This window comes from Ovis canadensis, chromosome 19 (assembly GCF_042477335.2).
Source record: "Ovis canadensis isolate MfBH-ARS-UI-01 breed Bighorn chromosome 19, ARS-UI_OviCan_v2, whole genome shotgun sequence".
Taxonomy (NCBI): Eukaryota; Metazoa; Chordata; class Mammalia; order Artiodactyla; family Bovidae; genus Ovis; species Ovis canadensis.
Window position 1 is genome coordinate 27886139 of NC_091263.1, and position 142595 is coordinate 28028733.

The following is a 142595-nucleotide window of genomic DNA, read 5'->3' on the forward strand; positions in this document are numbered from 1 at the left end:
GCCTGGATCCAGGACCAGCGTAATCCTCTGCTCTCAGCCTCAAACTGAAACCCGAAGAAGGGCGCCGCCTCGCCTTTAACATTCACTTCTTGTCACAAATAGGCACTAGGGCGCGCGCGGCTTAAAAGGAAACAGTTTCCAAGACACTTCACGCTCACTAAACACCTGGCCTCTACCATGGTATGCAGTCACCAGGTTTCTCGCTGGCGCCGGCTTTCATTCTCCTTTCCTCTCAGTGATTGGACGAGTAGGAACGGCGTGCGGCAGGGGCGTGGCCCCGCAGGGAGAGGCTGAGAAAACTACCGTATGGGGCCAGGACACCATCTTGGATCCTGGCATCGTCCTCGAGTTGCCCTTCCTCCTGGTGATTGGACGAGCCGGTTAGGTGTCCCGGAAGGGACGTAACCAGCCAACCAGACCTGGGAGCATGCGTTTTCTTTTCCCTTGTTTCAAGGGTGTAACTGTATGAAATGCCCTTGCTCATTCCTGGACGAACCTGACGTCGCGAGACAGAAAAGGCTTGCTTGGAGAGTTATCTTGCATTTTAATGGAGCTTTGAAAAACCTGAAAACTGCCTGGGGCTGCTTGGGAAGGCGTCTTAAAATGCTTCAAGGAAGCGTTGTCATTTTTCAAAGAGAAAGATGGGGAGCACATTCTAGGAAGAGGAGGCTGATTACATGAAAAGTCCCGAAACTTGTACCTATTGCGATATTAGGGATAAAGGAGGCAGAATGCCCAGACAGGAAATAACCTAGAAAGGGGTTGGGATTAGACTATGGAGGCCTTGAATTGCCAGGGAGTTAGGACCTTATTCTGTAGATTGGGTCAGCGGTCCCCAGTCTTTTTGGCACCAGGGACCAGTTTCGGGGAAGATAACTGCTCCCCTCCTGCTGTGGGTCTTGGTTACAGGGAATTGGAGACCCCAGAATTATGTGGTGAAAAATGGACTTATGGAGTACTTCAAACAAGTGTGACATAATCATTTACTGAACTCTAGAAAAATAACTGGGGAATCCCAAAGTCTTTCCCAAAGTATTCAGTGAACGATTTGGGGAGCTTGTTTATTAAATGCAAATTTTTGCTCCTCTGCAGACCTGCTGATGAAGATTCTCTGGTTGTAGAGCTAGGAAACGTGTTTGGGGGAAAGAAATGCACAAATAAAGGCAGAGATTTGAATGTTCACAAGCTGAACACACTCGTGTAACCAACACCCAGATGAAGAAACGCACCAGCAGCTCAAAAACTCCGCTTCCCCCTCCAAGCCACTACTTCCTGCACCAGGGGTAAAAGTGACTACTAACGTAGTTTGCCTGATTTGAATTTTCTATAAATGAAATTACAGAGCATATACTTGAGACCTATGAAACAACTGGCCTGTATTTTTAAATGTCAGTAATATGAACGACAAGGGTAGGTTTATTACAGATTTTAAAAGACCAGACATAACTAAATGCAGGTTGTAACCCTTCACAAGATCATAGGCCCGGAAGGCTTTTTTCATTTGCTGGGAATAACATAAATGGAACAATTGCTAATAGTTAAATTAATAAATTACGTGGGAATTCCCTGATGATCCAATGGTGAGGATTCTGGGCTTTCACTCTAGGTCAAGAGTCTGGACCCTTGGTCTGGGAACTAGGATCCTGCAAGGCTTGAGGCACAGCCAAAATCATACATATATACATACATGTGTATATATAAGTGTGTGTGTATGTACATATGCATACACATGTATATGTGACTATTATACAGATATATGACTATTATTAACTTACTGAATTTGAGTATTGTACTGATTATGTAAAGTCATGCCCTTGTTTCTAGGAAACATCACATTTAAGTGTAAAGGAACATCATGTCTGCAGTTTCCTCTCAAATGGGTCAAAAAAATTATTAAGCAATAGGAAAATGTTAACATTTGGGAACTCCAAGTGAAAACGGGAATTACTTATACTTGTTTTGTAACTTTTCTGTAAAGTTTGAATTCTTTTAAGAAGAAAGGTTAATAAAATTAATGGGGTCACTTACGGAGAGAAAAAAATTGTACTGACATCAGCAACATTTAGACGAGTAGTGAAGAAAAGATGGAAGAATGTTAAAAGATGAAGTCAAAAGGACTGCAAACAGTCACAAAAGAAAGCACAGTTTCTGTGCCCTTCTGCACCTTGAAGTCTTAAGAGACAGCTGCTCACGCGCGGTGTCGACTAAGCCAAGCCCACGAAACCCAACCGCGAAAGCATAGCAGAGCTCCAGCAGACTCCGCCATGTTTTCCCGGTGAGCATGTGTGCGCATACGTGCGTACGTCCCAACCAATCGGTGCCCACGTCGGCGACCCTTTCACTACCGGGGCGGGGCGGCCTTCTACACAGGCGCAGGGTTGGGCGGGCCTTCTTCCTTCTCGCCGAACGCCGCCAACATGGTGAGTATCGCCGGCGCGGGCTCCATGTCTGACCGCTATGCCGCTCCAGCTTTGCCTGGGCTGGGGGCTGGAGGCGAGCAGCGGCGCTCAGTGGATCTTAGGTATAGTGCAGTGAGGTTCCCCGGGTGGGCAAGACACAGGAGTTGGGAGCTTTCAGGATGCGCGTCCGAGGAGCGCGTGGAGGGCCCGGCAGGCCCGGCGCTCGCTGGGCCACGCGTGCGCGCTCTGGCCGCCTCCGCTGTCTCGTTGCGGCAGCCAGTCGCCTAGCCCGCCCGCCGGGGCCGAAGCAGGACAGGGCATGGTGGTCTGGCCGTGCTGGCTTCTTAGACCGGGAGGCCAGCGGGAGACTGACTTGCTACCGTTTCCTGTGTGGATTTCGTCCATCCTGGTTGTTCCATGGCACTTCGGCGTGTTCTCCTCAACATTCTTTTTTCCTGTTTTTAGCCGCACTATCTTTAAATTGCAAAGACTGGCAAACTGGATCGTATTTTTAATCAGTCTCGCTGTTCTCTCCCCCCGCCTCCCAATTTTAGGTGTTCAGGCGCTTCGTAGAGGTTGGCCGGGTGGCCTACGTCTCCTTTGGGCCTCATGCCGGGAAGCTGGTCGCGATTGTAGATGTTATTGATCAGAACAGGGTAAGTGTAAGGAAAAGTGTCACGGCTTTACGTGGCAGTGTAGACGACAATGGTAATGGTTTCAGCGGCCCTCTTAAGATAGGAGTATTATGGGTGGTAGTTTTACTTAAACAGCCACCGCAAATAGGGGTTACAGAGCAGAGGCTTGAATTGACCTGTTACTACTGGGTTTGAGTAATACTTCTAACTAGGCAGTTTTAAACTAAAGGTGGGCTAAAACATGGGCGAGATGTAAATCATTTATTATGTTCAAAGCGAGTTTGGAACAAAGCCATAGAAAGCCTTTTCTTTCACATAGAAAGCCCTTGTTTCCTATTGTCACTATTTGAGCACCACAAACTAAGGGATTGAGCAGATAGTTTTTGGGAAATGGAAGTATTAAAGACAAAACTATGTGTTGGGTTCTATGCTTAACTATCACTGCTAACTCTTTTTAACCTTTAAGAAAGCATTTAAATATAAGAATTTGATGATTCTGAAAAGACTAATATTATGTAGGATATCTGCATTTTGAATGCTGTTACATTTTTATACTGAGATCCTTGATCTTATGTCTTCTAGGCTTTGGTGGATGGACCTTGCACTCAAGTAAGGAGACAAGCTATGCCTTTCAAATGCATGCAGCTCACTGACTTCATCCTCAAGTTCCCACACAGGTCACTATCAAACTATCACCCTTCCCATAGTTTTGTTAATACTGGTAAAAGTTTGCTTAATTTCATTTAAAAATGTTGGTTATTTCGTTTTTCTCTTAAGAATATAGTAAGCAGTGTGAAAGTGAGAGCCATTTAGAAGAGAAAGTTGCGTTGTAAAAGTAGACAGACATTTACTTCTAAAATGCCCTGGGATCCGGTGGTTCTCTGGCTTTCCCTTTGTCCAGATTTCCCATTCTTTTTCTCTTGTACCCCTTTCTTTCAGGATTTGCACAACAAAGAACTTTGTGTATGTGTAGTTTCCTGAACATGTGTTAATCAATTTTAGCTTTAGAACAAAAAAATACTATCATTAGTTGAACTTTTCATATGTGTCAGCTAATATTTAACATAACATCATCTCCTTATGACAGCCACCAGAGAGGTTCTCTTCCTGGCTATTCATGAGCGATTAAGGCAGCCATTCTGTGATTCTTGGCATGATGTAGGTTACAGAAGTTAAAAACTGATGTTGCTGTGTGGTGACAATTGTTTGCAATGTAACCTGTGCTATGACTGGTTTACTTTCTAAGCATACTGGATTTTGATGTTTGAAACAAATACCAAAGTGGTTACAGTTCCATTTTATGGCATTTGAACGCAAATCTTTAGGCATTACTGTACAGAATGAAACAAGGCACAAGGGACAACTACGTTATGGCTCAGACGGTAAAGCGTCTGTCTACAATGCGGGAGACCTGGGTTTGATCCCTGGGTCAGGAAGATCCCCTGGAGAAGGAAATGGCAACCCACTCCAGTACTATTGCCTGGAAAATCCCATGGACAGAGGAGCCAGGTAGGCTACAGTCCATGAGGTCGCAAAGAGTCGGACACTACTGAGCAACTTCACTTCACTTCATGTTATTCTTTATGGAAAGGAAATTGCTTTCTGCTGCTGCTAAGTCGCTTCAGTTGTGTCCAACTCTGTGCGACCCCAGAGATGGATGGCAGCCCACCAGGCTCCTCCGTCCCTGAGATTCTCCAGGCAAGAACACTGGAGTGGGTTGCCATTTCCTTCTCCAGTGAAAGTGAAAGTGAAAGTGAAGTTGTTCAGTCATGTCTGACTCTTCGCAACCCCATGGACTGCAGCCTACCAGGCTTCTCCGCTCATGGGATTTTCCAGGCAAGAGTACTGGAGTGGGTTGCCATTGCCTTCTCCAATTGCTTTCTACTCATCCACTATTTGGGTGATATATGCACATTATTGGAGGTGATTTTTAAGCCCAGAAAGTGGAGTGGTTCACATTTTTTTTTTTTTAATTGTGTTTTGAGGATGTAAGACATCTTGGCTTAGTGGACACTGTTGGAACAAGTAGAACATTGTGCCTCGTGCTGTTTTCTGTGGAGACACTACAACTGGCAGTAGAAAAAACAAGGGTTCTTGTGGCATTTTTCCTGTGCTTTTTTAACTTGTGCTTTTTCAGAGGATGAAAAGCTGTCCTTGAATCTGTGTGACCTCAGAGCTGATTTCTTAAATCCTTGTTCTTGGCTCTTTCCAGTGCCCGCCAGAAGTATGTCCGGAAAGCCTGGGAGAAGGCAGATATCAATGCAAAGTGGGCAGCCACAAGGTGGGCCAAGAAGATTGAAGCCAGAGAAAAGGTAATCATTTGAGTTATTTGAAGTTGGACATGTTCTGATTTTGGGGAATTAGAAGGTGGTTTGACAGAGCTGTTTGTTTTTTTTTTTTTTTTTCAATAACACAGAAAGCCAAGATGACAGATTTTGATCGTTACAAAGTCATGAAGGCAAGGAAAATGGTAAGTTTTTGTGATGGTTGTATTCCAGCCCTGAATTTATTTGTCTGGTAATTATGTTTGCCTAAGTTTCTAGACCACAAAGTTAACATCATAGAAGTCTTAGATGTTATAAGGGTGGTCTCCTGTACCTGTCTACATATCCATACATATAGGATGGGTCAGAGTTTTGTGTGCATATATAATGAACATTTTTATTGAAATTTTTCAGAGGAACAGACTAATCAAGATTGAAGTTAAGAAACTTCAAAAGGCAGCTCTCCTGAAAGCTTCTCCCAAGAAAGCCCTTGCTGCTAAGGGGGCAGCTGCAGTAGCTGCTGCTGCTGCCAAGGTTCCAGCAAAAAAGATGACCACTGAGGGTAAGAAAGCTCCAGCCCAGAAGGTTCCTGCCCAGAAAGCTGGAGGCCAGAAGGCAGCACCTCCTCCTAAAACTCAGAAGGGTCAGAAAGCTCCATCCCAGAAAGCACCTGCTCCAAAGGCATCTGGCAAGAAAGCATGAGTGCATAAGAGGCTATTCGAATCAGAATAAAAGTTCTTTTTGACGGGCTGGCAAATTATTTAATCTGTGGATTAAAGTCTTTTTGTCTGGGCTGGGTTTATGAGGCAGATTGATGGTATGATTGTTACTGTCCTCATTGGAGAAGGAATTCTGAGTCCCACTCTGTCCAGACTCAGATACTATCAAGTCATCACACAAAGTCCTAAGTAATGTTCTTGAGGGAAATCATGATAATTAGACCACTGGGTTAATTTTCTTTCCTTGTACAAATACACATCTCATAAATAACTAAAATCCCAGATGCTTCTGATGCTCAAGAGTAAATTTTCTTACAAAAATACACTGTAGGTAAACAAATACTACATTTTGATAGGTTGGTTACTTAGTTACCAGTTCCCAGTCATTTCTCATTTTTGTTTAGTGGCATTAATAGGCAAGTGATACAGTGTAATAGTTGCTGTGATAGAGGAAATACAGGCAATTTTGGGTTACTTGTCCTAACAAGGACAAGGGGGGTTGTCTAAAGTGGAATCTTCAGCTTCCACCCAGAATATGGTGTGGGGGAAGGGAGGTATGAATCTCAGGCATGTAGAAGACTTGCCAGAGACCACAGGACTGGGAAGCCAGGTGTTGGCTCTGTGGTGGGAGGATAGTGTGTAGAAAGCCATAGAGTGCTTTTTAAATAGAGTGATGTCTAAAATTTACATTGTGTCCTGTTGAACGAACTGAAACATGGGACAGGAAGAGTTGGGAAGGTCAGGTGGTTTCAAGTTTGGCAGTACTCTTTAAAGGTCCAAAGCCCAAAGTGGCACTGGTGAAATTGTATTGAGGTTCATGAGCTGCATCTTCCTAGTATTCCTAGAACTGCATATTCTAGTTAGCATTCATGATGATAAAAATTTCTGAATGCCTTTTTGTCTGAAATCTTCCCTAATAGCTCAGTTGGTAAAGAATCCATCTGCAGTGCAGGAGACTCTAGTTCGATCCTGGGTTGGGAAGATCTGCTGGAGAAGGAATAGGCTACCCACTCCAGTGTTGTGGCCTGGAGAATTCCAAGGGTTGTATGGTCCATGGACATGTATATTTGGGGCTTCCTGGTGTCTCAGTTGGTAAAATGTCTGCCTGCAGTGCAGGAGACCCAGGTTCAATCCTGGCCCGGGAAGATCCCTGGAGAAGGAAATGGCAACCCACTCCAGCATTCTTGCCTGGAAAATCCCATGGTTGGAGGAGCCTGATAGGTTACAGTCCATGGGGTCACAAAGAGTGGGACACAGCTAAGCAACATCACTTTCAGTTTTCACTTTGCTTGTCTTAAAGTAGTTATTTCCCCCTTAAGAATTTTTACTTAGAGCACATCAGATAGAAACTGCCCAGGTGAGCCACAGACCACACAGGTGAACGGGTGTGTGCATCGTCATTCACCTGAGTCATGTCTGACTGTGTGATCCCATGGACTGTAACCTGCCAGGCTTCTCTGTCCATGGGATTCTCCAAGGCACGAATACTGGAGTGGGTTCCCATACCCTCTTTCAGGGGATCCTAACTGACCCAGGGATTGAACCCATGGTGTCTTCTGCCTCTTCTGCATTGCAGTTGGATTCTTTACAGCTGAGCCACGAGGGAAGCCCCAGACGGGTTTGCCTTGACTTCAAATGCCGATTGCAAGGCTCTCAGGCCTCTTGCACTTCTCAGGGTGCAGTTGTGATTGGAGTTCCCATGACTGCCTCCTTTGTTAATAGAACTAAGGCATGTTGCAGGCTTCCCAGGTGGCTCAGTGTTAAAGACTCTGCCTGCCAAGCAGGAGGCTATCCCTGCAGGTTCTGTCCTTGGTTCCAGAAGATCTGGAGAAGGAACTCGGGAACATTTGTTATAGGCCTGTCACAAAAGGTAACTCGGAACAGCCAAATGGAAATGCATGAGTTAAGGTATGAGGGAAGGGGCACACAACTTACACACCCTGTCTAGCTTGCTACCCTCCCAGCACCTTTATGTTCATCCTGGGAACTGCCTTCCCTTTCTAGAGTTTTTATGAAATTTCATTAGGTAGGCATGTTTGATTGAATCATTGGCTATTGGTGATTAGTTAGATCCCCAGCTCTTCTGCTCCAGGCAGGTTGGGAGGTGGTGGTGGTGGTGACCAGGTCACCCACGATGGATGACTATGAAGTTGTGGTTCCTCTGCTGAGTAGCACCCCCTCCCTCCCCGCCCCATCCCCATCTTGAAGTTAGGAGACCCTAGCCACCGGTCATCTCAGTCAAAAAGGACAGTCCTACCACCCTGGAGACTCCCCAAGAATTTAGAAGCTTCTTGTGTCAAGAACTGGATGCGAATACCAAATACGTATTTCTTAAGTCATAGTATTACACCCTGTGTATCTGTGATAATTTGCAGTTTATGAATTGAGTCAGTTAATCTGTTGAATTTATGAGTTTGAAACTATTTCCATTCTCAATTGAGAAACTGAGGAAGAGTTTAGTAATTTGCCAAGGCCATACAGTGAAGACAATTCGAACCTAGTCAGATCTCAGATTTCATGATTTTAGGTCACAGTCCAGGCCATCAGCCACTAAACAGGGGAGACAGGCTATACTCATGAGGTTAAGTTGCTGCTAGCAAGTGTGGGGCTTCCCTGGTGGCTCAGACGGTAAGAATCCGCCTGCAGCGTAGAAGATTGTGTGCTCGATCCTTGGATTAGGAAGATCCCCTGGAGGAAGGCGAGGCAACCCACTCCAGTATTCTTGCCTGGAGAATCCGCATGGACAGAGGAGCCTGGCGGGCTACAGGCCGTGGGGTACCAAAGAGTTGGACAAGACTGAGAAGGCGATGGCACCCCACTCCAGTACTCTTGCCTGGAGAGTCCCATGGACGGAGAAGCCTGGTGGGCTGCAGTCCATGGGGTCACGGAGGGTCGGACACGACTGAGCGACTTCCCTTTCACTTTTCACTTTCATGCATTGGAGAGGGAAATGGCAACCCACTCCAGTGTTCTTGCCTGGAGAATCCCAGGGACGGGGGAGCCTGGTGGGCTGCCGTCTCTAGGGTCGCACAGAGTCGGACACGACTGAAGCGACTTAGCAACAGCAGCAGAGCGACTGAGCACACACAGCAAGTGTTAGCGCCATAACTTAAAGCATCACAAGTATAATGTAGAATCTCTGTCCTTGACGAAGTGTCAACTTGGCGTAAGCAGCCACAGATACCAGCTAATGCGCGCCCAGTCATCCGGTATCTGGCTTGCGGGGGAACCATGGAGAAAGGCCAGCCTCCGCGCTTCCTAGAGAGGCACCGAGAGCGCCAGTTGGGAGCGCTTCCGCCTTAGCTACGTTGGGTGCTGGCACTCGCGCTCGCCGAGTTGCCGGGAATTCCGCGATCCTGTTCGCGGGTGGCGCAGTCCTCCTCATCCTGACGCTTGCCGAGCAGAGGCCTCTGAAGCTCCGCGAGCCTGAGCACAGCCCTCTGCTGGAGAGGAGCAATCGATCTTTCTGCCCTGAAGGGCCGGCCCGACCTCCTTCCTCTGACTCGCGGTACTCAGGGTAGGGACCGGTCACGTTTGGAGTCACCTGTTTCCCAGGGTGGAGTGTTCAGATCCGGATGCGGGCTTCGGTTCTCAGCGCCCAACTAGGAAGTTGTTTGTTTTACCCTTTCCTCCCGGGGCCAGAACTCCGCTTGCATTTTGTTCTGCAGCCCTTGCAGAGATCCAGAGGCCTGTATTACCCTACTTTCTCTGCAAAAGCTTGTTTGGGATCTTTGCCAGCCATGGTCAATAGAAGCATTCAGTGCAGACTACGTAGTAATGCATTCAAAGTGGGCCAGGGATTTTCTTAAAAGTCAGATGTTCTGCAGTCCTTGACTCTTGCTTCAGAGATTCTTTCTAGGAATTTCTGTCCTCATCAGGCAAATTTGTAGAGTGTACAAAGGAGCAGTGGCAGCGCGCAGTGCATCGCTGTCGGGGGTGCAATGAGAACATCCAGAGTGTTCTGAGAATATCTTTCCTAGGGTAGTGGTCAGGAGACTGAGGGAGGAAGAGGTGGCAAGTGTGAGAAACAAGATAGGGGTAGTTTCACTGTGGTTCTTCCCCCTTTTAGCTCTCCAGGTTTTTGCTTTTCCAAACAGAAAGGGCAGTGCATGAAGCCAGGAGTCATCAGCCATTCTCCAGACATTGTCCCAGGTGAGCTGAGTTTTTTTTCCAGCTTTCCACATTCAGAACAGATATGAAAGGGCATTACAGGACATGCCTTGGCCAGTCCTGTGCTTAGCTTTGCATCCATCAAAGAGTATGGCAAAGGAGTTTGTTAGGGGAGTTAATGAGGGAGAGTAGAATAAATTTGGAAGGATCAGGTGTGAAAAGAGGGAAGCACCAGCCTAGAAATTCTAGAAAGTGAGAATCTACATCCAGGCAGACCGCGAGGACGGTGCACAGATGAACAGGTTTGGCCTGACCAGGGGGCTCATTAGAAAGGCAGAACCTCATCTACTGAATCAGAGTCTACATTTGTACAGTATCTGGGGAATTAATGGGCAAGTTAAAATTTGGGGAGCACTAGTCTGTGTGGCAATACACAGAGGAAGGCCACCTCCTGAGATTAAACAGGCATGCCCACAGGAGGAGTTTGCTCTGCAGACCACAGAGTCAGGGTGCAATGAAACCCAAATTGGGAGCATTGGAGGGTGTGGATTGATGAGAGAGGTGAATTCTTGGACGAGTGCTGAGTTTGGCACTGAAGCCAGTGCCTCTAAGTCCACTGCAAAAACTGCAGCTTAATCTGTGTTGAAAGGCTGTATTCATTGCTGGCACAAATTCATGCATCATTAAAGGACATTTTCCCTCTCAAGTTTTCTTACTGATGGAGGATGATTTCAGTGAATTTCTCTCCAGAGTCCTAGACCATGCAATGAGAAAGCTGGTGTGTCATGTAATGGATGTATCATAAAATGAGAAAGCTCCATCCCAGAAACTTAAGAGCAGTGTGTATTTGGCTCATTTTTCTGGACCTTGGACCATCCACTTCTGTTTCAGCACTTAAGCCAACATCAGTTCCATGTTAGGAAAAATTTTAACATCTTTGGGGTCAGTCTTTTCTCTCCAGGGGCTTTGCCTAAAGTATGGTAGTCATGGGGGATTATGTTCCACTAAGAAACCCCCCAACTGAGGAATTCCCTGGCAGTCCAGTGGTTAAGACTCTGGGCCTCCACTGCAGTGGGTGTGGGTTTAATCCCTGGTCAGGGAACTAAGATCCTCCATGCTCTGTGGTGGGGCCAAACAAACCCCAAGTGACAGTGGCTTAAACAGGGAAAAAGCCTCTCTCTCACACCAGAGGAGTCTGGGAGAGGCAGTCTAGGGCGAGTGTGATGGCTCCACTACCATCACACATCCAGGTTCTTTCTATCTTTCTGCTCCACCATCCTAGCACTGGCTCTCCTGCCCAAGGTTGCTTCACAGTCTAAGGCGGCTGCTTGAGCTCCAGCATTCATCTGCATTCCACCTAGAAGAGGAGATGCTAAAAATGCAAACCTCTCAGCTGTTCTCTTTTAGAAACCTCTTAGAAGTGAGATAGATGGATGGATAAATATATTAATAACTGTCAGTCTTTGCTACAATCTCTTATGAGAAACATTTGCTATTTGGAATCATCTAGGAAGTTCCCCCAATCTCATCTGTTGTTGTAATAAGTGCTGAGATTTATATATTATCATGTGCCAGGTGATGTTTGCTTTACACGTACTAATTCATTCCATCCTTACAAGAGCCTCATCAGCTTGGTATTGCTAGTATCAGAGTTTTTTAGATGAAGAAATTGAGGCACAAAAACTTAAGTGTCTCATCTAAGTTCGTACAGCTAATGGCTATAGTGGTGGAATTTGAACCTAGGGAGTATGACTGTAAAGCTGGGCTTGTCAACCTTAGCACTGTTGATGTTTCGGGCCAGGTAATCCTTTGTTGTGGGGGACCCTCCTGTGTACTGTAGGCTGTTAAGTAACATGCATCCGTGGCCTATAACCACTAGGTGCCAGTAGCATCACCACCCCCCGGAGGTTGTGGCAACGAAAACGAAAACGAAAACCGGCTCCAGACATCGCCACATATTCCCTGCTGGGCACAATTGCCCCCCACTGAGAACCACAGCTCTAAAGTCTCGGCTGTTTGCCATGAAATCTGTGCTGCCTCCGAAACCTACTTCCCATGTAGGGGAATCAGCAGCCCCACTGATTCTTTAAAAATGTATCTGTCTTATTTTGGCTTTGCTGGGTCTTCTCTGCTGCACACAGGCTCTCCCTAGTTGCAGGGGCGGGGGCTGCTCTCTGGTGGTGTGGGCTCCTAATTGTCGTGGCTTCTCTTGTTGCAGGCCACTGGCTCTAGAGCGCAGGCTCAGTAGTTGTGGTGTATGGGGTTAGTTCCCCCACGCCATGTGAAATCTTTCTGGACCAGGGCTTGAACCCCAGTCCTCTGCATTAGCAGGCAGAGTCTTAACCACTGGACCATGAGGGAAGTCCCCTGTTAATTTAATAATGGAGAGGGAGGAAGTGTCAGCAAAGGAATGAAGCAGAATGATGAGAGATGGAGCTGGATGTTGAGAATCTGCATATTGAAGAGAACAGAACAAAGGGTACATAAGTAATTAGAGAGGTGTGGAGGGTGGAAGCCCTAATGTGAGGGAAGATGGTCAGGGCTGTGCTCTCAACTGCTGACTCTCGAGGAAGTAGAGGCAGAGTATTAACATTCAGGGTCACAGTGTCTGTTCTCCACTGTTCAGTAAGGGAGCCACTAGCTACAGGTGCCTATTTAGATTAAAATGAATTAAAATTAGAAATCCAGTTCATCAGTCACACTAGTCAACTTTAGATTTCCTGGTCAAGGTGTTATCTGATTTCTTCACTGTATAGTTATTATTTTTCCCTCTGCAACTGATTGGGAATCATTTAAAATCATGCAGATACCCTGCTCATCAACATTTCCTCCTAGATTTTGCACCTAGCAGTGGTTCTTGTCTAAATGGGTCTTTACAGTGATGGCTACAAGTCCTCTGCTTCTTCTTTGGTGGCTCTTTTTTCCAGGACACGCCCTCCCTGAAGTTCAGGCCCCTCCCTTTGCCTCCAGCTAGGGCTTGAGAAGAAGCCTATTGTTTCAGGAGCCAGTGACCTTTGAGGACGTGGCTGTGTCCTTCACCCAGAACCAATGGGCCAGCCTGGTCTCTGCTCAGAGGGCTCTGTACAGGGAGGTGATGCTGGAGAATTACACAAACATAACTTCCTTGGGTGAGTCCTGCTTCCTTCCTAAAACTCAGCTGCTGCCCTTGGGGGCTCCTGGCTTCCTCTATAATGTATCTGGGATCTCTAATACTACCAGAATTGATGCTCCATGAGCTGAGCTCCCCCATCCTCAGTTGCAGGAGTAACTAACTACTGGAGAAAGATCTGGGTTCAGTTCAGTTTTAAACAAGACTTCCCCGAAATTCCGTGGCAGTCCAGTGGTTAGGACTCCACACTGCCAAGGGTGCGGGTTCAATCCTTGATTGGGGAACTTAGATCGCACAGGTTGAGCAGTGTGGCCAAAGTGACAGTGAAGTCGCTCAGTCGTGTCCCACTCTTTGCGACCCCATGGACTGCAGCCTACCATGCTCCTCCGTCCATGGGATTTTCCAGGCACGAGCGCTGGCGTGGGCGCCACTGCCTTCCAGGCTCCCTTCTTTCCCCGGGAATTCTCCTGGGAGGGGCTTTGCCCGGGGGTCAGAGCGCTGAGAAGGCTCCATACTCCTCCCTCCACTCTTTCAGCCCCCTGGTGGGGACTGTGGCCCCGTCTTCTCTGTGCGAGTCTCCCAAGGCCTTCTGTACCCACTTCCAGTGACAACGTGGACTGCCTGTGCTCTCAGAACCGGAGTAAGCTTCCTAGGCAAAACAGTTTGAGCCCTCCTTTCATCCCGCGAGTCTCTCCACACTGGCCTCCCTTCGTCTCCTGGGACGTCACTGCTTTTTCCACCTGTCAAAGCAGAGGGTAGACTGAGAGGGGTCCGAGGAGACTGTCCTCAACTTTCTATTCCTTTTCTGTGTCCTTCAACAGCATTTCCATTCCCCAAATCAGATCTGATCTTCTGGCTGGAGCGAGGGGAAGAACCAGGGCGCCTGGATCCCTGGACACTGGTCGGGAGAGAGCACCCGAGAGGCACCTGCAGAGGTGAGCAGGAGGACCTGCCATTCTCTTCTCCGTAGAGCTTCAGCCCCAAACTGGAAAAGACTAGTCCAGACCTTTCATTTTCTGTCATTCTTCTTTGTAAAGCTAAAGGATTTCAAACCTTTAGTAGTGCAGATAGACTTCTGTTGATTAACTTAAGAATACATACAAAACAGAGAACTTGTTTCTGTAAGGACATTTTGTATGTGTTTGTGTGTGTGTGTGTCAGAGAGAAACTGTCGCAGAAGAATGGACTTTTTATAAATTCCTAAACGCTGAAGTAGGAAATAGCTTTTGAAAGAAACCCTGTTTATTTTGGGGAGTGTTTTTCTACTTTTGTTAAAACAAATGCCGTTGGCATCTTGATAGAGATTGCGTTGACTCTCTAGATGACTTTCGGCAGTATTGACTTTTTTTTTTTTTAAGATTGATCTATTTATGGCTGTGCTGGGGCTTCCTTGACGTGTTCAGGTTTTCTCTGTTACAACGAGCAGAGGCTACTCCTCCTTGTGGCGCAAGGCTTTTCTGTTGCAGTGGCTTCTCTTGTCGCCGAGCACAGGGGCTGGAGCACAGGCTTAGTCATTGTGGCGTACAGGCTTAGTTGCCCCGAGGCATGTGAGCTCTTCCGGGAACAGGGATTGAACCCATGTTCCTGGCATTGGCAGGTGGATTCTTAACCAGTGGACTGCCAGGGAAGTCCAGTGCTGACATTTAAACAGTGTTAGTTCTCCCAGCTCATGAACATGGAATATTTCCCATTTATTTCTGTCTTCTTTGGTCGTTTTCATCCATGTCTTGTAGTTTTCAGAGTAGAGATCTTTCAACCCCTCGGTTAAATTTACTCCTAAGTATTTTAGTGTTTTCAATGCTGTTATAAATGGGATCAATTTCTTTATTTCTCAGAAAACTCATTGTTAGTGTATAGAAAGTATTCAGATTTCTATATGTGAATTGTATATCCTGCAGCTTTACTGAATTCACTGATTAGATTTAACTGTTCTTTTTGTTGAGTCTGAATGATTTTCTATATTTTAAATCTTGTTATCTGCAAATAGAACAAATTGTATTTCTTCCTTCCCAATTCTGGTACCTTTTCTTTCTTTCTTTTTTCTTTATTTTTTGTCTGTTTGCTTTATGTAGGATTTTCAGCACTGTGTTACATTGGAGTGGTGAGAGCGGACGCTCTTGTACCTAATCTTAGAGGAAAAACTTTTAACCTTTCACTCTTGAGTATGACGTTAGCTGTGGGCGTTTCATTTATGGCCTTTTTTATGTTGACATATGTTCCTTCCCTGTGGCAGTGGTTTAGTTGCTAAGTCATGTCCAACTCTTGTGACCCCCTGGACAATGGCCTGCCTGGCTCCTCTGTCCATGAGATTCTCCAGGATTAGAATACTGGAATGGGTTGCCATTTCCTTCTCCAGGGGATCTTCTCAACCTCAGAATCAAACTAGTAACTCCTGCATTGCAGGCAGATTTACCAACTGAGCTACAAGGGAAACCCATGTTCCTTCTCTACCTAATTTGTTAAGAGTTTTTATGGTGAATGAATGTTGAATTTTGTGAAATTCTTTTCCTTTACCTATTGAAAGTGAAAGTCACTCAGTTATGTCAACTCTTTGCAACCCCATGGACTATACAGTCCATGAAATTCTCCAGGCCAGAGTACTGGAGTGGGTAGCCTTTCCCTTCTCCAGGGGATCTTCCCAGCCCAGGGATCGAACCCAGGTCTCCTGCATTGCAGGAGGATTCTTTACCAGCTGAGCCACAAGGGAATTCCAGGAGTGGGAAGCCCACAGGGGAAAAATACTGGAGTGGGTAGCCTATCTCTTCTCCAGCGGATCTTCCTGACCCAGGAATCGAACTGGGGTCTCTTGCATTGCAGGCACATTCTTTACCAACTGACCTTTCAGGGTAGCCTTTAACTATTGAGATGGTCATATGATTCTTTTCTTTCATTCTATTCATGTGAAGTTTCACATCTATTGATTTGTGGAAAGCATGTTTATTTATTGGGAATGAGTGGTTTCCTTTTATGTCTTTTGGCTGAGGGATCTTCGTTCCTCAGCCAGGGAATAGAAGAACCCCTGCCCTGCTGCAGTGGAAGCACAGAGTCCTAACCACTGGGCTGTCAGGGAATTGAAGTTAAATGTAAAGAACTATCCACAGATTAGGTGGATAGTCTTTCTCATTCAGTTGCCCCTGTTCTTAAACTCCCTCAATCCCTAATGCTATTCAGAACCTCTGTAAACCAAGTGCCCCTTTCTGACTCACCCCAATTCTGTCTTCATCTAGTGCCTTTAGATTGACTCCCAACACTTGAGCCCACCTTGATGTAAAAAGCTTTCCCAGGGGCCCACCTGCAGTTGTCAGTGTCTCGCTTTGCCACAGCTGCACATTGTCCATTTAGCCTGTCAACAGCTTTGGCCAGTAGGACTTTTCTGGAGCGATGGAAATGTTGCGTATCTGCACTGTCCAATATGGGAGCCATTAGCCACATGAGCATTTGAAATGTTGGTGATACAACTGAGGAACTGACTTTTTAACTTTGTTCCATTTTAATTAAATAGCCACATGTGGTTGATGGCCCTAATCAGACAATGCAGCCTATAACAATTTTAAACACAGCCTCCAGCTGCCTTTTAGTTTCTAGATCAGTGGCTGTCAAACCCTAGTGTGCGTCAGAAACACTTGCAGCGCTTGTTAAACACAGACTGCTGGACGCCACCTCCAGAAATTCTAGTTTGGTAAACTGGGGTAGGGCCTGGGAACCTGCATTTCTAACGAGTTCCCAGACCATGATGGTCCTGGGACCACACTTTGAAGACCTCTGTTCTTGAGACTCTTGAACTGTGTTTTTAAAATTCTGGGTTGCAACTCCTTAGTGCGTTGTGCTCATCATTTAAAAATTAGACTAGATTGGGCTAGACTTAAATAAAATAGACCAAACTAGTATAAAATCCGTCATATATTCGTCATTCTTATTAAGGGTCGTGTTCTTCAAAACTCTTGTTTCCATGGGATCTAAACGGTGAGTCAAGGTCAGAAACACTTAAGAAACACTAAGCTAGCAGTTTCACGTGGTAAATCCTTGGTGCCTGGAAAGGCAAACATGACTTCTCTGTTGTGGCGCCACCGGTAAGAGTGTGGGTCCCCTTCCCCCACCAGTGGCCGCCTGCAGTCTTAGAAGGGTCTGAACTAGCCATGTCTTTTTTCCTTCCACAGTTAAGTCTCTCTCCCACTGGACAGCACACGGGTTTCGCAATTACAGTCCTTTTATGAACCCCTCACAATCTGTAGTGTTACACACCGTCCTTTCCCCAGTCAGGCTTGCAATATAAAACATTTCTTTAAACATTACAGGATATTCTAAAGCATTCGAACAGTTTCTTGCCTTGACGGGGGCCTTGAGTTCCACCGCTGCAAACAGCATCTTCCAGCCCTCTGGATGCTGTGTGCTGTGAGAGCTGCTTACCCAGCTCTTTTTGCTCCAGTTTAAAGATCTTCTTCAACCTCAGCTCCATCTGCTTTCTTTTCTTTTGGCCACGCATTGTGATTTGTGGGATCTTAGTTCTCGACCAGGGATTGAACCCAGGGCCACAGAAATGAGAATGCTAAGTCCTAACCACTGGATTGCCAGGTCATTCCCTCCCTCTGCTCTTTTAATTGCTTCCCATTCAGCATTTTCTCCACCCTATTCCTGTTTTTTCTTCTTCCATTTGTCTCCACTAATAGTTTTTGCTGTCTGTACTGATTTTGTTGTCCTAATGGCATTGCTTGCTTTCTCTACCTCCAATATTTTTACTTTTCCTTCAGGGTATCATCAGGAGGCTATGTCTCTCTCCAAAAGTACACATGTCCTGGTCATGGCATTAATAGTTCTGCTTAATCCCTTTCTCCTTTCAGCTTAACTAGGTGACTGTTATGTTTTCTTTTATTTCTTTTTTTGGATACCTTTATCATTATATAATACCCTTTCTTTTGTTACAGTCTTTGTTTTAAACTGTATTGTGTCTGGTATGAGTATTGCTACTCCAGCTTTCGTTTTATTTCCATTCCCATGGAATATCTTTTTCTATCCCTTCACTTTCAGTGTTTGTGTGTCTTTATTACTTATTTAAAATTTTTATTTCATATTAGAATACAGTCGATTAACAGTGTTGTGTTTCAGATGCACAGCAGAGTGATTCAGTGATATCATGTAATGTTTTCATCATGCTAGGTCGTGAAACCAAGACTGAGAATGGAGGGCAGACTGCAGAGCTGAGCATTTCGAAGGGACCAGAGTCTCACAAGTTGATAACGGAGGTGCTGCTGGTGGATGTTCCCAGGTATCCTTTCTTTGAGAACAGCTTAGAGAAGCTGCAGCTGTTTGACCTAGGGAAGAAAAAACACTCAAAGAATGGCAATTTCACAGATTTGCCAGTCCAGGATCATCCATCCTCCACTGTTGAAAGAGAAGAGATAGCCAGACAATTGCAAGGAAGCTGTGGTATCTGCATGCATCTCATTACTAAGCAGGGCCTCCCTAGAGAACAGGTATTTTATAATTGTGGTGAGTGTGGCAGATATTTCAACCAACATTCAGACCTTCACCAGCATCAGAGAATTCACATGGACAAGAAGCCCTACAAATGCAAAGAATGTGGCAAAGCCTTCAGCTATAACTCAAAACTGTCACGGCACCAGAAGATCCACACTGGGGAGAAACCGTACCCTTGCCAGGAATGTGGACAAGCCTTCAGTCGAAACTTGCACCTCCTTCAGCATCAGAAACTCCACAGGGGAGAGAAGCCCTACGAATGTAAGGACTGTGGGAAAACCTTCAGCTACAACTCAAAACTTATCCGGCATCAGCGAATCCACACTGGGGAGAAACCCTTTAAGTGTAAGGAATGTGGGAAGGCTTTTGGGTGTAACTATGACCGCGTCATCCATGAGCGAATTCACACTGGGGAGAAGCCATACGAATGTAAGGAGTGTGGGAAAAGCTTCAGTTCAAATTCGGTCCTGATTCAGCATCAGAGGATCCACACCGGGGAGAAACCTTACAAATGTAAGGAGTGCAGCAAGGCTTCCCACCGAAGTTCGCTGTTTCTCCAGCACCAGAGGTTCCACACTGGGGAAAAGCTCTATAAATGTAACGAATGTTGGAAAACTTTCAGTTGTAGCTCACGCTTTATAGTACATCAGAGAATCCACACTGGGGAGAAACCTTATGAATGCCAGGAGTGTGGGAAGGCGTTTAGTCAGAAAATCAGCCTGGTTCAGCGCCAGCGAGTTCACACTGGGGAGAAACGTTATGAGTGTAAAGTGTGTGGAAAATCCTTCAGATGGAGCACAAGTTTCATTCACCATCAGAAACTGCACACCAGGAAGAAACCTGACCAAGTTACAAGGCCATCCCCGGTGAAGCCCTGCCGCCCCACTTCAGTCCTATCCCCTGTCTCCCCAACATGCACCACCTGCCCCAGCCACGCCAGGGGCTCCCCTGTCTTGTCCACGGGCACCGCTGCTTCCTCCTTCTGTGCCTCTCTTCCTGTTGCTCTTGTTAACTTGTTAACAAGATGTTACTTAATACTCGTTAACCTTTCTCCTGCTTCATTTTTTACTCGAAGGCCAAACTTGCCTGCTACTCCATTTATCTCTTGACTTCTGATTTTTGTATTCCAGTCCCCTATGATGAAAAGGATGTCTTTTTTTGGTGTTAGTTCTACAATGTCTTGTAGGTCATAGAACCGTTCAACTTCAGCTTCTTTGGCATTAGTGGTTGGGGCACAGACTTGGATTACTGTGATATTGAATGGTTTGCCTTGGAAACAAACAGAGATCATTCTGTCATTTCTGAGATATATCCAAGTACTGCATTTCAGACTCTTGTTGACTGAGGACTACTCCATTTCTTCTAAGGGATTCTTGCCCATAGTAGTAGATATAATGGTCATCCGAGTTAAATTCACCCATTCCAGTCCATTTTAGTTCACTGATTCCTAAAATGTTGATGTCCATTCTTGCCATCTCCAGTTTGATCACTTCCAGTTTACCTTGATTCATGGTGGCTCTGACAGTAAAGTGTCTGACTGCAATGTGGAAGACCTGGGTTCAATCCCTGGGTCAGGAAGATCCCCTGGAGAAGGAAATGGCCACCCACTCCAGTACTCTTGCCTGGAAAAGTCCATGGATGGAGAAGCCTGGTAGGCTATAGTCCATGGGGTTGCAAAGGGGCAGACACGACTGAGCGACTTCACTTTCACTTTTTCTTTCATGGACCTAACATTCCAAGTTCCTGTGCAATATTGTTCTTTACAGCATCAGACTTTACTTCCCTCAGCAGTCACATCCACAACTGGGTGTTGTTTTTGCTTTGGCTCCATCCCTTCATTCTTTCTGGAGTTATTTTCCACTAATCTCCAGTAGTGTACTGGGCACCTACCGACCTGGGGAGTTCATCTTTCAGTGTCCTATCTTTTTGCCTTTTCATACTGTTCATGGGGTTCTCAAGGTAAGAATATGAAGTGGCTTGCCATTCCTTTCTCCAGTGGACCACGTTTTGTCAGACCTCTCCACCATGACGTCTTGGGTGGCGCTATACAGCATGGCTCATAGTTTCACTGAGTTAGACAAGGCTGTGATTCATGTGATCAGTCTGGTTAGTTTTCTGTAATTGTGGTTTCCATTCTGTCTGCCCGCTGATGGAGAAGTGTAAGAGGCTTATGGGAGCTTCCTGATGGGAGAGACTGGCTGTGCCAGAATCTGGGTCTTGTTCTGATGGGCGGGGCCATGCTCAGTAAATCTTTAATCCAATTTTTTGTTGATGGGTGAGGCTATGTTCCCTCCCTGTTGTTTGGCCTGAGGCCAAACTATGGTAGGGGGTAATACAGTAATGGCGACCTCCTTCAAAATGACTTATTCCAGCCCTGATGTATTCAGTGCCTCTGACCCAGCAGTAGGCCACCATCGACCCACGTCTCCACCACAGATTCCTGGACACTCACAGGCAAGTCTGGCTCAGTCTCTAGTGGGGTTGCTGCCCTATCTCCTGGCTCCTGGTGTGCACAAGGTTTTGTTTGTTCCCTCCAAGAGTCTGTTTCCCCAGTCCTGTGGAAGTTCTGTAATCAAATCCCACTGGCCTCCAAGGTCAAATTCCCTGGGGGTTCTTAGTCCCTTTGCCGCATCCCCAGGTTAGGGAATCTGTGGTGGGTCCTAGAACTTTGGTAACAATGTGAAAACTTCTTTGGTGTAATTGTTCTGTTCCACAGAGAACATGATTTTCAGAAGATCCATGTAACTGCTTGAGGTGGAAGCATCTACCAGTAAAATTTTCTGGGAGCTAGAAATCCACATCAGTTTCTACAGAGGAAGTCTACCAACAGGCAGGCCACCTCTGCCAATGGTTCACTCCTGTCTTTTAGATTTTGGAAGTCACCTTGGGGACACTAGATGAGTAGAGCATGAATCTAGGAGGGACAGGAGGAGGACTGCAAATAACATGACATCAGGCACTTCAGATGATTGTTGGGGAAATACAGAAGGACTGAGCAGTGCAGCAGAGGCAGTGGGCTGTGGAGCCAGGCAGATTACAAAAGGGAGCTGGGCTGGAGCAATGTGCAGCAGATGCTTAACTGCAAGAGAATCTGAGTATACAGTGTATGAAAGGCCCCCATCATAGGGCTTCCTAGGTGGCAATAGTGGTAAAGAATCTGCCTGCCAATTCAGGAGACATAAGAGACATGGGTTTGATCCCTGGGTCGGGAAGATTCTCTGGAGGAGGAAACGGCAGCCCACTCTAGTATTCTTGCCTGGAGAATCCTGTGGACAGAGGAACCTGGCGGGCTACAGTCCAAGGGTCGCAAAGAGTCAGACATGACTGAGCAACTGAGCACAAAAGGTCCCATCATGTGGCATTTGAAACAGCAGAGGAGGAGTCCCTGATACTGCAATACCTGTGGTCACAGAAGAGAAGCCATTCCTGGTTCAGTTTCTATTCAGGGCCTCTGTCATGTAGTTATATTAACTACAAGATGCCTTTTTAATTAAACCTTTCTGGATAGTGATGCTGAATTTCTCCAAGATGGGCCTGGAACACACATACAGTCATATGGTGGGAAAGGGCTCTAAGAATAAATGCTAATCGCTGGTTCCCTAAACTGTGCCACAGGTTGGAGTCCCAGCAGGACTTGTATCTCTAAAAACAACATAGTTACAAAACAGAACAGACTCTCAAGGACTTATTTTGTGCCAGGCACCACTGTAAATACTTTGACAATCTGAATTCATTTAATTATTGTCCTTCATTTATTATTAATAGCCCTTTGTGGGGGGTACCGCCATATAACAGACAATGAAACAGGCAAAGCAACTTGCTGCTGATCCCCCAGTTATTAAGTGGTACAGCCAGGTTTCTGGAACTAGCTAGTTGATGCTCTCAACCCATACACATTTGGCCACAGAAATGGCGGGCACTGTTCTTCCCATTTCCAATTCTCCCACGGTGGTGTGGACACAGGACCCAGGTCGCCTGGGCACATTTAGAGCAATGTATGTACCTCAGTTACCTTGAATGGCAACCACAATTGGCATAGACCAGGGACCCCAGGGTAGTCCTCAGGACTGAAACCATTCAGCAGTTTGAACCGGATTCCCAGGCAGATCAGTGGTGAAGAATCAGCCTGCAAATGCAGGAGATGCGGGTTTGATCCCTGGGTGTGAAAGATCCCCCTTGAGGAGGAAATGGCTACTCACTTCAGTATTCTTGCCTGGAGAATCCCATGGACAGAGGGGCCTGGTGGACTGGTACACCGTTGTCCAAACAGGAGTGGGTCTAGTTCTATCCTAAAACGTTCCCGACACACCTAGGTCCTAGGAAGGGAGAGGGCTTGAAAAAGGTAGATAGAAACCATGGTTTTCCTAAGGGCTGCCCGGCCTAGGACACAAGCACGATCCCTGGCGTGGGCCTCTGAGAGATGACACAGCAGGAGTCACTCTCCCCAAACTGCGCAGCCCAGACTCCAGATGACCCACAGAGAAAATGAGGCAAACAGCTGATGAAGCTGTCCGTTAACTGCGGCCCCACCTGCGCCCAGAGGCCAAGATCTGAACAGATTAAGGCGTCAACAGTACCGCGACACGCCGCCCCTAGTCGGCTCAGCGGTTGGAGCACAAGGGTGGAGGGACCAGCCCCTAGCGCTGCGTAACGGCGCCCACTAGTGACGTCACGGGCAAGTGCCGGCCAGAAGCCCGCCCCTGTGGGTCACGTGAGGTCGCGCCGCCTGGACCACCGAAATGCGCTGCCAAGAAGTGCGCTGGGCGCCAGTGCTCGTTTCTGTGTGGGCTGTGAGAGTGCTTTTGGGGGTTCGGAGGGGAAGAGGGTAGGTTCTGGCGAGTTTTTCCTGCCAGTCTCGTCCGGCGCCGGCTTCCTCGTTTTCCTTAGCGCCTCGTCAGCACGCTGCCCCTGAACTCCCTTCTCTCTGACCGGATGCCCCGGCGTCTCGGCCTCACAGAAGCCGCAGAGGTGGTTGCGGAACCTCCTAGAGTCCCGGTCCAGACCTTTGCCACCGAGGCGTGATCCTCTTTGTTTAAAAGAAGTTGGCCCAACAGATCCCCGTGGCCGGTACTGAAGTATCTGATGTTTGGGGTCTCCTGCTTGCTTGGGTGGAGAGCCTCTTAGGGTCTCCCGTCCCCTGATAGCTCTTGTGACCCTGAATATTTTACTCAATCCAAATCAAGCCACCCTTGTTTCCTCTCCATAGGCACTTTTGGGAGTCAATGACGTGGTCCCCATAAGCACTTTATTAGGTTTCTAAGTTGTTCAGACTCAGCACTGTAGGGGCCTAGTTCCATGTGTGTCTCGGTCCGCTCGGTGTGAATGGTCCCAGGAGCGCTCTTGGGCAGAAGAGACAGGTGGTGGATTGTCCCGAATACCAGCTAGACCAATTCATGAGGAGGTGGGGGCCATCAGACCCTGTACTCCTGCCAATGCTGGAAATGAGATGGAAGACTGTGGGCGGTTGTTGGTGATATAGAAAAGGGACCATTGCGCTCATGGCTCTTCTTCTCTTAGCTTTTAAGGTTCTTGCTTTTCCAAAGCGGGAGGAGTGCACAGAGCCAGGGGACATCAGCCATGCTCCAAACCACTTGGCCTCAGGTGAGCCTACCTTCATTTCAGTCTTAAAAGTCACATTAGCTATCAGGTCATTAGGAAGGGACCGAAAAGGCCTAACTTGGCGAGGCTTTGGTTTCCCTCTTGAGTCCATCCCCAGGGCTAAGGTTGTAAATACGTGGTGGAGGAGGTAAGAGTCTTGTGTGTAGAGTGAAAAGTTTGGATATATAGGTTTTAAGTAGAAAAGGGGGGACCCGTGTCAAGAAATTTCCCCAGAACATGAAAATCGAGATCATTTGAGATATTCTACAAATAAAAGTTGTTTGCATAAATATAGAAAACAGCTTTGCCTAAAGGGAAGCATTTTGGGGGTGGAGGATAAATTAGGAATATGGGATTAGCAAAAAATAAAATTAGGTTGCTAGGTGAGAAACCGCTTGAGAAAAATTCTCAGTTGAAGAGATTGCTCCACAAATAGTAGGTGTATCCCAGAGAGGCCTGCATTGTTCTTTGCATATGTGCTTTCAGATTAGGCACATAGTGCTGAATAATGCAGACAAGTTCTCCTTTCTCATGGAGGGTACTTTACCAAAAACAAGTAAGTTGATATCGTAAGTACCTGTTGCTCAAGTGCAGTGCTTCCTAGCAGTGAGGTACACAGATGGGCAGCATCAGGATCACTTGGGTGCTTATTAAAATTGCAAATTGCTAGGTGCCACCCTAGATCAGTAATCATACTGGGGAGGAGGGTAGGTCGGGTCAGGAATCTTGTAGCAAGTTCTGTGGGTGATTCTTATGCATCCTCTCAAATTTGAGAAGCCTCAAAGAAGCTCCCTTTGAAGCTGGTCGTCAGGGAATCCCTCATGGAGGTGGTCACATGAGCTTGAGACCTCATGAAAGAAGTAAAAATAGGCTGGAGAACTACTGGAGAGAGAGCCAAAGCTGAACTTTCCAGGGAGTATAGCAAATGTGTCAGCCCTGAGGTAGGGGAGAAAGCTGGGTGTATTCTAGACAGAGGTTAGAGGAATTAGTTCATTGTGAGGTGGGACAATTAGGCACGTGTTTTGGAGGTCACTGTGAAGATTCTGGTTTCACTTCTGAGTTCAGTAGGAAGACCCTAAACGATTTTAAGCAGGGCATGTGAAAGGGATGGATTTACATATCAAAAGGATTTTTGGCCCATAGTGGTGAGTTCCATGCAAGAGTGTGAGTCAATTAGGAGGTTGTTGCAGTCCAGGTAAGAGGTTAAGTATTGCCTCCCTGCTGTCTCATCTTTCTTTTTTTTAGTAGACTCTTTTTTTTTCCAGTGAGAAATTTTAGGTTCATTGCATAATTGCACAAAAACACAAGACTCCCCAAATGCTTTCTGCCCCCATACGTCGATAGCCCATTATCAGAGTGGTACATGAATTCAACTGATGAACCTACACTGACATAGTCACCCAGAGTCCATAGCTTGCACTAGGGTTCATTCTTGGTGTTGTACATTCTGTGGTTACATGTGTATAAATGATGTGTATTTACTATTATCATATCATACAGTGTCTTTTCACAGGCTCTAAAAATCCTGTGTCCTGCCCTCCCTTCCTGGCAACCGTTGATCTTTTTGCTTTTTCCACAATTCTGTGTAGTTGGCATCCTACCTTTTCATGTTGGTTTCACTCACTCAGTAGTATTCATTTCAGGTTCCTGTGTGACTTCATGGCTTGATAGCTTGTTTTCTTTTTAGCACTCTATAATACTCCATTGATTGTACCACAATTTATTCACCTACTGAAGGACCATTTGTTTGCTTCCAAGTTTTGGCAGTTGTGAATAAAGCTGCTATAAACTCTTTGTGCTTGTTTTTGTGGGGCCATAAGTTTTTAGCTCATTGGGAAGATACGAAGGAGTATGATTGATGGATCATATGGTTAGAATTTGTTTATTCTAGTTTTATAAGGAGCTGTTAAACTGTCTTCCAAAGTGTTTGTATTTTCACCAGCAGTGAATGAGAGTTCGTGTTGCTCCACATCCTCACCAGTGTTTAGTGGTGGTAGTGTTTCAGATTTTGGTCATTCTAGTAGGTTTGTTGGGATATCTCATTGTTTTAATTTGCATTTTCCTGAACACGTAAGTTGTAGAGTATCTTTTAGTACACTTGTTTGCCATCTGTATAACCTCTTTGGTGACATTTCTGTTCGGGTCTTTTGCGCACTTTTTCATTGGGTTCATTTTCCTGTTGAGTTTTTAGAGTTCTTTGTGTATTTGGGATAATAGTCCTTTATTATGTACGTCTCTTTAAATGTTTTCTCACTATCTGTGACTTGTATTCTCATTTCCTTGAAGTATTGTCCTTTTAAGGTAGTGTTTAATTCCCCCTCATCTTTTCTTTCAAAAATGTATTTCCTTCAAAACCTTCTCAGCTCTATGATGTGTTACTTTTTTTTCAGATGACTTTAAATGAACCTCAACTGCTGCATAAATCTCATTGATTTTTTTTTTTTTTGGTGAAGAAGTTGATTTTGTTGGAATTATAGGCAAAATTTGGGATTGACTTCTTTACAAGTTTGATTCTTCCCATTTAGAAACACTGTATATTATAATTTATTCAGTTCCTCTTTTATTTAATAGACATTTAGTTTTCTTCATCTTGGTTTTTGTTGGGTCTGTTCTTAGCTCTTTTCATATGAATGGCATCTTATTTTCTCCCCTTTTGTTTTTTGACTATTTACGGTGATACAACTAATCATTTTGGTTCGTTTATCCTATATCTAGGTAACTTAATGAATTATTCTGTCAGTTTTAAATGTTTTTCATTGTCTTGGGTCTTGGATATTTTTTAAAAAGATAGCTATTTCATCTGCAAGCAAAGATATTTATGTTGCTTTCCTATATTTATGTGCCTTCTCCAGTCTTTTTAAAAAGTTTATTTATTTTTAATTGAAGGATAATTGCTTTACAGTATTGCATTGGTTTCTGCCAAACGTCAACATGAGTCAGCCATAGGTTTACCCATGTTCCCTCCCACTTGACCATCCCTCCCACCTCCCTCCTCATCCCACTCCTCTAGGTTGTTACAGAGCCGCAGTTTGAGTTCTCTGAGTCATACAGCAAATTCCCGTTGGCTATATGTTTTACATATGGTGGTGTATGTTTCCATATTACTCCCTCCATACCTCCTAATCTCTCCTCCTCTCCTACCCCCAGCCATGTCCATAAGTCTGTTCTCAAAGTCTGTGTCTCCACTGCTTCTCTGCAGATAGTTTCATCAGTACCATCTTTCTAGATTCCATTTTTAAGCATTAGTATATGGTAATTGTTTTTCTCTTTTTGCCTTACTTCACTCTGTATAGTAGGTCTAGGTTTATCCACCTCATTAGGACTGACTCAGATGTGTTCCTATTTATGACTGAGTAATAAACCACTGTATATATGTAGCACAGCTTCTTTATACATTCATCTGTCAGTGGACATCTAGATTACTTCCATGTCCTAGCTATCGTAAATAGAGCTGCAACGAACATTGGGTTACATGTGTCTTTTTCAGTTTTGGTTTCCTCAGGATATATGCTTAGTATTGCTATTGCTGGGTCATATGATAATTTTATTTCTAGTTTTGTGAGGAATCTTCATACTGTTCTCCATAGTGGCTGTATCAATTTGCATTCCCACCAACAGTGCAAGAGGGTTCCCTTTTCTCCACACCCTTTCCAGCATTTATTGTTTGTTGAATTTTTTATGATAACCATTCTGACCGGTGTGAAATGAGATCTCATTGTAGTTTTGATTTGCATTTCTCTAATGCAGTGAGCAATGTTGAGCACCTTTCATGTGTTTATTAGCCGTCTTTATATCTTCTTTGGAGAAATGTCTGTTTAGGTCTTTTGCTCATGTTTTCATAGAGTTGTTTGTTTTTCTGGTATTGAGTGGTATAAGCTGCTTGTATATTTTGGAAATTAATCCTTTGTCAGTTGTTGCATTTGCTGTTTTTTTCCCCCCCATTTTGAGGGTTGTTTCTTCACCGTGTTTATAGTTTCCTTTGCTGTGCAAAAGCTTTTAATTAGGTCCCACTTGTTTGTTTTTATTTCCATTACTCTAGGAGATGGGTCATAGAGGATTTTGCTGTGATTTATGTCATAGAGTGTCCTGTCTATGTTTTCCTCCAGGAGTTTTATAGTTTCTAGTCTTACATTTAGGTCTTTAATCCATTTTGAGTTTATCTTTGTGTATGGCGTTAGGAAGTGTTCTAGTTTCATTCTTTTACACATAGCTGTCCAGTTTTCCCAGCAGCACTTATTGAAAAGACTGTCTTTGCCCCATTGTATATTCTTGCTTCCTTTGTCAAAAATAAGGTATCCATAGGTGCATAGGTTTATCTCTGGGATTTCTATCTTGTTCCATTGGTCTATATTTCTGTTTTTTGTGCCAGTACCATACTGTTCTGATGACTATAGCTTTGTAGTATAGTCTGAAGCGAGGAAGGTTGATTCCTCCAGTTCCATTCTTCCTCCAAATTGCTTTGGCTATTCGGAATCATTTGTGTTTCTTTATGAATTGTGAGATATTTTGTTCTAGTGGGGAAAATGCCATTTATAATTTGATAGGGATTGCTTTGCATCTGTGGGTTACATCTGGTAGTATAATCATTTTCACAATATTGATTCTTTCAACCCAGGAGCATGGAATATCTCTCCATCTGTTTATGTCATCTTTGATTTCTTTCCTCAGTGTCTTACAGTTTTCTTTATACAGCTCTTTTGTCTCCTTAGGTAGGTTTGCCCCTATGTATTTATTCTTTTTATTGCAATGGTAAATGGGATTGATTCTTTAATTTCTCTTTCTAATATTTCTTTGTTAGTATGTAGAAATGCAAGTGATTTCTGTGTATTGATTTTATATCCTACCACTTTATTAAGTTCACTGATAGTATCTTTAGGGTTTTCTATGTATAGTATCATGTCATCTGCAAACAGAGTTTTACTTCTTCTTTTCCAATCTGGATTCCTTTTATTTCTTTTTCTTCTCTGATTGCCATAGCTAGCACTTCCAAAACTATGTTGAGTAATAGTGATGAGAGTGGGCACCCTTGTTTTGTTCCTGATCTTAGGGGGCATGCTTTCATTTTTTCACCATTGAGAAGAATGTTTGCTGTGGGTTTATCATACATGGGCTTTATGTTCAGATAGGTTCCTTCTATGCCCATTTTTTGAAGAGTTTTTTTTTTTATCATAAATGGGTGTTGAATTTTGTTGAGAGCTTTTTCTGCATCTATTGAGATTATCTTAAGGTTTTTATCTTTCAATTTGTTAATATGGTGTATCACATTGATTGATTTGCATATATTAAAGAACCCTTGTATCCCTGGGATAAACCTGACTTGATCATGGTGTATGATCTTTTTAATGCATTGTTGAATTCTGTTTGCTAGAATTTTTATCTATGTTCATCAGTGATATTGGCCTATAATTTTCCTTTTTGGGGTTTTCTTTGTCTGGTTTTTGGTATCAGGGTGAGGGTGAACTCGTAGAATGAGTTTGGAAGTGTTCCTTCCTCTGCAATTTTTGGAGGAGTTTTAGAAGGTTAGGGATTAGTTCTTCTTTAAATGTTTGATAGAATTCACCTGTGAAGCCATCTGGCCCTGGGCTTTTGTTTTGGGGGAGATTTTTTATTACAGTTTCTATTTTAGTGCTTGTAATTGGCTTATTCATAATTTCTACTTCTTCCTGGTTAAGTCTTCGAGAGTGAACTTTTCTAAGAATCTATCCATTTCTTCCAGGTTGTCCATTTTATTGGCATATGCAGTGAAGCTAAGTGAAAGTCTCTCAGTCATGTCGAATCTTTGCGATGTCATGGACTATACAGTCCATGGAACTCTCCAGGCCAGAATATTGGAGTGGGTAGCCTTTCCCTTCTCCAGGCGATCTTCCCAACCCAGGGACTGAACCCAGGTCTCCCACATTGCAGGTGGATTCTTTACCATCTGAGCCACAAGGGAAGCCCTTATTGGCATATAGTTGCTCGTAATAGTCTCTTATGATCCTTTGTGTGTCTGTGTTGTCTGTTGTAACCTCTACTTTTTTCATTTCTAATTTTGTTGATTTGATTCTTCTCCCTTTTATTCTTGATGAGTCTGGCTAATGGTTTGTTAGTTTTGCTTATTTTCTCAAAGAACCAGCTTTTAGTTTGATTAATCTTTACTATTACTTCCTTCATTTCTTTTTTATGTATTTCTGTTCCAATCATAAAGATCATAAAATCATAAAGATTTCTTTCCTTCTCCTAACTTTGGGTTTGTTGTTGTTGTTGTTGTTATTGTTCTTTTTCCAGTTGTTTTAGGTGTAAAGTTAGGTTGTCCATTCGATGTTTTACTGTTTCTTGAGGTAGGATTGTATTGCTATAAAAGTCCCTCTTAGAACTGCTTTTGCTGTATCCCATAGGTTTTGAGTTGTTGTGTTTTCATTGTCATTTGTTTCTAGGAATTTTTTGATTTCTTCAGTAACCTGTTTGTTATATAGAAGCTTATTGTTTAATCTCCATGTTTGTGTTTTTCTTTACAGGTTTTTTTTCCCCTGTAATTAATATCTAGTCTCATAGAGTTTGGTCAGAAAAGATGCTTGATATGATTTCAATTTTTCAAATTTACTGAGGTTTGATCTGGAACCCAAGATGTGGTCTCTCTTGGGGAATGTTCCATGTACACTTCAGAAGAAAGTGTATTCTTTGCATTTGGGTGGAAAGTTCTGAAGATATCAATTAGGTTCATTTAGTCTAATATTTCATTTAAGGTTTGTGTTTCCTTATTTTCTGTTTTGATGATCTGTCCATTGGTGTAAGAGGGTGTTAAAGTCCCCTACTATTATTGTGCTGCTATCAATTTCCTTTTTATGTCTGTTAGTATTTGCCTTATGTATTGAGGTGCTCCTTTGTTGGGTTCAGTTCAGTTCAGTTCCTAGTTGTGTCCAGCATTTGCCGCCCCATGGACTGCAGCTCGCCAGGCTTTCTTGTCAATCAAAAACTCCTGGAGCTTACTAGAACTCATGTCTGTTGAGTCAGTGATGCCATCCAACCATCTCATCCTCTCTTGTTCCCTTCTTCTCCTGCCTTCAATCTTTCCCAGCATCAGGATCTTTTCCAGTGAGGCAGTTCTTTGCATCAGGTGGCCAGAGTATTGGAGTTTCAGCTTCAGCATCAGTCCGTCCAATGAATATTCAGGACTGGTCCAACGCTTACCTCCATACATGACAACAGGATACATGACAACTGGAAAAACCATAGCTTTGTCTAGATGGACCTTTGTCAGCAAAGTAATGTCTCTGCTTTTTAATATGCTGTTTAGGTTGGTCATAGCTTTTCTTTCAAGGAGCAAGTATCTTCTAATTTCATGGCTGCAGTCATCATCTGCAGTGATTTTGGAGCCTCCCAAAATAAAGTCTGTCACTGTTTTCATTGTTTCCCCATCTATTTGCCATCAAGTGATGGGACTGGATGCCATGATCTTAGTTTTCTGAATGTTGAGTTTTAAGCCAGCTTTTTCACACTGCTCTTTCACTTTCATCAAGAGGTTTCATCTTTAGTTCCTCTTCACTTTCTGCCATAAGGGTGGTGTCATCTTTGTATTTGAGGTTATTGATATTTCTCCCAGCAGTCTTGATTCAACCTTGTGCTTCATCCAGCCCAGCATTTTGCATGATGTACTCTGCATATAGATAAGCAGGGTAACAATATACAGCTTTACATATTCCTTTCCCAATTTGGAACCATCTGATGTTCCATGTTCAGTTCTAACTGTTGCTTCTTGACCTGTACACAGATTTCTCAGGAGGCAGGTAAACTGGTATGGTATTCCCATCTCTTTAAGAATTTTCCAGTTTGTTGTGATCCACACAGTCAAAGGCTTTGACACAGTCAATAAAGCAGAAGTAGATTTTTTCTGGAACTTTCTTGCTTTTTCAAGAGTGAAAAAAAGTGGTTTTCCCTACTTTCTTCAATTTAAGCCTGAATTTTGCAATAAGGAGTTCATGATCTTGGCCACAGTCAGCTCCCGGTCTTGTTTTTGCTGACTGTATACAGTTTCTCCATCTTTGGCTGCAAAGAACATAATCAGTCTGATTTCAGTATTGACCATCTGGTGATGTCCATGTGCAGAGTCTTATCTTGTGTTATTGGAAGAGGGTGTTTTCTATGACCAGTGTGTTCTCTTGGCAAAACTCTGTTGGCCTTTGCCTTGCTTCATTTTCTACCCCAAGGTCAAAGTTGCCTGTTCCTCCTGGTATCTCTTGACTTCCTACATTTGCATTCTAGTCCCCTGTGATGAGGAGAACAACTTTTTTTGGTGTTACCTCTGGAAGGTCTTGTAGGTCTTCACAGAACCATTCAGCTTCTTCGGCATTAGTGGTTGGGGCACAGACTTGGATAACTGTGATATTGAATGGTTTGCCTTGGAAACAAACAGAGATCATTCTGTTGTTCTTGAGACTGCAGCCAAGTACTGTATTTCAGACTCTCTTGTTGACTATGAGGGGTTCTCCATTTCTTCTAAGGGATTCTTGCCCACAGTAGTAGTTATAATGGTCATCTGAATTAAGTTCGCCCATTCCAGTCCATTTCAGTTCACTGATTCCTAAAATGTTGATCTTCACTCTTGCCTTCTCCTGTTTGACTACTTCCAGTTTACCTTGATTCATTGACCTAACATTCCAGGTTCCTGTGGAATACTGTTTCTTTCTTTTTTTTTTTTTTTTGGAATACTGTTTCTTTACAGCACCAGACTTTACTTCCATCACCAGTTACATCCACAACTGGGTGTTGTTTTTACTTTGATTCTATCTCTTCATTCTTTCTGGAGTTATTTCTCCACTGTTCTCCAGTAGCATATTGGGCACCATATTGGGGAGTTCATCTTTCAGTGTCCTATCTTTTCGCTTTTTCAAATGTTCATGAGGTTCTCAAGGCAAGAATATATGAAGTGGTTTGCCGTTCCCTTCTCCAGTGGACCACGTTTTGTCAGAACTCTCCACCATGACCCATCCGTCTTGGGTAGCCCTACATGTCATGGCTCATAGTTCCATTGAATTAGACAAGGCTGTGATCCATGTGATCAGTTTGATTAGTTTTCTGTGATTGTAGTTTTCATTCTGTCTGCCCTCTGATGTGGCATCCTGTGCCCATCACTTCATGGCAAATAGATGGGGAAACAATGGAAACAGTGAGAGGTTTTATTTTTTTCCGCTCTAGAATCACTGCAGATGGTGACTACAGCCATGCAATGAAAAGATGCTCGCTCCTTGGAAGAAAAGCTGTGACCAATCTAGACAGCATATTAAAAAGCAGAGACATTACTTTGCCAACAAAGGTCCATCTAGTCAAAGCTATGGTTTTCCTGGTAGTCATGTATGGATGAGAGAGTTGGACTGTGAAGAAAGCTGAGCGCCGAAGAAGTGATGCTTTCAAACAGTGGTGGTGGTGGTGTAGTCGCTAAGTCATGTCCAACTCTTGCTATCCGTGGACTGTAGCCTGCCAGGCTCCGCTGTCCATGGGATTCTCCAGGCAAGAATACTGGAGAAGGTTGCCATTTCCTTCTCCAGGGGATCTTTCAGACCCAGGAACTGTGGTATTGGAGAAGACACTTGAGAGTGTCTTGGACTGCAAGGAGATCAAACCAGCCAATCCTAAAGGAAATCTTTCCTGATTATTCATTGGAAGGACTGATGCTGAAGATGAAGCTCCAATCCTTTAGCCACCTGACGCGAAGAACTGACTCATTGAAGAGACCCTGATGCTGGGAAAGATTGAAGGCAAGAGGAGAAGGGGAAGACAGAGGATGAGAAGATTGGATGGCATCACTGACTTGATGGACATGAGTTTGAGTAAGCTCTGGGAGTTTTTGATGGACAGGGAAGCCTGGCGTGCTGCTGTCCATGGAGTTGCAAAGAGTCAGACAGGACTGAGACTGAACTGAACTGCCCTCTGATGGATAAGTATAAGAGGCTTATGGAAGATTCATGGGAGAAACTGAGTGGGAAACTGGGTCTTGCTCTGATGGGCCGGGCCCTGCCCAGCAAATCTTCAATCCAATTTTATGTTCCTGAGCAGTGCTGTGTTCCCTCCCTGTTGTTTCACCTGAGGCCAAACTATGATGGAAGTAATGAAGATAATGGGGAGCTCCTTCAGAAGGTCTTGTGCAGGCATACTCAGTGCTCCCAGGCATGCAGTGGGCCACCACTGACCCATGCGTCTGCTGGAGACCCCTGTACACGCATGGGCAAGACACTCATGTTGGGTGCATAGATACTTACAATCTTTATGTCTTCTTGGATTGATCCCTTGATCATTATGTAGTGTCCTTCTTTACCTCTTGTAGTATTCTTTATTTTAATGTCTGTTTTGTCTGACATTGAGAATCACTACTCCAGCTTTTTTGATTTCCATTTGTATGGAGTATCTTTTTTCATCGTTTTACTTTCAGTCTATATGTATCTCTAGTCTGAAGTGGGTCTGTTGTAGACAGCATATATATGGATCTTGTTTTTGTTTCCATTCAGCCAGTCTGTATCTTTTGGTTGGAGTGTTTAATCCATTACATTTAAAAGTAATTATTGATGTATATGTTCCTATTGACATTTTTAAAATGTGAATTAAGACATTTAATTGTTTTGGGTTTGTTTTCATAAGTCTTTCCTTTCTCTTGTGTTTATTGCTTATATATGTCCCTTTAATATTTTTTGTAAAGCTGGTTTGGTGAAGCTAAATTCTCTTAACTTTTGCTTGTCTGTAAAGCATTTGATTTCTGCATTGATTTAGAATGAGATCCTTGCTGGGTAGAGCAATTTTGGTTGTAAACATTTTCTTTCAGTACTTCAAATGTATCCTGCCATCCCCTTTGGCCTGCGAGTTTCCGCTGAAAGATCTCTGTTAATTGTATGAGTTTTCCCTTATATGTTACTTATCGCTTTTCCCTTGCTGCTGTTAATATTCTTTCTTTGTGTTTATCTTTGTCAGCTTGATTAGTATGTGTCTCAACGTGTTTCTCCTTTGGTTTATCCTATATGGGCCTCTCTACATTTCTTGGCTTGATTAACTATTTCCTTTCCTATACTGGGGAAGTTTTCAACTATAATGTCTTCAAAATTTTTCTCAGTGTCTTTCTTTTTCTCTTCTTCCTCTGGGACCCCTATAACTTGAATGTTGATGCATTTAATGTTGTCTCAGAGGTCTCAGGCTATCCTCAATTCTTTTCATTCTTTTTCTTTTATTCTGCTTTTCAGCAGTTACTTCCACCATTCTATCTTCCAGCTCACTTATTTGTTCTTCTGCTTCCATTAATCTACTATTGGTTCCTTCTAGAGTATTTTTAAGTTAAGTAATTGTGTTATTCATCTCTGTTTGTTTATTCTTTATTTCTTCTGTGTCCTTTTTACTTGTGTTAATTGTATTGATTGCTTCTTGCATTTTCTTCGTTCTGTTTTCTAGGTTTTTGAACATCTTTGTTATCATTCTGAATTCTTTTTCAGGTAGTTTGCCCATTTCCTCTTTGTTTAGTTGGTCTTGTGTGTTTCTAGTTTGTTCCTTCATTTGTGCAGAACTTCTCTGCCTTTTCATTTTTTTTTTTTTACCTTACTGTGTTTGAGGTCTCCTTTTCTTAGGCTTTGAGGTCGAATTCCTTCTTCCTTTTGGTTTCTGCCCTTGGTGGGCAAGGTTGGTCCAGTGGTTTGTGTACGCTTCTGTTGGGTGTGACTTGTGCTTGTGCTTTGGTGGTAGGAGGTAAGTTTTTTTTTTCCTCTGGTGGGCAGGGCTGTATGAGGTTGTAATCTTGTCTGCTGGTGACTGGGTTTGTGTTTTTGTCTTGTTTGTTTGGGTGAGGCATCCTGCACTGGCTATTGGCAGTTGGGTGATGCTGAGTCTTGTATACAGGTGGAGGCCTTTGTGGGAGTTCTCTAATTAATACTCCTTGGGGTTAGGAGTTTTCTGGCAGTCTAGAGTCTTGTTGTCAGTGCTCCCACTTCAAAGGCTCAGGGCCAGATCTCTGACCTGGGAACTGAAATTCCACAGGTGGTTTGTTTTGGTGTTAAAGGGTATTAAAACAAGTGCACTAAAACAAGAGACAAAGTGCAAACCCCAGACAAATGGCAAATACAAAATCAGGCAAATGGTAACCACAGTAATGGAATACATACACACACAGTGGTGGTGGTGGTGTAGTCGCTAAGTTGTGTCCGATTCTTGCGAGCCCATGGACTGTAGCCCACCAGGCTCCTGTCCATGGGGATTCTCCAGGCAAGAATATTGGAGTGGGTTGCCATTTCCTTCACCAACACACACACATATACACCCATAAACAAAACCAAAGCAGTCCAAAAAAAGAGAAAGAAGATATTCATCCATCAAGCAAAGGAGAGCAAAAATGATATCAACCAGTTAAAAACAAAACTAACTAAAGCATAAACTGGAAAGGAAAAACAAAGCAATGTACCAACTGGGGAAAAATGCAACAAAAACAAAACAGACTAATAAACATGGTGAGAAAAAGAGAGAAAAGGAAGAAAAGACTAGAAAAGCAAAGTTAAATAGAGGTAGCTAAAGGAGATTGATATATATTAAAGAATAACAACAGGAAAGGAGTAAGAAAAGCAGACAAAAATATGTAGAAAATAATAATAAATTAAAAAAAAATTTTTAAGGGGAAAACCCCCTCAAAACTGCAAAAGGGCAACATAAAGTCAGGTGTATTTAAAGGAAATAAATTATCAAAAGCATGAATAAATTTAATAGTACTAATAAAATCAAAAACTGTAGCAACAGAGGAAAAGAAAAAAAAATCCAGAAGCAACTACCATATAAATTAAAATATAAGAATAATAAATTTTTTCTTTGATCTCAACTATCAGTGTCCTTTCCCTTGCTGTGAGTCACAATTTCCCTAGTATGCCCGCCAATACTGGGCTGGTCTCTGAATCTGTTGTGGGGGCAGCTCAGACTCTAATCTGGTCCTCCTCCAGCGTGTTCTTGCCTCCAGTGTCCGAAACTGCCAATGCTAGTGTGTTTTCTTTTGCGGGACCTCTCATTGACCTTTTATATAGTCCATAGACACAAAATCTGCCTAGTTGATAATGTGGATTTAATCTGCAGCTTGTACCACTGGTGGGGAGGTTTTGGGTTCTTTTTCTTAGCCACACTGCCCCTGGGTTTCAGTTGTGGTTTTGTCACCACCTCTGCGTGAGTCATCCACAGGGGTTTGCTCCCGAGGCTGCCCTGGAGGAACTGGATCTGCCCCGGGGAGGACTGGGTGTGTAGGTGGTGTAGCTGCTTGGATCACTGGCGCCCTGGCAGTCTCAGGTACTCAGGGGAGCCACTGTCTAGGGCAGCAGGAAGGATGGTGCTCTTAAGGTTTTTCTAGCCTCTGGCTGCTCTGTCCCAGTGGGGTTCGCGTGAGGAGATGGCAAGAGAGCATGCATCACAGGGACCCTGGCAGTCCCGGATACGCAGGGGTGCCGGCGGCAGTTGTCACAGGAGGCATGGTGCTAGTAAGACTTTTTCTAGCTTCTCCAGCTCTACCCCAGTGAGGACTGAGCATGTAGGTGGCACAGCTGCTTGCTTAGATCGTGGGAATTTTGTCAGCGCCGCATATTCAGGGACACCAGCGGCCTCAGACAAAGGAGCTATGGTCCTATTAGAGTCTCCTAGCCTCTGGCAGCTGGTGATCACGGGCCTCTGGCTGGTTCTTCTCTTGCTTGGCCCGTTGAGACACTTACAGGACCTTTGGGTTAGGGTCCTTCTCTGATTCTGGCATGTCAGGCACTCACAGGATCCACCAGTTGGGGTTCATTTTTGTTTCTCAGTGCATCAGGCACTTAAAGGGCCACCCTGGCTGGGGTCCTTCTCTGTTGTTTGGTACATCAGGTACCAAAGGGCCACGCTGGTGGGATTCTTCTCTGTTGCTCAGAGCATCAGGTGCTTAGAGGGCCACCCTTTCTGGGGTCTTTCATCTGTCCAGTGTTGAATGTGTGGGGAGAGAGAGGCTATAGAGACGGCTCCACCCCGTGTGTGACTCAGCAGTATCACCCTGCCTCCATGTTTGCCTGGCTTTCTTTCACATGCGTTTCCCACTATAGTCTCCTCCCTCATGTCCACTCCAGCCATCTCCCTGCAGTCAGTAGTAGACCCTGCCCTGGAATTGCTCTGAAATCACTAAGCTTCAGCTCCCAGCTGCTATGCTTTCTAGGGGAATTCTGTCCCTGTCCAAGGAGAAACTCCAGAAAGAATGAAGAGTCTGAGCCAAAGCGAAAACAACGCCCAGTTGTGGAAGTGACTGGTGGTAGAAGTAAAATCTGAATCTGTAAAGAAACAGTATTCCATAGGAACCTGGAATGTTAGGTCCATGAATCAAGGTAAACTGGAAGTAGTCAGACAGGAGAAGGCAAGAGTGAAGATCAACATTTTAGGAATCAGTGAACTGAAATGGACTGGGCGAACTTAATTCAGATGACCATTATAACTACTACTGTGGGCAAGAATCCCTTAGAAGAAATGGAGTACCCCTCATAGTCAACAAGAGAGTCTGAAATACAGTACTTGGCTGCAGTCTCAAGAACAACAGAATGATCTCTGTTTGTTTCCAAGGCAAACCATTCAATATCACAGTTATCCAAGTCTGTGCCCCAACCACTAATGCCGAAGAAGCTGAATGGTTCTGTGAAGACCTACAAGACCTTCCAGAAGTAACACCAAAAAAAGTTGTTCTCCTCATCACAGGGGACTAGAATGCAAATGTAGGAAGTCAAGAGATACCAGGAGGAACAGGCAACTTTGACCTTGGGGTAGAAAATGAAGCAAGGCAAAGGCCAACAGAGTTTTGCCAAGAGAACACACTGGTCATAGAAAACACCCTCTTCCAATAACACAAGATAAGACTCTGCACATGGACATCACCAGATGGTCAAAACTGAAATCAGACTGATTATGTTCTTTGCAGCCAAAGATGGAGAAACTGTATACAGTCAGCAAAAACAAGACCGGGAGCTGACTGTGGCCAAGATCATGAACTCCTTATTGCATCACTACAAACAAAGCTAGTGGAGGTGATGGAATTCCAGTGGAGCTATTTCAAATCCTAAAAGATGATGCTGTGAAAGTGCTGCACTCAATATGCCAGCATATTTGGAAAACTCAGCAGTGGCCACAGGACTGGAAAAGGTCAGTTTTCATTCCAATCCCAAAGAAAGGCAATGCCAAAGAATGTTCAAACTACCACATAAGTGCACTCATCTCACATGTTAGCAAAGTAATGCTCAAAATTCTCCAAGCTAGGCTTCATCAGTACGTGAACTGTGAATTTCCAGATTTTCAAGCTGGATTTACAAAAGGCAGAGAAACCAGAGATAATTGCCAGCATCCAGTGGATCACTGAAAAAGCAAGAGAGTTCCAGAAAAAATCTACTTCTGCTTTATTGACTGTGTCAAAGCCTTTGACTGTGTGGATCACAACAAACTGGAAAATTCTTAAAGAGATGGGAATACCATACCAGTTTACCTGCCTCCTGAGAAATCTGTGTACAGGTCAAGAAGCAACAGAACTGAACATGGAACATCAGATGGTTCCAAATTGGGAAAGGAATACGTAAAGCTGTATATTGTCACCCTGCTTATTTATATGCAGAGTACATCATGCAAAATGCTGGGCTGGATGAAGCACAAGGTTGAATCAAGATTGCCGGGAGAAATATCAATAACCTCAGATACAAAGATGACACCACCCTTATGGCAGAAAGCGAAGAAGAACTAGAGATGAATCCTCTTAATGAAAGTGAAAGAGCAGTGTGAAAAAGCTGGCTTAAAACTCAACATTCAGAAAAGTAAGACGACGGCATCTGGTCCCGTCAGTTCAGTCACTCAGTCATGTCCGACTCTTTGTGACCCCATGAATCTCAGCACTCCAGGCCTCCCTGTCCGTCACCAACTCCCAGAGTTCACCCAGACTCATGTGCATCGAGTCCGTGATGCCATCAAGCCATCTCATTCTCTGTCATCCCTGTTTCCTCCTGCCCCCAATCCCTCCCAGCATCAGGGTCTTTTCCAGTGAGTCAACTCTTCGCATGAGGTGGCCAAAGTACTGGAGTTTCAGCCTCAGCATCAGTCCTTCCAATGAATACCCAGGACTGGTCTCCTTTAGAGTGGACTGGTTGGATCTCCTTGCAGTCCAAGGGACTCTCAAGAGTCTTCTCCAAAACCACAGTTCAAAGGCATCAATTCTTCGGCGCTCAGCTTCTTTCACAGTCCAACTCTCACAACCATACATGACCACTGGAAAAACCATAGCCTTGACTAGACGGACCTTTGTTGCCAAAGTAATATCTCTGCTTTTGAATATGCTATCTAGGTTGGTCATATCTTTTCTTCCAAGTAGTAAGCGTCTTTTAATTTCATGGCTGCAATCACCATCTGCAGTGATTTTGGACCCCCCCCGCCCAAAATAAAGTCGGACACTGTTTCCACTGTTTCCCCATCTATTTCCCATGAAGTGATGGCACCGGATGCCATGATCTTCTTTTTCTGAATGTTGAGCTTTAAGCCAACTTTTTCACTCTCCTCTTTCACTTTCATCAAGAGGCTCTTTAGCTCCTCTTCACTTTCTGCCATAAGGGTGGTATCATCTGCATAGCTGAGGTTATTGATATTTCTCCTGGCAATCTTGATTCCAGCTTGTGCTTCTTCCAGCCCAGAGTTTCTCATGATGTACTCTGCATATAAGTTAAATAAGCAGGGTGACAATATACAGCCTTGATGTACTCCTTTTCCTGTTTGGAACCAGTCTGTTGTTCCATGTCCAGTTCGAACTGTTGCTTCCTGACCTGCATATAGGTTTCTCAAGAGGCAGGTCAGGTGGTCTGGTATTCCCATCTCTTTCAGAATTTTCCACAGTTTATTGTGATCCACACAGTCAAAGGCATTGGCATAGTCAATAAAGCAGAAATAGATGTTTTTCTGGAACTCTCTTCCTTTTTTGATGATCCAGCGGATGTTGGCAATTTGCTCTCTGGTTCCTCTGCCTTTCCTAAAACCAGCTTGAACATCTAGAAGTTCATGGTTCCTGTATTGCTGAAGCCTGGCTTGGAGAATTTTGAGCATTAGTTTACTACGATGTGAGATGAGTGCAATTGTGCGATAGTTTGAGCATTCTTTGTCATTGCCTTTCTTTGGAATTGGAATGAAAACTGACCTTTTCCAGTCCTGTGGCCACTGCTGAGTTTTCCAAATATGCTGGCATATTGAGTGCAGCACTTTCACAGCATCATCTTTTAGGATTTGAAATAGCTCTACTGGAATTCCATCACCTCCACTAGCTTTGTTTGTAGTGATGCTTTCTAAGGCCCACTTGACTTCACATTCCAGGATGTCTGGCTCTAGGTGAGCGATCACACCATCATGATTATCTGGGTCTTGAAGATCTTTTTTGTACAGTTCCCATCACTTCATGGCAAATAGATGGGGAAACAATGGAAACAGTGATAGACTTTATTTTGGGGGGCTCCAAAATCACTGCAGATGATGACTGCTGCCATGAAATTAAAAGACACTTGCTGCTTGAAAGAGAAGCTATGACCAATCTAGACAGCATATTAAAAAGCAGAGACATTACTTTGCTGACAAAGGTCCGTCTAGTCAAAGCTATTTTTCCAGTTGTCGTGTATGGAGGTGAGAGTTGGACCATAAAGAAAGATGAGCGCCAAAGAATTGATGCTTTTGAACTGTGGTGTTGGAGAAGACTCTTGAGCGTCCCTTGGACTTCAAGCAGATCCAACCAGTCCATCCTAAAGGAAATCAGTCCTGAATGTTCATTTGAAGGACTGATGCTCAAGCTGAGGCTGTGATACTTTGGCCACCTGATGGGAAGAACTGACCCATTGGAAAAGACCCTGATGCTGGGAAAGATTGAAGGCAGGAGGAGAAGGGGACAACAGAGAACGAGATGGTTGGATGGCTCACCAACTTGATGGATATGAGTTTGAGTAAGCTCCAGGAGTTGGTGATGGATGGGGAAGCATGGCGTGCTGCAGTCCATGGGGTCGCAAAAATTTGGATTAACTGAGCCACTGAAGTTACACAGCATCCCTGTTCAGGGTACATATGGCTGCAGCAAGGATTGTCCGTGTGATTCGCATTCCATTCAGATAATCACAGATCAGTTGCCTCACTGTCCCATCAGCCTCAAATGTTTCTCCTCTGTCCCAAATGGTTGCCTCAATGTGGGATCTCACCTTTCCTTCAGTTCACCTCCAGGTGCAGTCCTCATCACACTCCTCTTTTTCCCCCTACTTCTTTTGTCCTACAGAGTTTGCATGGTTTTATATATACTTTTCTGGTGATCGGGTACTCCTGCTCGCTCTCAGCTGGTGTTCTGCAAGATCATCTGTGTCTGAAGTTATATTCCTGATGAATCCATGGAGAGAGAAGTACACCTTGTCCATTTATGCCTCCACCATCTTGGATTTCCTGAACATTGCTATTTTTAGTTTTTTAAGGAACCTCTGTACTTTTCTCCACAAAGTCTGTATCAGTTTACTTTCCCATCAGCAGTATAGGGAGGTTCTCTTTTCACCACACCCTCTCCAGCATTTATTGTTGGTAGATTTTTAGATGATGGCTCCTCGGATCATTGTGATACCTCATTGTAGTTTTGAGTTGCATCTTTTCGTGTGCTTCTTGGCCATGTGTATGTCTTCCTTGGAGATGTCTGTTTAGATCTTCTGCTCATTTGTTTTTTTAATATTGAATACAAGTGCTGTTTGTAAATTTGGGAGATTAATCCCTTATTGGTAATATTACTTGCAGATACTTTCTCCCACTCTGGGTTTTTCTGTGCAAAGGCTTTTGAGTGTAATTAGGCCTCATTTTCTTCTTTCCATTACTCTGGGAGAATTGAAAAAGATATTGCTGCAATTTATTTCAGAGTGTTCTGCCTATATTTTCCTCTAAGAGTTTTATAGTATCTGGTCTTACATTTAATTAATCTATTTTGAGTTTCTTTTTGTAGATGGTGTTAAAGTTCTAATTTCATTGTTTTAAATGTGTAGCTGTAGTGGGACTATTTCAAAGGAGTGGCTTCTCTGCATGTAGTGGAAGCTGGTGGAGAAGGCTAGAGAGAAACTAGGGCGGGGAACATATGTGGTTGTACACGTGTATTTTCGCTGAGCAGAGATGGGGAGAGTAGTTGGTGTACAGAGAATAAGGTGACAGGTTATGGGTACCTCAGACTTCCCTGGTAACTCAGCTGGTAAAGAATCTGCCTGCAATGCAGGAGACCCTGGTTTGATCCTGGGTCAGGAAGATCTGATGGAGAAAGAACAGACTACCCCCTCCAGTATTCTTGGGCTTCCCTGGGGGCTCAGATGGTAAACAATCCACCTCCAGTGCAGGAGACCTGGCCTTGATCTCTGGGTTGGGAAGATCCCCTGGAGAAAGGAATGGCTATGACTCCAGTATTCTGGCTTGGAGAATTCCGTGGACAGAGGAGCCTGGCAGGCTACAGTCCATGGGGTTGCAAAGACACAACTGAGCAGCTTTTACTATGGTGTGTCAGGGCGGCCGATGCTAGAGAGGCAGCTCCGTGGAGACAGGAACCTAAGAGGTTGACACAGTTACAGCCTGGAGAGCCCCTGCTGCCGGGTGGTGAGGTTTGGAGCCACAGAGCTGAGCAGGTAGGACAGCCTTGGTGATCCACGTTTGAAGGTGGAAACCAGTGCTCTTGTCCGTAGAACAGACCTTCCATGGGGCTCAGAGTCACAGACCTTGGCAGGTCCATTTCTTCCCTGAAGCTCACACTGGCCCCCTCCGGCCCTCACTCAGAGCCTGAGCAGGAACCTGTTGTTTCAGGAGCCAGTGACCTTTGAGGACGTGGCCGTGTACTTCACCCAGAACCAATGGGCCAGCCTGGACTCTGCACAGAGGGCCCTGTACAGGGAGGTGATGCTGGAGAATTACGCAAACGTGGCTTCCCTCGGTAAGGTCTCTCAGTGGCCCTCTGATAGCTGATATCTTCCTCAGATGTCTTGGGAGTTCTAGTAGTCCTTAGGGTTCTGTGGAGATGCTGGGTGGGGAAATCCCAGGTTCCCCTTGGCTTTGAAGTTGGACTTTATTCCTTCCCAGGGAAGAGTGTGGTTTTGGACCCTGAGGGAAAGGACTCTTGGGGTGCCCCCAGGTGACCTCAATTCTTCTGTCCTTGCAATGTTGTGGATGTGGGCCCTCTCCTGTGTGCAGGAGCCTCCCAGGATATGGGTACATTCATCCTTCCTGAGGGGATGTCCTTTCTTCTGAGTCAGGGCGAACTTGCACTTTCTCCCTGGGGAGAATCACTGTCTCCCTGATCTTGCCATGGAGTGCAGTTTGGACCCCTTCCTCAGAACCCCTGTGTGGCTCATTGGTCCCCCAGGCAGTCCCCTTCTCCCCCCAGCTCAACTCGCCTGCCTTGGGTTGGGCAGAGGGATCTCAGTAACAGCTCTGGATGTCTCTCCTCAACTTGTCTGTCTCTCTTTCTTGTTGGAGTAGTGTCTCCATTCCCCAGACCTGATCTGATCTCCCAGCTGGAGAGAGGGGAAGCTCCATGGGACCCCGATCCCTGGGAAACAGAGGATTTGAGAGGCATCTGTCCAGGTGAGTAAGGGGACTTAGCACCATCTGGTTTCGCCTTCCTGGTTTACTGGAAATGTTTCTTCTGCATTTGAGAGCAAAGCTCCCTGTAGCTGACCCTCTGACCTGTATTGAGTTCCTGTCCCAAACCTGTAAGGACAGTTTTCATGGCAGGGTTTCAGCCATACTTTATAAGAAGGTGTGATTCTGTGCATCAAACTGATTGATTTGTACCACAGCTATGATTTTATTTTCCTTTTTAGTGTTTATATCATTTTTAGTATTTTAAAGTTCCTGATGCCATAATGTTGTGGTTTACAAGGAATTTGTTTTAAATGGGGCCATAGAGGAAAGGGCAAGAATACTGCCCCATTTCCACACCGAACACACACACCCACTTACCCTAAAATTTCCTGGAATCTTTGCTGATGAGTTAGTCCTGGGAGGCTGTAATTATTTGGGTTTTCTTTACTCATTCCCAGGTGGCTCAGATGGTAAAGAATCTGCCTGCAATGTGGGAGACCTAGATTTAATCCCTTGGTTGGGAAGATCCCCTGGAGAAGGAAATGGCAACCCACTCCAGTATTCTTGCCTGAAAAGTCTCATGGGTGGAGGAGCCTGGCAGGCTACAGTCCGTGTGGTCGCAGAGTCGGATGTGACTGAGAGAATTCACTTTTCTTTTCTTTAGGAAGAAACTTTCCAGGCCTCACTTCTCACACATATTGTGATACTGTAAAAAGTGGTTTCTTTAGCAGTAAAACCACGGTGGCCTACAGTTCTCCAATCAACTTGTATTCCCACTGACTTTCTGAAATAAATAATCTTTTATCCTAGAATATTATATGAAATATTTAAAAGTAGAATTGTCAGGCTGTTATTTAGAATTCAAAATTGGGGGTGGTTTCCTGGCTTCAGGTGGGGCATTGGGATCCATCGTTTCTCTGTTTGTGTTTCTGGGCTTCTCAGCTGCTCCCCTTCATCTCACCATTGTCTTTTCCCTCCTTGGGGGGTCTCCCTCTCTTTCTTTTGAAGCCTGTTTGCATTTCGTGCTGGTCCATCTTACCTCACCCATTCTTTTTTTGCTCTTTTTTTCCCCTCTTGCTTCCTTTCCTTCCCACTCTTGAAGCTCTCACTTGCCCACCTCACCTGCACTGGTTCATTGCCCAGCCCTTCCTTATAAGAGGCACTTCCTGGACTGCAGTGTCATCGCTTGTCCAGTTTATGCTGTTGTTTTTCTTTTTCTCTCTCATCCTCCTTTATGGAAGCTCATAACCATCTCATGGGTGTATTTTAAAAAATCACATCCTACAAGAGAAAACCAGGACTGCTGGATCCTGTTTCCCTTCCAGTTCAGTAACGAGGAAACTTGTGGTTTCTTTGGTCAGGTGGTGAGAGGGGCATCAAGACAGAAGAGCCAGCGGTAGAGCAGCAAGCCTCCGAGGGCACAGAGGCCCACGGCAGGCCCGTGGGAGGGCTTCTCACGAACGGGTCTCAGCACTTGGATTTTGAAAGCAAGGCAGTGTGGCAGACTATCAATCTGAACCCAAATCTGATACTTCGAGGTGGCATGAAGTTCTACAAATGCAAAGAATGTGGGAAGATCTTCCGATATAACTCACAGCTCCTTCGGCATCAGAGTAGGCACACTGGGGAAAAGCCCTTCAAGTGCAAGGAGTGTGGCAAAGCTTTCAAGTCCAGCCAGAACTGTATCATACATGAGAAAAATCACATTGGCAAAGGACCCTATGAATGTAAGGAGTGTGGCAAAGGTCTGAGTTCCAAAACTGCCTTGACCCAGCATCAGAGGATCCACACTGGGGAGAAGCTCTATAAATGTAAGGAGTGTGGCAAAGGTCTGAGTTCCAACACTGCCTTGACCCAGCACCAGAGGTTACACACTGGGGAGAAGCTCTATAAGTGTAAGGAGTGTGGGAAGGCGTTCACCCAGAAGATCACTTCCATTCAGCATCAGAGAGTTCACACCGGAGAGAAGCCCTATGAGTGTAAGGTGTGTCGAAAAGCCTTCAAGTGGTATCCCAGCTTTCTTCAGCATCAGAAAAGGCACCGTGTGGAGAAGCCCATCAAGGCTTTCGGGCCGCCCCTGCTGCGTCCCCAGGGCCCCTCTGCATCCTTGGCTCCCGGGTGTCTCCCGGGCCCGGGCTCTGGTCCTGCTGTGGCCGTGGCCTTGCCACACGCCGTCCTCATTCCTGCCTCCGGGCCCGTGTTCATGCTGCTGCCCGCCTCCGGGGTTCTTTCTTCTCCTGTCCAAGTAGTTCGTGTCTTCCAGGGTCTTCCTCCTGCTGGGAAGCCGTCCCCAGTTATTCTGACCCCTTCTCCTCACCCCCCGTGACCTCTCTCTTGGCACTTCTCTGGCTGTTACAGCGGATCTAACCTACCTTCAGCTTGATCTGTAGCTTTTACACTGTACCTGTGTTCCAGCTATTTGAGCATAAACCCCATTGTAATCGAGATACACTTAAAGACTGTGTTATATACAATATATTCGCTTCTGGGTAGAAAATGGAAACACTTGACTTTCGTATTGGTCCCTTTCAGACTTGATCAGTAATGACCGTATCTGCATCATGGGGCTGCTTGTGGGTGAAGTGCTGGTAGGACGCTGTGGTGAATTAGGGATGTTTCAGAGAAGATATCCCCATGTCAGGCCCCTGTGATGTGAGAGAAGCTGCCTGGGAGATACGGGAGGCATGTGAGATCTGTCAGAGTTTAGAACTGGCCTGAGTTTCCAACCAGGGCCTTTAGAAATGAATGCAGGTGGTTCAGTGGTTGAAGGTTCATGGTGTCTTCATGCAGTTGAAGTTGGGTTGCCTTTGACACAGACCACTGAGGATCTCATACGTCTCTGAAAAAAATCATGTAAAATAACCAGTTAAAAAACATGTATTGGGCCTCATGGGTGGCTCAGGGATAAAGAATTCACCCCCAGTGCAAGAGAAATGGGTTCAGTCCCTGGTCCAGGAGATCCCACATGCTGTGGAGGAAGTGAGCCCCTGTGTCGCAGCTACTGAGCCCACCTGCCTCAGCTACTGAAGCCTGAGAGCCCTGGAGCCTATGCTCTGCGACAAGCCACTGCCGCAAGAAGCCTGTGTACTGCAACTAGAGAGTGGCCCTTAATTGCTGCAGGTGGAGAACAGCCTGTGCAGTAAAGAAGACCCAGCACAGTCCAAAAAAGGAATACGTGTACACAGTGATCGGAATTATTTATCTGATTGATAGCAGTCATGTCTTGAAACATGAAAGGTGTGTGTTCTTTAAATCTTTAGTTTTGCTCTTGATATGCAGTTGTTTCCTTTTAACTTTGGTTTCCTAAGCACACATACAGCAAAGCATTCATCTTTGCTCCACCCATTGTGTACATTTTTCTTGGTGGGCGTTCTCGTTTGCTGTTGGCAAGCGTTGGTTTCTGCATTTCCTTTTCTCCAGATAGCATAAATTATGAGTTTGGCAAATTACTAAAGAAATAGGAGCAGATGATTGGGGGAAATCTGAACATGCCTGTGTAATGTTTTTAAATTTTTATTTATTTATTTTTGTTGGCACTGGGTCTTCATTGCTGCACTGGGCTTTCTCTGCTTGTGGTGTGTGGGCTTCTCATTGCAGTGGCTTCTCTTGTTGTGGAGCACGGGCTCTAAGGTGTGTGAGCTCAGTAGTTGTGGCATGTAGCCGTAGTTGCCCCATATTATGTGAAATCTTCCCAGACCTGGGAGCAAACCTGCAGTCCACCAGGCTCCTCTGTCCTCCACTGTCTTCTGGAGTTAGCTCAAATTCTTATCCATTGATCAGTGAGGCTCTTTAACCATCTAATCCTCCACCTTCTCCTTCTGCCTTCAGTCTTTCCTAGCATCAGGGTCTTTTCCAGTGAGTCAGCTTAGTATCAGGTAGCTGAATTATTGGAGCTTCAGCTTCAGCATCAGTCCCTCCAATGAGCACTCAGGGTTGAGATCCTTTAGATGGACTGGTCTGATCTCCTTGCAGGTCAAGGGACTCTGAAGAGGTTGTGACAGGTTAGTGAAGGAGAACTTTGGATTGTTCTTGCTTTTGACTTTAGATGAGGTCTTTTATAACTATGCAAAGGACTATGTGAAGTAATTCCTGGGAAAAGAACTGAGTTATGCATTACAGGCATACCTTATTTTATCGCACCTCATTATATCTGTTTTGCATATACTGTGTTTTTTACAAATTGAAGGTTGTGACAACACTGCATTATCGGAAAATGGCTAAGATATTTTAGCAATAAATAATTTTTAATTAATGCTGTTCCTCCTTTTTTTTTTGGACATAATACTATTATACACTTCACAGATTGTAAACAACTTTCATATGCACTGGGAAACCAAAAAATTCACGTGACTTGCTTTCTTGCTGTATTTGCTTTATCATGGTCCTCTGGAACCAAACCCACAATATCTCCAACATGTGCCTTCCTAGCACTGTTGTGCTGTGCTTAGTCACTCAGTCGTGTCCGACTCTTTGCGACCTCATGGAATGTAGCCTGCCAGGCTCCTCTGTCCATGGGGATTCTCCAAGCAAGAACACTGGAATGGGTTGCCATGTGCTCCTCCAGGGGATCTTCCCAACTCAGGGATCAAACCTGAGTCTCCCACATTGCAGGCTGATTCTTTACCATCTGAGCAACCAGGGAGCCCAAGAATACTGGAGTAGGTAGCCTTTCCCTTCTGCAGGGGATCTTCCTGACCCAGGAATTGAACTGGGGTCTCCTGCATTGCAAGCGGATTCTTTCTCAGCTGAGCTACCGTGGAAGCTGGAAAAGTATTAGCACAAATTTAAAGTAAATCCTTAAATGTTTGTGGAAGGGGCCATACGTTTTTTTAAAGTTGTTTTTCTGTCTACATGTTTCTCCATTGCAATTAGTGCTTCTTAAACTTTACCATGTGTCTCAATAACCTGGTATAGAAAGAGTAATTTTCTGGCCTAACTCTCAGAGATTGTGATTTTTAAAACAATGTTTTATGAAAGTATAGTTGATTTACAATGTTGTGTTAGTTTATGCTCTACAACAAAGTGTCTGATTGTGGATATCCATGGTGATGCCCAGACCTTTAGTGTGGACCATGCTTTGAGAAAGCTGCCTTGAGCAGAAGATGTCTGGTGGTGTACATTGATAAAGGGCTTGCCCTGTTAACTCAGTGGTCTTCAGGAAAGAGACCTCTAAACATAGTTTGGGTGGTGTCACTTTAGAAGGAGAGAGAAAAGCAAGTGGAATTGGTCCATAGGGAAGAAAAGGGAAGGGGAAAGAGATCTGATGTGGCCTGTGGAGAGTCCTTGAGTTCTCAACTGCCAGGAGGTGGACAGTGGCTACTTTTTGCTGTTTTTGTGGCTTATTTGCATGTTGACTGAAAGAGTGAGAAAATATTTTTTCTTATATAAAGTTAATACACTTTAACAACAGCTCTTGGGTTGAAGAGAACACAAAGTGGATGCTGCAGATGAGTGGAACTGAACAACAGAAGGATGCGATGTAGCAAGGTCTGTGGCATGTGACAGAAGGTGGGCTTGGCATAAGGTTTGTAGTCTTGGATGCATTCTTTGTGTGAAAAGTCACTCGGTCGTGTTCTGACTCTGCAGCCCCATGAACTGTAGCCCGCCAGGTTCCTCTGTCCATGGGATTTTCCACCAAGAATACTGGAGTGGGTTGCCATTTCCTTGTCCAGGGGATCTTCCTGACCCAGGGATTGAATCCAGGTCTCCTGCATTGCAGGCAGATTCTTTACCACCGATCCACCTGGGAAATTTGAAAGCTTTCAGTTCAGAGTTGGGGATGGTGGTAGTTGTGGGAACCAAAATAATTACCCCAAAACTAAAATATAGACCTTTTCCCCCAGTAAACTTAGCAGGAATAAGATATAACGGACTTTGTTAAAGATGGCCATTGAATATACCATTCACACCCTCCTGAAACCCCATTGAGAAAGAGATTAAAAATTAAGAGGCATAAACTCAGAAAGACAGTGAAAATAAGCTAATTATAACATTTTGGAAACTCGAAATTAGGTGAAGGAGTTATGACTGAGTACAGCTAAGAAAAGTAAATCCTAAACCATGTTGCGGGAAGCTGGGCAGCGCCTCCATGTGGCAGAAAAGGTTAAGAAAGATTCAGGTAACTTTTGAAAGTGTGCTGGCAATTCAGGAGACCTGGGTTGGATCCCAGGGTGGGGAAGATCCCCTGGAGAAGGGAATGGCTACCGACTCCAGTGTTCTTGCCTGGACATCCTATGGACAGAGGAGCCTGGCAGACTATACAGTTCATGGGGTCACAAAGAATTGGACATGACTTTGCGACTAACATTTTCTCCTTTCTGGAAGTGTAGGTGATGCTGGTGGGGTGAAGAACAGGAAAATCAACTAAAAGTCTTTAAGAAACACTGAGATTCCATGTCACTTCCCCACCCCTCTCTCCTTGGGAGCAGTGTAGCAGGAATTTTTGGTGTCAGGGCACAACAATAAATGTTAAGTCCTTCCCCCTGCAACCAAAACCTGCTCATCTCTTGAGGACGCTGCTTCCCAGCACCATCCCTCACATCACATATTCTGGATCCTCTTTCTCTGTGAAAGTTTCAGGCCATTCTTCACCTCTCGCTTTTCCCCCAAACCCCCACCTTTGATTCCTGTCATCAGGCTGGAACCTCTGGGTCACATGCCCTTTGTTCCTTGAAGATGTTAGCTCATCACCTGCTGTCCCTCTGCTCAACAATGATCTTGTCTTAATTCTTGGTGTTTTCAGTGGATGAGCCTTCAACAGCTCACCTCTCATTTTCTTTCTTACCCTTGCATTTTACCTGAACCACTCCTTTGATCATGTCCTAGACCTCTTCATGATATGAAACTTCACCCCTCTGTAACCTCAGCACTTTAAATATCTTGCTCTGTGACCTGTCTTTCTAATTTCTTCCTTTTAGAATCCTGATGCTAACAGTCCCTCAGCTCCCACTGTTCACCCCTTTCACTGCTCTTCACTTCCTTCGTGCCTGTTCTTTCTTTATCGTGCTTAAAGTCCATGGTCAATTATGAGAACAGTTCCTCTACATTCTCCTTTAATGGCCTTGCCCTTTTCTGGCTTTGGTATATACTCAGTTGGCAGGACCCCATCTCTGACTAAATGCAGTTCTTTGCCTTCTTTGTGCCAGCATCCATGCTACCAAAAGTAGTCAGGGAAAAGCACATTGTCATGTGGAATTATCCTGCCTGAGGTTCATGATAAGTAACTTCAAGTAGGCCCTTAATGCCTCCTGCATCATACTGTATCTCCAGGGTTCCCTTCATTTTCCTGGACTGCTGCTCGGTACCTCCTCTCACAAACCTCCCAGGACCTCTTGCCCGGTCGTCACCAGCCTCAGCGGATAGATTCTGCTCTCTGCTGGGATAACTGAGCTCCAGAGAGTGGCTGTGCCTTCAGCCCTGGTGCCAGAATGAGGAGACACAGGTGGGGCCCTCCCTCATCTCTTCCCCTTTCCAACTTGCAACATCTGACCTCCTCCCACCCAGTTCTCATCTTGTCCTAAGGCAGCTCTGTCACGTTCAGCAACCCACTTCTACTTCCTAATTCTTGGTCAGTGTGCAGTTGCAGACAACAGAATCTTTTTGGGTTTTTTCTTTTTTTGGCCACACCATGTGGCTTAGGATCTTAGTTCCCCAGCCAGGAATTGAACCTGGGCCCACAGCAGTGCAAGTGCAAAGTCCTGTCCACTGGACCATCAGCCAATTCCCCAGAATCTATTTTAACATGTTTAAGCAGAAAGGGATTTGCTACAAACCACTAGGTAGCTTACAGAATTCCCAAAAAGGAACCAAGCTGGGCTCTCACATAGGCAGATGCCCAGAAAAGGGACCAAGGACAGCTCCAAGAGGCTCCAGTGGATACCCAGCAGCTACTGGTGCCTGCTGCTAGACTGGCACCCTCACCTCACTGAAGAGAGGGGCTAGACTTCCAGGAGGCTTGCTACATGTTCCGAGAAAAACCAAGTGCATCCACATCCATTTGAGAAGGATCCTGACTATATGGTCTCATGACCTTTATTTCCATCTTCCAAGTTGTACCTGCTCAGTGGGAATTGGCTGTATGTGTACATCTAAGGAGCAAGGACTCCAGGGAAATAGTTTTTGAATTCTGCCTCAGAAAGTGAGATATGTAAGGTGGAGCAGTCCTAAAAAAAAGGGAAAGGATTTTCAAAACAGTTTGGGCAGCTTTTATAAAATATCAAGTATTCATTTCAGGCGTAGAAAATGACCAAAATCTCTGAAGAATACACTATATCCATGGGTAGGGAAGGTCAATATCCAGATTTCAATTTTTGCCAAGTGAATTTTTATGTTAAAAGTAATTTGAATCAAATTTACAAGGGAAGTCGTCTGTGTGTGCATGCACATGTGTACGTGTGGAGCCTCACAAATTGATTCTAGAATTTATAGAGCAAAGGACAAGAATAGCTAAGACATTTTTGAAGAAGTTGGCTGATTTTCTGCTACCAGATAATAAATGTATTGATAATGAAAAACAACAAAACAAAAGCAAAACCAAAGCCGACCTAAACTTAACATACACTGTAATATGATTTATGTGAGTTAAAACATCAGTTATCTTCCCTGGTGGCTCAGAGGTTAAAGCGTCTGCAATAGAGTGTTTAGAAATAGACACATTTTATACACAGTTATACAGATTTATGGAGAAGGCAATGGCAACCCACTCCAGTACTCTTGCCTGGAAAATCCCATGGACGAAGGAGCCTGGTAAGAGTCGGGCACGACTAAGCGACTTTACTTTCACTTTTCACTTTAATGCACTGGAGAAGGAATTGGCAACCCACTCCAGTGTTCTTGCTGGAGAATCCCAGGGACGGGGGAGCCTGGTGGGCTGCCATCTATGGGGTCGCACAGAGTCCGACACGACTAAAGTGACTTAGCAACAGCAGCATACACGTTTATACAAAGTACAGGATTTAAAAAAAAACAAAGTACAGGATTATAGAGAAAATATAGAGTGATCAGCATCAGTGGCACAGGCTGAGAAAATATACTTCCTCTCCTCCTCTTCCTCCTCTAGTCTCCTCTTTTTCATTCTGTCCCACACTCCAGGAACCCGGTCTCAAATGCTGCCCCTCAGTGGCCCAACACTCCCCACCTTTGCCCTGTTTGTTCTCTGAAAGCAAGAGTAGATATTTTTTTTCTAAAATATCTTGAATTAAAGATTCTCAAAGTGCTTTACAAAATGTGGTCTTTTTACACCTCTATAAGTAGATCAGTGCAAAAAGCTTATTTTATGGCTGTCCAGAAAGAAGTTATATCATTTGCTTTAAGGTAAAAATCATATTGTCTTATTAATTTTTTTAAGATTTGTTTATAGCTGTGCTAGTATGGATGTGAGAATTGGACTGTGAAAAGTTGAGCACTGAAGAATTGATGCTTTTGAACTGTGGTGTTGGAGAAGACTCTTGAGAGTCCCTTGGACTGCAAGGAGATCCATCCAGTCCATTCTAAAGGAGATCGGTCCTGGGTGTTCTTTGGAAGGAATGATGCTAAAGCGGAAACTCCAGTACTTTGGCCACCTCATGCGAAGAGTTGACTCATTGGAAAAGACTCTGATGCTGGGAGGGATTGGGGGCAGGAGGAGAAGGGGACGACCGAGGATAAGATGGCTGGATGGCATCACCGACTCGATGGACGTGAGTTTGAATGAACTCTGGGAGTTGGTGATTGACAGGGAGGCCTGGCATGCTGCAATTCATGGGGTCACAAAGAGTCGGACACGACTGAACGACTGAACTGAACTGAGGTCTTCATTGCTGTACTCTGGCTTTTCTCTAGTTGCAGCGAGTGGAGGCTACTCTGTTGTGGCGCACAGGCTTCTCAGTGCAGCGGCCTCACTGGGGTGGAGCAGGGGCTGTAGGCTCTCAGGCTTCAGTAGCTGCAGCTCGCAGGCTCTAGAGCATTGGCTCTGTAACTGTGATGTGGGGGCTTGGTTGCCATGCGGCATCTATGATCTTCCCAGAGCAGGGATCAAATCTGTGTCCTCTTCATTAGTAGGTAGATGCTTAACCATTGCACCACCAGGGAAGGCCCCAAGTCATATTATCTTAAAAGCTACCTAATATATAAAAGAATAACAGTGAACTTCCTGATGTTCAAGCTAGTTTTCGAAAAGGCAGAGGAACCAGAGATCAAATTGCCAACATCCACTGGATCATGGAAAAAGCAAGAGAGCTCCAGAAAAGCATCTATTTCTGCTTTATTGACTATGCCAAAGCCTTTGACTGTGTGGATCACAATAAACTGGAAAATTCTGAAAGAGATGGGAATACCAGACCACCTGACCTGCCTCTTGAGAAATCTGTATGCAGGTCAGGAAGCAACAGTTAGAACTGGACATGGAACAACAGACTGGTTCCAAATAGGAAAAGGAGTACGTCAAGGCTGTATATTGTCACCCTGCTCATTTAACTTATATGCAGAGTACATCATGAGAAACGCTGGACTGGAAGAAACACAAGCTGGAATCAAGATTGCCAGGAGAAATATCAATAACCTCAGATATGCAGATGACACCACCGTTATGGCAGAAAGTGAAGAGGAACTAAAAAGCCTCTTGATGAAAGTGAAAGAGGAGAGTGAAAAAGTTGCCTTAAAGCTCAACATTCAGAAAACAAAGATTATGACATCCGGTCCCATCACTCCATGGGAAATAGATGGGGAAACAGTGGAAACAGTGTCCAACTTTATTTTTTTGGGCTCCAAAATCACTGCAGATGGTGATTGCATTCATAAAATTAAAAGATGCTTACTCCTGGGAAGAAAAGTTATGAACAACCTAGATAGCATATTCAAAAGCAGAGACATTACTTTGCCAACAAAGGTCTGTCTAGTCAAGGCTATGGTTTTTCCAGTGGTCGTGTATGGATGTGAGAGTTGGACTGTGAAGAAAGCTGAGCGCCGAAGAATTGATGCTTTTGAACTGTGGTGTTGGAGAAGACTCTTGAGAGTCCCTTGGACTGCAAGGAGATCCATCCAGTCCATTCTGAAGGAGATCAACCCTGGGATTTCTTTGGAAGGAATGATGCTAAAGCTGAAGCTCCAGTACTTTGGCCACCTCATGCGAAGAGTTGACTCATTGGAAAAGACTTTGATGCTGGGAGGGATTGGGGGCAGGAGAAAAAGAGGACAACCGAGGATGAGATGGCTGTATGGCATCACTGACTCGATGAACGCGAGTCTCAGTGAACTCCAGGAGTTGGTGATGGACAGGGAGGCCTGGCGTGCTGTGATTCATGGGGTCGCAGAGAATCGGACACGACTGAGCAACTGAACTAACTGAACTGATCTTGCTTAAAGAAAATATTTTGAAACTTCTATTACACGAAGCCCAGTTGTAGGGCTGGCTCATCTATTTCTCATAAATGAATCAGTAATGATTGTTATTTCTATCAATTGTTCTCATTTACAGTGTGTGTTATTTGCTCAGTCCTGTTGACTGTTTGTGACCCCACAGGGTGTAACCTGCCAGACTCCTCCGTCCTTGAGATTTTCCAGGCAAGAATACTGGAGTGGGTTTCCATTTCCTTCCCCAGGGGATCTTCCTGACCCAGGGATTGAACCCAGGTCTCCTGCTTTGCAGGCAAACTCTTTAGCGTCTGAGCCACCAGGACTGTTACAGGAAATTTCAGTTGGCCACAATTTTCAATTTACCTCATTACCACATTCTTAAGGACACCTTGAATTGTTTTAGTCATGACCTGTGGCTTATGGGATTTAGTTTCCAAACCTGGGATCGAACCCAGGCCCCTAGCAGTGGAAGTGTAGAGTCCTAACCACTGGACCACCAGGGAATTCCCCTTGGATTTTAATAATGATAAAAACATCTACTTTACTGGCGCTGTTTACCATTTAACATTTAAGCACAATGCACTGAAAGTTAGATTTTTCTGTATCAGGTTTGTATTTTTAAAAACTCCAGAAATGGTAAATGACCTTGCTTCAAGACAGTGACTAGAGACAGAACTGAAATTTATCAATGCCCACTTTCAGCTGTAATCTTTACTTTGTAAGAAAAGCAGTCTCAGGTATAGCTGTTCTCAGTGTATCAAATAAATACATGGGATAGATGAATTTTTTCCTTGCCCTTGTTTTGCCAGCAATCTTAGCAGTTTACTTATAATTTGTTCTTCGGTGACTATTAGCAAATTGGTTATCTAAGGAATGAGTGAAGTTCATTAGATTCTGTCAGTAAAAGTGCAAATAATGAGTCTCAAATGTATAGGCAGCAAAAATGTGAAGCCAAATTGTGTCTGTTTCTAAGAAGGAGGTTTTCTTCATAGCCACTGTTCTGGGAACAGGGCAGTTTTCTTGTACCTTTTCAGCTCTCTCATTTTCCATAAACAAGACGCCTAATTATTATTTTTTAATGTTTATTTGACTGCATTCTGTCTTAGTTGAGGCATACTACATCAATCTTCATTGCTTCAAGTGGGATCTTTCACTGTCGTGCACAGAATCTCTACTTGCAGCTGGAGAACTTAGTTACTCTGCGTCATGTGGGATCACAGCTCCCCAACCAGGGACTGAACCTGTGAACCATTGCAAGACAGATTCTTTACCACTGGACCAGCAGGCAAGTCCTGATGCCTAATTATTTTATGAGCAGTTAAGAAGAGGTGCCTACATTATCTCCACTTTTAATGTCTTGACCATATAAAGTGGCTTTTAATTTTTTTTCTTCTAATTAGAAATACATGCTTTGGAGCAAAAATCTTGCCTAGAAAAATACCTAGGCCTGAATTTCACCACTTTTACTGCTTTGGTGAATTACAGACACGCACACAGTGAATGTGCATGCATCCATGAATTACAGGCATGCATACTCTGTCACAGAGCTCTTTTCAGTTAGCAGGAAACAATGTGTGTATCCTAGAAACAAATGATCTGTAATATCATGTTCAACAGCTGCGTGATACTGCACTGCACGGATTTCTCTTGTTCCTGGTACTAATATCTTACTATTGAATGTTTAGGATATTTCCATTTTGAATCTCTCTAAATACTTAGATGAACACCTAGTACATATGTGATTGACACAGTTATGATTTATTGTTTTTTACCTCATTCCATTTAAAAGGAGTGGAATATTTCTGTTAAACTAAAGGCCTCTTTGATACCCAGCCCAAGCTTGTCCTGCTCACTGCACAACAGGCCAGTAAATTAGGAGATGAGTTGTTGGGGCAAGGAATAATGACTTTAACTGGAAAGGCAGCAGGCCAGGAAGATGGTAGACTAGTGTCTCGTTGCAAAGAACCCTCTTCCTTCCGTCAGAATTTGGGCCTCTGTTACACAGGGAAGGGGGAGGGCTCACTGCAATGCCAATGGGCCAGGGGGTCCCGGCCCTATTACACCTTTTGTTCTTCTGTTTCACTCTTATTTTCCCAGAGCTACTCTATAAATAATAAATGACACTGCTTTTCACGTTGAAAAAGTCAGCATCAGTGCTGCTGTCCGAGAGACGCTGGAGGCAGTCATGCCGTGTGCAGCCTTGTGCGGGTTCTCTGTTTGTCTCTGTGGGTTATTAGTCTCTCCCCTGTCACTCAGCAACATGTTCCCTCATGACCATTGTGCTTGAGGTATATTACTAGAGGATTCAGGAAAGTAAGGGAGTAAACCAAAAAGAGAAATATTTAGAGCTCAGGAAATGGAGGATCCAGTATTCACAGAGCAGTGAAGGGATGGGAAAAGAGTTGTACACATGTCCTAGGCAACAGCCCATTTGAATTGAGTAGGACGATGAAATACTGTGGGGGTTAGGCCTCCAGGAAAAAAGGACAATAATATACTAATTCCAGGCACATCATTATGCACTGTCAGAACACCAAAGATAAAAGGACCTAAGCGCTTCTGCGGGTGTGTGGGAGTGGGGAACAGGTCACATGCATCAAGGCAGTGGGGTCAGAGTGGCACGAGACGGCTCAGCGGCATCATGGGGTGCTCCCAGAGAGTGGGCGGCACCTGAAAAGTTCTGAAGAAAATTATTTGCAACCTGGAATTCCATCCCTAGCCAAACTGTCCATCAAAAGTAAATTAATGCAAGTAGAATGCTAAGTGCTAACTATAAATGTACTGAGAGTACTGAAACTAAATCACTTTCTGACCATTATAATCAAGGTTGGTTCAGGTAAGAATCAATGGGTGCTCAGTCTAGGGAGAAATTTAATGAGGATCAGAATATTTGTATAGTCTTCAGTGTTTCCCCATGGAAGCTTATTAGTTGCAAGAGAAATCACAAAGTACAAATTGTACAGCACCTTGACTGTATTAACAAAATTAACACCACCAAAGAGGGGCATTTGGAGACTGTGTCCTTCATACGTGATGGCCTGAGAAAAGCACATCGCTTGTGGGTATCCTAGTAAGGGATGATCATCTCGAATCTAATCACGGGGAATCACCAGGCAAGCCCAGTGTGCTGTATTTCTATTCAAAAAGGTGATTCCGTGTTCTTTTAAAAATGTGTCATAAAAGACAAAGGCTGAGAAGGTATTCCAGGTTAAGTGTGACTGTAGAGATATGAAGCTAAATGCAGTACCTGAGTGGATGGTCTATTGAAGGAAAAATAAACTGCTATAAAGGAGATTATTGCAACATTAAAATATAGACAATAGATTAGACACAAATTGGATCAATATTAAATTTACTAAAGGCTAACAGTATTGTTATTATGTAAGAATATTCTAAGGAAATATACACACAAATATTTATGGATAAAGGGCCATGATGTATGAACATTACTTTTAAAAATTATTTAATTGGAGGCTAATTACTTTACAACATTGTAGTGGTTTTTGCCATACACTGACATGAATCAGCCATGGGTGTACATGTGTCCCCCATCCTGAACCCCCTCCCACCTCCCTCCCCATCCCATCCCTTTGGGTTGCCCCAGTGCACTGGCTTTGAGTGCCCAGTTTCATGCATCAAACTTGGACTGGTGATCAATTTCACATGTGGTAATATACATGTCTCAATGTTATTCTCTCAAATCATCCCACCCTTGCCTTCTCCCAGAAGGCAAAAGTTTGTTATTTATATCTGTGTCTCTTTTGCTGTCTCACATATAGGGTCATCGTTACTATCTTTCTAAATTCCATATATATGCATTAATATACTGTATTGGTCTTTTTCCTTCTGAATTACTTCACTCTGTATAACAGGCTCCAGTTTCATCCACCTCATTAGAACTGATTCAAATGTGTTCTTTTTAATAGCTGAGTAATATTCCATTGTGTATATGTACCACAGCTTTCTTATCCATTTGTCTGCCGATGGACATGTAGGTTGCTTCCATGTCCCAGCTATTGTAAACAGTGCTGCGATGAACACTCGGGTACATGTGTCTCTTTCAATTCTGGTTTCCTTGGTGTATATGCGCAGCAGTGGGATTTCTGGGTCATATGGCAGTTCTATTTCCAGTTTTTTAAGGAATCTCCACACTGTATGAACATTACTCTTAAATATTTCAGAGAAAATGATCATCTCCCTCCATCCATCCATGAGAGAGAAAGAGGAGACAGAAAAAGAAAAAGCAGATATTCAAGAGTATGGAACAAAATGCTAGTAACAGGTGAATGTGCATGAAAGGTAACACAAGTTTCATGTAACTATTCTTAGAACTATTCTATAAGTTGGAAATGTAAAAAAAGTAATATAAACATGTTTTCAGACATCCAAGGACCAAATAGTTTAACTATCATGTTAAAAGATGTGCTTCAGAAAAATAAGGAAGCAATGTAGAAAAAAGCTACAAATGATCTAGGAAATTGGAAATCCAGCACAGGAGAAGGAGAAAAGGAAGCCCCAGGAAGGCAACAGCAATCAGTCCAGATTGGAACAGAAGGATGAAGCATGGCGGGAGAGAGATCTGAAAGAAAAAAAAAAACAAAAACAAATGGGACTGATAGATTACTTGAGATTACTTGGAAGTGTTTGAGTGTTCAGAAAATTATTGTTTCTCAAATCTGTAGGAAAATTTGGAAAAAAAATAAGGGGCAATACAAAACAAAGCAAATTTCAAAAGAAAAAAAAAATCCAGGCAACTATGAAGTACAGGAAAAGCCAAAAATTTAAGAAAGAAAGAAAAGGTAATCATAAAACACACCATGACTTACCAGGTATTTAGTCATGATAAGTACACATTGCATTTTTATAATCAAAATTTGTGATATATTGGGAGAGTGATAGAGTATGGTGAGATGTAAAAAATTACATCCTCAATGATCACCATCAGAACTCAACAGATTATAAGACAACCCTGTGAAGAGCAATGTAAACGTACGTGGCAGCTGCTGTTGTTTGCCCACAAAACAGCCAATCCATTTGTTCCTCCTGGATTTTGCTCAGCATTTCCCTCCTTCCACTGGCCACGTGTAGCAGGGGCATCCCCAGAGGGGAAATGCTGCTTGGTCCAAGTTGATCATGCTGGGCCTATACCCCTCTTTTTACCAGCCAGGGCATGGCGGTGTGCTGTAGTTCTAGCTGATGACACACTAGGGAGGGCTTTTCAGGGGTTTCAAGGAGTACATTTTACAATCTTAACGAAAGACACACATAGCAAGTGGCCTTTAGGCACTGTCATTTCTGGATGTGGTGTTCAGAGCTCCTGAGGCATCGTGTGAGCCCCATTCACAGCACCTTCTCTGTGGTGCTCCTCATCAGGAGAAGCTGTGCTGTGGAAGACAGCACAACTGTCTTCCTTCTGGGTTTCCGTCCCAACCAGAAAAGCACAAAGCCTACACTGCATCTTCTCTCCGTCTAGTTAATGCCCTCCTCATTTGACTTTCTACCCACTTTGAAACCCAGGTACGTTATGGAGACATTGACAAACAAGCTGGCAGAGACCTTCAGGGAACACCAGCCGACCCAAATTGAAAAGGCTGTTTTTTAGACTCGATACCATTCAATGCAGGAGGGCCCCCAAGTGGTATATTAATAGCAAATGCCTATTTTAAAAGAATTTTTTTAGCTTCAAAGAGATTTTTATAATGATAAGATAATTATATCACTGCTGTGCTGTGCTGTGTTCAACTCTTTGCAGCCCCAAGGACTGTAGCCCACCAGGCTCCTCTGTCCATGGAATTCTCCAGGCAAGAATACTGGAGTGGGTTGCCATTTCCTCCTCTGGGAGTCTTCCCAATCCAGAGATCTAACCCGAGTCTCTTGAGTCTCCTGTAGTGCAGGTGGGTTCTTTATCACCAAGCCTCCTGGGAAACCCATCTGTATCATTAGTAGTTCCTTTTAATTTCTTGGGCAAAATTTAGTGGGTGAAGAATCAAGATAAACTTATATTTCCCCTTGGAGGTACTTCACATGGGTAAATGAGGCCACATATTTGAAGGTTAAGGCCTGGCTCTCAGCAAAGAGCCCATGGATGGGTCTGTCTAGCAAGGCCATTGCTGGTATACAGACAACTGGAGGTCCATGAAGTGAAGTGAAGAAGTGAAGTGAAGTTGCTCAGTCGTGTCCGACTCTTTGCAACCCCATGGACTGTAGCCTACCATGCTCCTTCGTCTGTGGGATTCTCCAGGCAAGAGTACTGGAGTGGGTTGCCATTTCCTTCTCCAGTGGATCTTCCCAACCCAGGGATCGAACCCGGGTCTCCCGCATTGCAGGCAGATGCTTTACCATCTGAGCCACCAGGGAAGGTCCATAGCTTAGGTTAAATATGCTCATTGGTCCATCTTATTGGGAGAATATCAGTTCAGTTCAGTTGCTCAGTCGTGTCTCTTTGTGACGCCATGGACTGCAGCACACCAGGCCTCCCTGTCCATCACCAACTCCCGGAGTTTACTCAAACTAATGTCCATTGAGTTAGTGATGCCATCCAACCATCTCATCCTGTCGTCCCCTTCTCCTCCTGCCTTCAATCTTTCCCAGCATCAGGGTCTTTTCAAATGAGTCAGTTCTTCCCATCAGGTGGTCAAAATATTGCAGTTTCAGCTTCAGCATCAGTCCTCCCGATGAATGTTCAGGACTGATTTCATTTAGGATGGACTGGTTGGATATCCCTGCTGTCCAAGGGACTCTCAAGAATTTGCTCCAACACCACAGTTCAAAAACATCAATTCTTTGGTGCTCAGCTTTCTATATAGTCCAGCTCTCACATCCATACATGACTACTGGAAAAGCCATAGCTTTGACTATATGGACCTTTGTCGGCAAAGTGATGTCTCTGCTTTTTAATACACTGTATAGGTTTGTCATAGTTTTTCTTCCAAGGAGCAAGTATCTTTTAATTTCATGGCTGCAGTTACTATCTGCAATGATTCTGGAGCCCAAGAAAATAAAGTCTGTCACTGTTTGCATTTTTTGCCCATTTATTTGCCATGAAGTGATCTGTGGTAGTTAAGTTCCATAAAGTCACTGTGAACACTGAATTAGCAAATATAGAAGAACCCTTTCTCTCAGGGGAAATATAGGAGTAGGTTTCTGTGAGACTCTGGCTATAGTTTCGTCAGCTAATAAAAACATGACCTTATTTTATGTGTGTTTTATTTTAAAGACAAGTTATTTAATATACATCATTGATTCATTAGCACTGAACTCATGGCCAACAGTATCATAACTCATGCCTGAATGAAGTTTATCTAACAGATGTATTTTCTCCATAAGGCGCATCACAGCCTTCTTCCTTTTAAGAACACTGGATTGCATTTCAGGACATAACTCCGGAGCCATCCTAAGTGGTGAAATTACTAACAAAAAGTGGTACAAAAGTGTGAACAGAGTGACATTAAATAGACTACAGAAAGGGCATTTGTGTATAGCCTGAAGGATGAATCAAGAAGGCAGAGTCCCCTTGATCAGCCTCATCTAGGAATATGCAGGGTGGGTGACTCAAGGCTTTTGCCATTCTTCACATATCTGTGAATAACCACAAAAACACTGAGGGTATTGATTTTGGGGTTACTAGTCAATTTTGTGAGTACAGAGATCCACAAATAGAGAACCTGTGAATATTAAGGATTGGCTGCATGCATCTCTTAAATATAAGAATTATTTTAAAAACATAGCTTCAATTACCATTTTTGCTCCTAGATTCCTTAACATTATGGACTAGCCATCAAAATTCACATTTTCCCAACTGTCTTATTAAAGCATCATTATGAATCTGTGGATTTAATCATAGCTGGCATGTTTGAATTCATTTGCAAAGATTATCATGATTCATTTTATTATTTATCCTCAATATTATTACCCATGCTCAGACTGTCCCGTCTTTGGCCACTGGGAGTTCTGTTTGTCCAGGCAGCACTGGTTCCTTTGCATGAGAAACGGTCTGTAGAGACCCTGCTCCGGGTGCTCACTGCTGTCAGCACTGTCAGTTTCCAGTGGACAGAACTGGGAAACACAGGAAGTACCTGTCTGTCTGTGTATCTCTCTACCTATCTAGCTAGTTGTCTAATCAGTCATGAAATACATCATGATTTGAACCTATGCTTCCTTTTAAGGTTCTGGATTATATGATTTTTACTCAGTTCTTCTAATACTTGTATTTCCTCTTCCCACACCCAGAATCTTTGTTCTCAGAAACATGAATGATAAAATATCATGTAATTTTTCAGTAGTTTTATCTGACATTGCATTACCCATATGACAGGTCTAAAATAGCAGAACCAGAGTAATATCATTACTGAAATCAGTTACTCTGTTGCTGTTTTTTAAAATTGGAGGATAACTGCTTTACAATATTGTGTTGGTCTCTGCCGTACATGAACATGAATCAGCCACAGGTGTACACATGTCCCCTCTTTCTTGAACCTTCCTCCCACCTCCCACTCCATCCCATCCTTCTAGGTTGTCACAGAGCGCCTGATGTGAGCTCCCTGCATCGTACCCCAAATTCCCACGGGCTCCGTTTTACATATGGTCATGTATATGTTTCCATGCTGCTCTCTCAACTCGTCCCTCTCCTTCCCGCACCATGTCCACATTCTGTTCTCCGTCTGTGTCTCCACTGCTGGCCTGCAAATAGGCTCATCAGTACCATCTACAGTCCTTTCCCACTGGGGGAGTGCATCCCACTGGGGGAGCACAAATTCTTATAGCTTCTCTTTGTGTAGTTTTGCTACCAAAATGGATACACAGTTAGGTTCATTTATTTCATTTATTTTTTTATATTTTGGGATTAATATTTTAAAATTTAATGTTGTCTTAATAGATGTAAAAGAATTTTATCCTATAGAGAATCCTTAAAACCTATTTGTGGTTTATTTGTCCACGAAAAAAATAGAATTATATCTGTATATCTTTATATCCTTTATTCTAGAAATAGTAGTATACACATTTTTCTGCACTTAAGAAAAACCACTTTAACAATGTATCTTGGAAATTACTCCATAGTAGATGGAGATACTCATAATTACAATATAGTTATATACTACTCTGTCATAAGGATATGCATAATTTATTCAACCAGTCCCAGATTGTGGCATTTTAGTTGTTTTCTCTCTTAGCTATTATAGTGTGTCCTTATACACCTCTCTCTTTTTAAAGAAAGATTTATCTATTTATGACTGCAATGTGATTTTTAAAGATTCATTTATTTACGGCTGTGCTGGGTCTTTGTTGCTGCGCGTGGGCTTTCTCTAGTTGCAGTGAGCAGAGGCTACTCTTTAGTTATGGTGTCCAGACTTCTCATTGCAGTGGTTTCTCCTGTTGCAGAGCATGGGCTCTAGGGACCGTGGGCTTCAGTAATTGCAGCTCATGGCTCTAGAGCACTGGTTCAGTAGCTGTGATACACAGGCTTAGATGTCCCTTGGCATGTGGGATCCTCCTGGACTAGGGATCAAACCCATGTCACCTGCATTGGCAGGCAGATGCTTTACCTCTGAGCCACCAGGGAAGCTCCATATATCTCTTTTATATTTGCCAGTATATATTTGAAATAGATTACAAGAAGTATGATTACTGAATCAAAGGGTAAAAGAATATATAATTTTGCTAAATATCTTCAGGAGAAGGCAATGGCACCCCACTCCAGTACTCTTTGCCTGGAAAATCCCATGGATGGAGAAGCCTGGTAGGCTACAGTCCATGGGGTCGCTGAGGGTCAGACACGACTGAGCGACTTCACTGACTTTTCACTTTCGTGCATTGGAGAAGGAAATGGCAACCCATTCCAGTGTTCTTGCCTGGAGAATCCCAGGGACTGGGGAGCCTGGTGGGCTGCCATCTATGGGGTCGCACAGAGTCGGACACGACTGAAGTGACTTAGCAACTTAGCAAATATCTTCAAATTCTCTTCCGTACAGGTTATTCTATTTGCATTCCTTCTGTGTGCAGCCTGTGTGTTCAGTCACTTTGTCTCCGACTCTTTGCCACCCTAGGGACCGTAGTCCACCAGGTTGAGTCTCTGGGATTCTCCAGGCAAAAACACTGGCATGGGCTGCCATGCCCTCCTCCAGGGGATCTTCCTGACCCAGGAATCAAACTGGTGTCTCCTGCATTGCAGGCAGATTCCTTACCCACTGAATCACCTGGGAAACCCCTGTATTCCTTCTAGCAATATGTAAGGTACTGGTTCTTCCAAAGCCTCATCAACAGAGTGTACTGTTGAACTTTTTGAGTTTTGCTCATCTTTTGGAGAAGTGAGAAACTGTATCTCAGTATAATTTGCATTTCTGTTATTATTCCCCAACTTTTTGGAGGAAAATACAATGTATTGGTAACATATAAAATAATATATTTCATAGAAACCCTAATCTCCTTCTTTCTTAAAAAGTTAATGTAGCTGCACCAAATCAACATTTCCAGCTGGGGTGACTGGTGGGGACTGAGTCCAGCTGTCCACGTTAGATGGGCGTGTGGTTCCTGTTTTAATACAAACTCCACTCTGCCCTCACTGGATTATAGAACCTACCTTTCCCTGTCAGTGTTCGATCTGCAGCCCATCCCTTGACTTGAAAAGTAGGTCTAACAGCTATCTGTTGCCAGAAAATGCAGCACCACGAGCATCACAGTCACAGAACCGCGGTGGCCTCTATCACACTGAGCGTTTGTTGCCCTGCCTCTGGGGTGGCTGTGCTGACGGTAGCTGGGCTCACTCACATGTCTGAGGGTTTGGTTAGTTGTCAGCTGATGTAGATGAGCTTTGACTGGTTATAGAGCCACACACAGAGTGTGATCCCGTACATGTGAAGCGTAGCGTGTACTGGGTGGTGCGCTTTGTCCAGATGCCACTCATGCAGGAGCCCTCACTGCTAGGTTTATGGGGGGCTGCGTCCCCCTTAGAGCCACGTGCCTCGTCCCCTGACGACCCACCCCCAGCGCTCTAGCCTCAGACGTCTGCTCGCGGTCAGTAAGGACTTTTGCTTCTACCAGGTCCTTTGGCTCTGTCAGAGACGGGAACGTGTTCTCGTCCGCTGAACCACGTGGTAGGGCAGAGGGATGGCAGTAGCAATGCTGAGCTGACGAGAAGGCTGAGCTCCCGGGGAGAGGGATTCCTGTCAGCTGACCGCGTCTGGACTCAGACTGCAGCTCTTCCCTGGGTCTCCAGCCTGCGGGCCCGCCCTGCAGATTCTGGACTTTCCAAGCCTCCACAATTGCACGAACCAATTTCTTTCTTTTTTATTATTGGAATGTAATTGCTTTACAATGTTAATGTTGTGTTAGTTCCTGCTGAACAATGACGTGAATCAGCCATATGTATACATACATCCCTCCCCACCACCCACATCCCACCCCTTTAGGGCATCACAGAGCACTGAGCTGAGCTTCCTGTGCTTTATATTAATAGCAAGCTCCCACTAGCTATTTATTTTACACATGGTAGTGTATATATATGTCAATCCTAATCTCTCAATTCATCTCAGCCACCCGCGCCCCGTGTCCAAGTGTCTGTTCTCTACGTCTGCATCTCTATTCCTGCCTTGAAAATAAGGTAATCTGTACCATGTTTTTAGATTCCACATAAAAGCAATAATATGCAATATTTGTTTTTCTCTTTCTGACTTACTTCACTCTGTATGACTGACCCTAGGTTCATCCACACATCTACAAATGACCTTATTTCATTCCTTTCAGTGGCTGTGTAATATTCCATTGGCTTCCCTGGTAGCTCAGCTGGTAAAGAATCTGCCTGCAGTGTGGGACATCTGGGTTCAATCCCTGGGTTGGGAAGACCCCTGGAGAAGGGAACAGCTACCCACTCCAGTATTCTGGCCTGGAGAATTCCACGGACTGTACAGTCCATGGGGCTGCAAAGAATCACACATGACTGAGCAACTTTCACACACACACACGCATGAGTTTCTTTAAAACTTTTTCAAGGTGTAGTTTTATTTACTCTTGGCTGCACTGCCCTCTGTTGCTAGCTGTGGCTAACAGGGGCTACTCTTTGTTGCGGTGAGGGGGCTCTCACTGCAGTGGCTTCTCTTGTGGAGCACGGGCTCCAGGTGTGAGGACGGACTTCTGAAACGGTGGTGCACAGGCTTAGTTGCTCTGCAGCATGCAAAATGTTCCCAGACCAGGGACTGAACCTGTGTCCCCTGGATTGGCAGGCACATTGTTATACACTGGGCCACTGGGGAAGTCCCTGCATGAGCTACTTTCTTAGTCTCTCTGTACACACACACCCTGATGGTTCTGTTTCTCTAATACAGAATGTTAGTGAAGGAAGGGCTTCAGCCTGCATTGTTGCTTGTTTCCTTCTAAGGCCGTTTAAGAACAAATATGCTTCACCATGGTGAGAATTCATTTCCTTCAGTTTTACACAAACAGATGACTATTCCTCACATAAACAAAATGCTGCCTTCATTTCTTGTCTATTGTAACTCTATTCTTAGGATTCCATCCCTTCTCATTCCGTGTTGCACTCTGGAGATTTCTGGAATTAACTGACAATGTGTGGTCTCAGCGCCAGATAAGTGTTCTGTAATCCCTAGGTTTTTCTCCTGGTGGGTTGAATGGGGTGGTGAGAGAGTAGGATTGATGTAAAAGAAGTCTTTTCACCCTGCCACAAACCTTTAGAGGCTCTTTGTAGTTATACCCCTCAAAGATTTAGACCTTCCCTAAGCTCTGTTTATTTTCAGAAACTGTCCTGGGTTCCAAGGCAGGTTCCATTCAGGCCAAACCCAATACAAAGGATGGTGCAGTCATAAGACTACATTGAACCATTTTGTCTCATTGAACTTACTAGAATTTGGTTACTTATTTTTGGCTGTGTGGCATGTAGGATCTTAGTTCCCTTTCAAGGATTGAACCCACCCCCTGTGCATTGGAAACCCAGAGTTTTAACCACTGGACCACCAGGGAAATCCCATTGAACCTAGGAGGATTTATACTCAAGTCTCTGAGTCTTAAAATTGGGAGGCTCTGGGTGTCTTGGATATTCCGAGCTTTGTACAAATGGCACCACTGACACACGGGCCTCCAGGATCCCTGAGCACACACGAGAAAGATCTCAGTAGCCAGACTCGGAAAAGGAGAGGACGAGAGGGCACAGCAGGCAAGCTAGACTCTGCGTTCAGCGGCACAGGCTGGGCTGCTCCTCCTCCTATCGCATTATTCTGCAGATATTCCACAGAATGTTTGTTCTAAACGTCCTCTGATTTGGTAGAGGCATCTTGGCATCACGGGGAACTGGCATCTGGGAAGTACTGAAGGTGCTTTGCAGTGGGGGCTGATTTCTTAAATGCTCATAAATTCTGCATGCTGTGCATACAACCAAACACATCACAAGCACACGCTCTGAAAACCCTCTTATGAATTCTTTTCAATCTGTGCCTGTGCAGAGAACACAGGCGTCATCTGAAAAATAATCACATGGCCTCCCAAACCCACAGTGGGATGAACGAGGGACTGAATGGGCTTGACTCCTCATATCTGGAACCTCAATCCCCAGGTTCCAACATTAAAACTCACTAGTGGCGGTGGAACCCACTCCAGTGTTCTTGCCTGGAGAATCCCAGGGATGGCGGAGCCTGGTGGGCAGCCGGCTCTGAGGTTGCACAGAGTCGGACACAACTGAAGTGACTTAGCAGCAGCAGCAGCAGTGGGGGTGGAGGGATGAAGGGAAGAAGGGGAAAGACTGATGTGAAGAAGGTGAGGAAATATATCTACCACAGCATAGAGGTTTTTGAGTCAAATATATCTGGGTTCAAATCCAATTCCTACTGCTTACCAGCTGCATGACCAGAGGCAAGTCACCCAAAGCCCTGAGCCTTAGCTCCCTTACGTGTACAAAGAGGGTAAGAGCTAACTACCTTGGAGAGTTGCTGGCAGGCTAAGATCATGATTGTGAAGAACACGGCACACAGTGGGTCTTCAGGAATGCTAGCTTCCTGACAGCTTTTCTTAGATGAGCGCTCGGAGAAGTCAGTGCCAGACTCAGGCCTGACTTGGCTTCCCCTTTGACAAGCAGTTATGGCAGGTGTGGATGTGTGTCCACCCAGGTGGGGTGTGTTTGAGGAAACGTGGTTTGAGGTGAGATGAGATTATCCCAGCAGAAAATACCTTTGTCTACAGAGAGGACATAATTTTCAGAAGATCCATTTAATTGCATGAAGTGGAAGCACCTGTAAGTACAATTTTCTGGGGGCTATAAAACCACATCAGTTTCTAAAGACAAAGTCTATCTACAGGTAGGTCTCCTGTGCAAATTATTCACACTTGTCTTTGGGGGCCGTGTGCCAGGAGCCAGAGTGAGGAACTCTGCCCATGGCAAAGGTCATGAGGAAGGAGGCTTGGCATACGCAAAGGCGTGATCAAGCCTCAGGAAACCCCGTTCCCGAGCATCTAACCCCAAAACCAGAGTCTGTTTTATGCTCTCACCTACACCTCTGACTTTACGGGGGGCTCTCCCCCATAACCGTTTCTCTCGGAGAAGGAGTAAACGCGCAGCTCCAAGGCAATAAAAATTCCTGGGCGTGACAGGAGTGTTTCAGCTTACGGACTCCTCTGAAGGTTATCTAGCCCGCCTGTATAGGTCGTCCGGCCACATGTGATTGTTTACAGCCTCCCAATCTGAGAGGCACGAGATGTTTTAGACTTACTAAAGGCAAATTCTTTTGGGGAGTTAGAAATTATTAGTATAATGGGTTGGTTAGGAATTATATTGGTGAAGGGTTTTTCATTTGTTGTGTCAATAATTGCTGCTAATTCCCTGCTCTGGGTGGGACAAGGATGTCTCAGGTCAAACCTCTCTGCTGACAGACTAGCTTGTGTGACAGGATTATCCATATTCCTGCCACTATGCACATGATTGTTTACTACCTCTTAACCATAAACAACACAGAGAGTTTTGGAGTATTTTGAGAGTCTTAATTAGCATAGGGCTTTTTCTTCTTATTGAGTCAATGATTGCCATCAGGCCTCCATATCCTTAGGTACCTGGGAATATATTAATCAATGTATTTGGAATATAGCAAAGGAAATATAGTAGTTTGATGTTAGCAATACTAGACTTTTTGAGTTAATGAATTTTCTCTTTTGTAATAGACCACTGTACTTTGTTATAAATCACTGTGTCCTTGCTATGTAAAAATGTAACTTTATCATATCTTAAGACTAAATAGATCTTAAGGGGAGCATTGGTGAAAGGATTTTCATTTGTTGGGCTGATGTTTACTGCTAAATCTCCATGTTCCCTACACTTATAATGAATATGACTAGCATATAGGAAGAATTAAGTATTAACCTTTAAGCATATAGGAGAAATCAGTATTAACCTTTAAGATGAATCATGTTAACCTTGGGTTAAATAAATTCCTTTCTTGATTGTAACTCACTACACCCTCACCCTATAGGAATGTAACTTTATTTGGAGGGTGGTGCCTGGTTTAAGAAAAAACACCCTTGGAAAAAATAAGTTTTTTGGTTATCAGAAAGAAAGGATCATAAAATGTCAGCAGGTCTCACTCATGGCCACAAGATGATGTACCTTTTTTATACATTTATGTGAAGCACCTGATTTTGATAAAGGTCAGGACTGCTGACTCCCATGTGACTCTGTATTCATCCCTATGTGTAACAAAAGGTATATAAAAGCAAACCCAAGCATAAAGACATCGGATCAGTTTCCGGAAAGACTGATTCCCCCATGTCGCTTCTTTCTTGCTCCCGTTTTTCTGGCTGAATTCCCATCTGGAGCATGGATGCTATTCCACGTAATCCAAGTTATTCAGCCTCTTTTTCTCCACTGATCTTCCTACTACACTATCCATTTCTAATCTCTCTATATCTGTGATTAAATATGCATTTTTCCAAAGATGCCGACCCCGTCCCCACCTTTGAATCACCCTGGATCCACCAGGTCTGGACCCCGGCAGCTGTGGAATTTAGAAGATCTTGGAAGACGCTGTTGGGATAGTAGATGAGTAGAGCATGAATCCAGGCGGGACAGGAGGAGGACTGCAAATACCATGATATTAGGCAGTTCAGACAATTGCTGGGGAAACACAGGAGGACTGAGGAGTGCAGCAGAGGCAGTGGGCTGTGGAGGCAGGGAATTCTCTGTAATGTTTCCATGGTATTTAAAATGCTTTTCAGCTCCCAGGAGAAACTGTACAGATGTTGGTTAATAAGCTTTTCTAGCTCCGTGGGCTCTTATTACATCTAAACTTCTTTAGGTTCAGTATTCTCACTTGTAAAATGGGGAATGTAACTACCTACGTAAGAAATGAAGATGAAAAGCAATGATGCTTATAAAGCCTTAGCACACCTTCTAGCACATATTAAGGTCTCATAAATCTTAGTTAGGATACAAAGACCTTTTAAAGTGACTAGTGTAACATAACAATGAATATGAATTGACTGCAACAAATTTATACATTTTAAAAGATATTAGTTTTTCCTTTTGGATTGCTGTTGCTATCTAGCTGTTTCTGTTTGGTTTCAGTATTTATTTATATGTGCAATTACAAAAGGGAGCTGGGCTGGAGCAATGTGAAGCAGATGCTTAACTCCAGGAGAATTTGAGTATACAATGTGTGAAAGGCCCCCCTCATAGGGCTTCCTAGGTGGCAGTAGTGGTAAAGAATCTGCCTGCCAGTGCAGGAGACATAAGAGACATGGGTTTGATCCCTGCGTTGGGAAGATTCCCTGGAGGAGGAAATGGCAACCCACTCCAGTACTCTTGCCTGGAAAATCCCATGGACAGAGGAGACTGGCCGGCTACAGTCCATGGGGTCGCAAAGAGTCAGACATGACTGAGTAACTGACCACTAAAGGTTCCATCATAGGGCATTTGAAACAGCAAAGGAAAAGTCCCTGGATAGCACAGTACCTGCGGCCACAGGAGAGAAGCCATTCCTGGTTCAGTTACTATCCTGGACCCCTGTCATATAGTTGCACGAAGTGAAGATGCCTTTGTAATGAAAACCTTTCTGGATAGAGGTGCTGAATTTCTCAAGTTGGGCCTGGAACACACATACAGGTATACGGTGGGAAAGGGCTCTAAGAATAAATGCTAATAGCTGTTTTCCTAAACTGTCACAGGTTGGAGCCCCAGCAGGGCTTGTATCTCTAAAAACAACAGTTACAAAACAGAACAGACTCACAAGCACTTATTTCGTGCCAGACACCACCATAAACACTGTGCCAATCTGTGAATTCATTTAATTATTAAACTTCAACAGCCCTTTGTTGTGGTTACCACCATCATACCCATATAACAGACAATGAAACAGGCAAAGCAACTTGCTGCTGATCCCCAGTTAATGAGTGGTTCAGCCAGGTTTCTGGAACGAGCTAGTTGACGCTCTCAACCCGTACACATTTGGCCACTGAAATGGTGGGCACTACTCTTCCCATTTCCAGTTCTCCCACAGCGGTGTAGACACAGGGCCCAGGCCGCGTAGGCACATCTGGAGCAATGTACCTGTTATCTGGAATGGCAACCATAAGTAGTGTACACCTCCTGGGAAATCCTCAGGACTGGAACCATTCAGCTGCTTGCACCGGATTCCCAGGTGGACCAGTGGTGAGTTATTCTGCAAATGCAGGAGACACGGGTTCGATCCCTGGGTCTGGATGATCCCCCGGAGGAGGAAATGGCTACTCACTCCAGTATTCTTACCTGGAAAATTCCATGGACAGAGGAGCCATGGGGTCGCAGAGCCGGACACTACTGAAGCGACTTAGCACACAGCACATACCTGGGCCCAGAGGCCGAGATCTGAGTAGATTAAGGGGTGCCACGACATCCAACCTCTAGTCAGCTCAGCGGCTGGAACACAAGCGCGGAGGGACCAGCCCCTAGTACTGTTACCGCGCCCACCAATGACGTCACGGGCAAGCGCCTGTCCGAAGCCCAACCCCTTCGGGTTACGTGAGGTCGCGCCGCCGGAACCACCGAGATGGGCGGCCTAGAGGGATTGTGAACACCTGCGCTCGGTTCTGCATGATCTTTGAGAGAACCGCTTCTGGGGGTTATGAGGGAAAGAGGGTAAATTCTGGCTAGCTCTTCTTGCCAGTCCCGTTACGCGCCGGCTCCCTCGTTTTCCTTAGCGCCTCGTCAGCACTCTGCCCCTGAACTCGCCTCCCTCTGACCGGATGCCTCGGCGTCTCGGCCTCACAGAAGCCGCCGAGGTGGCTGCGGCGCCTCTAGAGTCCTGGTCTAGTCCCTTGCCCACCGAGGCGTGATCCTTTTTTTGTCTAAAAGAAGTTGGCCCAACAGCCCCCTGTGGCCGGTACTGAAGTTTCTGATGTTTGGGGTCTCCTGCTTGCTTGGGTGGAGAGCCTCTTGGGGTCTCCCGTCACCTGATGGCTAATGTGACCATGAATATTTCACTCAGTCCAAATCCAGCCACCTTTGTCTCCTCTCCGTAGGCACTTTTGGGAGTCAATGACGTGGTCCCCATAAGCACTTTTTTAGGTTTCTAAGTTTGCTCAGACCCAGCACTGTAGGCCGAATTCGTCATGTGTGTATCGGTCCGCTGGGTGTGAATGGTCCCAGGAGGGCTCTAGGGCAGAGGAGGCAGGTGGTGGATTGTCCCGAATACCAGCTACACCAATTCATGAGGAGGTGGGGGCCATCAGCCAGTGGAGGGATGATAGAGACTCCTGCCAATGCTGGAAATGAGATGGAAGACTGGGTGGTTGTGGGTGATGGTACAGAAAAGGGACCGTTGCGCTCATGGCTCTTCTTCTCTTAGCTTTTAAGGTTCTTGCTTTCCCAAAGCGGGAGGAGTGCACAGAGCCAGGGGACATCAGCCATGCTCCAAACCACTTGGCCTCAGGTGAGCCTACCTTCATTTCAGTCTTAAAAGTCACATTAGCTATCAGGTCATTAGGAAGGGACCGAAAAGGCCTAACTTGGCGAGGCTTTGGTTTCCCTCTTGAGTCCATCCCCAGGGCTAAGGTTGTAAATACGTGGTGGGGGAGGTAAGAGTCTTGTGTGTAGAGTGAAGAGTTTGGATATATAGGATTAAGTAGAAAAGAGGGGACCCACGTCAAGAAATTCCCTCAGAATGTGAAAATCCAGACCATGTTGTACAAATAAAAATTGTTTGCTCAGATATAGAAAAACAACCTTATCTAGAGGGAAACATGTTGGGGGTGGGGGATAAATTAGAAATACGGGATTAGCAACAACAACAAAAAATAAGGTTGCTAGGTGAGAAACCGCTTGAGAAAAATTCTTAATTGAAGAGATTGCTCCTCAAATAGTAGGTGTATCCCAGAGAGGCCTGCATTGTTCTTTGCATATGTGCTTTCAGACTAGGCACGTAGTGCTGAATAATGCAGACAAGTTCTCCTTTCTCATGGAGAGTACTTTACCAAAAACAAGTAAGTTGATATCATAAGTACCTGTTGCTCAAGTACAGTGCTTCCTAGCAGTGAGGTCCACAGATGGGCAGCATCAGGATCACTTGGGTGCTTATTAAAATTGCAGATTGCTAGGTGCCACCCTAGATCAGTAATCATACTGGGGAGGAGGGTAGGTCGGGTCAGGAATCTTGTAGCAAGTTCTGTGGGCGATTCTTATGCATCCTCTCAAATTTGAGAAGCCTCAAAGAAGCTCCCTTTGAAGCTGGTCGTCAGGGAATCCCTCATGGAGGTGGTCACATGAGCTTGAGACCTCAAGGATGAGGAAGAAATAGGCTGGAGAACTACTGGAGAGAGAGCCAAAGCCGAGCTTTCCAGAGAGTATAGCAAATGTGTCAGCCCTGAGGTAGGGGAGAAAGCTGGGTGTATTCTAGAGACAAGTAAAGGGTAGAGGAACTAGTTTATTGTGAAGTGGGACAACTCGGCCCAACTAGTGTCTCAGAGGCCACTGTGAAGCCTCTGGTTTCACTTCTGAGTTCAGTAGGAAGATGCTGAAGGATTTTAAGCAGAGCATGTGAAAGGAATGAATTTATATATTAAAAAGATTTTTGGCCCATAGTGGTGAGTTAGTTGCAAAAGAATGTGAGTCATTTTGGAGGATATTACAGTCCAGGTAAGAGATTAAGTATTGCTCTCTCAGCTCCCTCCCTTTCTTTTCTTAGTTCAGTTCAGTTCAGTCGCTCAGTCATGTCCGACTCTTTGCGACCCCATGAATCGCAGCACGCCAGGCCTCCTTGTCCATCACCATCTCCCGGAGTTCACTCAGACTCACGTCCATCGAGTCAGTGATGCCATCCAGCCATCTCATCCTTGGTTGTCCCCTTCTCCTCCTGCCCCCAATCCCTCCCAGCATCAGAGTCTTTTCCAATGAGTCAGCATTTCACATGAGGTGGCCAAAATACTGGAGCTTCAGCTTTAGCATCATTCCTTCCAAAGAAATCCCAGGGCTGATCTCCTTCAGAATGGACTGGTTGGATCTCCTTGCAGTCCAAGGGACTCTCAAGAGTCTTCTCCAACACCACAGTTCAAAAGCATCAATTCTTCGGCGCTCAGCTTTCTTCACAGTCCAACTCACATCTATACATGACCACAGGAAAAACCATAACCTTGACTAGACAGACCTTAGTCGGCAAAGTAATGTCTCTGCTTTTGAATATGCTATCTAGGTTGGTCACAACTTTTCTTCCAAGTAGTAAGCGTCTTTTAATTTCATGGCTGCAGTCACCATCTGCAGTGATTTTGGAGCCCCCCAAAATAAAGTCTGACACTGTTTCCACTGTTTCGCCATCTATTTCCCATGAAGTGATGGTACCAGATGCCATGATCTTCGTTTTCTGAATGTTGAGCTTTAAGCCAACTTTTTCACTCTCCTCTTTCACTTTCATCAAGAGGCTTTTTAGTTCCTCTTCACTTTCTGCCATAAGGGTGGTGTCATCTGCATATCTGAGGTTATTGATATTTCTCCCAGCAATCTTGATTCCAGCTTGTGTTTCTTCCAGTCCAGCGTTTCTCATGATGTACTCTGCATAGAAGTTAAATAAGCAGGGTGACAATATACAGCCTTGCCGTACTCCTTTTCCTATTTGGAACCAGTCTGTTGTTCCATGTCCAGTTCTAACTGCTGCTTCCTGACCTGCATACACAGATTTCTCAAAAGGCAGGTTAGGTGGTCTGGTATTCCCATCTCTTTCAGAATTTTCCAGTTTATTGTGATCCACACAGTCAAAGGCGTTGGCATAGTCAATAAAGCAGAAATAGATGCTTTTCTGGAGCTCTCTTGCTTTTTCCATGATCCAGCGATGTTGGCAGTTTGATCTCTGGTTCCTCTGCCTTTTCTAAAACCAGCTTGAACATCGGGGAGTTCACGGTTCACGTATTGATGAAGCCTGGCTTGGAGAATTGTGAGCATGACTTTACTAGCATGTGAGATGAGTGCAATTGTGCGGTAGTTTGAGCATTCTTTGGCATTGCCTTTCTTTGGGATTAGAATGAAAACTGACCCTTTCCAGCCCTGTGGCCACTGCTGAGTTTTCCAAATCTGCTGGCATATTGAGTGCGCACTTTCACAGCATCATCTTTCAGGATTTGAAACAGCTCAACTGGAATTCCATCACCTCCACTAGCTTTGTTCGTAGTGATGCTTTCTAAGGCCCACTTGACTTCACATTCCAAGATGTCTGGCTGTAGATTAATGATCACATCATCATGATTATCTGGGTTGTGAAGATTTTTTTTGTACAGTTCTTCCATGTATTCTTGCCACCTCTTCTTAATATCTTCTGCTTCTGTTAGGTCCATACCATTTCTGTCCTTTATCAAGCCCATCTTTGCATGAAATGTTCCCTTGGTATCTCTAATTTTCTTAAAGAGATCTCTACTCTTTCCCATTCTGTTGTTTTCCTCTATTTCTTTGCATTGATCGCTGAAGAAGGTTTTCTTATCTCTTCTTGCTATTCTTTGGAACTCTGCATTCAGATGCTTATTTCTTTCCTCTTCTCCTTTGCTTTTTGCGTCTCTTCTTTTCACAGCTATTTGTAAGGCCTCCCCAGAGCGCCATTTTGCTTTTTTGCATTTCTTTTCCATGGGGATGGTCTTGATCCCCGTCTCTTGTACAATGTCATGAACCTCATTCCATAGTTCATCAGGCACTCTATCAGATCTAGTTCCTTAAATCTATTTCTCACTTCCACTGTATAATCATAAGGGATTTGATTTAGGTCATACATGAATGGTCTAGCGGTTTTCCCTATTTTCTTCAATTTGAGTCTGAATCTGGTAATAAGGAGTTCATGATCTGAGCCACAGTCAGCTCCTGGTCTCGTTTTTGTTGACTGTATAGAGAGCTTCTCCATCTCTGGCTGCAAAGAATATAATCAGTCTGACTTCGGTGTTGACCATCTGGTGATGTCCATGTGTAGAGTCTTCTCTTGTGTTGTTGGAAGAGGGTGTTTGCTATGACCAGTGCATTTTCTTGGCAAAACTCTATTAGTCTTTGCCCTGCTTCATTCAGCATTCCAAGGCCAAATTTGCCTGTTACTCCAAGTGTTTCTTGACTTCCTCCTTTTGCATTCCAGTTTCCTATAATGAAAAGGACATCTTTTTTGGGTGTTGGTTCTAAAAGGTCTTGTAGGTCTTCATAAAACGGTTCAACTTCAGTTTCTTCAGCATTACTGGTTGGGGCATAGACTTGGATAACTAGGTTCATAGCATAATTAAACAGATAGCACAGAGTCCCTGTATGCTTTCTGGCCCCATACATGCAGAGCCCATTATCAGAGTGATACATTTTTTCAATTGATGAACCTACATTGGCACATCATAGTAACCCAGAGTAAATAGCTTGCACTAGGGTTCACTCTCAGTGTTGTACATTCTGTGGGTTACACATGTATAATGACACATATTTACTATTATCATATCATACAGCGTCCTGCCCTCTTTTCCTGGCAACTGTCGATCTTTTTGCTTTTTCCACAATTCTGTGTAGTTGGTATCCTCCCTTTTCATGCTGGTTTCATTCGCTTAGTAGTATTCATTTCAGGTTCCTGTGTGACTTTTCATGGCTTGATAGCTTTTTAAAGTGCTGTATAATATTCCATTGATTGTACCACAGTTTATTCACCTACTGAAGGACCATTTGGTTGCTTCCAAGGTAATTATGAATAAAACTACTGTGAGCATCCTTGTGCTTGTTTCTGTGTGAACATAAGTTTGTAGCTCATTGGGAAGATACCAAGGAGTATGATTGCTGGATCATATGGTTGGAATGTGTTTATTGTAGTTTTGTAAGGAGCTGTTAAACTGTCTTCCAAAGTGACTGCACCAGTTTGTGTTTTCACCAGCTGTGAATGAGAGTTCGTGTTGCTCCACATCCTCACTCGTGTTTGGTGGTGGCAGTGTTTTGGATTTTGGTCATTCTACTAGGTGTGTTGTGGAATCTCATTGTGTTCACTTGCATTTCCCTGAACATATATGCTGTAGAGTATCTTTTTGTGTACCTGTTTGCTGTCTGTACAGCTTCTTTGGTGACATTTCTGTTCGGGTCTTTTGCCCATTTTTAATCAGGTGCTTTGTTTTTCTGTTGAGTTTTTAGAGTTCTTTGTGTACTTTGGATAATAGTCCTTTATTATGTATTTCTTTTTATATTTTTTCTCACTATCTCTGGCTTATATTCTCATTTCCTCAAAGTATTGTTCTTTTCAGGTAGAGTTCAGTTCCCTCCCATCTTTTCTTTCAAAAATGTATTTCCTTCAAAACCTTCTCAGGTAGTCTCTCACACTTACTTTTCTCAGATGACTTTAAACGAGCCCCAGCATCTGCATTCATCCCATTGATTTTTTTTTGGTGGAGAAGTTGATTTTATTGGAATCATAGGCAAAACTGGGGATAAGTGCTTCTTTATAAGTTTGATTCTTCCCGTTTAGAAGCACTGTATATTCTAATTTATTCAGTTCTGTTTTATTTATTTTAATAGTCATTTCGTTTTCTTCATCTTGGTTTTGCAGGGTTTTTTGGGTCTCCTCTTAGCTATTTTCATATGAATGGCATCTTATTTTCTCCCATTTTGTCTTTTAATCGTTCATAGTAATATTTAGTAAAGCTAATCATTTTGGTTCATGTATCCTATATCTAGCTAACTGAATGAATTATCTTGTCAGTTTTAAATGTTCTTCATTTCTTTTCTTGGATCTTGGATATTTTTTAGGCAGATAGCCATTTCATCTGCAAGCAAAGATATTTATGTTACTTCGTTAGCTATATTTATGCTGCTTTTCCAGTCTTTTACCGAAAGTAGAACCTCAGTGCATGGTAAATTATCAACCATCAGCTTTAATGGATGTGCCCTGGCATTTCACTGTGAAAGTGGTATTTACTGTTCTGTTCTGACCTTCTTCATAAGCGTAAAAATTCTATTTGTGATTGAACATTTTTGAAATTAATTCTTCCCCCAAATTCATATTAATCACCTTGGATCTGCCAGACATTAGGAAAAGCTACTACTAGCTTTTACCTATTGCCAGCCACTAGGGAAAGCTACTAGGAAAACCTACTATGCACCAGGAAAGCAATAATGAAGAAAGCAGAATCCTTGCCTCATGGTTTACAGTCTGGTGAGAGGGAGATACATGATAAAAGTGTAATTTGTCAGATGATGAAAAATACGGTGGAGGAAAATATGGTGGAGGAAAATAAGGTGGAGGAACACAGGGAGCATCCACAGGAGGAAGAAAATTATATCAACAGCCTAACTATCTTAAAATAGTGAGTTCCCCTTTATTTAAAAAAACATGTTTTACTTAGTTTTGGTCTCACTGGGTCTTTGTTGTCACCGTGCTTTCTAGTTGTGAGCGGGACCACTCTCTCATTGCAGTTTGAGGGCTTCTATGTTGCAGTGGCCTCTCTTTTCGTGGAGCACGGTCTCTAGGCACGCAGGCTGCAGTAGCTGCGGCACATGGGCTTAGGTGCTCCACGGCATGTGGAATCTTCCCAGACCAGGGATCGAACCAGTGTCCCCTGTATTGCAAGGCAGATTCTTAAAAACTAGACCACCAGGGAAGCCCAAGTTCCCCTTTATAATGGGCATTTTTTGGACTTGTGATACCTGGGAATATTTGAAAGCAGGTGGGAAGAACAGCATGTCAAGGAAGATGGTACTGGGTGGGGAAGACTGTGCGAGCAGCTCTGGGGATGTGAGGGAGTGAGACTTGACTTGCAGGAAGCAGAGTGAACTTCGGTTTTCCTACCAGGCTATGGCTGCTGTCCTCAGAATCCCTTAATGCCTTGTTGCTGAATCGGTGATTACTCACAGGACATCATGGTTCTATTTGATGTTTGGATTTGGGGCTCAAGTATTCCAGGGGCCCTGTGGACTTTGTCAGTGCCCAGTTTAAGGGTCAGCTCTCCTTTGAGAAGTTTCTAAATTTGTTCTTTTATGTTCTTTTTCTTTCACTCTCTCCTTTTGAATTCCCTAGTTCTGGTTTGGAAAGGACCCCCTCGTAAGGGCCCGAGTGTAAAGTGAGGAGAGTAGCTAGGAGCAGTTACCAGCCTTTGTCCTGGCGATGTGTTTCTTCCCTGCTTCCTCCAGCAGCCATTGTGAGAGTGTTCCCTTCTCCCTGTCCCCTGTGCCATCTCCAGTGCACAGGCTGCTCTGGGGGCTGCTGGGAGAGATTGGGACACTCAGAGAATTAGGGGCTTAGCTGAGCCCCAGTGGGTAGGTGTTTTCATTTTCATTAGCTGAAAAGAACACTGATTGCATAGGGTAGTGAGACTCCCAGGAAGTGGAATCATCTGTGGGGTCATCAAGGTGAGAAGGTGCAGAAATCAGGAAACCCCTTCCAGGTTGGGATCCCAGGCTGCATGTGGTGCCTGCATCGTGCGGTCTGTCCATAGAAGCAAAGACGGTAGCCAGTGGGTGCCGTTAGAGACTGCTCTTGTGTCTCAGAAGATGCAGAGGCTCTGGCTTCTAGGAGGATGTGCTGTTCTGAAATAGCTGACCCCTCAGTCCAGATTGGGGGAGGGGCCCGGTATGGCCTGGAGGTAGCCTGATAAAGATGGATTGACTGTTGATTTTGGAAGTTGTGGTGTGAAAAGATCTTCTCCAGACAGGGGCGACTCCAGGAGGTTCAGGGGTTGGCTGTGTGTGTGGAGAAGTTCATGAACCCTGTGTCGGAGGCAGCTCACTGTGTGGGAGGAGCCCAGGTTTGCTGTTTAACAAGTTTGGATTGAAGTCCCAGCTCTGTCACTTCCTGGCTGTGTGATTTTGGACAAAGTAGTGAATTTTACTGAAGTTTAGTTTCATTCTTTGAAAAATGGGGGTAAATAACTCTGACTTCACATTGTGTTGTAAAGAGTAAATGACAGACAAGATTTAGAAGTACCACCTAAGAGCCTGGTGCCTAGGGTCTAGTCTATGAATATGAGTTTACATCGCTCGTGGGATGATGGAGGTGGCCCGGGGAGATAGAGAGGGTGAACTTTCGCAAGTGGGATGAAGCTCACAATGCAGGGCAGGGGATGTGCCCGTGCCTGGGGACAGCACACAGCCAGCCTTCTTTGAAGATGTGTGGTTCAGAGAAGAGGCCAGAATAGGCAGGCTGCAGGTTTCCTTCAGGAGAGCTGGCTTTCTAATATGGTAAGAAGGAATGAAAAGAAATTTGTGAAATATTGGGAGTGTTTTTAAAAAAATTCTTAATTCATATTGTAGTATAGTTGATTAACAATGTGTTAGTTTCCGGTATACAGCACAGCAATTCAGTTACACATATTCAAGCATCTATTCTTTTTCAAATTCTTTTCCTGTCTAGGTTGTTGCAGAATATACTGCAGAGTTCCCTGTGCCGTGCAGTGGGCCTTTGTCAGTGATCTCTTTTAAACATAGTAGTGTACACATGTCAGTCCCAAACTCCCAGTCTCTCCCTCCCCACTGACCTTCCCCTCTGGTAACCATGAATTCATTCTCTAAGTCTGTGAGTCTGTTTCTGTTTAGTTCTTTTGTATCTTTTTTTTTTTTAAGATTCTATATACAAGCTACATCATATGATTGTCTCTCTCTCCATCTGACTTACTTAACTCAATATGACTATCTTTAGGTCCATCCATGTTACTGCAGATGGCAGAATCTTATTCTTTTTTTATGGCCAAGTATATTCCATTGTGGGCTTCCCAGGTGGCTCAGTGGTAAAGAATCTGCCTGCCAATGCAGGAGACGCAGGAGAACCCCCTGGAGGAGAAAATAGCAACCACTCCAGTACTCTTGCCTGGTAAATCCCAGGGACAGAGGAGCCTGGTGGGCTACAGCCCTTGAGGTCACAAGAGAGTCAGACACGACTGAATTGCTAAGCATCAGCAACAATATTCCATTGTATATGTGGACCACATCTTCCTTATCCACTCCTCCATCGACGGACATTCTAGGCTGCTTCCATGTCCTGGCTGTTGTAAACAGCGCTGCACCACAGTGAGCGTTGGGGTACATGTGTCTGAATTATGGTTTTCTCTGGATATATGCCCAGCAGTGGGATTGCTAAATCATTTGGTAGCTCTGTTTTTAGCTTTTTAAGGAATCTCTGTACTCTTCTCCTGGAGAAGGCAATGGCACCCCACTCCAGTACTCTTGCCTGGAAAATCCCATGGACGGAGGAGCCTGGTAGGCTGCAGTCCATGGGGTCGCTGAGAGTTGGACACGACTCACTCAGTGACTTCACTTTCACTTTTCACTTTCATGCATTGGAGAAGGAAGTGGCAACCCACTCCAGTGTTCTTGCCTGGAGAATCCCAGGGACTGGGGAGCCTGGTGGGCTGCCGTCTGTGGGGTCGCACAGAGTCGGACATGACTGAAGCGACTTAGCAGCAGCAGCACTCTTCTCCACAGAGGCTGTGCCAGTGGACATTCCCATCAACAGTGTAGGGAGGCTCCCTTTTCTCCACACCCTCTCCAGCATTTATTGTTTGTAGATTTTTAGGTGATGGCTGTTCTGAACAGTGTGATACCTCATTGGAGTTTTGACTTGCATTTCTCTAATAGTCTCTCTAAAGATGCTGAGCATCTTTTCACATGCCTCTTGGCCATATGTATGTCTTTTTTGGAGAAATGTCTGTTTGGATCTTCTGTCCATTTTTGATTGGATTTTTTTTTTAAATATTGACTGCATAAGCTATTTGTAAATTTGAAAGATTAATCCTTTGTCAGTCGTATTGTTTACAGATATTTTCTCTTACTTTGGGTTGTTGCTCTGCAAAGGCTTTTGAGTGTAATTAGGTTCCATTTGTTTATTTTTGTTTTTCTTTTCATTACTCTGGGAGACGAACTGAAAAAGATATTCCTGTGATTTATGTCTAAAAGTGTTCTGGCTGTGTGTTCCTCTAAGAGTTTTATAGTATCCTGTCTTACATTTAGATCTTTAATCTATTTTGATTTTGTTGTTATATATCATGTTAAAGAATTTTCTGATTTCTTTTTTTTTTTAACATATAGCTGTACTGGGGCTATTTCTAAGGAGTGGCCTCTCTGTGTAGTGGAAGCTGGTGGGGAAGGCCAAGGAGAAACTGGAGCAGGGAATAGTGCGGCGGTGTACATGTACTTTGGCTGAGAGGAGACGGGGAGAGTAGTTGGTGTACAGAGATAAGGTGACAGGTTGTGGGTACCTCAGGTCTGTGGGTCCTAGAGAGGCAGCTCCATGGAGACAGGAACCTAAGAGGCTAACACAGTTACAGCCTGGAGGGCCCCAGACGCCAGGCGGTGAGGGTGGGATGACAGTTTGGAGCCGCAGAGCTGAGCAAGTGGGATAGCCTTGGTGTTCCACATTTGAAGGTGGGAGCCCTGGCAGAGGGCTGGGGTACTGAGTGCTCTTGTCCGTAGAACAGACCTTCCACGGGGCTCAGAGTCACAGACCTTGGCAGGTCCATTTCTTCCCTGAAGCTCACACTGGCCCCCTCCGGCCCTCACTCAGAGCCTGAGCAGGAACCTGTTGTTTCAGGAGCCAGTGACCTTTGAGGACGTGGCCGTGTACTTCACCCAGAACCAATGGGCCAGCCTGGACTCTGCGCAGAGGGCCCTGTACAGGGAGGTGATGCTGGAGAATTACGCAAACGTGGCTTCCCTCGGTAAGGTATCTCAGTGGCCCTCTGATAGCTGATATCTTCCTCAGATGTCTTGGGAGTTCTAGTAGTCCTTAGGGTTCTGTGGAGATGCTGGGTGGGGAAATCCCAGGTTCTCCTTGGCTTTGAAGTTAGACTATTCCTTCCCAGGGAAGAGTGTGGTTTTGGACCCTGAGGGAAAGGACTCTTGGGGTGCCCCCAGGTGACCTCAATTCTTCTGTCCTTGCAATGTTGTGGATGTGGGCCCTCTCCTGTGTGCAGGAGCCTCCCAGGATATGGGTGCAATCATGCTTCCTGAGGGGATGTCCTTTCTTCTGAGTCAGGGCGAACTTGCACTTTCTCCCTGGGGAGAATCACTGTCTCCCTGATCTTGCCATGGAGTGCAGTTTGGACCCCTTCCTCAGAACCCCTGTGTGGCTCATTGGTCCCCCAGGCAGTCCCCTTCTCCCCCCAGCTCAACTCGCCTGCCTTGGGGTGGGCAGAGGGATCTCAGTAACAGCTCTGGATGTCTCTCCTCAACTTGTCTGTCTCTCTTTCTTGTTGGAGTAGTGTCTCCATTCCCCAGACCTGATCTGATCTCCCAGCTGGAGAGAGGGGAAGCTCCATGGGACCCCGATCCCTGGGAAACAGAGGATTTGAGAGGCATCTGTCCAGGTGAGTAAGGGGACTTAGCACCTTCTGGTTTTGCGTTCCTGGTTTACTGAAAATATTTCTTCTGCAGTGGAGAGCAAAGCTCCCTGTAGCTGACTCGGTACACTCGCTGACCTGTACTGAGTTCCTGTCCCGAACCTATAAGGACAGTTTTCATGGCAGGGTGGTAGGGTTTCAGCCATACTTTAAGGAAAGTGTGATTCTGTGCATCAGACTGATTGATTTGTACCATATCTATGATTTTATTTGCCTTTTTAATATTTATATAATTTTTAGTATTTTAAAGTTTCATAATGTTGTGGTTTACAAGGAATTTGTTTTAAATGGGGCCATAGAGGAAAGGGCAAGAATATTCCTCCAATACCACACTCTCAAGATACCCACCCATCCTAAAATTTCCAGTCTGCTTACCAGTCAGTCCTGGAAGGTTTTAATTACTTGGGTTTTCTTTACTTTAGGAAGAAACTTTTCAGGGCTCACTTCTCATACATACTGTAAAGTTGTAAAAAGTGGTTCCTTTAGTGGTAACAGCACAGTGGCTTACAGTTCTCCGGTCACCTTATGCTCCCTCTGACTTCCTAAAAGAAAGAGTCTTTTATCCCAGAATATTATGTGAAATATTTAAAGTAGAATTATCTGGTTGTTAGGTAGAATTCAGAGTTGGGGGTGGTTTCCTGGCTTCAGGTGGGGCATTGGGGTCCATCGTTTCACTGTGTGTTTCCGGGCTGCTAGCTGCTCCCCTTCATCTCACCCATGTCTTTTCCCTCCTTGGGGGGTCTCCCTCTCTTTCTTTTGAAGCCTGTTTGCATTTCGTGCTGGTCCATCTTACCTCACCCATCCTTTTTTTGCTCTTTTTTCTCCTCTTGCTTCCTTTCCTTCCCACTCTTGAAGTTCTCACTTGCCCACCCCACCTGCCCTGGTTCATTGCCCAGCCCTTCCTTATAAGAGGCACTTCCTGGAGTGCAGTGTCATCACTTGTCCAGTTTATACTGTTGTTTTTTCTTTTTCTCTCTCATCCTCCTTTATGGAAGCTCATAACCATCTAATGGGTGTATTTTTAAAAAATCACATCCTACAAGAGAAAACCAGGACTGCTGGATCCCGTTTTCCTTCCAGTTCAGTAACGAGGAAACTTGTGGTTTCTTTGGTCAGGTGGTGAGAGGGGCATCAAGACAGAAGAGCCAGCAGTAGAGCAGCAAGCCTCCGAGGGCACAGAGGCCCACGGCAGGCCCGTGGGAGGGCTTCTCACGAACGGGTCTCAGCACTTGGATTTTGAAAGCAAGGCAGTGTGGCAGACTATCAATCTGAATCCCAATCTGATACTTCGAGGTGGCATGAAGTTCTACAAATGCAAAGAATGTGGGAAGATCTTCCGATATAACTCAAAGCTCCTTCGGCATCAGAGGAGCCACACTGGGGAAAAGCCCTTCAAGTGCAAGGAGTGTGGCAAAGCTTTCAAGTCCAGCTACGACTGTATCGTACACGAGAAAAATCACATTGGTCAAGGACCCTATGAATGTAAGGAGTGTGGCAAAGGTCTGAGTTCCAACACTGCCTTGACCCAGCATCAGAGGATCCACACGGGGGAGAAGCCATACGCATGTAAGGAGTGTGGCAAGGCTTTCCGCCGGAGCGCCGCCTACCTGCAGCACCAGAGGCTGCACACTGGGGAGAAGCTCTATAAATGTAAGGAGTGTTGGAAAGGTTTTGGGTGTAGGTCACTTTTTATCGTCCACCAGCGCATCCACACTGGGGAGAAACCCTACCAGTGTAAGGAGTGTGGGAAGGCATTCAGCCAGAAGATTGCCTCCATTCAGCATCAGAGAGTTCACACCGGAGAGAAGCCCTATGAGTGTAAGGTGTGTGGGAAAGCCTTCAAGTGGTACAGCAGCTTTGTTCAGCATCAGAAAGTGCACCCCGTGGAGAAGAAGCTCAGCAAGGCTTTCGGGCCGCCCCTGCTGCGTCCCCAGGGCCCCTCTGCATCCTTGGCTCCCGGGTGTCTCCCGGGCCCGGGCTCTGGTCCTGCTGTGGCCATGGCCTTGCCACATGCCATCCTCATTCCTGCCTCTGGGCCCGTGTTCATGCTGCTGCCCGCCTCCGGGGTTCTTTCTTCCCCTGTCCAAGTAGTTCGTGTCTTCCAGGGTCTTCCTCCTGCTGGGAAGCCGTCCCCAGTTATTCTGACCCCTTCTCCTCACCCCCCATGACCTCTCTCTTGGCACTTCTCTGGCTGTTACAGCGGATCTCTAACCTACCTTCAGCTTGATCTGTAGCTTTTACACTGTACCTGTGTTCCAGCTATTTGAGCATAAACCCCATTGTAATTCAGATATATTTAAAGATATATTTACCTGTGCTTATATAATATATTCTGTTTTCTTTTGGGTAGATAATGGAAACACTTCTGTATTGGTTCCTTTCAGACTTGAACAGTAACGACTGTATCTGCATCATGGGGCTGCTGGTTTGGGAAGTGCTGGTAGGACGCGGTGGAGAATTAGGCACCTTTGAGATAGGACATCCCCATATAAGGCCCCTGTGATGTAACAGAAGCTGCCTGGGAGAAACAGGCATGTAAGAGCTGTCAAAGTTGAGAAGTGGCATACAGGACAGAAGCTTACAACCAGGGCCTTTAAAAATAAATGCAGGTGGTTCAGTGGCTGAAGGTGTGTGTTCATGCAGGTGAAGTAGGGTTGTCCTTGACATGGATCATTGAGGATCTTGTATGTCTCTGCTAAAAATCATGTGAAATAGCCAGGTAGAAAACATACCTGTGGCTTCCCTGGTGGCTCAGTGGTAAGGAATCCCCCTGCCAATGCAGGAGACATGAGTTTGATCCCTGCTCTGGGAAGATCCCATATGCTGTGGGGCAACTAAGCCCATGTGTGATAACTGCTGAGCCTGCGCTCTAGAGCCTGGGAGCCGCAACTGCTGAAGCCTGCAAGCCCTAGAGCCCGTGCTCTGCAGCAGGAGAAGCCCACTTCTCACTGCAGGGAGAAGCCCATGTCCTGCGGCCAGAGAGGAGCCCCCACTTGCTGCAGCTAGAGAAGAGCCTGTGCAGCAGTGAAGACCCAGCACAGTAAAAAATAAGTAAATAATAACTAAAAAAGTGTTAAAATAATTTAAAAAATGATAGCAATCATTTATATGATTGAGAGCAATCAGGTCTTGAAACATGAGATTGTTTATCTTTAGTTTTGCTCTTGAGACCTGGCTGTTTCTTTCTTTCTTTTTTTTCTTTTAAGCAAATGAACTTTTAAAAAATTTATTTGGCTGTTCCAGGTCTTAGTTGCCCCACAGTATGTGGGATCTTAGTTCCATGACCAGAGATCGAACCCAGGCCCCCTTACATTGGGAGCTCGGAGTCTCAGCCACTGGATCATTTTGGAAAGTCCCTGGTTGTTTCTTTTTAACTTTGGTTTCTTTAGTACGTGTGCACCAAGACATTCATCTTTGCTCCATCTGTTGTATAAATTTTTCTTAGTGGGCATTTTGGCTTCCTATTTGCAAGTGGCGTTGGTTTCTGCACTTTTCTCCAGATAGCATAAATTATAAATATGAGTTTGGCAAATTACTAAAGAAATAGGAGCAGGTGATCTGGGGGAAATCTGAATATGCCTATGGAATTTTTTAAAAAATAATTTTTATATATTTATTTTGGTTTGCATTGGGTCTTTGTTGCTACACATGGGCTTTCTCTAGTTGTGTGTGGGCTCTTCACTGCAGTGGTTTTTCTTGTTGCAGAACATGGGCTCTAGGGTGCCTTGACTCAGCATTTGTGGCACATGGCCTTAGTTGCCCCATGGTATGTAGAATCCTCCCAGGCCAGGCATCAAACCTGTAACCCACCAGGCTCCTCTATCCCCCACTGTCTCAATACATACTAGCTCAATACATGTCCATTGATCAGTGATACTATCTAAACATTTCATTGTCTGCTGTCCCCTTTTCATTTTGCCTTCAGTCTTTCCCAGCGTCAAGGTCTTTGCCAGTGAGTCAGCTATTCGCATCAGGTGGCCAAAGTATTGGAGTTTCAGCTTCAACATTAGTCCTTCCAATTAATATTCAGGGCTGATTTGATCACGTTGCAGTCGAAGGGACTCTCAAGAGGTTGTGACAGGTTAGTGAAGTACAATTTTGGATTGGTCTTGCTTTTGACCCAAAATGAGGTCTTTTATAACTATGCAAAGGACTGTGTGAAGTAATTTCTGGGGAAAGAACTGGAGCCATGCATCATAGACACAGCTCATTTTATTGTGCGTCATTGTATCTGTTTTGCAGATACTGTATTTTTTACAAATTGAAAGTTTGTGGCAGCACTGCATTATTATATTATGGCTAAGATATTTTAGCAATAAAGTATTTCTTAATTAAGGTTTTTCCTTTTTTTTTCCCCCGACATGATACTGTTAGACGCTTCATACACTTTAGTGTAAACAACCTTTATATGCACTGGGAAATAAGAAAATTCATGTGACTTGCTTTCTTGCTGTATATGCTGTATCATGGTGGTCTGGAACCTAACCCACAGTATCTCCAAGGTTTGCCTTTATTAATACAAATTTAAAGTAAATCCTTATTGCCAAATTCAGACTTAAATGGAAGAAAGTAGGGAAAACCACTAGACCATTCAGGTATGACCTAAATCAAATTCCTTATGATTATACAGTGGAAGTGAGAAATAGAGTTAAGGGACTAGATCTGATAGACAGAGTGCCTGATGAACTATGGACGGAGGTTCATGACACTGTACAGGAGACAGGAATCAAGACCATCCCCATGGGAAAAAAATGCAAAAAAGCAAAATGGCGCTCTGGGGAGGCCTTACAAATAGCTGTGAAAAGAAGAGACATGAAAAGCAAAGGAGAAGAGGAAAGAAAGAAGCATCTGAATGCAGAGTTCCAAAGAATAGCAAGAAGAGATAAGAAAGCCTTCCTCAGTGATCAATGCAAAGAAATAGAGGAAAACAACAGAATGGGAAAGACTAGAGATCTCTTTAAGAAAATTAGAGATACCAAGGAAACATTTCATGCAAAGATGGGCTTGATAAAGGACAGAAATGGTATGGATCTAACAGAAGCAGAAGATATCAAGAAGAGGTGGCAAGAATACACAGAAGAACTGTACAAAAAAGATCTTAACGGCCCAGATAATCATGATGGTGTGATCTAGAGCCAGACATCCTGGAATGTGAAGTCAAGTAGGCCTTAGAAAGCATCACTACGAACAAAGCTAGTGGAGGTGATAGAATTCCAGTTGAGCTGTTTCAAATCCTGAAAGGTGATGCTGTGAAAGTGCTGCACTCAATATGCTAGCAAATTTGGAAAACTCAGCAGTAGCCACGGAACTGGAAAAGGTCAGTTTTCATTCCAATTCCAAAGAAAGGCAATGCAAAAGAATGCTCAAACTACCGCACGATTGCACTCATCTCACACACTAGTAAAGTAATGCTCAAAATTCTCCAAGCCAGACTTCAGCAATACGTGAACCGTGAACTTCCAGATGTTCAACCTAGTTTTAGAAAAGGCAGAGGAACCAGAGATCAAATTGCCAACATCTGCTGGATCATGGAAAAAGCAAGAGAGTTCCAGAAAAACGTCTATTTCTGGTTTATTGACTATGCCAAAGCCTTTGACTGTGTGGATCACAATAAACTGGAAAATTCTGAAAGAGATGGGAATACCAGACCACCTAACCTGCCTTTTGAGAAATCTGTATGCAGGTCAGGAAGCAACAGTTAGAACTGGACATGGAACAACAGACTGTTTCCAAATAGGAAAAGGAGTACGTCAAGGCTGTATATTGTCACCCTGCTTATTTAACTTATATGCAGAGTACATCCTGAGAAATGCTGGGCTGGATGAAGCACAAGCTGGAATCAAGATAGCTGGGAGAAATATGAATAACTTCAGATATGCAGATGACACCACCCTTATGGCAGAAAGTGAAGACGAACTAAAAAGCCTCTTGATGAAAGTAAAAGAGGAGAGTGAAAAAGTTGGCTTAAAGCTCAACATTCAGAAAACGAAGATCATGGCATCTGGTCCCATCACTTCATGGGAAATAGATGGCGAAACAGTGGAAACAGTGTCAGACTATTTTTTTGGGCTCCAAAATCACTGCAGATGGTGAATGCAGCCATGAAATTAAAAGGCGCTTACTCCTTGGAAAGAAAGTTATGACCAACCTAGATAGCATATTGAAAAGCAGAGACATTACTTTGCCAACAAAGGTCCGGCTCGTCAAGGTTATCGTTTTTCCAGTGGTCACTTATGGATGTGAGAGTTGGACTGTGAAGAAGGCTGAGCACCGAAGAATTGATGCTTTTGAACTGTGGTGTTGGAGAAGACTCTTGAGAGTCCCTTGGATTGCAAGGAGATCCAACCAGTCCATTCTAAAGGAGATGGGTCCTGGGTGTTCTTTGGAAGGAATGATTCTAAAGCTGAAACTCCAGTACTTTGGCCACCTCATGCAAAGAGTTGACTCATTGGAAAAGACTTTGATGCTGGGAGGGATTGGGGGCAGGAGGAGAAGGGGACAACCAAGGATGAGATGGCTGGATGGCATCACTGACTCGATGGACATGAGTTTGAGTGAACTCTGGGAGTTGCTGATGGACAGGGAGGCCTGGCGTGCTGCGATTCATGGGGTCGCAAAGAATTGGACATGACTGAGCGACTGAAGTGAACTGAACTGAAAGTAAATCCTTAAATGTTCATGGATGGGGCCATACAGTTTTTAAAAGTTGCTTTTTTCTGTCTACATGCTTCTACCTTCCAATTAGTGCTTCTTAAGTTTTGCCATGTGTCTGAAGAACCTGGTGTAAAATCAGTAATTTTTTGGCCTAACTCTCAGAGATTGATTTAAAAAAAAGTTTTTATTGGAATATAATTGATTTACAATGTTGTGTTAGTTTATGCTCTACAGGAAAGTCTGATTGTGGATGTCCATGGTGATGCCCAGACCTTTAGTATGGACCACTCTTTGAGAGAGCTGCCTTGAGGAGATATCTGGGGGCATACATTGATAAAAGGCTTGCCCTATTTCTCAGTGGTCTTCAGGAAAGAGACCTCTACAAGTAGTTTGAGTGGTGTCAGTTTAGAAGGAGAGAAAAAGGCAAGTGGAATTGGTCCAAAGGGAAGAAAAGGGAAGGGGAAAGAGATCTGATGTGGCCCGTGGAGTCCTTGAGTTCTCCACCACCAGGAAGTTCCTGAGGTGGACAGTGGCTGCTTTTTGCTGTTTTTGTTGTTTACTTGCATGTTGGCTGAAAGTGAGAACATTTTTTTCTTACATAAATTAATACACTTTAAAATAGCTCCTAGGTAAAAGAGAGCACGAAGTGCTGCAGATTGTTTAGAAATGAACAAGAGAAGTCAGGAGACATAGCAGGGTCTATGCGATGTGGCAGAAGGTGGAACAAAGAGCAAGGTTTACAGTCTTGGATGCATTCTTTAGAAATCTAGTTTGAAGGCTTGCAGTTCAGAAAATTTGGGCTGGTGGTAGTGGTGGGAGCCAAAAAAATTAACCAGGAACTAAAACCAAACAAATAGACCCCTCCTCCTCCAGTAAACTTGGTGGAAATAAGATGCACAATGTAGTTTTGTAAAGATGGTGGTTGAACATGTTGACATCCACACCCTCCTGAAACCTAAATGAAACCCTCCTGAAAAATAAATGAAAAATTAAAAGACATAAACTCAGGATACTGAAAATAAGCTGATGATAACACTTTGGAAGCTTGAAATTAGATGAAAGAGTTGTGACTTGGAGCAGAGCTGAGGCAAGTAAATCCTAAACCACATTGCAGGGAGCTGAGCAGCGCCCTCATGTGGCAGAAAAGCTAGGAAAGATTCAGGTAATTTCTGAAAGTGTATGGGGATGCTAATGGGGCAAAGAACAGGAAAATTGGCTTTAAGTCTTTAAGAAAGACTTAGATGCTGGGTCACTTCCCCACCTTTCTCTCCTCGCTAGCAGTGTAGCAGGAATTTTGGGTGTCAGGGAACCACAGTGAATGTTAAGTCCTTCCTGCTCTGATCAAAACCTGCTCATCTCTTGAGGATGCTGCTTCCCCAGCACCATCCCTCACATCACATATTCTGGGTCCTCTTTCTCTATGCCAGTTTCAGGCCATTCTTTAGCTCTCAGCCCCCAAACCACCTCCACCTTTGAGTCCTGTCATCAGGCTGGAACCTCTGGGTCACATGCCCTTTGTTCCTTGAAGATGTTAGCTCATCACCTGCTGTCCCTCTGCTCAACATTGATCTTGTCCTAATTCTTGGTGTTTTCAGTGGATGAGCCTTCCAACAGCTCACCTCATTTTCTTTCTTACCCTTGCATTTTACCTGAACCATTCCTTGATCATATCCTAGACCTTGCCATTTTAAAACTTCACCCCTCTGTAACCTCAGCACTTAAAATATCTTGCTCTGTGACCTGTCTTTCTAATTTCTTCCTTTTAGAATCCTGATGCTAACAGTCCCTCAGCTCCCACTGTTCACCCCTTTCACTGCTCTTCACTTCCTTCGTGCCTGTTCTTTCTTTATCGTGCTTAAAGTCCATGGTCAATTATGAGAACAGTTCCTCTACATTCTCCTTTAATGGCCTTGCCCTTTTCTGGCTTTGGTATATACTCAGTTGGCAGGACCCCATCTCTGACTAAATGCAGTTCTTTGCCTTCTTTGTGCCAGCATCCATGCTACCAAAAGTGGTCAGGGAAAAGCACATTGTCATGTGGAATTATCCTGCCTGAGGTTCATGATAAGTAACTTCAAGTAGGCCCTTAATGCCTCCTGCATCATACTGTATCTCCAGGGTTCCCTTCATTTTCCTGGACTGCTGCTCGGTACCTCCTCTCACAAACCTCCCAGGACCTCTTGCCCGGTCGTCACCAGCCTCAGCGGATAGATTCTGCTCTCTGCTGGGATAACTGAGCTCCAGGGAGTGGCTGTGCCTTCAGCCCTGGTGCCAGAATGAGGAGACACAGGTGGGGCCCTCCCTCATCTCTTCCCCTTTCCAACTTGCAACATCTGACCTCCTCCCACCCAGTTCTCATCTTGTCCTAAGGCAGCTCTGTCACGTTCAGCAACCCACTTCTACTTCCTAATTCTTGGTCAGTGTGCAGTTGCAGACAACAGAATCTTTTTGGGGCTTTTTTTTGGCCACACTATGTGGCTTATAGGATCTTAGTTCCCCAGCCAGGAATTGAACCTGGGCCCACAGCAGTGCAAGTGCAAAGTCCTGTCCACTGGACCATCAGCCAATTCCCCAGAATCTATTTTAACATGTTTAAGCAGAAAGGGATTTGCTACAAACCACTAGGTAGCTTACAGAATTCCCAAAAAGGAACCAAGCTGGGCTCTCACATAGGCAGATGCCCAGAAAAGGGACCAAGGACAGCTCCAAGAGGCTCCAGTGGATACCCAGCAGCTACTGGTGCCTGCTGCTAGACTGGCACCCTCACCTCACTGAAGAGAGGGGCTAGACTTCCAGGAGGCTTGCTACATGTTCCGAGAAAAACCAAGTGCATCCACATCCATTTGAGAAGGATCCTGACTATATGGTCTCATGACCTTTATTTCCATCTTCCAAGAAGTTGTAGCCGCTCAGTGGGAATTGGCTGTATGTGTACATCTAAGGAGCAAGGACTCCAGGGAAATAATTTTTGGATTCATTCTCAGAAAGTGAGATTTATAATGTGGAGGAGTCCTGAAAAGGAGCAAGGATTTTCAAAATATTTTGGGCAGCTATAAAATATCAAATACTCTTTACCGGCATAGAAAATGACCGAAATCTCTGATGAATGCACTATATTCATGGGTAGGGAAGGTAAATATCCAGATTTTAATTTTTACCAAATGAATTTCTATGTTAAAAGCAATTTCAATCAAAATTACTAGAGGAGGGGGTTGTTTGTGTGTATGCATGTGCACACATCTGCAGCCTTACAGATTATTCTAGAATTCATACAGAAGAGCAAAGGACAAAGAATAACCAAGCCATTTTTGAAGAAGATGGGAGATTTTGTGCTACAAGATAGATATTAAATATATTGATAATCAAAAGCAAAAACAAAACCGCACGCCACAACCTAAGATACACTGTAATATGGTTTATATGAGTTAAAACAACAATAGAGTGCTTAGAAATAGATACATTTTATACAAGTAGTGAAAGTCACTCAGTTGTGTCTGACTCTTCGTGACTCCATGGACTCTACGGTCCATGGAATTCTCCAGGCCAGAATACTGGAGTGGGTAGCCTTTCCCTTCTCCAGCGGATCTTCCTGACCAAGAAATCGAACCGGGATCTCCTGCACTGCAGGTGGATTCTGTACCAACTGAGCTATGAGGGAAGCCCTAGTTATACACATTTATACAAAGTGCAGAATTATAGAGAAATTACTTTTAGAGCAATCCGCATCAGTGGTGCAACCTGAGAAAATATACTGTTCCTCTCTCCTTCCTCTATGCTCCTCTTACTAATACTACTTCTCTCATTCTGTCCCATATTCCAGGAACCCAGTCCCAAATGTTGACCCTTCATGGTCCAGCACTCCAAGCTTCTGCTCTACTTGTTTTCTGAAAACAATAGTGGACTTTGATTTCAAAAATATCTTGAATTAATGATTCTCAAAGTACTTTATGAAATGTGGTCTTTTAAAACCCCTGGCTGTCCAGAAAGAAGTCATGATTTGCTTTAACCTAAGAATCATATTGTTTTAAGATTTACTTTTTTATTCTTAGCTGTGCTGGGTCTTTGTTGCTGTGTTCAGACTTTTGTCTGGTTACAGCAAGCCGGGGTTACTCTTTGTTGCAGTGCGTGGGTTCATTGCATTGCGGCAACCTCATTGGGGTGGAGCAGGGACTATAGGCTCTCCAACTTCAGTAGCTGCAGCTCGCAGGCTCTAGAGCGCTGGCTCTGTAACTGTGACGTGGGGGCTTGGTTGCCATGCGACATGTGGGATCTTCCCAGGGCAGGGATCAAACCTGTGTCCTCTTCATTAGCAGGTGGATTTTTAACCACTGCGCCACCAGGGAAGCCCCCAAATCATATTGTGTTAAAAGCTAAATAATATATTTTAAAAATGTATTGCTTAAAGAAAACATTTTGATACTTTTATTACATGAAGCCCAATTATAAAACAGGCTCTTGTAGTTCTCATAAATGATTCAGTAATGATTGTTATTTCTACCAGTCTCCTCACTAGTTACAATAGATTTGTGCTGTTAAAGGAAATTTCAGTTGGTCACAATTTTCATCTTACACCTTTGCCACCTTCTTAGTTCAGTTCAGTCACTCAGTCATATCCAACTCTTTGCGACCCCATGGACTGCAGCACGCCAGGCTTCCCTGTCCATCACCAACTCCCGGAGATTGCTCAAATTCATGTCTGTCGAGTTGGTGATGCCATCCAGCCATCTCATCTTCTGTTGTCACCTTCTCCTCCTGCCTTCAATCTTTCCCAGCATCAGGGTCTTTTCCAGTGAGTCAGCTCTTCGCATGAGGTGGCCAAAGTATTGGAGTTTCAGCTTCAGCATTGGTCTTTCCAATGAATATTCAGGACTAATGTCCTTTAGGATTGACTGGTTTGATCTCCTTGCAGTCCAGGGGACTCTCAAGAGTCTTCTCCAACACCACAGTTCAAAAGCATCAATTCTCTGATGCTCAACTTTCTTTATAGTCCAACTCTCACATCCATACATGACTACTGGAAAAATCATAGCTCTGATTAGATGGACCTTTGATGGCAAAATAATGTCACTAGTTTTTAATGTGCTGTCTAGGTTGGTCATAGCTTTTCTTCCAAGAAGCAAGTGTCTTTTGATTTCATGGCTGCAGTCACCTGCAGTGATTTTGGAGCCCACAAAAATAAAGTCTGTCACTGTTTCCATTGTTTGCCCATCTATTCGCCATGAAGTGATGGGACCAGATGCCGTGATCTTAGTTTTTTGAATGTTGAGTTTTAAGTCAGCTTTTTCACTCTCCTCTTTCGCTTTCATCAAGAGGCTCTTCAGTTCTTAGCTTTCTGCCATAAGGGTAGTGTCATCTGCATATCTGAGGCTACTGATATTTCTCCTGGCAATCTTGATACCTTTCCCAGTTTTGAATCAGTCCGTTGTTCCATGTCTGGTTCTAACTGTTACTTCTTGACCTGCATACAGATTTCTCATGAGGCAGGTCAGATGGTCTGGTATTCCCATCTCTATAAAAATTATCCAAAGTTTGTTGTGATCCACACAGTCAAAGGCTTTGGCATAGTCAATAAACCAGAAATAGACGTTTTTCTGGAACTCTCATGCTTTTTCTGTCATCCATTGGATGTTGCCAATTTGATCTTTGGTTCCTCTGCTTTTTCTAAGTCCAGCTTGAACATCTGGAAGTTCTTGGTTCACGTGCAGCTGAAGCCTGGCTTGGAGAATTTCGAGCATTACTTCGCCAGCGTGTGAGATGAGTGCAGTTGTGTGGTAGTTTGCACATTTTTGTATTGCCTTTCTTTGGGTTTGGAATGAAAACTGACCTTTTCCAGTCCTGAGGCCACTGCTGAGTTTTCCAAATCTGCTGGCATATTGAGTGCAGCACTTTAACAGCATCATCTTTTAGGATTTGAAATAGCTCAGCTGGAATTCCATCACCTCCACTAGTTTTGTTCGTGGTGATGCTTCCTAAGGCCCGCTTGACTTCACATTCCACGAGGTCTGGCTCTAGGTGAGTAATCACACCATTGTGGTTATTTAGGTCGTGAAGATCTTTTTTGTACAGTTCTTCTGTGTATCTTGCCACCTCTTCTTAATATCTTCTGCTTCTGTTAGGACCATTTCTGTCCTTTATTGTGCTCATCTTTGCATGAAATGTTCCTTTGGTATCTCTGCTTTTCTTGAAGAGATCTCTAGTCTTTCCCATTCTATTGTTTTCCTCTATTTCTTTGCATTGATCACTCAGGAAGGCTTTCTTATCTCTCCTGCTATTTTTTGGAACTCTGCATTCAGATGGATATATCTTTCCTTTTCTCCTTTGCCTTTAGCTTCTGTTCCTTTCTTAGCTATTTGTAAGGCCTCCTCAGACAACCATTTTGCCTTTTTGCATTTCTTTTTCTTGGGGATGGTCTTGATCACTGCCTCCTATACGGTGTCACGGACCTCCTTCCATAGTTCTTCAGGCACTCTGTCTATCAGATCTAGTCCCTTAAATCTATTTCTCACTTCCACTGTATAATCATAAGGGATTTAATTTAGGTCATACCTGAATGGTTTAGTGGTTTTCCCTACTTTCTTCAAGAACACCTTTAAGTTTTCCTTTTCTACTGCAGGGGGCCCAGGTGTTTTGTTTTTGTTTTTTTTTTTGAAAAAAAAAAAAAACCTCGAGCACCTTTAATTTTTTTTGGCTGTAACACTTGGCTTGTGGGATCTTAGTTCTCCAACCAGGGCTTGGTCCTGGGCCCCTTGCAGTGGGAGTTGGGATTCCTAACCTCTGGACCATCAGGGGATTCCCCTTGAATTTTAATAATGATAAACATATCTACTTTCCTGGTGCTATTTACCATGTAATATTTAAGCACAATGCACTGAAAGCTAGATTTCTCTATCTCAGGTTTGTATAAAAAGAAACTCCGGAGATGGTAAGTAACCTTGCTTAAGGACACAGTGACAAGAGACAGAACTGAAGTATATTTTTTTAGATTTGAGTTCTTTATTGTTTCTAATTAATTTATTTACATTGGAGGATAATTACTTTACAGTACTGTGGTGGTGTTTGCCATACATTGACATGAGTCAGCCACGGGTGCACACGTGTCCCCCCATCGTGGACCCCTCTCCCACCTTCCTCCTCACCCCATCCCTCAGGGTTATCCCAGAGCACTGGCTTTGAGTGTCCTGCTTCATGCATCAAACTTGCACTGGTCATCTATTTTACATATGGTAATATACATGTTTCAATGCTATTCTCTCAAATCATCCCACCCCTGCCTTCTCCCACAGAGTCTGTTCTTTACATCTGTGTCTCTTTTGCTCTCTTGCATATAGGGTCATCATTACCATCTTTCTAAATTCCATGTATATGCATTAATATACTATATTGGTGTTTCTCTTTCTGACATACTTCATTCTGTATAATAGGCTCCAGTTTCATCCACCTCATTAGAACTGACTCAAATGCATTCCTTATTATAGCTGAGTAATATTCCATTGTCTATATGTACCACAGCTTCCTTATGCGTTCATCTGATGATGGACAGCTAGGTTGCTTCCATGTCCTAGTTGCTATAAACACTGCTGTAAAAACATATTGGGGTATATGTGTCTCTTTCAGTTCTGGTTTCCTTGGTAGAACTGAAGTATTTCAATGCCCACTTTCAGCTCTAATTTTTACTTTCTAAGAAAACAGTCTCCATTATAGCAGGCATTTTCAGTGTATCAAATAATTACTTATATGGGATAGGTGAATTTTTTTCTTGCCCTTGTTTTGCATGCAGTCTTAACAGCTTAGTTGTTAAGTGACTACTAGCAAATTGGTTAACTATGGAAGGAATGACGTTCATTCAGTTCAGTTAAGTTCAGTCACTCAGTCGTGGCCGACTCTTTGTGACCGCATGAATCGCAGCACGCCAGGTCTCCCTGTCCATCCCCAACTCCCACAGTTCACTCAGACTCAGTCCATCGAGTCAGTGATGCCATCCAGCCATCTCATCCTCTGTCGTCCCCTTCTCCTCCTGCCCCCAATCCCTCCCAGCATCAGAGTCTTTTCCAATGAGTCAATTCTTTGCATGAGGTGGCCAAAGTACTGGAGTTTCAGCTTTAGCATCATTCCTTCCAAAGAAATCCCAGGGCTGATCTCCTTCAGAATGGACTGGTTGGATCTCCTTGCAGTCCAAGGGACTCTCAAGAGTCTTCTCCAACACCACAGTTCAAAAGCATCAATTCTTCGGTGCTCAGCCTTCTTCACAGTCCAACTCTCACATCCATACATGACCACAGGAAAAACCATAGCCTTGACTACACGGACCTTAGTCGGCAAAGTAATGTCTCTGCTTTTGAATATACTATCTAGGTTGGTCATAACTTTTCTTCCAAGGAGTAAGCGTCTTTTAATTTCATGGCTGCAGTCACCATCTGCAGTGATTTTGGAGCCCCCCAAAATAAAGTCTGACACTGTTTCCACTGTTTCCCCATCTATTTCCCATGAAGTGATGGGACTGGATGCTATGATCTTCGTTTTCTGAATATTGAGCTTTAAGCCAACTTTTTCACTCTCCTCTTTCACTTTCATCAAGAGGCTTTTTAGTTCATCTTCACTTTCTGCCATAAGGGTGGTGTCATCTGCATATCTGAGGTTATTGATATTTCTCCCGGCAACCTTGATTCCAGCTTGTGTTTCTTCCAGTCCAGCGTTTCTCATGATGTACTCTGCATATAAGTTAAATAAGCAGGGTGACAATATACAGCCTTGACGTACTCCTTTTCCGATTTGGAACCAGTCTGTTGTTCCATGTCCAGTTCTAACTGCTGCTTCCTGACCTGCATACAGATTTTTCAAGAGGCAGGTTAGGTGGTCTGGTATTCCCATGTCTTTCAGAATTTTCCACAGTTTATTGTGATCTACACAGTCAAAGGCTTTGGCATAGTCAATAGATTGTATCAATAAAAGTGCAAAGTAAGAGTCTCAAATGTATAGGCAACAAAAATGTCTAGCCAAATTGTATCTATTCCTGAGAAGGAGGGTCTTTTTATAGCACTGTTGTGCTGGGAACAGGGCAATTTTCTTGTACTTTCTCAGCACTCTCATTTCTATAAACAAGATGCCTAATTATTGTATAAGTAATTAAGAAGAGGTATCTATATTATTTCCACTTTCAGTCTCTTGACCATATAGTGGCTTTTAAATTTCTCAAGTTTCTTTTTTTCTAATTAGAAATACATGCTTTGGAGCAAAAATCTTACCTGGAAGTACCTAGGCCTGAATTTCACCACTTTTAACACTTTGGTGGCACACCAACACACAAAGTGAGTGTGCAGCATCCATGAATTATGGTTGCATGCACTCTGTCATAAACGTTGTCTAGTGAGCAGAATACCGTGTGCCTGTCCTAGTCGGCAAACCATCCGTAATATCATGTTTAGTAGCTACATAAAGTTGCACTGCATGGATTTCTCTTCTTCCTGGAACCAATCTCTTATTATTGAACATTTAGGATATTTCTATTTTGAACCTCCTTAAATACTTTGATGAATATCTAGTACATACATGATTGACACAGTTATGTTTTTTTTTTTTAGTTCATTTCTACAGTTTTCTTTAAATAAAAGAAATGGAATATTTCTGTTAAACTCAGGGCCCCTTTGATACCCAGCTCAAGCTTATCCTGCTCCCTGCAGGACAGGCCAATAAATTGAAAGATGAGTTGTTGGGGCAAGGAATAATGACTTTAACTGGAAAGGCAGCAGGCCAGGAAGATGGTAGACTAGTGTCTCGTTGCAAAGAACCCTCTTCCTTCCATCAGAATTTGGGCTTCTGTTACACAGGGAAGGGGGAGGGCTCACTGCAATGCCAATGGGCCAGGGGGACCCGGCCCTATTACACCTTTTGTTCTTCTGTTTCACTCTTGTTTTCCCAGAGCTACTCTATAAATAATAAATGACACTGCTTTTCACATTGAAAAAGCCAGCATCGGTGCTGCTGTCCGAGGGACGCTGGAGGCAGTCATGCCGTGTGCAGCCTTGTGCGGGTTCTCTGTTTGTCTCTGTGGGTTATTAGTCTCTCCCCTGTCACTCAGCAACATGTTCCCTCATGACCATTGTGCTTGAGGTATATTACTAGAGGATTCAGGAAAGTAAGGGAGTAAACCAAAAAGAGAAATATTTAGAGCTCAGGAAATGGAGGATCCAGTATTCACAGAGTAGTGAAGGGATGGGAAGAGAGTTGTACACCTGTCCTAGGCAATAGCCCATTTGAATTGAGTAGGGCGATGAAATACTGTGGGGGTTAGGCCTCCAGGAAAAAAGGACAATGTTCTAATTCTAGGCACATCATTATGCACTGTCAGAACACCAAGGATAAAAGGACCTAAGCGCTTCTGCGGGTGTGTGGGAGTGGGGAACAGGTCACATGCATCAAGGAAGTGGGGTTGGAGTGGCACAAGACGGCTCAGCGGCATCATGGGGTGCTCCCAGAGAGTGGGCGGCGCCTGAAAAGTTCCGAAGAAAATTATTTGCAAACTTGAATTTAATTCCTAGGCAAAGTGTTAGTCACTCAGCAGTGTCTGACACTTTGCGACCCCATGGACTGTAGCTCACCAGGCTCCTCTGTCCATGGGATTTTCCAGGCAAGAATACTGGAGTGGGTTGCCATGCTCTCCTCTAGGGAATTTTCCCAACCCAGGGATCGAGCTCAGGTCTCCTGCATTTTAGGCGGATTCTTTACTATCTGAGTAGCCAAACTATCCACCAAGTAGAATTAATGCAAGTTGATTCTACATTATTGCAAGTAGAATGCCAAGTGCTAACTATCAATGTACTGAGAGTGCTGGAACTAGAAAAATCATCACTTTGTGACCATTATAATAAAGATTGGTTCAGATAAGAGTTATCAGTGGATGCTCAGTATAGGGAGAAATTTAATGAGAATTAGAATGTTTGTATAACCTTCAGTGTCTACCCGTGGAAAGCTTATTAGTAGCAAGAATAATCACAAACTCTTCAAATTGTACAGCATCTTGACTGAGTTATCAAACTTAACACCAGCAAAGAGGGGCATTTGGAGACTGTGTCCTTCATATGTGATGGCTTGAGAAAAGCACATCACTTGTGGGTATCCTAATAAGGGATGATCATCCCGAATCTAATCACGGGGAATCACCAGGCAAGCCCAGTGTGCTGTATTTCTATTCAAAAAGGTGATTCCGTGTTCTTTTAAAAATGTGTCATAAAAGACAAAGGCTGAGAAGGTATTCCAGGTTAAGTGTGACTGTAGAGATAGGATGCTAAGTGCAGTGCCTGAGTGGATGGTTGAAGGAAAAATAAACTGCTATAAAGGACATTTGGGCTGACATTCAACATTAAAATATAGACAATAAATTAGGTAAAAATTGGATAAAAATTAGTTTTAAATTGGTATTAAATTTACTAAAGATAATAGTATTATCATTACATAAGAGAACATTCTAAGGAAATATACACATTGAAGTTTTTATGGATAAAGGGCCATGATGTATGCAAATTACTCTTGAACATTTCAGAAAAAAATGATCATCGGTCTCCTTCCATCTATCCCTCCATCCATCCATGAGAGAATAAGAGAAGGAGAGAAAGAAAAAGGAAATACTAAAGAAAATGGAGCAAAGTGTTAGTAATAGGAGAATGTGGGTAAGAGATAACATGACCTTCATGGAATTAGTCTTAGTCTTAGAACTATTCTACAGGTTTGAAATTTTAAAGTAGTATAAAATGTATTTTCAGACATCTAAGGACTAAGTAATTTAATCACCGTGTTATAAGAATATGTGTGCTTCAGAAAAAGGAGGATGTTACGTAGAAAAAAATACAGATGATCTGGGAAATTGGAAGTCCAGCACAGAAGAAGAAAGGAAGCTTCAAGATGGCAACAGTAACCAGTCCAGATTGAAGTAGAAGGATAGAGATCTGAAAAAACAAAAACGAAACTGATAGATTACCTGAACTGTGACTGTTCAGAAAAAAATATTGTTTCACAGATCTGGGGCAGAATTTGGAAACGATATGAAGGGGCAGTACAAAACAAAGCAAATTACAAAAGAAAAATCTAGGCAACTCTGAGGTACAGGAAAATAAAAAAGGTGAATAAGAAACATGTAATCATAAAACACACCTTGGCTTATCAAGTAACTATTTACAACCATGATAAGCAAGCACTACATATTTTACAGCCAACATTTGTGATATATTGGGAGAATGATGGAGTATGCTGCTGCTGCTGCTAAGTCACTTCAGTCGTGTCCGACACTGTGACGCCATAGACAGCAGCCCACCAGGCTCCTCTGTCCCTGGGATTCTCCAGGCAAGAGCACTGGAGTTGAGATGTAAAAAATTACATCCTTAATGATCACAACCCGAAAATAGATTCTATCTAAAATTAATAACTCTGTGAAGAGCAATATAAACATGTGGCAGCTAGTATCGATTGCCTACAGAACAGCCACTCTTTTTCTTCCTTCTACCCAGTTTTCAGCATTCCCTCCTTCCACTGGCCATGTGTAGCAGGGGCACCTCCAAGCGGTAAACCCTGCTTGGTCCAAGTTGATCATGCTGGGCCTATACCCCTCTTTTTACCAGCCAGGGCATGGCAGTGTGCTGTAGTTCTAGCTGATGACACACTAGGGCGACCTTCTCAGGGGTTTCAAGGAGTACACTTTTTCACTCTTAACAAAAGACACATAGCAAATGAATCTTTCATCCATATGTTACTGTGAATGGAGTTTATGTTATTTTGGCCTTCTTGCATATGTTTATGAATGTGTATGATTTTTAAATATATGTACGTGTGTGTGTGTGTACATGTATTCATACACAATTTTTTAAACCCCCAATGGGATCCTTCAAGAGACTAGTCCTCAAGCTTGAACATGCTTAAGAATGATCCAGAGAACTCCATAAACACAGATTACCTGATGCCCTCCACAGAAATTGCCACACTTCAGGGCCTACAGCTCAGTCCTTCCAGGAACCAGTGGACAAACTCACCTGCAGTCCTGCCACCTCAGACCCTCTGAATACCCCCGATTCACATCTGCATCCCTCCCATTTCTCTGTCCAATTCTAAAAGCACAACTGTCTTCCTTCTAGGTTCCCCTCCCAACCAGAAAAACACAAAGCCTGCATTGCATCTTCTTCCCAGTCTAGTTAATGTCCTTAAGAAATTTGTTTCTAATAGCAAATGCCTGGTTTTATTTTTAAAATTTTTTGGCTTCAAAGAGATCTTTATAATGATAATTATATCCTGTGCTCTGCTGTGCTCAGTCGTGTCTGACTCTTTGCAACCCCATGGACTGTGGCCCACCAGGCTCTTCTGGCCATGGGATTCCCCAGGCAAGAATGCTGAAGTAGGTTGCCATTTCCTCCTCCGGGGGATCTTCCTGATCCTGGAGTCTCCTGAGTGTCCTGCCTTGCAGGTGGATTCTTTACCACTGAGCCACCTGGGAAGCCCAGTTATATCGCTAGTAATCTCTTAATTTCTTGAGAGTTGAGGCCTGACTCTCAGCAAGATCCCATGGATGGATCTGACTGGCAAGGCCATTGCTGGGAAATAGACAACTGGAGGTCCATAGCTTGGTATTAAACATGCTCGTTAGTGCATCTTCATTATGAGAATGTAGCAAATGCCTATTTTTAGATATTGTTTTCATGCTAGACTCTGGTTTACAGTTCCTTTTTTTGTTTTTTTAAAAACACAAACCCTTATTAACTGCCCCCATCAGTTCAGTTCAGTCGCTCAGTCGTGGCCGACTCTTTGCGACCCCATGAATCGCAGCACGCCAGGCCTCCCTATCCATCACCAACTCCTGGAGTTCACTAAGACTCAGTCCATTGAGTCAGTGATGCCATCCAGCCATCTCATCCTCTGTCGTCCCCTTCTCCTCCTGCCCCCAATCCCTCCCAGCATCAGAGTCTTTTCCAATGAGTCAACTCTTTGCATGAGGTGGCCAAAGTACTGGAGCTTCAGCTGTAGCATCATTCCTTCCAAAGAAATCCCAGGGCTGATCTCCTTCAGAATGGACTGGTTGGATCTCCTTGCAGTCCAAGGGACTCTCAAGAGTCTTCTCCAACACCACAGTTCAAAAGCATCAATTCTTTGGCGCTCAGCTTTCTTCACAGTCCAACTCTCACATCCATACATAACCACAGGAAAAACCATAACCTTGACTAGACAGACCTTAGTCGGCAAAGTAATGTCTCTGCTTTTGAATATGCTATCTAGGTTGGTCATAACTTTTCTTCCAAGGAGTAAGCGTCTTTTAATTTCATGGCTGCAGTCACCATCTGCAGTGATTTTGGAGCCCCCCAAAATAAAGTCTGACACTGTTTCCACTGTTTCCCCATCTATTTCCCATGAAGTGATGGGACCGGATGCCATGATCTTCGTTTTCTGAATGCTGAACTTTAAGCCAACGTTTTCATTCTCCTCTTTCACTTTCATTTTTTTTCAGTTCGTCTTCACTTTCTGCCATAAGGGTGGTGTCATCTGCATATCTGAGGTTATTGATATTTCTCCTGGCAATCTTGATTCCAGCTTGTGCTTCTTCCAGCCCAGCGTTTCTCATGATGTACTCTGCATATAAGTTAAATAAGCAGGGTGACAATATACAGCCTTGACGTACTCCTTTTCCTATTTGGAACCAGTCTGTTGTTCCATGTCCAGTTCTAACTGCTGCTTCCTGACCTGCATACAGAGAGAAATCCAGATTTTACTTTCTGAAATATCTGGCTACTCTCCTGGGAGAGGAAAAGAATTGTCATCACTCTTTGATGATTGACATTAGTAGAATCAAAAAACAAAACAAAAATCCAAATCACAAGCCACTTTGTTAGTCACACAGCCACATCCCCCATATGATAGGTGCTGCAATAAGCTCTGGTAAGTCATCAGATGAACCTTTGTGGAATGTCTTCTGCCTTGTCCTTGACTGATTTACCATGTTCTTTACAACAAATATTCTACCTTAAAAATTGCATGCTCATTCTGTTTGACTCTGTACCTACCCCCAAACCCAGGTCTGTTACAGAGACGTTGAGAAACAAGCTGGCAGAGATCTCCAGGGAACACCAGCAAACCCGAATTGAATATGATTGTTTCAATTGATGTTTCATATGATGTCTCTGCTTTTTCTGAGACAAACCTCAATACCTTTCGATGCAGGGGGAGCCCCCAGGGGTTCTGGCCTCCTTTCTGCTCCTGCAGCTGGGCTGGGGAACAGGAGAGGACCAGTGTCTGCTTTAAGCATGTCCCTGGAGGTTTCCTCTCCTCCTTATGAGGTCACAAGTAAGAGTGCTGTAGGAGTGCTGATCCTGTGGGGCTGCAGGTGGCCCTGCTCCAAGTGTCTCCAGCACCCTCTTCTTCCTGCCAGGATTCCTGTCACTGGTCCCGGAGTCTAATGTGAGCTTTATCTCCTGGGCCGTCAAAGGCCCTATTTGTGGAAATGAGCCTCTGGCGGGATGGCCAGAAGATGCCACCAGCCAGGATCTAGTGTCCTAACGTTCACAGGGGCCCTTCTTGGACTCACACCTTGCTCCATTTCCCTCATCTCAAAGGACAAGCCCCTCCAGCATCCTCCGACCCTCTGCCTCCCTGGGAGTTTGGTCAGGAAGTTTGTGCTGTGTGGGGCTAGGGCCGTGTCTTAATTTATTCTGGACTCTGGGGCTGATGAATTGGTTTGTTTTGTGCTAATAAAAGGGTAGTTAATTAAAAAAATGTTTTCTTGTAAAATGTCCCCCAGTCTTGATATGTATGGTTACTTCCTCTGGGTAGTGACTTGTTCTTCTCTTCTCTGTATCCTTAAAGTTTGTCAAGAGACTTGATTAGGTTCTGACAAAACCATGTGATGGTGGTGCAGTATCTCTCAGGAGGCTTCAATGCCGAGATAGCTTCCTATCAGGGCTTCCCCAGTGGCCCCGTGGCAAAGAATCTGCCTGCGGTGCAGAAGATGCGGGTTCAGTTTCTGGGTGGGGAAGATTCCCTGGAGGAGGGCATGGCAACCCACTCCAGTAGTCTTGCTTGAAGAATTCCATGGGCAGAGGAGCCTGGTGGACTACACTCCATATGGTCACAAAGAGTTAGACATGACTGAAGTGACTTAGCATGCGCATATGCACCTTCCTATTAACAATGCTAAGTTTGATCACTTGGTTAAAGTGGTAATCGCTAGATCTTTCCATTGTAAAGGTACCTTTTTGAAATCACTATGTAATTTAATGTCATGATACTTGAACATCATGCTAATTTTTTATTCCCAAACAACCTTTTGTCTAATTGTTTTAGAATCCATTAATGACTTTTTTCCCTAATAGTTCATTGGAGATTGCAGGAGGGTATTTTTCCAGTTCTGTTATTTCTTCTACATAGTTTAGCCAGTGTAAAGACGATCTTTTTAGGGAATTCTCTGGTGATCCAGTGGTTAGGACATTGTGCTTTCACAGCCATGGCCTGGGTTCAATCCCTGTTAGAGAACTAAGATCCTGCAAGTGTGTAGCACAGCCAAAAAATAATAACAATGATAATCTTTTTATCCCTTTTTACTCTAAATATTGCTGTGGACTCATGCTTTTCTATAATTATATTTCTTCCTCTTATTATTCTTAAATTATCTCCGATTAGTCCTTGATCATTTTTGTATTTTCTGGCTGATAATTCCCATCCCCAGCCCTGAAATAAACCATTTCTCCAAGGAGCCCTGGTTTGGGGAATAGTTTTTAGAAACTGCGAGCTGGGAGCTGGGTGTCTCAAGTTAGCTTAAGCATGAATTGTCCAAGGCTGAGGTTGATACATTTAGTCTAGTTCATGGCTGTGGGGCTGTTGGACCTTTTTCTGGCTTTCCAACTCTCTCTTCATGCAGAAACCCAACCTGAATGATAAGGTAGATTTCTGTAATCTCGGTGCTGAAAGATGGTGATCAACAGTCATCAGTTGTTGGTTCTCATTTGAACTTGTAGCCATTGTGGTGGTTTTTTGGTTTGTTTGTGTTTTTTTAGTATAAGAAAAGAGTAAATAATCTATGGTTGACTGACATGTCTAATGCATACAGCTCTCCCGTTTCAAATAACTGACAGAGTGCCTGACACATTGAAGGCTTTCAATAAATGCTTTTTGAAGAAATAAATTACAAAAGCATCTTTGTGTAAGTAGTTATTGCCTTTATCATAATTCATGCTCTAACTTAATGTCACCAGAAGACTAAGCATTAAATATATAGGGATTCATGAACTATAAATTGTAAAACAGCCCTCACTACATACTAAAATACAGACAATATCTATGGATCCTAGTTTGTTTATAAATTGAACAGGCTGCTCCCACAATGGTAGGATTACTTTAAGGACAGGCAGAAAAGATGTTCTTAAAACATTGACCAAATGTACATTTGTAGATGGGCCTTCCTGGTGGCTCAGACGGCAAAGAATCTGCCTGCAGTGCAGAAGACCCGGGTTCCGTCCTGGGCTGGGAAGATCCCCTGGAGGAGGGAATGGCAGCCCACTCCAGCATTCTTACCTGGAATGCCAGGAACAGAGGGGCCTGGCAGGCCACAGTCCATGGGGTCGCAAAGAGTTGGATCTGACTGAGCAACTCACACTTTCACTTTCACATAGATAAGTGCTTGTTATTAGCAAAAGGCAAATGAACAGCATCAGGAGTGGCCTGATTAGTCCTTCCTTATTGATGAGGAAGGGGGCAAAATTAGGACTGTTTACAGCTTTATCTTATTTGTGCCTAGATTTTAAGCAAGTGATATTTCTATGAAAAACTGGTGATATTTCTAAGAAAAAGTGGTGTGAGAAAGCACAATGTTAGTCATGGAAACGAAGGGAATAAAATGAAATCCTGAGTCATTTTCGGTCCTCTAGCTGGGTGTACATAGACCCAAAAACCAGTTCAATCTGGTTATATTGGGATCAACTGAGACTTCTAACTTTTCTGGTACGAGAATGATCCAGAGAAGGGATGAGCCTGATTCAGATCTCCACCCTCATTTTTCTCCCATTTGAAAAAAGATTTATCAGCTATGTGTTAACAGTTTGCATATTTTGTTTATCATCCTCTCTCTCTCCATATATACCCTATGCACACACATACATAAATGTATATACATGTGTATGTATGTGTGTGTGTGTATATATATATAAAAATATATATATATATTTTTTCTGAATCATTTGAGAGTAGTTGCATGCCTCATGTCCCTTCACTCTTAAACACTTTCATGGGTATATCCAAGAGCAAATATATTTTCTTCTGTAATGTCAACACAGTTGTCAGATTCAGGAAATTTAACATTGATCCAATACTATTTTCTAATTTATAGTCTGCATCCCAATATTGCCAGGTATCCCATTAATGTTGTTCATAGCTATTTTTATTCTAAGCCAGGATGACACATTGTGTTTAGTTTTCATGTCTCTCTGTGGTCCTGTAATTTGGAACAGTTCCTCAGCCTTTTTTTTTTTCTCTTTTGTGACTTTACCTTATGTAAATTTGGTTTCTATAATGTTTCCTCGTTATTAGATTCAGATTATACGTTTTGGCCAAGAATATCCTAGAAGTGATATTACGTCCTTCTCAGTGTAATTGTGGGTTGACTTCACTGTGCATGCTGTGGACGTTGATCATTTGGTGAAGGTGGTGTCCATCAGCTCTTTCCACCATTAAATTCCTGTTTTTCCTTTTGTAGTTTAGTAAGTACTTTTGCAGATGTTCAGGGTTTATGTAAATACCCTTTTCCTTTTTTGTTTGTATCATCTCCCTGATTTTTAATCTCTCTATGTGAATAATCTGTGGAACAAAAGACAGAACATGAATCAAGTTTTATAATTCTATTGAATTCTCCTTGGCAGGTGAAATGGCTGCAGAATGCCAGCAGACTTCAGACTATTAATTCAGTAGACTGACAAAAATGCCGGTCAGGTGAAAGCCGCCAAGTATTTTCAAACAGAGCTATAAACAACCCCAGGGAAGGAAGAATAAGTTCAGGTTGAGACTAGAGCTCCTAAGTCTTCAGGTCACAATTGTCCTGCTACTCAGAGCCAGGCAAACTTCAGCCAAGATGACCCTCTAGGTGATCCCACAGTATTCTTAGGACTGGGAAGACCCTCCGTCTCTCTGCCGAGTTTCTATTTATTTTCAAAATGTACTTAGCTTCCAAGACTCAAGTTCTTTCCTGAGGAGAAGCTTCACCTCTTCATGAAGAACCTTTAGACCTGTGAGGGGTGTGTGCAGGTCACCTCTACCCTGACACCCTCCAATACTTGGCTTGAAGGGCAGAGAGGTCCCCTGCCTTCACTGGACTTCCGGGTTTGGGCTTTTCTGGCTTCACCATATTCACTTCATTGATATGGTGCCTTTTGGCCTCTCCAATGAGAACTTTCATTTTATATTCATTGGTCATGGATCCTTGACGTACCTCCTAAGAAAAAAAATGATAATTCAGAATGAAGATCCCTAGTTGGGTGATTTGTTAGTGATAAACTGATGCTGGATTTTCCTAAGTATCCATGACCCCAGGATGGAATTATTCTCATGGCTACATAACAGTACAGTTATTTTCATTCACTTCTTCACTGGCAAGGAAAACTAATGCCTTACGGGCTTATATGGAGATTCATATACAAAGAGAATATTCATAGTATTAGTCATGAAGAAAACTGATAGCCAGAGTTCTCTAAGCTAAAAAACAACTGCTATGATGGCGAGAGGCTGAAACCTACTTTTATTGGAATATAACTAGTATACACTAAAATGTGCTTATCTGGGGCATTTGATGAGTTTTGGCAATTATGTGAATACACCTGTGTATCCTCAGCAAGACAAGATGTAGAACATCTCAGTCATCTCCGAACGTTGCCTCCTGCCCCCTTCCAGTCAACACCTACCACCCAGAAGCGGGTATATTCTAATTTCCATCACATCTCTCCTGGCAAGGCATTCTAACCACTATTTTAACTAGCTTCTCAAATGGTTGGTTTTGCCTGTCTTTAATCTTCATGTAAAGAGAACCATACTGTTTGGGGATTTTCTTGTTTTGGCCGTACCACAAGGCGTGTGGGATATTAGTTCACCAACCAGGGACTGAACCCCAATCCTCTGCAGTGGAAGTGCAGAGTCCTCACCACTGGGCCACCAGGAAAGTACCCTGTATGTACTCTTTTGGGGTCTAGTTTCTTAACGTTGTCTGTGAGACTCATCCATTTGTTTGTTTGTTTTTAAAAATTGCTGTGTAATATTCTCCAACATTATGTTAAAGCAAATTCCAAATACATCATTCCATTCATAAATACCTCGGTAGGTAACTTTAAATGATAGGTAGTTTTACAAACCCTAAATTATCACATCTAGAAGAAGTCAGCACAGATGCTCTGACATACTTCTGAACCTCTGTCTGAGGGGGTGGGGAATGCTGAGGACTGTGATTCAGGCTGGATCGGGAACACAGGGAGTTGGGGGGTGGGCCTTGCTCAGGGCAGAGGGGTGTGGAGTGGAAGGAAAGCATTCATGAGCCTTTAGTGAGGTCTGGGGAAGAAAAAGGCACGAGGAATGAGGGGGTGATGTCATCCCATGGTCCAGTTTGGGTCACGAACACTGCAGGCTCTGGGCTTGCTAAATGTACATGGAATAGATGAGTGACAACGTCAGTGACCTGGGATGGCCAAATATCCTGTTTTCTGCTCATTCTGCCTTTTAGCCTTGGGTTCTTAGCCTCTAAACCATATACCTTAAGAAACATTTATTCTCCTTATGTGTGTTTATTATGCTTAAAGATTCAACGAGCCTGCCTTCAGACACACAGCATCTCTCAACCCCAAATACCTTTTCTTCTCTTTGTTTAGAATGGGTCTTTATTCATATACCCACCCCCTCTTCTTGCAGGGATTTGATTTTGGCCAGAAGAGGTTGGTCCCGTTCCCGGGTTATTGTGAATCTGCCTGCATACTCTCTTTTCATTAAAAACCATGCTCTCCCATTTTAATTTTCTATTCCAAAAATGGTGTGCATTGGTCCAATCCAACATGCAAATCAGTGACAGCACATTTCATGTTTTTGGTCTATTTCCCTGCGCCTAGCTCTCTCTCTGCAGCCCTCCTGCTGTTTTCCTGCCTGTGTGTTCTTTTATCCTGTTGATAGCTTTCATTTTGGTCTTCCCTTCGCATCTGGCCCTTCCAGCTGGGCTGCGGTTCTGCAGTTCTGCACTGTGGTTTGACCGTTCAGCGATTGGACTCTTTCCAGTCCCCGCCAAATGCCGTCTCTTTCTGTAGCAGGAAGATGAGCTTAGGATGTCTTTCTTATGGTACCCTGGATGATGTATTTTGCTCTGGGTGCAAAAGCCCATACCAACTTGAAATGGCTTGATTTTCTGTTGTTATTTGAGATATACAGTTGAAAAGACAGGATTCCTGTCTTTAGGAAATATAATATCATGAAAATATCAACATATAATTATATGTAAAATATATAATGGAGAATAGAGGGCATGAATGTGGTATATGTAGAAAAACAAGTAATTCAGCCTACCTACTCCTTGCGGGGTGAGGTAACATGCATCACTATGCTCTCAGCTAGGTATTTTTAAATTTCTCCTAAAGGAAGAAATGTACACCTTTAAAGGACTCCTTTAAAGGTGTACATTCATGGAGCTCCTTTAGAGATCGAGTGCAGGTTCTATCCCTGGCTTGGGAAGATACCCTGGAGGAGGAAATGGCAACCCACTCCAGTATTCTTGCCTGGGAAATCCCATGGACAGAGGAGCCTGGCAGGCTACAGTCCCTGGGGTCGCAAAGAGTCGAACAGGACTTAGTGAGTCAACAACAACAGGCTGTTCTGCAGGAACAAGCAGCCCACCCTCTTTCAGTGGCTTAAGACAGTAAAGGTTAATTTTTTTTGCTCATATTCAAGTCCATGGTGGGTTGCTCTGAGACTGTTCTGCATCACTGTTTCCATGACAGTACTCTGGTGACAGAGTATTCGCCACCTGGCACGTTGCTGATCACTCTATCAGAAGGAAAAAAGAGCACAGTAAAACTTGCACAAGCTCTTGAAGCTTTACTTACATGTAAATGGACTCACTTCTGCTCTTTTTATTGGCCCACAGGGCAAGAATATATGATCTTATAATCCAGCAGTTAATTTATCCAGGACAGAATCTGGACTTAAACCAGATCTTATGGTTCTAATGCTTTATCTCTTATAACATAGCTGTCCCAAATGATACTTAACATAGTATTGTTTCATTGACTTACTCTTTCCATAGTTTTTGGTTTTGAGGCTGGAATATTCCCTTATTTGTATTTCATCAGTGTGGGCCAGATACCTCACGTACAAAGAATTTATTTAGGGACTTCCGTGGTGGTCCAGTGATAAAGAATCCACCTTCCAATGCAGGGGATGCAGGTTTCAAGCCCTGACTGGGGAACAAGTATCTCACATGCTGTGGGGCAGCTAAACCTAGGCACCGCAACTACTGAGCCAACACAGCCATAAATAAATACATAAACAAACCTTAAAGCAATATGATTCCAACTTTAAAAAGGAATTTATCTCTTTAGCATACCTGTTTATTTATAATGGGAATTCTAACATGTATACTATCATGTAAGAATTGAATCGCCAGTCCATGTCTGACGTAGGGTGCAGCATGCTTGGGGCTGGTGCATGGGGATGACCCAGAGAGATGTTGTGGGGAGGGAGGTGGGAGGGGGGGTCATGTTTGGGAACGCACGTAAGAATTAAAGATTTTAAAATTAAAAAAAAAAAAAATATATATATATATACAGATAGATATATTAAATTTCTCCCTTTCCAATTTAAAAGCTCTGTTGGAAATGAATTTTCATTAAAGTGATACAAAATCAGAAAATAAAATATGCTTCAACACATTTTCCAAAATAATCAACACAAACCCAATGTGAGAATCAAACAATTAATACCTTTAGAATTAGCCCCAGATTATTAAAATGCAATTATACTTGGAAAAGTAACCCAGCAGGGGGGCCACATTTATTTTTTTTTTTCTCATTTTCACAGTAAATTTTCTCAGTGTGCAGGGACGCTGCCTCCACACTCTCCTCCTGATAGCTGAACAATACCCAGGATTCAAGGATAAGACGATTTACAACTTCCTATATTGATTTCAAAGAAACCAATCAGATACCAATCAAATACAGTCAAATACAGCTTGCAGGGGTGTTTTATGTGGCTCACAGGGTTTACAATTAAACATAGTTAGCTGCCAATACTTAAAAGTCTGACATACAGGTTTGAATTTGCAGCCTTTTTTGGAAAACTGGAAGAGCTGGTGACTCTGGTGCTATTCCCCTGTGGCAGCACTTGGCGGAGCAGCGGCTGCCCCTTAAGGAAAGCCACGTGCCCTATCATTGGACATGTCCCTTCCGCAGCATGCAATCCCCCACCCGCCCCTGCCCAGAGCCTCGTCACTCCTTTGAGATTCCCAAGTGAAGACAAAGAGGAACTGAGACCTTTCTCAACATCCTTCGCGCCCCGATTCTCTGCAGCCCTCCCAGCCCCAGCTGTCAGAACTCTCTTGATGCACTGAGCTACCCTGTAGGCGGTGGTGGTTGTTCAGGCACTCAGTCATATCTGACTCTTTGTGATCCCATGGACTGCAGCATTCCAGGCCTCCCTGTCATTCGCTGTCTCTCAGAGTTTGCTCAAACTCGTGTCCATTGAGTCGTAGGGGAGTCATTGCTCGGTAGGGGAGCCTCCCTAAGAGCTGCCTGCAGGGCTGAGAGCCAGATGCCAGAGCAGCAGGCACCCGTGGACTCAGCCCTGGGCAGTGTGCGCACATTCCCTTGGCTCCTGTCACGGACCTCGGGCGATGCCTGGTTCCTCCGGTCTTGGGGCCCTGGCTTGCCTTTCTGCTTCTGCTCTTGATGAGGGACAATCCACCCCTCGTTTGGCTCCACAAGCTGCGCGGGCTCTTAGAGATGGCTGCAACCTTCCCTCAGCTCATAGCCTGGCCACTTCCTCTGGCTCCGTCCACCCCTTGGGCTCCCAAGTGGGCTTGGCACTGCTGAAAACATTCATTGGCCTAAACTTTGTTATCTGTTTGCATTGAAAATGTCTGAAATGGTATCTTAGCTTCAGGAAGCTGAATGAATAACTGACCAATGGGACAGAATAGAGTCTGACCCACTCATAGTCCCCTGATTTATGACAAAGGTGACCCTGCAATACAGTGGGAACAAAATGGCCTATTTTTTTTGTTTTTATTTATTTATTTGACTGCACCGGGTCTTAGTTGCAGCATATGGGATATAGTTCCCTGACCAGGGATCGAACCCCAGACCCCCTGCATTGGGAGCGTGGAGTCTTAGCCACTGGACCACCAGGGAAGTCCCCCAAAATGGTCTTTTTAATAAAAGTCTTGGGTCAACTGCATAGCTACTTGGGGAGAGAGTCTAGCTTTACCCCTGCCTCATATATACACAAAATGCAGGTGGATTTCAGATCCAGAATAGAAAGGCTTCTGGAAGATTACAGAGAACATCCTCACGACCCATTTGTTTATTCCGTTCTGTTTTTTCAGCCATTCAACACAAAGAGGGATTGAGAACTTACTGTACTCTGGACTCTGTGCTGAGCAGCAGGGACACAGAATAAAGACGAGTCCCCTCTCTGAAAGTGCACACAGTTTCGTCGCATGAAAAGAAACGGAGGATGCCAATGAAGCCCGACAGGAGCCGGAACAGTGTGCTGTGTGAGCCAGAGATGGAGTACCTAGTCCAGCCCAGGGGAGTGAGGAGGAGGGCCTTCCTGGAGGGGGTGGTCGGTGTATGAGGGAGGGCTTAGCCAGGAGGAATGAGGCAAAGAGATGCCAGGCTGGGAACCCAGCATATACAAAGGCAAGGAAAAACGGGGCATAAGGATTGCCACCTGTTTCTCAAAACATGTAGAAATTTGCTTGGCTTGTTTGTTGGATTCTTGCAGAGAAATATCACGTTTATCTGAGCAGCACATTCACCATGACAGACGTGATGCGTTGTTGAGGCTGGGTCTCATCCTGGTTACACAGGGGGGCAGGCGGATTTGGAGAATGTGGGTGACTTACCGAGTCCACCTAGGTGGAGACGGTGAAATTAGAATTCAGGTATTTGGATGCTTACTTTTATACTCTCTGCCACACCAGGTGACTGCCGGTTCAGCTCCAGCCAAGCCTTCAGGAAGCCAGAGTTCCGTGGGCTTTATGAGCAAGAGGAAAGATGCTCTGGGCAGTCTTGGGCTGGGTTTAGAATTAGGCAGTTAGTGCCTTCAGGCTTCCCAGCATGGTTAAAGCTGAGGAATTGTCACAGGGCAGGATATATGAACAGGTTCACAGAGGACCAGGGCCACAGGCGTGCTGAGTCCGAAGTGTCCATTTCCCACGTGATGGCTCAGGGTAGGCAGGCGGCCCTGGAAGAAAATGCACACTCGGCGCCATCCCCAAACCTGCCACTAGGTGGCGCCCAGCTGCAGGCACAAACGGGCAACTAGCCGGTGGCTACACCGGCACAGAGGGCACACGAATGTAGTGGGATCTCTGACCGAAATGTGAAAGTGTGAAGCGGGAGGGGAGAACTGGACACGTGAAAGATGATGACATCTATGTGCGGTCCTTCCAGGATCTGCTATTCGGCCTCATGAGATCTGAATGCCCTGAGACTAACAAGGAAACCCTGCCCTGCCTGCATTTACCTGAGGGAGGGGGCACACAGCTGGGTTTGGACTCTGGAGAGCTCGTGGCAACCCCCCCCCCCCCGCCCCCACCACAAGTGTAAAGACAGCCCTGTGCCTGCAAGACCTCAAATGAGCATGGTACGATCACCAAGGAGTGTCTCTAGGTTTCCTGATGGTGAAATGGATGGCCTCATCAGACCTCCTCTCCTTTTCTGATGTTCCTGGCTTGCCAAGCATCGGGCAATCCATGTGGATGACAAGCAAGGCTCTTGGCACTTTGAAACCTGTTTTCTCCTCTGTGATGTGGGCATGATTACAGCTTGAGCCTCCTGGAGCATCACGTGAAATAATAGAACCAAGGGCACTTTGGCCATAAGTGCTTACTGCGGCTCTACCTATGGTCCCAAGTTTCCTGTTACGCCCATTCACTCCTCTTCCTCCTCTCGGATAATATCAGTCATGTGCCGAACACAATGCTGAATGTTTCATCATTCGGAAACCTCCACACAGTACTTCTAGACTCCCAGCCGGCTAGTTAGTAGCAGAAGGAGGCTTCGATCCCAGGCTGTGGCTTCAAGACTTAGCACTCCCCAATATCTGAGATGGCGTCTTCCAATCAAAGAGATATTGCTTCAGTGGGAGACAATGTGTCTTATTGTCCACATTTTCATTTATTAGCAGATGGAGGCGTGAAAGTCCTTTCCCTTCTGTGTCTATACAGCTGCAGCCTCAAGGCTCCTCCTTGGGCTCAGTGGTATTTCAGTCACATGTGCTTCTCTCCTGGGGTGGAGTGGAAGAGAGGAGGGTGGCGGGAGGTCTGGAAAGGCAGGATGGAGAGCCCTGCTCTGGCTATGTCCTGCTGCAGGGAGAGTGGATGAGGGGAGGGGTCTCCCCACCCCAGGTACCACTTGGCTTCCTTAGGGACAATGACATTTCCAGGTATGTTCTCAGTGACCTGTTTAGATCCTGTTGACTGGAGTCATGCTGAGAACAGAGAATTTGAAGATACAGGACATTCTTCCTGAGGCTGACGGCCTCCTCACCACCTCGGAGCTGTTACCTCTTGCTTTGGTGCTTTGGTGTCTGGGAGCCTCCCAGGTCCCAGGGCTTCATCTAGGAGATGAGAGAGTGTTTGCACCAGCTGAGCATTGGACCAGGTACCTTTTCAGCTGTTTTGTAATTTCATGGAGGGATGCCTGTGTTAATAAAGTACCTGGTCAGCATCTGAATTTTAAATTCATTAAGAAAGAGTGAGGGGTGTGAGGGGTATTAGTCGCTCAGTCATGTCTGACTCTTTGCAACTCCATGGACTGTAGCCTGCCAGGCCCCTCTGTCTATGGGATTTCCCAGGCAAGAATACTGGGGTGGGTTCCCATTCCCTTCTCCAGTGCATCTTTCCAACTCAGGGATCAAACCGGGGATCAATCTGCATTGCAGGCAGATTTCTTTACAGTCTGAGCTACCAGGGAAGCCCAAGGAGGGGGAGGGGATGTGTTTTGTAAGCGTCTCAAGTTATGGCAGCAGAGTTGAAGGATGGACGGTAGGCAACAGGACTGAAAGGGTGCTGGGATTCAATGACCCGATCATATTCATTTGTTTTCATTAAGGTGTAAATGACTGATATGTTATACAACAATCCTTAGATTTTACCCAGGGACTATGAACAAGGCCTCTTTCAGCCACGTTCTCCAGACGGCACTTCCAGAAGTTAACACAAGGAGCTGCACCGCTGTGGGAGATTTCTAGCCCAGCTCCCTGCCATGTACTCTAGTAACCCAGCCTCCTTCTGGGAGGAGGTGGCTTGAGAGGGTCAGCCAGGCCCAGGGTGGGCCGGGAACCCTGGCTCAGGGACCCCTCCCTCGAGTGGCTGTTCCCCCTGGGGCCCCACGGGCACCTCTGGCCAAGTGGTACCGAAAAGTTGGCTCCTCTCCCTGTCACCCGGGAAACCTGGCAAAGGAGTGGACCGGGAAGAAAACCTTCTACCAGGCCAACTCCAAAGGCCAATATTTAGTCCGTGGTCAGGTCCCAAGTCCCAGTTTCCAATTCAGCAAGTCGGCCCCTGAGCATAAGGGCAGTGACATCCAGGTGCCAAGAGGTAGGGAATCAACCAAATATTTTCTAAGGGCTTTCCAGATGGACTCTAGGCAGGAAGATGAGCCAGCGGTCAGGTGACTGCATGGTGATGTTGCTGGCAGAGGGAGGCAAGGGTGGGCAGTGCGGTGGAACTCAGAGCAGCGGGCACCCCGCCTGAGCAGTTGGGGGAGGAGACATGGAAGAACTATCTTGAGAAGGTTGATGCTTGGTGACGAGTTCAAGTTAGGCAGGTGATGAAGGCTAGAAGGGGTTCCAGACAGAGGAGCTGCTTATGCAAACCCAGGGGAGCCCTGGGCTCAGCAAACAGCCCTGCCTTTGAGAGAAGCAGCCCCGTGGCGAGGTAGAGCCTGAGAGGTGAGTGAGCCACTTTAGGGACATTCAGGAAAGGAAGGAAAGCCCACACAGCATCTGAAGTCAGCAGCACCAGGGACTTGCCTGGTGCCCCGGTGGTTACAACTCCGTGCTTCCAATGCAGGCGGCACAGGCTCAATCCCTGATTCGGAAACGAGGACCCCACATGCCTCGAGGTGTGGTTCCTCCCACCCCAGACTGAGTCAACAGCACAGACAGAAAACCAAACGCTGTCCAGAGCATCTTGTCCAGTCCCTGTGACCTGGGGGAGCAGGCAGGCCGGAGGGCGTGGGGCGCGGCTAGGCTGCCTGGGGCGGCGGGGCAGAGGTCCTTTCACGCTCCACTAAACATGAATCACTCGTGGGGTCCTTGCCACGCCTGGCCCCCTCTAAAGGTCACTGATCCGGAGTGTCTGGCACTGTGATCTGTAGCCGCAGCCAAGTGGGATGTCTCTGGTCAGGGGTCATCTTGGTGTGATGTTTACAGAGTCGGTTCCTCTGTGTGTGTGTGTGTGTGTGTGTGTGTGTGTGAGGAGGTCACAGCTCCTCTGTGTGTGTCTGTGTGTGTGTGTGTGAGGTCACAGCTCCTCTGTGTGTGTGTGTGTGTGTGTGAGGAGATCACAGCTCCTGTGTGTGTGTGTGTGTGTGTGAGGAGGTCACAGCTCCTGTGTGTGTGTGTGTGTGTGTGTGTGTGAGGAGGTCACAGCTCCTGTGTGTATGTGTGTGTGTGTGTGTGAGGAGGTCACAGCTCCTGTGTGTGTGTGTGTGTGTGTGTGTGTGTGTGTGAGGGGGTCACAGCTCCTGTGTGTGTGTGTGTGTGTGTGTGTGTGTGTGTGTGAGGAGGTCACAGCTCCTGTGTGTGTGTGTGTGTGTGTGAGGAGGTCACAGCTCCTCTGTGTGTGTGTGTGTGTGTGTGTGAGGAGGTCACAGCTCCTGTGTGTGTGTGTGTGTGTGTGTGTGTGAGGAGGTCACAGCTCCTCTGTGTGTGTGTGTGTGTGTGTGTGTGTGTGTGTGTGTGTGAGGAGGTCACAGCTCCTGTGTGTGTGTGTGTGTGTGTGTGAGGAGGTCACAGCTCCTCTGTGTGTGTGTGTGTGTGTGTGTGTGTGTGTGTGTATGAGGAGGTCACAGCCCAAGACAGCCATGGCAGGAGGAGAAAGGCAGGACTGTCAGAAGATTCCAGGGTGGCCAGGATGCTCCGTGCTCTCCCAAGCCTCCCAGAGCCCCAGCAGTGGGGGGAGGGGATTAAGGATACCTCCCCCCCACCACCAGCCTTACAGCAGAAATAGCCTCCCTGAGTCCCGGCCACTCCCAGCCTGGCCCCGTGGGCCTCATGGGCAGGGCTTCCTCCTTGCTGGTCTGGTCTGGTGTGGATAACGCAGGTCCGGTTACATCATTCCATCTTTCCCGAGAAGGGGCATTCCGGCAGTGACGGGCACAGCATACAGGTCAGGGAAGGGGCAGCGCTGTCAAATGCTGATACTGAACAAGCCAGTTGCATCCACTGGGCAAATCACTCAACTTCTTGGAATCTGTACTTTATAGGGGCAACATCTCCACCTTGCAGGGTTAGGGATTGAATGAGACGATGTGTATAATGCTGAGGCGCAGGCCCAGTGGAGTCCTTCCAGCCACGATCTGGCACCTCACAGAGGACCATTCTCCAGCCATCTTGGGCCAGGTGGTCAGAAAGTCTCCAGTGGCTGGCAGAAGGCTGCCTCTACCTTAGGGTCCCCAGGCTTGGCCGGCTTCCCGGGTGCCCTGCTGCTCATGGCCTGCAGGGGGCAGCAACAGGACGCACAGCCGAGTTCAGGCCTCTTCCCCACCAGGCAGTGTTTTCCTTGCTGTCTGGAATAGAAAGTTCTCCAATTGCATCAGTGAATGCAGCTTGGGTCGATTTGTTTTTAAATGGGTGACGTTTGAGATTCCTTTGTGAAAGCCGTTCACATCTGGCATCCAAAGAAAATCATCAGTCTAGACTCTCCGGCTGATAGCAGCTTGTATGACATTTGGGCCTGTTTTCCAGTAAAAGTGCCGGCCTGCTCCCAACCCCAGCCCCTGCCCACGCTCCCGCCTTCTCTTCTTGTGACCTTTTATCTCAGCGGGAGCCCTGACTAGAAAGAGGGTTCTGGAAATGTGGTGTGTTTCTCATTAAGTTTCTGCGTCCAAAAAAAAAAAAAATTTCACGTGATGCAAAGCTCTTTTCCCCCTCATTCTCTCTTTACCCCTATGTATCTCCAATAACTCCTGCTGCTTAGGTTTTATTTACTTTGAGATGGCTGAAGATGGAAATTTTGTTGATACCAAGAGTTAAAAAAAAATCTGTCTCTCAGATATTGGTGATATGCTTGGGTCACTTTTCCTCGCTCAGCCTGGAGGTGGTCACAGAATTCCAAACAGAATTAATCCTCTCGAGGGCCTGACAATCTCCATGGCCTTTTTTCCAAACCTGAACATTTCTTTCTTGAAAACCTGAGACTTTAACCTGGGAGACTGTATGGGATGAGCAGGCCCAGGGTTCTGAGGGGCCCTTAAGGAACCTCTGGTGGCTCAGATGGTAAAGAATCCACCTACAGTGTGGGAGACCTGTGTTCGGTCCCTGGGTTGGAAAGATACCCTGGAGGAGGGCATGGCAACCCACTCTAGTATTCTTGCCTGGAGAATCCCCGTGGACAGAGGAGCCTGGCGGGCTACAGTCCACGGAGTCGCAAAGAGTCAGGCATGACCAAGAGACGAAGCACAGCACAGGGCACAAGGAGCCTCTGGGGCTGGAGGGAGTCTCCCTCCTCTCAGAAGGTCACTGCGGTGAGCCAGGCCCCCCCTTCCCTGCATATGTTGAGAGACCTCCATCTGAGCCCAGCAGTCTGTGGCAGCAGAATTGAGACAGAGGGGAACAGACAGAGAGGGGAGGCCACAGGTCCTGATGACTCCAGGTCCCCTATATCTTCTCCAGGGACCAGTGGGCCTACATTTTCCCTGGAGGCAGCCTCTGTGAAAGCTGAAGCCAAGGTCAGATTGTGTAAACTGGCGTGTCTCAGAATAGGCTCACAGTGTGGGACTCGCCTGGCGGCCCAGTGGTTAGGACTTCACGTTTCCACTGCCAGGGGCCAGGGTTTGAGCCCTCATCAGGGAACTAAAATCCCACAAGCCTAGAGGGGAGGACAAAAAAAAAAAAAAGGCTCAAAAATAAGCTTCGTTCCTAAAGCAGAGGCCTGTGAGAGCAGGGATTGGGTCACCCCTGTGCAGGTAAGCAGTCCAGACGTGGAGGTGCGAACCCGGGGTCTCTCCTCAGCTGGTCTCTGCACTCTGAGCCGCTGGGATGCCTCCTCCCTCGGCCCCTCACCTTGACCTCGGTGGTGGGAGGGACTGGCCTTCCATCTTCCCTCGAAGAGCAACAGGGGCCCGGAACTCATGAGTCAGCATCATCCTCTGCCTTAGGGTTGCCCCTTCACTGTGCTCCCTCGGAGGCAGACCCCAGAGGGGCAGGCTGACGGTCGTCTCCATGCCTGGCTCTCGGCTGACTTCTCCGCTTTCCTTCTCCTCCTGGGGCAGCCTGGCACCCTCTGTTGTCAGCAGTCGGAGAAGCCTTCAGCATCCAGCTCTACCTGTATGAGATTTGCCTCTGAACCGCTGGGCAGAAACAAGAAGTGGTAGTCTGACTGCCACTAGCTCCCCAGGGGACCTCAGGCAAGTCCCTTCCATCCTCTAGCTGGTCCTTGTCCTTGCCATCTGGGGCTGGATCTGATGTTTGCTAAGCTCCCAGTTCCTAGAGCCGTGGAGGGGTCAGTGCACGACTGCCCACAGTGGCCTGTTTTTCTCAGGAAAGCTCAATGGGCCCACAGCCAAGCCCATCACTTCCATACCGTCTGGGGCTACTTTTGCAAGCCAACAACAGAACTGAGTCGTTGTGGCAGAGGCCGCATGGCCCTCTAAGCCTAAGATATTTACTATCTGGCTCTTTACAGAAAGAATTTACCAGCTTCTGGTCTATGGCTTCAATTTTATCTTATTTTCCCTAGGGTGAGGCAGAGTTGTTCCCAAAGGCATAGTCCTTTTGTTTTGTGGTGATGGGTCATTTGAATGAGGCAGAAGAAGCTCTTCCGGGATCCCGGCCAGAGAGCAGGTGAAGGAATCAGTATTAGGCCAGGCTGCTGTAACAAATACGCACAGGCTAGGCGGCTTTGACAACAGATATTTATCTTTTCACAGTTCTGGAGGCTGGAAGGCCAAGGTCAAGATGCTCACAAATTCAGTTTCTGAGGCCTATCCTGTTGGCTTGGAGGCTACTGTCTCGCTATGTCCTCCTCACATGGCCCTTCCTTGGAGCGTGGGCACAGAGGGTAGAGGAGGGGGTCTGGTGTCTCTTATAAGTTCACTAATCCTCTTGGATCAAGGCTGTAGTCTTATGACCTCCTTTAATCTTAATTACCTGTATATAGGCCGCATCTCCAAACCACAATCACACTGGGGTTGGGACTTGGACATATGAATTCTAGGGAGACACAGTTCAGTCTATAACAATTCTAACCCTTTGCTCAGGAGACTTTCTAATTATGCCTCCCTGCCAGACGGGGAGCCCACAGCTGTGGAGGGTCAGATGCTGGCTCTGGGTCTTCAGTTGGATTTTCCAGAAGCAGACCTTGAGATGAAGACTTAGGTGCTGGTGATGCGCTGAAGGTCACTGGGGTCAAGTCAGGGAGTCTGAAGGGGCAGGGCGAGAGTTCAGGCGTAGGCCCACAGCAGGTGGCTTCATCCTGCAGGGAGCGGTGCTGTGGGTTCCCTCCTGGAGTCTGGAACACTGGCACCCAGCAGTCATTGGCTCAAGGCTGCCTTGGGGGATGTCACCTCCCAGGCATTTCCAGTCTCTACAGGTGCGGGCAAAGCAGCTCTAGTCGCCTGAAGGCGGTCCTTGATGGAAGGTGCAGGCATCAGAAGTAGGGGGTTGTGCAGCAGCTGCAAAAGGGACTGGAGGGGGTCTGGGCAGAGCATTGCCTGTGCGGTTACACCCTACAAGGAGAAGTCTGAGACAACAACAAAATATTTATCCAAGAGTGCAAGGCTCAGTCTGGGAGGAAGGATCTATGCCTTTGGATTCTCACATTCCCAGCCCTGGCACACAGTAGGTGTTCAGTTAGGCCTCAGGGCTGCCTGCAGAAGAGTTGGAGTGATGGGTGATGGGCTGGGTCAGGCGTGGAGGGTCACGGCTCTCCTCACCGCTAGGGCCCCTGCCCTGAGCCTGACAGTCCAGAAAAGCTTAGGGATTGACCGGTCACCCAAACAAAGGGCTTTGGTGAACATGGGCCTCAAAGACTTCCTTCACAACACAGGGTAGGGACTTCCCTTGGGGCCTAGTGGTTAAGGTGTCCGGCTTCCACTGCAGAGGTTCAATTCCTAGTCAGGGAACTAAGATCTTGCATGCTGCGTGATGCAGCTAAAACACATGCATGCGTACACACACACATGCACACACACACACGTGCACGCACATGCACACACACACACTCACACACACACACACACACAGCACAAGGGAGTAGTCCTTTCCCAGGGGTGGTGTGAGGGGAGGGCCATGGAAGCGTTGGGCAGGGTGGGTGGGAACAGGCTAATCATAGGTAACCTGAGTAGGATTTTGTTTCTAACTTTTTTTTTTCAATCCACTTCAGAACAAATAGAATGGTGGCTGATTTCACATGTTTTTTGGTTAGTTTTATCACATAGCCTTAATTTTTTTTCCTTGGGGAGTATTGAACTGAAAAACTATTAGAAATAATGAGAGTTCAGTAAGGCAGCCAGTCACAATATAAATGTGCAAAAATCAATAGCTTTCCTATTTCCCACAGTAACCGCTTAGAAAAAAAATAATGGAAAAGAAAGATCTCGCTCACAATAGAAACAAAAAATATTCATCACCTCGAAGCAAACTTGTAGGAGAAGACACACATCCTGAGCCTTCGTCTCTCTGCCCCAGCCACCCCACCGTGGTGGGAGAGACAATTATTATGTAACTATGAGCTCAGTTTCCTGGCCCTTACCCCTCAGAGCATAGCGGGTCAGCGTTTCCTTGGCTGTCTTGGTGGGAGGTTTTTGTCTCTTTGGAGGCATTTTGAAGATATAAGCTCATGACAGCTTCTCTGGGCAGCTGCCCAAGGGCGGCTGGGCCTGCTGGTTGGCTGTTGTGGTCACCGTGTGTGGTCACCCGAGCCCAGGGCCTGGCCTGGACCAGGGACCCATTGGAGGGATGCTGTCTCCTGGAGAGCCGGTTGACTTAGGAACAGGGCTGACCACTACTCCGACTCGGGGAGGTCTCAGTGATCAAGCTGGCTGCGCCACCAGAGGTGCGGGGCACAAAAGTGATCATTGGAAGGAGTCCTTCCTGTAACCAGACTGGTGTCTTGTCTGGGATGGAGCGAGGTCAAGGAAGAAACCCCAGGAACATTCTAAGCCAATTTCTGACTTGGGTGGAAGTGTTACATACACTGTTGTTGTTGCTTAGTCGGTAAGTTGGGTCCGACTCTTTGCTACCCCATGGACTTTAGCCCGCCAGGCTCCTCCGTCCATGGGATTTTCCAGGCAAGAATACTGGAATGTGTTGTCAATTTCTGCCTCCAGGGGATCCTCCCAACCTAGAGATCGAACCCTTGTCTCTTGCATTGGCAGGCAGATTCTTTACCACTGAGCCACCAGGGAAGCCAGTTACATACATCAGTCAGACTGATTTTCCCTTGTAACGGGCAGAAAGCCTAGCTTAACCTGCTCTTTCCTCACCATGTGCCAAAAGGATATGAATCAAAGCAAGAGGATTCTGCCCAGACCCCCCCTGGTACAGGGTAGACATCTTGACTGCCCACTACAAGCCCTTACGGCTGCCCAAGGAGCCTGCTTTGCCCATTCTTATGGTGGTTCAGCAGTGAAGGGTACCAAGCCCCTCCAAGGAGCAGCCTGACACAGCAGCAGAAAGAGAGGTGGGACAGCACCTCAGCTGTCTTGCCCCTTGGGCAGGATGGCCCTGAAGTGTGTATCCCACAAAGCCGCCCACAGTGCCTGAATGGGACTGAGCTCAAGTTGGCCTTTAGCAGTTACCTGCTCAGTTATGTATATTCTTTTCCTGTCTTACTTCCCCAGTCTCCTAGTGATATGTTCTGGGATGACTGTGAAATAAACTCTTTGCATATGCACCCTTTTAGAAGGTGCCTCAACTAAAACAGAGAGAGAGAGATTGATTTAGCCTCGTATAACTGGAGCCCAGGCATAGATTTGGCTTCAGGTAGGGTAGGATCCAGAGGCTCAGTTAGAACTTGCTCTCTCTCCTCCCATTACTTGGTTCTGCTTGCTTTCCAGGCAGAATTTCTCAACATGCCGGTTCCCAGAAGGCTTATATTCTCCCAACTAAACCACTCTAGCAAAAAGAAGAAACTCCAAGCAAATCTTATTTTTCTTTACTTATTTATTTAATTTGGCTGAGCTGGGTCTTAGATAGCAGGTGGGATCTTTGATCTTCACTGTGACATGTGGGCTCTTTAGTTGGGGCATGTGAGATCTAGTTCCCCAAACAGGGATGGAACCCAGGCTCCCTGCGTTCCGAGTGGGGACCGCCAGGCAAGTCCCCCAAGCAAATCTCAGAACTAAGACCCACTGGTCTGGCTTGCAGTCTCTGAGCCAGCACTGAGGCCAGGCAGATGGAATGGCCTGATTGCCCAGTCCCGAGTCAGCTGCCTGTGGCTATCCACTCCCCTTCTTCTCCCAACCACAGCACCTCATACACTGGAGCGATCAGAAGCAGGGACCAGGGACTTGTGTTTTGGAAGTAAACGAGGGCAGACACTTACCTGTGTCAACCTGCCGATGTCTGTTTGTAGGAGGGAGAAGCCTTGAATGTACCTGTCCCTCTATAGGAGACTTGCTAATTACCATCAGACAGTACCGGTTACCCATTTTCAGAGAATCTGTGGGTAAGCCAGGCCACCATTTTCCTCAAAGTTATGAGAGAGAAAGAAAAGAACATCACATCCGAAATACTGCATCTGCTTTTCATACTCATGATTCCTGTGGACGAAACCAGTCTTTGATGGGAAAATAGAAGGTGAGAAGAGGGCTCATATCTGGAGATTAGCTACCGTGTGCTAGGCAATAGCTTAGCCCTGTGTGGTTGGGATTCATTTAACATGAACCCCATCTGCTCCTCTTACTGATGGACAGACACAGAAATGAGGAGATGTTAAGTCAGGTGCCAAGAAATCAAGATAGAAATTCTGAGCCTGGACTGTTTTCACCCCTCGGTCCTGGTATTGTCACTATTTTAGACACTTTCTCTCAGAGAATGGGCTTCCCAGGTGGTGCTAGTGGTAAAGAACCTGCCTGCCAATGCAGGAGACCTGGGTTCAATCCCTGGGTTGGGAAGATCCCCTGGAGGAGGGCACAGCAAGCCACTCCAGTGTTCTTGCCTGGAGAATCCCATTGACAGAGGAGCATGGTGGACGACAGTCCATGCATGGGGTTGCAAAGAGTCAGACTGAACTGAAGTAGCGTAGCATGCTTGCGCCCTTGGAGAATGGTGTCAGGAGAGGGGTGTGTGCTCTTCTGGTTCTGTGGTTAAGATAACCCATCTTCCCGTGCGTCCAAGTACCTTGATATTGGAAAGGAGATACTTTAGGCGAGTGGGGCACAGTTATATACACATAGTGTAAGAATCACAAGCAAACCATCAGTGCCCATGAAATGACAGGGAGCTTAATAGCAAAGAACTCGTCGTGCGTTCAGACCAGGCTGGAGAAGCTGATCTCTGTAGTTCACAGTGCAGGCAGGAAGAACCAGACAGCTGGTCTCCCAAGAGCAAGGACTCTGCCTGCCTGTATTATGACTTTGGGCCCAGCACCCAGCCTGCCACACAGTAGGTGCTCAGCACTCACCTGGTGGGTGAATGAACAAATGGGTGCATGTTGGTGGCTTAAAAAAAATGTTACTTTCCAAATGTCTTTCCATGCCGACAAAGAAATCATTTCTACTGGCTGCGTAATAGTTCCTAACAGGTCCATTTAACACTTGATTGAACTGACTGTTCAAAAGTGTTTGATATATTTAACCATTGAATTCCCTGTTTTTGAACAGTTGGATAGTTTATATCTTTGTTTTTGTTTATTTGTTCAGTCGTGTCCATCATTGTTGTGACCCCCAGGGACCCTGCCATGCTCCCCTGTCCATGAGATCTTCCCAGGCAAGAATACTGGAGTGGGTTGCCATTTCCTTCTCCAGGGGATCTTCCTAGCCCAGGGATTGATCACATGTCCCCCTTGTTAGCAGGCTGATTCTTTACCACTGAGTCACCAGGGAAGCCCAGTTAGTATCTTGGGAGGATATTAAACAATACTATGAGTGAACATCCTTGCACTTAAATTTTTGCAATTTTTCAAATAATTTTCCTAAGATATATGCAGAAAAGAATTACTTGGCTAAATAGCATGCATGTTTAAAGGATTCTCCATCCCCCCTTTATTTTTGGATACGCATAGCCAAATAGATATCCATATATAACAAGAAAAAATGTAATTTACTTTAAAAACAAAACAGATTTGTCCTTGACGCAGTCTTGGTCTAGACATAGCACACATTAGCACTCTGAAGCTAATTAGTTCATTTTTATGGATTCTTGTTTAAGAGAAGTGAGGCCCTGGATGAGGCTGGAAAATCCTCTGCTTGCTGTTTATTCCCGCCATCCAGTCCTGTGAATCTCTGTTGACTCTCTGGAGGGGATGAGTGCCTTGTCTTTGGGCTGTGACGCCGTGTCTTATGGAGCTCACATCTTCCTTTGCTTCCTCTCCACCCCATCACCTCATTAGTGCCTCGCACAGGATCCAGATTCCAAAAATACTTGTGGAATTAAGCGTTGGCAAGAGGGTGGGGAATCCAGACTCGCACACACTGTTGGTGGGAGTATTAACTGGTACAGCCACTTTGGAGGCAGTTTGGCAGCATCTGTTAACACGTAAAATGTGCATACCCTGTGATTCAGCAATTACAGTTCTCCACATCTTCTCAAGAGAAACTGTTGCACGTGTGCAGATGTTCACTGCAGCACTGATCCTGAGTGCAAAACCAAAAGCAACTCAAATGTCCATCAACAGGGGGATGCGACTTAAAACATTTCTGTCCTGTGCAGTAGTTCAAGAGAGTGAAACAGATCAGCACCTGAAAAGTGGATCCTGTGAGCCAAATCCAGGCCAGCAGACACATTCTATTCACGTTGCGCAATATTTTTGCTCCATACAATCTGCAACTGTTTTAGTAGAGTCTATTCTTGTTATCTGTGGTAGTTAGGTTCCATAAAGTCACTGTGAACACTGAATGAGGGAATATAGAACAGTTACTCTCAGGGAAAATGCAGGAGTAGGTTTCAGTTTTGACCACCAGCAAATTCATAGCTTTGTTTTGTGTGTGCTTTGTTTAGAGATACAATATTTAATATGCATTATTGACTCATTAATACTGAACTCACAGCCAACAGTATCATAACTCATGCCTGAACAAAGTTTATCTAACAGACGTATTTTCTCCATAAGGTGCATCACAGCCTTCTTGTTCTTAGGAACACTAGATTGCACTTCAGGACATAACTCCAGAGCCATCCTAATCAGTGAAATTACCAACAAAACGTGGCACAAAAGTGTGAACAGAGTGACATTAAATAGATCACAGAAAGGGCATTTGTGTATAGTCTGGAGAATGAATCAAGAAGGCAGAGTCCCCTTGATCAGCCTCATGTAGGAATATGCAGGGTGGGTGACTCAAGGCTTTTGCCATTCTTCACACGTCTGTGAATGACCACAAAAACACTGAGGGTATTGATTTTGGGGTTACTAGTAAATTTTAGTGAGTACAGAGATCCACAAATAGAGAACCTGTGAATATTAAGGATTGGCTGTATGCATCTCTAAAATATAAGACCTCTTTTAAAAACATAACCTCAATTACCATCTTTCTCTTAGATTCCATAACATTATGGAGTAGCCATCAAAATTCACATTTTCCCAATTGTCTTATTAAAGCATCATTATGAATCCGTGGATTTAATCATAGCTGACATATTTGAATTCATTTGCAAATATTATTATGGTTCATTTTATTATTTATCTTTAATATTATTATTACCCATGCTCAGATCGTCCCATCTTTGGCCAGTGGGACTTTTTTCAAGCTGGCATAACCTAGGCTTTGATAATTTTCTTTCTGATATAATTTGATATTTAGGATCCTCTTACTTATTTCCTGTTCCAGATCCAGAATTAGCTATTTCTCCATGCAGCACTGGTTCCTTTCGTGAGCAATGGTCCATGGAGACCCTGATATGCGTGCTATGGGTGCTCACTGCTATCAGCACTGTCAGTTTCAACTGGGAAACACAGGAAGTACCTGTCTGTCTGTGTATCTGTCCACCTATCTCATCAATCATGAAATACATGATGAATTTGAACCTATGCTTCCTTTCAGTTTCTGGATTATATGGCTTTTACTCAGTTCTTCTAATAGTTGTATTTCCTTCTTCCCACACCCAGAATCTGTGTTCTCAAAAACAACATGAATGAGAAAATATCATATGATTATTCAATAGTTTTATCTGACTTTGCATTACCCATATGACAGGTCTAAAATAGCAGAACCAGAGTAATATCATTACTGAAATCAGTTACTCTGTTGCTGTTTTTTAAAATTTATGTTTCATTGGTGGAAAATTGCTTTACAATATTGTATTGGTCTCTGCCGTACATGAACATGAATCAGCCACAGGTGTACATATGTCCCCTCTCTCTTGAAGCTTCCTCCCACCTCCCACCTCCCACTCCATCCCATCCTTCTAGGTTGTCACAGAGCGCCTGATGTGAGCTCCCTGCATCGTACACCAAATTCCCACGGGCTCTGTTTTACATATGGTCATGTATATGTTTCCATGCTGCTCTCTCAACTCGTCCCTCTCCTTCCCCCACTGTGTCCACAATTCTGTTCTCCGTCTGTGTCTCCACTGCTGGCCTGCAAATAGGCTCATCAGTACCATCTACAGTCCTTTCTGTACTTAGGATGCATCCCACTGGGAGTGTGCAGTCAAGTGCTCATAGCTTATCTCTGTGTAGTTTTGCTACCAAAATGGATACACCGTTAGGTTCAATTATTTCATTTTTTATATTTTGGGATTCACATTTTAAAATTTAATGTTGTCTTAATAGATGTAAAAGACTTACACAGCATCAAAGACATATCTAAAAAGCAAAATATGTGTAAGTAAATCTAGCTTCCATCTATCCCTGTCTCATTTACTCTATACCTTTCTTTATCCTAGAGAGAACCCTAAAACCCTTTTTTGTGGTTTATTTGTCCATGGAAAAATAGAATTAAATCAGAATATATTTATATCTGTATATTTCTTCCTTTATTATTTATATCTATATATTTCTTCCTTTATTATAGAAATAGTAGAATATGGCATTTTTCTGCACTTAAAAATCACTTTAACAACGTATCTTGGAAATTACTCCATAGTAGGAGATATAGACGTTCCTCATTATTACAATATAGTTATATATTACTCTATTACTCTATCATAAGGATGTATATAATGTATTCAACCAGTTCCAGACTGTGGCATTTTAGTTGTTTTCCGTCTCAGCTATTATAATTTGTGTCCTTGGACATCTCTCTCTCTCTTTTTAATATTTATTTACAACTGCAGTGGGATTTTTTAAAGATTTATGTATTTGGGCTTCACTGGTTCCTTGTTGCTGCACAGGGGCTTTCTCTAGCTGCGGTGAGCAGGGGCTGCTCTCTAGTTCCGGCATGCAGACGCCTCGTTGCCGTGGTTTCCCTTGCTGCAGAGCACGTGCTCTAGGGTGCGCGGGCTTCGGTGGTTGCGGCTCCCAGCTCTAGAACGCTGGCTCAGTAGCTGTGGCACATAAGCTTAGCTGTCCTGCGGCATGTGCGATCCTCCCAGACCAGGGATTGAACCTGCGTCCCCAGTGTTGGTAGGTGGATTCTTTACCACCGAGCCACCAGGGAAGCCCCACGTGTCATTTTTTTTATAGTTTTGCCAGTATATATTTGAAATAGATTCCAAGAATTATGACTATTAGATCAAAGAGTAAATGAATATGTAATCTCGCTAAATATCTTCAAATTTTCTTCCGTAGGGGTCCTTCCATTTACATTCCTTCCAGCGATATGTAAAGGTGCTGGTTCTTCCAAAGCCTCATCAACAGAGTGTACTGTTGAACTTTTAGAGTTTTGCTCATCTTTTGGAGAGGTGAGAAACTGTGTCTCAGCATAATTTGCATTTCTGTTATTATTGCCCAACTTTTTGGAGGAAAATACAATGTATTGGTATCATATAAAATAATACATTTCATAGAAACCTGAATCTCTTTTAAAAAGTTAATGTAGCTACACCAATCAACATTTCCAGCTGGGGTGACTGGCGGGGACTGAGTCCAGCTGTCCACGTTAGATGGGCGTGTGGTTCCTGGTTTAATACAAACTCCACTCTGCCCTCACTGGATTATAGAACCTGCCTATCCCTGTCAGTGTTCGATCTGCAGCCCATCCCTTGACTTGAAAAGTAGGTCTAACAGCTATCTGTTGCCAGAAATGCGGCATCACGAGCATAATAGTCACAACAGCGGTGGCCTCTATCACACTGAGCGTTTGTTGCCCTGCCTCTGGGGTGGCTGGCTGGGTGGCTGTGCTGATGTTAGCTGGGCTCACTCACATGTCTGAGGGTTTGGTTAGCTGTCAGCTGATGTAGATGAGCTTTGACTGGTTATAGAGCCACACACAGAGTGTGATCCCGTACATGTGAAGCATGGCCGTGTACTGGGTGATGCGCTCTTTGTCCAGATGCCACTCATGCAGGAGCCCTCACTGCTAGGTTTATGGGGGGCTGTGTCCCCCTTAGAGCCACGTGCCACGTCCCCTGACGACCCACCCCCAGCGCTCTAGCCTCAGACGTCTGCTCGCGGTCAGTAAGGACTTTTGCTTCTACCAGGTCCTTTGGCTCTGTCAGAGACGGGAACGTGGTCTCGTCCGCTGAACCATGTGGTAGGGCAGAAGGACGGCAGTAGCAATGCTGAGCTGACGAGAAGAAGGCTGAGCTCCTGGGGAGAGGGATTCCTGTCAGCTGACCGCGTCTGGATTCAGACTGCAGCTCTTCCCTGGGTCTCCAGCCTGCGGGCCTGCCCTGCAGATTCTGGACTTTCCAAGCCTCCACAATTGCACGAACCAATTTCTTTCTTTTTTTATTATGGGAATATAATTGCTTTACAACGTCGTGTTAGTTTCTGCTGTACAATGACATGAATCAGCCGTCAGTTCAGTTCAGTCGCTCAGTCGTCTTCGACTCTTTGTGACCCCATGAATCGCAGCACGCCAGGCCTCCCTGTCCATCACCATCTCCCAGAGTTCACTCAGACTCACGTCCATTGAGTCAGTGATGCCATCCAGCCATCTCATCCTCTGTTGTCCCCTTCTCCTCCTGCCCCCAATCCCTCCCAGCATCAGAGTCTTTTCCAATGAGTCAACTCTTTGCATGAGGTGGCCAAAATACTGGAGCTTCAGCTTTAGCATCATTCCTTCCAAAGAAATCCCAGGGCTGATCTCCTTCAGAATGGACTGGTTGGATCTCCTTGCAGTCCAAGGGACTCTCAAGAGTCTTCTCCACCACCACAGTTCAAAAGCATCAATTCTTCGGCGCTCAGCCTTCTTCACAGTCCAACTCTCACATCCATACATGACCACAGGAAAAACCATAGCCTTGACTAGACGGATCTTAGTCGGCAAAGTAATGTCTCTGCTTTTGAATATACTATCTAGGTTGGTCATAACTATTCTTCCCAGGAGTAAGCGTCTTTTAATTTCATGGCTGCAGTCACCATCTGCAGTGATTTGGGAGCCCCCCAAAATAAAGTCTGACACTGTTTCCACTGTTTCCCCATCTATTTCCCATGAAGTGATGGGACCAGATGCCATGATCTTCGTTTTCTGAATGTTGAGGTTTAAGCCAACTTCTTCACTCTCCTCTTTCACTTTCATCAAGAGGCTTTTTAGCTGCATGTATACATATTTCCCTTCCCTCTTGGACTCCCCTCCCAACCCCTCTCCCAACCCTCATCCCATCCCTCTGGTCACAGAGCACCAAGCAGAGCGCCCCGTGCTTTATAGCAGGTTCCCACTAGCTGTTCATTTTACACGTGTCAACCCTAATTCCGCAATTCGTCTCGCTCTCCCCTTCCCCATCTGTGCCCACCTGTCTGTTCTCTATGTCTGCATCTCTATTCTTGCCTTAGAAGTGGGTTCAGCTGTACCATTTTTCTCAGTTCCATATATATGCATTAATATGTGATGTTTGTTTTTCTCTTTCTGACTTACTTCATTCTGTGTGACAGACTCTAGGTCCATCCATATGTCTACAAATGACCCTATTTCATTCCTTTTAGTGGCTGAGTAATATTCCACTGTACATATTAATATATGCATGATCTCATTTCTTAAGTCTGTCTCTCTACACACACACACACACACACACACACACACACACACACACACACCCTGCCGCTTCTGTTTCTCTGACTAATGCAGAATGTTAGCAGCGGAAGGGCTTCAGCCTGGGTTGTTGCTTGTTTCCTTTTAAGGCAGCTTAAGAACAAATAAAGTTCCCCACAGTGAGACTTCATTTCCTTCAGTTTTATATGAACAGATGACTATTCCTCACATAAACAAAACGCTGCCTTCATTTCTTGTCTATTATAATTCTATTCTTAGGATTCCATCCCTTCTTGTTCCGTGTTGCACTCTGGAGATTTCTGGAATTAACTGACAATGTGTGGTCTCAGCACAGTGTTCTTCAACTCCCAGGTTTTTCTCCTGGTGGGTTGAATGGGGTAGTGAGAGAGTAGGACAGAGGTAAAATAAGTCTTTTCACCCTGCCACAAACCTTTAGAGGCTCTTTGTAGTTATACCCCTCAAAGATTTAGACCTTCCCTAAGCTCTGTTTATTTTCAGAAACTGTCCTGGGTTCCAAGGCAGGTTCCATTCAGGCCAAACCCAATAAAAGGGATGGTGCAGTCATAAGAATACATTGAGCCATTTTGTCTCATTGAACTTACTAGAATTTAGCTATTTATTTTTGGCTGTGCAGCATGTTCCCTTTCAGGGATTGAACCCACCCCCCTTGAGCATTGGAAGCCCGGAGTCTTAACCACTGGACCACCAAGGAAATTGCCACGAACTTACCAGAATTTATACTCAAGTCTCTGAGTCTCAAAATTGGGAGGCTCTGTGTGTCTTCGATATTCTGAGTTTTGTACCAATGGCACCACTGACACATGGGCCTGACTCATCCTCCAGGATCCCTGAGCGCACACGAGAAAGATCTCAGTAGCTAGACTCGGAAAAGGAGAGGACAAGAGGGCCCAGCAGGCAAGCTAGACTCTGCGTTCAGCGGCACAGGCTGGGCTGCTCCTCCTCCTATCGCATTATTCTGCAGATATTCCACAGAGTGTTTGTTCTAAACGTCCTCTGATTTGGCAGAGGCACCTTGGCATCACGGGGAACTGGCATCTGGGAGAAGCACTGAAGGTGCTTTGCAGTGGGGGCTGATTTCTTAAATGCTCATAAATTCTGCACGCTGTGCATAGAACCAAACACATCACAAACACACGCTCTGAAAACCCTCTTATGAATTCTTTTCAGTCTGTGCCTCTGCAGAGAACACGGGTGTCATCTGAAAAAGAAATAATCACATGATCTCCCATACCCACAGTGGGATGAACGAGGGACTGATGGGCTTGACTCTCTCATTTGGGTCTCAACCCTGGATTCCAACATTAAAAGCCCACTAGTCGGGGGAAGAGTGGAGGGATGAGGAGAAGGAGAGAGAAGGAGAGAAAAAAGAGAAAGCCAGTCACCAGCGGAACAACAGCTCTTCTCTGGGGAAAGAGACTGATGTGAGGAAGGTGGGAATAAGAGCCACCACAGCATAGAAGTTTTTGAGTCAAACATACCTGGGTTCAAATCCAAGCCTTACTGCTTGCCACCTGTGTTACCAGAGGCAAGTCACCCTGAGCCTTAGCGTCCTTACTCATACAAAGAAGGTAATAGCCAACTACCTTGGAGACTTATTGGCAGGCTAAGATCATGATTACAAAGGACACAGCACACAGTAGGTCTTCATGAATGTCAGCTGTTTCTTTTATTTTTATCACATGCCTGATTGTGGCCCTGTGAGGAAGGCCCCTGGGCACATCTCTGCCTTCTTGGAGGGCTGTGGAGAAGAGAGACAGAGGGAGGAGTCCCTGTGATGAGTCAGTGGAGGGTGGAAAGTGGAATTCTTGGCTCCTGGTCGAGGAAGTGAAGTGAAGTGAAATTCGCTCAGTCATGTCTGACTCTGCAAGTCCTATACACTCCATGGAATTCTCCAGGCTAGAACACTCCTGCAGGGTGATTCTTTACCAGCTGAACCACAAGGGAAGCCCAAGAATATTGGAGTGGGTAGCCTATCCCTTCTCCAGTGGCTCTTCCCGACCCAGAGTGGAACCAGGGTCTCCTGGATTGTGGGTGGATTCTTTACCAACTGAGCTATTGAGGAGGCTCAGTCTAATTAAATGGCCTGATTCTTGATAAGCCATTGCCTGAATGGTTGGAGGAACTAGATGAGCCCTGGGGACAGGTGTGGGTTCTGTTCTCTGACCCATGGCCACCTTGCCTGGGGGAAGCAGCTGAGCACAGGGAATATCCTGGTTTATCCCGTTGTTCAGTCGCTCAGTCATGTTGACTCTTTGCGACCCCACAGACTGCAGCACGCCAGGCTTCCCTGTCCTTCACATCTCCTGGAGCTTGCTCAAACTCATGTCTATTGAGTCAGTGATGCCATCCAACCATCTCATCTTCTGTCATCCCCTTCTCCTGCCTTCAATCTTTCCCAGCATCAGGGTCTTCTCTAATGAATCAGCTCTTTGCCTCTACTTGCCTGGGCTGTGAGTCTCTCTGGACAGAGTCCTCAGAGGGGCTTCCTGTGTCTCTCCCACGTCCTCTGCAGAACAGGCACTGACCCCTGAGAGGCTGTGGCTCTGCTTAGAGCAACTTCTCTGGCCTCCATAGGACACATTTCTCTTATATTATTCAGGTGTGCGTGTGTGTCTTAATATAGATTAATAGGAGGTCTGCAAGGTGAAAAACTCCAAAAGAAAAATGAATCAAACAATCACTCCACAAAGAGACCTCTCCTCTGCCCCTACCCATCTCTTCTTTCTTTTGATAAACTCGACGTTAACCCCAGCTGTTGCATCATGGGAAAATCTTGGCCCTTCCATACTATCCATGAAGGTTAGATCAGGGTCATTTTTCCTCAAAGGGTGAAGTTATATGAAAGAACTGGGTTACCCAAAGTGAGATAGCAGCATGGTACTGGCAAAGTAGGGGCTTTGAGTACAGTTGGCCTAAGTTTGTGTCCTGACCTGTGACTCTGGGGCTGTGTGACCTTGTGACCTGAAGGAAATTACTCACTTGCCTTGAGCCCTAGTTTCTTCATATGTGTAAAAGACCTCGGTTTGCTTACTTTAAAAAAAAAACTTTTTTATTTTTAAACAGCTTTATTGAGATATAATTTAGATACCACAAAGTTCATCTATTTAATGCACACAATTCAGTTGTTTTAAGTATATTTAAGAGTTGTACAATCATCACAATATTATAATTTTAGAACATTTTCACCATCTCTCAAAGAAAAGACTGGTTAACAGTCATTCCCCGTTCCTACCCTCCCCTATTCCCTGGCTCTAGGCAACCACTAGAGTCACAATCATTTTCTGTCTCATTGTCTATTCTGGACATGTCATATAAATGGAATCATAGACTATGTGGTCTTTTCATTTAGCATAAAGTTTTCAGGTTTCGTCCCTGCTGTAGTGTGTATCAGTACTTTATTCCTTTTCTTTGTTGAGTAGCATTCCATTGTATGGATATACCATATTTTATTTAGTCATTCATGAGTTGGTGGGCATTTAGGTTGGTTTCACTTTATTCCTGTCTTTTTGAATTGAAGTATAGTTGATTTACAACATTCTGTTAGTTTCAAGTGTATAGCAAAGTGATTTGGATATATATATATGAAAGATGGGCACGATAAAGGACAGAAATGGTGTGGACCTAACAGAAGCAGAAGATATTAAGAATACACAGAACTATACAAAAAAGATCTTCATGACCCAGATAATCACAATGGTGTGATCACTCGCCTAGAGCCAGACATCCTGGAATGTGAAGTCAAGTGGGCCTTAGGAAGCATCACTATGAACAAAGTTAGTGGAGGTGATGGAATTCCAGGTAAACTCTTTCAAATCCTAAAAGATGATGCTGTGAAAGTGCTGGACTCAATACGCCAGCAAATTTGGAAAACTCAGCAGTGGCCACAGGACTGGAAAAGGTCAGTTTTCATTCCAATCCCAAAGAAAGGCAATGTCAAAGAATGTTCAAACTACCGCACAATTGCGCTCATCTCACACACAAGCAAAGAAATGCTCAAAAGTCTCCAATATAGGCTTCAACAGTACGTGAACTGTGAACTTCCAAATGTTCAAGCTGGATTTAGAATAGGGAGAGGAACCAGAGATCAAATTGCCAACATCCGCTGGATCATCAAAAAAGCAAGAGAGTTCCAGAAAAACATCTACTTCTGTTTTATTGACTATGCCAAAGCCTTTGACTGTGTAGATCACGATAAACTGGAAAATTCTTAAAGAGATGGGAATATCAGACCACCTTACCTGCCTCCTGAGAAATCTGTATGCAGGTCAAGAAGCAACAGTTAGAACTGGACATAGAACAACAGACTGGTTGCAAATGGGAAAGGGGGTACGTCAAGGCTGTATATTGTCACCCTGCTTATTTAACTTCTATGCAGAGTACATCAGGAGAAATGCTGGCCTGGATGAAGCACAAGCTGGAATCAAGGTTGCCGGGAGAAATATCAATAACCTCAGATAAGCAGATGACACCAAACTTATGGCAGAAAGCAAAGAAGAACTAAAGAGCCTCTTGAAAGTAAAAGAGGAGAGTGAAAAAGTTGGCTTAAAACTCAACATTCAGGAAACGAAGATCATGGCATCCTGTCCCATCACTTCATGGCAAATAGATGGGGAAACAGTGGAAACAGTGACAGACTTTGTTTTTTGGGGCTGCAAAGTCACTGTAGATGGTGACTGCAGCCATGAAATTAAAAGATGCTTGCTCCTTGGAAGAAAAGTTATGACCAACCTAGATAGCTTATTAAAAAGCAGAGACATTATTTGCCAACAAAGGTCCATCTAGTCAAAGCTATGGTTTTTTCTTTGGTCATGTATGGATGTGAGAGTTGGATTATAAAGAAAGCTGAGTGCTAAAGAATTGATGCTTTTGAACTGTGGTGTTGGTGAAGACTCTTGAGAGTCCCTTGGACTGCAAGGCGATCAAACCAGTCCATCCTAAAGAAAATCAGTCCTGAATATTCATTGGAAGGACTGATGCTGAAGATGAAACTCCAATACTTTGGCCACCTGATGGGAAGAACTGACTCACTGGAAAAACTCTGATGCTGGGAGGGATTGGGGGCAGGAGGAGAAGGGGACGACAGAGGATGAGATGGTTGGATGGCATCACTGACTCGATGGACATGAGTTTGAGTGAACTCCAGGAGTTGGTGATGGACAGGGAGGGGCATGCTGCAGTCCATGGTGTCACAAATAGTCAGACATGACTGAGCGACTGAACTGAACTGATGTGTGTTTGTGTATATATGTTTTCATATTCCTTTCCATTACAGGTTATTATAAGATGCTGAATATAGTTCCCTGTGCTATACAGTAATCTTTTCTACTTTTCCATTTTATATATAGTAGTGTGTATCTGTTGGTTTGCTTACTTTTTGTATATGCCTCACTTTTTGCAATATTTGTGTTCAAAACTGGAATTGTGATTTTAGAAAGTAAATAAGAACTGAACATCAAATTTTTAAATGATCATTTATAATCATGCCTTGGATTATATTCCCCTCTGGATCATGTCAGGGTATCAGGAAAAAGGGCAAAAATTCCCCAAGGTTTTATTATACCGGGTGGGATTGAGATGAAGTGAAGATTTTGAAGAAAACAAGATAAATGAATGTCTCATTTTTGATGTCAAGAATCAGAGTACTGAAGGAATAAAGATCCTAAAATAGCTAAAAATAGTTACCATGTGACCCACCAATCCTAATTACTCCTGGGCATATATTTGGAGAAAACTTTAATTCAAAAAGATACATGTACCTCATTGTTCATAGCAGCATTATTCACGTTAGCCAAGACATGGAAGCAACCCATATGTCTGTCAACAGATGAATGGATAAAGAAGACGTGGTATACATACCATGAAATACTACTTAGCCATAAAAAAAGAATGAAATAATGCCATTTACAGCAACGTGGATGGACCTAGAGATGATCAGATCAAGCAAAGTAAGTCAGAAAAGGAAAGACAATTACCATATGATTTCACTGATATGTGGAATCTAAAATGTGACACAAAATGCACCTATCTACAAAACGGAAACAGGCTCACAGACGCAGAGAACAGAGCTGTGGTTGTCAAGGGGGAGGGTGCTGGGGGAGGGATGGGTTGGGAGTTTGGGATTAGTATATGCTAACTATTATATACGGAATGGATAAACAACGAGGTCCTACTGTATAGGGAACTATGCACACTATACACACTGCACAGGGAACTATGTTCACTATCCTGTGATGAACCATAATGGAGAAGAAC

General features: G+C 44.6%; 4 protein-coding genes and 1 long non-coding RNA gene across 14 annotated transcripts; 4 read left to right on the forward strand and 1 right to left on the reverse strand.

Annotated features, from left to right (window-relative positions):
- Window positions 1–2254: 2254 nt before the first annotated feature.
- Window positions 2255–6043, forward strand: RPL14 (ribosomal protein L14). The gene is made up of 6 exons (XM_069560701.1): window positions 2255–2420; window positions 2954–3055; window positions 3617–3711; window positions 5247–5346; window positions 5451–5504; window positions 5713–6043. The coding sequence occupies exons 1-6, from the start codon at window positions 2418–2420 to the stop codon at window positions 5998–6000; spliced, it is 642 nt and encodes a 213-aa protein (XP_069416802.1). The 5' UTR covers window positions 2255–2417; the 3' UTR covers window positions 6001–6043.
- A 3285-nt stretch (window positions 6044–9328) lies between these two features.
- Window positions 9329–19756, forward strand: ZNF619 (zinc finger protein 619). Its single transcript, XM_069560702.1, is given in 5 exon segments — window positions 9329–9534; window positions 10087–10169; window positions 14058–14171; window positions 18391–19615; window positions 19617–19756. Coding segments are annotated over 4 exon segments (1497 nt in total). The 5' UTR covers window positions 9329–9534; window positions 10087–10126; the 3' UTR covers window positions 19732–19756.
- A 3626-nt stretch (window positions 19757–23382) lies between these two features.
- Window positions 23383–49144, forward strand: LOC138424202 (zinc finger protein 621-like). 6 transcript variants are annotated; one of them, XM_069560707.1, is made up of 6 exons: window positions 23408–23778; window positions 24229–24312; window positions 30026–30142; window positions 44116–44242; window positions 44788–44892; window positions 46254–49144. In XM_069560707.1, the coding sequence occupies exons 4-6, from the start codon at window positions 44209–44211 to the stop codon at window positions 47216–47218; spliced, it is 1104 nt and encodes a 367-aa protein (XP_069416808.1). In that variant the 5' UTR covers window positions 23408–23778; window positions 24229–24312; window positions 30026–30142; window positions 44116–44208; the 3' UTR covers window positions 47219–49144. The 6 variants fall into 6 exon arrangements, with proteins under 6 accessions (XP_069416810.1, XP_069416806.1, XP_069416808.1 ...); XM_069560706.1 differs by having other exon boundaries at window positions 23408–23536; XM_069560709.1 differs by lacking the exon at window positions 30026–30142 and having other exon boundaries at window positions 23383–23536.
- On the reverse strand, window positions 45092–74175 carry LOC138424204 (uncharacterized). 3 transcript variants are annotated; one of them, XR_011250681.1, is made up of 4 exons: window positions 73955–74175; window positions 73757–73868; window positions 73163–73295; window positions 45092–47731 (listed from the first exon to the last, which is right to left on the reverse strand). It is a non-coding gene; the product is annotated as an uncharacterized lncRNA (long non-coding RNA). The 3 variants fall into 3 exon arrangements; XR_011250682.1 differs by lacking the exon at window positions 45092–47731 and adding an exon at window positions 59670–60802; XR_011250683.1 differs by lacking the exon at window positions 45092–47731 and adding an exon at window positions 70413–72288.
- A 5-nt stretch (window positions 74176–74180) lies between these two features.
- LOC138424203 (zinc finger protein 621-like) lies at window positions 74181–119570 on the forward strand. Of its 3 annotated transcripts, XM_069560711.1 has the most exons (6): window positions 74213–74323; window positions 75033–75116; window positions 85182–85308; window positions 85852–85956; window positions 87106–87639; window positions 117221–119570. In XM_069560711.1, exons 1-6 carry the CDS (start codon window positions 74279–74281, stop codon window positions 117292–117294), a joined length of 969 nt encoding a protein of 322 aa, XP_069416812.1. In that variant the 5' UTR covers window positions 74213–74278; the 3' UTR covers window positions 117295–119570. The 3 variants fall into 3 exon arrangements, with proteins under 3 accessions (XP_069416813.1, XP_069416811.1, XP_069416812.1); XM_069560712.1 differs by lacking the exon at window positions 117221–119570 and having other exon boundaries at window positions 74181–74323; window positions 87106–90324; XM_069560710.1 differs by lacking the exon at window positions 117221–119570 and having other exon boundaries at window positions 74209–74567; window positions 87106–90324.
- Window positions 119571–142595: the final 23025 nt, after the last annotated feature.

Coding starts and splice junctions, on each gene's coding strand:
- RPL14 (XM_069560701.1), top strand. Junction 3,056..3,616: donor ATGTTATTGATCAGAACAGG/GTAAGTGTAAGG, acceptor TATGTCTTCTAG/GCTTTGGTGGATGGACCTTG. Junction 5,505..5,712: donor TCATGAAGGCAAGGAAAATG/GTAAGTTTTTGT, acceptor GAAATTTTTCAG/AGGAACAGACTAATCAAGAT.
- LOC138424202 (XM_069560704.1), top strand. CDS start 34,219: ATGGATAAGTATAAGAGGCTTATGGAAGATTCATGGGAGAAACTGAGT. Junction 44,243..44,787: donor CGCAAACGTGGCTTCCCTCG/GTAAGGTCTCTC, acceptor TTGTTGGAGTAG/TGTCTCCATTCCCCAGACCT. Junction 44,893..46,253: donor TTTGAGAGGCATCTGTCCAG/GTGAGTAAGGGG, acceptor TTCTTTGGTCAG/GTGGTGAGAGGGGCATCAAG.
- LOC138424203 (XM_069560712.1), top strand. CDS start 74,279: ATGATCTTTGAGAGAACCGCTTCTGGGGGTTATGAGGGAAAGAGG. Junction 74,324..75,032: donor GGGGTTATGAGGGAAAGAGG/GTAAATTCTGGC, acceptor TTCTTCTCTTAG/CTTTTAAGGTTCTTGCTTTC. Junction 85,309..85,851: donor CGCAAACGTGGCTTCCCTCG/GTAAGGTATCTC, acceptor TTGTTGGAGTAG/TGTCTCCATTCCCCAGACCT.